Genomic DNA, 144179 nt, shown 5'->3' on the forward strand with positions numbered 1-144179 from the left:
GAAGCAGAAACAGGAGAGCAAGGGAACAGGGGAATTTGAGACAAGAGACTGAACAGCACCAGTGAGGAGATGCTGAGACTATGGAAGGTAGATCTGGATCCTCAAAAAATTCCTCCACCCACCCACTCCCCTACCCACCCTGCCACTCCCCCCACACCCCAACCCACTCCCCCCACCCCCAACCCCCAACCCAGCACCACCATCTCTTTGTTATGCAAATTTGAGATTTCTTTAATTAGAGTCTGGAAAGAACCAAGGGCAGGAGCCCTGTCCCACCCAGAATAAGAAATATTCAAAGACACCGAAAGACAGGCTAATGGACTGAGGATCCCTGGCAGAGAAGCCAGGCTGGGAGAGGAACTGTCAGCAGTGTCTATGCCTTGGGGAGCGGGGCAGACCCTGCTGATAGCTCACACCTCCAGGCATGTCAGTAATAAATTCTTGTCATTTCTGGGTGGGGTAAGAACTTTTTTTGTTTGCCTCTGAGTCAGGGGTGGATGAGACAGTGGAGAACGGCTAGCACAGGGGAAAGATGGAAGTCCTCTCCACCCCACCCCCATCCCCAGAGCCTTTGCCAAGCCCTCACAGTGTCTCCCTCATCCCCGCCTCTTCCTCCCTCTTGCCCTGATAGCCTGAGACCTCCAGGAACCTGGAGGATGCTGGGTGAGAATTCATTCACCTTCCCTATGGATCCAGTCCTGGGACTTTCCCTTTAAGAGCTGTCAGAGCAGGGAGGCTGGCCAAGCTGGGCTGGAGGTGGGGACAGAGGAAAGAAAAAGAAAGAGGGGGAGAGTAGCAGAAAAAGTTTTTTTAAAGGAAAATGCAGGGCTAGTCCGTTGGCCTGACGTCAGATGTCGCTTTGACAACACCCCCCCCAGGGGGCTGAGGAAGGCTCTCCGCTGCTCTGATGGGCCAGCCCAGTCCTGGCCCAGCTCCCTGGAGAGGCATCTGCATCCTCTGGGCTGAGCCGTAGCTTAGCTCCTGTGACGCTGACTTCCAGGCATGAGGTGGCTCCTGCCTTGGACGCTGGCAGCCGTGGCAATCCTGATGGTGGGCAACTTCCTGGCCACGGTGAGTCCTGCCTAGAAGGGATCAATGAGGGAACCCGATCCCTTTCTGCCTGCTTCTGAAGCCGAGGAACTGGGGGGTCAAGACAAGATAGGTTGGAATAATGATCGGAGAGAGAAGAGGGTTGCTTGGCTTGGAAGAAGGTGGTGGAGTGGAGCAGAAGGCACACCCCTCTTATTTTCTCTATTCATAGACAATAACACTCAACAAAATAAGGGCCTGGGGACCTGTACTCCAGACTGGCCCTGTGATCTTGGGTGGGTCACCCCCTCATTCAGAGCAGCATAAAATGAGGGGTTGCTAGGAGCATCCAGAGCCTATGAGTTTGAAAACTGCTGAGCAGCAGAACTCCACCAAAGAGAGGTGCTGGGAGACCCCAGGAAAAGATGTGAAGGGACATGCCAGCTTTCAGCAAATCTCCACCAAGAAAGCGGGGTTTGTGGGTTTACCACCGCGAGCTCCTTGTAGCCCTCCATGGTTTTTTTTCTTGCCATTTCCAGAAGGTATCTCAGTCCTGGAGGGAGGGACAGCAGTCTGCACCTTCCAGAAGCAGGGAAGGAGACACGTGGCAAAGCAGGGAAGTCTGCTGGAGCAGAGGCGGGGGTGGCTGGGCAGGAGGGCGAGCTGCTAGGGGCAGTGAGTGATGCGGGCAGCTGAACAGAAGGGAGGCAGCTTCGGGCAGCAGGCTGAGCTGCCTGGGCGGCTGCTGAGTCTGAGGTCCCACAAGAGGGCCAAAGAGAGTGGGAGTTGCAAGGCCACTGACACTGAGCTATACCAAGGACTTCTCTGGGGGTGCCAACATGCCTATTCCAGGAGACTTGGAGTCAGGGTACAGCTACCTGCCCATGGGCACAGAGGTCCGTTTCCACTGAAGCTTAGAACTAGACATGGCCAGGACTGGGTAACAGGCGTCTTGAGGTGTTACATGCAGAGAATGAACCTGTCCAGTTTGTACCCAAGTCCTCCGGCCCTTGCATGATGCCTGTTCAGAATAGCATCTGACCCTACAACAAGTAAAAGTACCATCTCCATTCACAAAGGATGACCAGAAGCAGAGGAATTGCCCAGGGTCGGGATGAGTGAGTGGCCAGAGTCACACTGCCCTGCAGTGTCACAAGCCTGCAGGTGGCTGGGCCTGGGAGGGCAGGGTGCAGATGGAGAAGTGGTGATGGGAGAGGCAGCAACAGAGTGAGGGCAAAAGTGGGGAAGTTCATGGTGAGTCTTGCACTGGACCTGCTCTCCTGCCACCGGAGCAGCAGGACTGAGGGATGATGGGGGACAGAGGCGGGGCTTTTTAGGGAATCTCAGTAAAGGCACCCCGAGTCTAGAGAAACCTGGCAGCAGCAGCAAGGAGTGCCTGCAGCAGAAGATCCCAGACTGCCTGCCTCGTACTGTTAGGAATCTCCAGGCCTCTTGTTTTCCAGGATGTCCTCGAATCCTCTATCCCCCAACACAGTACCCTTGATAGTACTGAGCTGGGCTGTGCCCAGACGTCAGTGCCTGGCTCTGTGACCAAATTCCACACATGGCATCCTCCAGGACTAACAAAGACAGGGAGTTCGAATCCAGCAAGGGGCAGGGGGGCCTCCATGGAAAGAATGACGCACATTGACCGTATGGAAGGAAAAGCATGTGGGAAGTGAGCATTGCCAAGAAGGCTGTGAGGAAGTAGGCTGGGAGGGGGCCACTGTCTGGTGTGCATGCAGCTGAGTGGGCTGTTGGCAAGAGCAGCAAACTAGCTAGGGAGGGGGCCGTTCAGAGCGGGGGAGGGAGGCAGAGTTTGGCCTCAGACGTAAAGCCTGGTACCTATGACAGCCCTGTGGATGACACTCTGTGTGAGGAACAGATTGTTTGATCTCTTTTCTTTTTCTTGGACAAGTGGTGAGGACCCACCTGCTAAGAGAAAGGGCAGAGTGTGCGAGCCTTCCCAAGGACGGTGTACGTGGTAACACCCATCCATGTATCATGCCCGTGCAGAGATAGAATCCTTGCCTGAGAACTGCCAGCAGTCACTGATGCTCAGAGAGGTTAGGTAAATTACGAAAGGCCACACAGCTAACAGTCCATGGAAATGGCATTTGAACTTAGGGGACAGCCTTCTGCTGCTCTGAGTCGTTATATCGAAACAGAATCCATGGAGGCTGGACTCTAGCAATACTTGCAGGCTGGAGGCATCCACCTGTGTGTTAAAAATGAGAGATAAGAGAGGGATAAGCCAGTGTCTCCCAGGATTGGTAGGCTGGGATGCAGGGTCTGCCATTGGCTGAATCTTCTCTCCCTATCATGTGTGTGGGGGCTGTTCACACAATCGGATGTATGTGAGGAGGTGGAGAGGGGGGGGGGGCGAGCTAGGGGCAGGGGGACTCATTGTTTGAATAGGGAATGCCAACTCATTTTCTATTCCAAGAACCGCTTACGGAATCCCAGGCCTGGGCATGTGATGAAATCCTCCCTTTAATTGAAAACGCAAGCGTGACCCACAGACAGTCTCCACATACCTAGGCATTTCACTGTTGTGAGTCAGCAGCTCCGCCCACCCCTCCCCACCCCCACATCAGAGTCTGCAGTGACTAAAGCCCCTGCCTGGCTTGGCCCCATCAGGATGCCACAGGACAGCTGCTGAGAGACAGTCTGCTCCACTAGGCACACCATGTGTCTAGGGCTGGCAAGCAGGAGGGCTGACCCACCCGTATGGTCCTTGGCAGACATGAGCTCCACCTGTGGGCAGACCTCTGGTCCTTTGGCAAATCCACACACCACGGGGTTTAGTGGCAGTTCTGTCTATGACAACTGAATGGGGAACTGCCACACAGTGCAGAAATCATCTCTCAAGCCTGCTGTAGTGCCCCCCACCACCATCTCCCAGAGACTTCAAGACTAGGTCCCAGAGTGACTCCTAACAGCAGAGAGGGAGCTAATGCCACAGCCAGACGACCATAGACATAGAAGCCACCTAGCACCAGTGTGTGTGTGTGTGCGAGGATGACTGTAGGGTCTCAGCGTTAGGCTTTGGCATGTGAGCTCTTATTATCAGCAAACTGTGGATGCCTCACTCGGCAGCTGCAAAAGGATAGGACGCCCACTTGGTCCTGGCACATGGTTTTACCCTCCATGTTGACCAACACATTGGAACACTGCCCACTGAGAAGACAAGAGCGTGCTGTGGTCCAGACGCTCGCTGTCCATTGCAGCCTCTTCTACCACGGGCCACTGGACCTCTGCGCTGCAGCCAATCCCTCAGCCACACCCAGTGGAGCCTTGGACTGCAGACCTCAGTGAAGAGAGTCCACGGCAGACTCTTTAATCCCTACCCTGACTCCTTGACAGCATGTGCTTACACTGTGTTTTGGGTTCAACAAAACATATGATTGAAGTCAATTTCGCCTGTTTCTGATTCCTTTTGATATAGCTACTCTAAAGTTCCATCTGTGGCTGGCAAGTGGACACAAAAGTATAGGATTCAGTGAAAGGAGGGCATTTTGGAGGGTTTCGAACCAGGTTTAAGGCAAATATCTTAGGGGGAAGTGTGCACTTCCTAGTGCACCATTTAAAAGGACGAGTGTACCTTTAAGTGTTCACATGAGATTCTGGAGATGGGGAGAGGATGGAGGAGAAGGGTAGAGACAGAACTCATGAGGCCTGCAGAATCAGTCCCATCAGCCATTCCAGCAGCACTGCTGGATCTCAAGCTAGCGGGAGGCCAGGATTCAGGCAGGCCGCCAACCCTGGAGTACAGGCACCAGGGGAACTGGACTCATTACCGTGTGTGTGTGTGTGTGTGTGTGTGTGTGCAAAGCAGGGCAGGGAAGCATCTGCTCTCCTATGTTCAATGCAGGGTTCCTTCTAAATCCTGTTAGCCAGGTCTCCAGGCTTGAGAGGGAAGTCGGTGAGCATCCTAGGGGACTTTGAAAGAGAAAGGAAGATGGGTGAGGTGATGCTGCTACTGTTAAGTGAGATGGTGATGATGATGACAACGAGGAGGAAGAGGAGGAGGACAAGGACGACGACAACGATGATGATTGATGATGATGATGATGATGATGGAGATGATGGAGATGGTGGTGATAATGGTGATGGTGACAGTGAGACTGAAGATGCCTGTGGGGTTGTGGGTAACTGAAAAACCCGAGTCAGGGGCAGTGGCCCCCTCCGTTTTGACTGTAGGTCTCACAGCTCATCCACTTGCTTGTTCTGTTGGAAATCTGGGGCACCTGCATGGGGTCTGCCCTGGGTGGTTGAAAAAACAACGCGCCTGCCCGGGAGATGGTTTCCGAATAACTCAAGCCTGCTTCGGATGTTTTAAAGCGAGGACGGATGAGATATAAAATATTCTCTGCCCTAGTGCTGACCTCCTGATGCCTGGGCTCCCTCTCCCCCTGGCCCTCCCCTTCTCTACCTTCTTCCCTACTCCCTCGTCTTCCTTCTATTCTTTCTCTTCCTTCTATTCTTTACTTTTCTGAAAGTAAAAGGAGGCTAGAAGGAGCGGGAGGCAGAAGGGAGCACCTGGGCCCCTGAAAGGGGATCGTGAACATTCCAGGGATGCGATTTGATCTTGGCCCGCCCAGCAGCCTGAGATCTGGAGGCAAGTCCAGGCGAAATTTCCACCTTTGCAGATCTACTGGGAGCAGGGGGTAGGGACAGCAGAGTCCAGGCTCTGAGGGCTCCCCCAGGGATCCTGCCTCCTCGGGTCTATGAATGAAGAGAAGGAAAGAGGGCTGGGAACCTCTCCAGGATTAGAGAGGTCTGAGGGGGTTGGCAGGATAGAGGAATGTTTAGAAAAAGCTAAACTTCAACCCTGTGTTTTGTTTTGGTTTGGGTTTGGTTTTGGTTTTGTCTTTGAAGCAAAATGGTAGACTCCTTGAATTGCTGGCTGTTCTTCCAGGCCAGCCTTGTCTGGTACATGGGTCAACTCCAACAAGTCTTCCTCACATTCCCCCCAAGCAGGCTACAGACATCTCCATAGAGCTTACCCTTGTCAGGTGGAAGGGCTTACACCACTCAACTGGAACTACACTGGCCTCACCCCATGGAAGGTCATCCTTTGCTATGGCCTGAACTCATACAAAATGTCACATCTCTCAACTCTCAAGCCACCGTCCAGGCCTTTGTACACCAGCCTGGCTCATGCTAGGTTCTTTCCTGATCTGGCATGTCCCCTACTGGTCTGTCAGCAGCTGTGCTAGAACCTTGTAGGTGCCCAGGACAGGCATTGCTGTGACCCCTAAAGCTAGGTCAGGGCTGATGATGGCTAGCTAGATTGTACGTGGGAAGGATGAAAAAGAAGGGGTGACCCCTGACCTTTCTGAAGTGGAGATGCCTTATGGAGAAAGCCAGACAACGTTGGAAGAGGACCTGATGCTGTTGCTATGCAGTCCAGGCAACAAGCAGTGACTTTCAGACTTGGTACCAAATCAAGAGTCAGGAACGCAGCTTTTCCAGGACCTGTGCTAGCCTCAGCCTCGATGTCCCAAACTGGAAAGTAGACATCACTGTAGGCTCACTATACCTGTACACCAGGTTGAACTGGACAGACGTCAGGAGAAGCTAAGGCTATGCACTCCAGAGATAAGCGTCAGCCCAATCCAGAGGCCAGACAATGGTTTATTAGCTGCGATGGGTGGAGAAGCCCTTTTCACAGAGCCTTGTGGTAACACAAGTTGTGCTGGGTATGAGTGAGACTGGAGAAAAAGTGTCTTGTAGATTGGAGGAGGCTTCCTTTGGTTGTGGGTAGAGTATGATTTGGGATCTGTATTCATAAAGTCTCCCAGTTCCTGCCTTTCTCACTGAAATCTACACCCATGTATATGTGCTTCACACACACACACAAATACACACACACACACACACCTTTTTGGAAGTAGAGGAAGATGAGCAACAGTTTAAACAACTCAGGGTCTCGGTGTCCCTGTTCGTGATCACCTCCCCAGGTATTTCTACCATTACAATCACCATGGCTTGACTGCTTCAGGGAAGGGACCTTATCTTCTCCATGGACCACGGCCCCTGCCTGCCATCACCATGTCCTTAAACCCCAGGTCTGTCTTCTCTCACCAGTGGCTGCCTGACTCTCACCCGACTGCTTAGATACCCTCCTGAGATTGAATAATTGCTCAATTATTCTCCCCATTTAGGTGCAGTGGAAATGCCTCCTCTTCCCTGAAACATTTGCTGCCCTCTTGCCTCTCTCTCCCTTCACTTTGCTCCATGCCCCCTCTGCTACCAAATGAGGAATCCTATCTGCGTATGAGCTGAAGGAACAATGCCGAGAGTTGGGCTTTTGCTCCATACTAGAGGCCTCAAGCAGATCTGACTTCCTATAGTTCGTTTTACTCCATAGAAGAGAACTTGCCAATCTGCCTGTCTTTGGGGTTATCACCAAGACAGAAGCATCTGGTGAAAACACACCAGCTTTTAAACAGGGTGTGGTGGCACATGCTTGTAATACCAACACTTAGGAGGTGGAGGCTGGAGGATCAGATATTTAATATCATCCTTGGCTACATAGTGCGTTTGAGGCTAGCCTGGGCTACATTGAGACCCTGTCTTAGAAGAGCCAAAAATTTAAATACATAAAATAAATAAATCATAGACAGTATTGATTCAAAGAAGCCATTGGAAATGCTCTTCTGGGTGGCCAGTGCCATTTGAGCATGCTCTGAGGAGTTATATGGATAAATGATAAAACAGAAACTATTGTGTTGCCATGATAATTGTATGCAGGTTGCATTTTCTAAAACTCTCTCCCATTTCACAGACACATCAAGATGATCAGTGAAAACACTGGGTGCCCACGACCTCCTACATTTCTGGAATGAGCATGCATGCACTAGTGTGTGTGTGTGTGTGTGTGTGTGTGTGTGTGTGTGTAGACAAGAGAAAAATAAGGTCAACAAAGTACAAGTGGTGATGGAGGTTAGTGACAGGGGCACAGTGTCATTGTCCCAACTTCACGAGATCCAAATTCTCATTTGAGTATTTGTCTCATGATCATCATGTTTCAAGTTTATATATATTAAATTACGTATTATATATTTAATGTAAGCACATACAATTTAATTATACCATATGGAATGTATGTATATATGTATATTTATTATAAAATCTATAATTATAGTATAGCATATATTATATATGGATTATAGAAAGATAAATAGAAAGAAAGATGACGGATGATAGTGGTTTATTGTAATATTACTATTATTAGTTCAGATTTTTCAAGATAGAGTTTCTCTGTGTAGCCCTGGATGTCCTGGTACCATTCTGTAGACCAGGCTGGCCTCCAGCTCAGAGAGCCACCTGCCTCTGCCTCCCGAGTGCTGGGATTAAACTCACGTACACTGTCTCCTTGTGATTTTCTTAAAATTCCCTAAAAGCGCTAAAACCATTTCTGGTCCCTATATAGAAGCCCTGAGATGGGTGTAGCCAGGCTGTGGCTGCCATAGCCCCAGCCCTTGGTCTTTTTCACACTCTTGTCTCCTCAGAAGGAGGGCCTAGAGCTGGTACTGATCATGTACCATGGTACCCGGAGGTTAGCAGAGGCTTTGCGTGCACTGTCCTTTCCTTTTGAGATGGGATACTGACAGTCATTCCAGGCTAGCCCAGAACTCGTGATCTTTCTCTCTCTGCCTCTCAGGGGCTAGGGACACAGTCCTGTCTACCATGCCTTGCTTCTTTGTACATTTGAGGAATGATTAAATCAGTGCGTGTAGTTGGGAAAGATCCCCAACTCTTGCCCCTTTTATCCTCTCTACACAAAATTGCCTTGTCTGGGCAGGGCCTCCCAAAATGCAGGGTGTATAATTGATGTGGAGAAAACTGCAGTCTTCCGCAGTCCTTGTTCTTACCCTCTAGCCAGCTACAGTGAAAACCTGGGGCAACTTCACTCCCTGAACACCCTCTTGAATGAAGCCCTAGGATTCAAGGCTGTGTTGTGAGGTGAAAGGGCTTCCCACTCATGCCTGGCTCAGGTCTGCAAGTCTTGGAGCCAAGATCTTCCCACACAGCAGTCTAAGGGACTTGGTGTCCAGAAGCTTCCAGGAGGCACTGAAGCTTCCAGGAGGCACTGAAAAAGTGTCACCCTCCCTGTTGTGGTCCTTTGGACCAGAACTATGGCAACAAAACAGTGGGACCAACAGGTTCCTATGGTGCATGCCACAGCCTGGGCCCAGACCTATTCTATCTCCTGTCTGCCACAGAGCATCTCTTTTCACTAGCTGCTTCTAAGCCCAAAGACTCAACAAGCCCAGACCTTAGGGTATGATCTACCATTTCTGCCTCGGCACTGACCTCTGGTGGAGCATCTAAGCACAGTCACCCAAAGACTTCCGCCATGTTCTCCACACCCACCACTCACTGCTGTTCCCTTACCATTGCCCAAGTGTGTTCTCACACCCGCGGGCACTCAGGTGATTTACCCTTTCTGGATTTCTGAATCCAGACATCCTCTCCTCTTCTGGGGCCCTTTGGAATTACGGATCATCCCTGTTGTGATACAGTCCTGCAGTGGCCCACGCTTTGTGTCTGAAGGGACCAGGTACCCAGTAGAGCCTTAGTGCATAGGTATGCTGGAAATATGGGAGAACACATAAATAAACATGGATGGATAAGGGTGTTTATGGTGCATCTCACGACAACCACTGTGGGGGACGCTAGAGTTAGACAGGACAGCTGGGCAGTGAGATCTCCAACAAGTTTCTTCAGCTCTCTGAGCCTTTGTTTCTTCCACTGGGTGTGGAGATAACACCAATGCCTCTCATCGGGTTGATGGAGGGCCACACCACCACCACCCTTTCTAAAATGAAGAGGAAAGTTCAAATAGAACAACAGTCCCCAGTGCCCAGCCCTGGCAGTGGGACTGGGAGGCTGTCACATGAGATCTCCCCACTTCCCTGTGTCCTCTCAACACTGGACCATCTGTGCCCTTAGAAAAGATCCTTATCACCGGGACCCCTGTGGAGTCCTCTCCACCCAGGCAAGGTCCTATTTTCTGATCCCATGTCTCTATTGGACACTTTTTTTTTAAATGAAGTAGTGTTCCCATTGTATGAAGCCCAGAGGATCACTTAGTTTCTGGGTCCATCTAGAGTACTGAACCACAATGCCTCACGCTTAGCTGGTGTTCACCTGTAAACGGATTATTACAGATGCATATGCAGTCTTTCCCACGGTGCTCATCCAAGCATATCTATGCTTCCCGTCAGCAATGGGCATTCCTTCTCAATTTCAATCAGCTTCAGCATTCCTGTAAGTTTGTCAGCAGGGGTCAAAACAAATACTTTTACCCTGCCTACCCACATTGTTCCTTTTGTCCAGAAGTATGGGAATCTTATGGACATTGCTACTAAGCTATGCCTTTCTCTGTTTTCAGTTACTTTAGCAAACTCTCAAGGGCTAAGATGAATTTCAAATCACTTAACAGCATTTTGTCTTGAGGGGTGAAAGAAAGATATATGCCCCCCAAAACCATGTCTGGTGGCTCTGTGTAGGGCACTTTGAGGCACTTCATACTATGCGTAAGCGATATTAAAGCAGGAAGATGACCAGAGGCCCTGTTCTGACCCTATCCTCCATCCTGGGTTCCAAAGCTGTTGTTCCTACCCTCTTAAGAATCACACATACTACAGGCCAACCCAGGCCTGTCTAGAAGAATCCAGAGTCCGAGTGGGATCAGGGCATCTGTGTTGATGGTTGCTGTCTTCAGAACTATCTAGAAGAGCCTTGATACCTAGTATCCCCTCCAGCAGCCTAAGTTTGGCTCTCTGGAGACAGTGATGGGCACCAGTATACTGTGACTATCAAGGTGATTCTGGTATGGAAGAGAGTCCAGGGAGTCCTGGTGGGTTTTGCTTCTGCTAAAGATTCCTGAGCAGGGAGCAGAGGCCTTGGGGTGAGCAGGAACAGGCAGGCAGGCCTGCAGCCCTGGAACTAGGCAGGCCAGCTCTGACTGAGCGCGTACTGTGCATGCGGTTTGGGAGGCATCTTGGGCATGCCACTTTGTTCTTGTCATCCTGTTAACACTGTGGCATCTGCAGAATCCAGTGCCAGAAGCACACTGTAAAAGGAGTTTTATGTGAACAACTTCAATTTGGAAATACCGAGCCTTTTTTAGTTTTTCTCTTTTCCTTTCTCAGTCCTTCCTGGTCAGCCTTCTCCTTACTTGATGGTTTATTTTTTTTTTCTCCTTTCTTCCTTCTTATGAGTGCTACAGGGTCCCAGGGTACTGTGTCTGAACAGATGCATATGCCTACTTTGGGGTAGATGCATTGACTACTTGTGATGTGTAAGGGGATGACAGCCAGGGCTCTCTGAGAAGAGGGCAGAGCTCCTGTAGGAATAGCAGGGACAGAATCCCAAGAAACGTATGGGTGCAGAAAAGGGATCTTAAGGTTCTAAGATGCTGTCCCTATGAAGCAAGGTGCTTCTGGAAAATTCTATGGCACCTTAAAGTGCACAAGAGGCTGATGCCCCCTTTGGATCACCAGGAGATTCTTTCCATCCTCCCAGATCTTGTGAGGCTAAGCTTTGCCAGCTATCAGGTTTGCCTGCAGGCCTGTTGCTTCCACAGGGATGTGGGTAGACTAGCTATTTGTATTCTGAGTCCAAGGTTCCCCAAGTCTTGCTCTATTTGGCTACCGGAGGCCCCAGGAGAAGTCTTCCCGTGGGTTTATTGCAAAAGCGGATGAGTTAATTGCTTAAAAGCTTTAGAGAAGGTGCCGGGAAACTGGCTGTACAGTTACAGGCACTTGCTTCTCTTCCAGAGGACCAGAGTTTGGTTCCCAGAATCTGTGTCCAGCAGTTCATGAACCCCTGTGACTCTAGCTCCAAGACCCTCTTCTGGTCTCTAGGGGCATATGAGCATACATGGTATACACACAGATACACTGACACGCCGTATACTCATCTACACACACTAATAATAATTGTTATTATATAAAGCATTATTTTCCTTAAGCTTTGGGCAGAGAGGAACTTGGTCCCATCCCCTGACTCCCTAGGTGACCTTGTACAGACCAAATGGCAGATCACTTAGACTCCCTGAGGGCCCAGTTCCTCACCACTCTGAGGAAAAATCACCAGGCTCAGTTTGTAATGTTAGACAATATATGAACTGGTATTTATATGCGAGGAACCCTCCATAAATATTAGCTGTAGAGATCTCAAGGACTTGTGTGTTTCTTCATACCACAAAACAGGGGAATGGCAGGAAGGTAACCCGGCCCTTAAGAGTTCAAAGTTCAGTTGAGGATATGAATATAAACTCATCATTTCTGCTGATAGGGGCTTACTGACACCTTCTATGTGCCCAGCTTTGTGAGGCCTTATCTCTGCCCCCATAATTGCCAGCTACTATTTCCTTTTTAAATATTTTGTTTCTTTTAATTTAGTATCAGTGTGTACCTATGGGGGGTCAGAAGAGACCTTTCAGGAGTTGGTTCTCTCCTTCTGAGGCTGATGCCTCTTACCATTTCTGCTGCATGACACACTTTGGATGGTTCATGGCTTCAGAGCGATCCTCCATTCTCCTCCATCTGTCTCACTACAGGAGTAAAAGGATTAGAACTGCATGCTGCCACATCTGTCTTTTGTACACGGATTCCAAGGGGTGGAGTTCAGGTCATCAGATTTTTACTGGCTGAGCCATTTCACCAGCTCCTGGGCACTTCTTAGTTGCCTCCCCAAGATGGTTCTTGAATACCTTTTAGCTAGTTTCTTCCATCAAATGATTCTACCTCCATGTTCCATCATGGGAAAAATACTAGATTGGAGTTCTAATCCACGTTCAGAAGCAGTTAGGTACTCTAGTCTGCTCACTGATCTATGAAATAATATGACCATCTCCATGAAGAAGATGAGATAGTCTGAGATCTTTGCTAGGCAAGTCTCTTGTGCTCGGGCTAGTAGCCCTTAGTAGGCAGACTGAGTAACTAGAGACTAGCATAAAGCTGTTCCCTTGGGAGTAAGTAAGAATGCCACTTGCTGAGGAGAAAGCTGAGCCTCAGAAAAGCTCACGTGCCACAGGAATGACAATAAACAGAAGCTTGGCACAAGGGATCACTGTGATTTACTCCAAGCCCAGATCTTCCCTGAGCATCTCCTACTAACATCTCTCAGTGAGTGGGGCATTCAGGACTACTCTTGGCCAATATAGGCATCAGCAGTGAGCCAGCCTCTGCTTCTTCAGACCCACTCTGATTTGCACACATGCTCCTGCACCCAGGACACTGCATGCCACCAACTTTGCATTGCGTGCCAGCTGCTCCATGTACTTCAGTCCTCCACCCTTCGTCCTTACCCTGGGGCCATTCTTGCACTTCCATTATGGTTTCTACACTTTTGCCACCTCCTGGGAGAAGTTGACCCCACGCTGTATGCCCACCACATCCCTTCTTCCTACTCCTGATGTCGGGTACGTCTGTTTGATTCCCTCCACTGTGCCCTCAGCACTCAGCCAAGCACCCAGCACAAAGTAAAAGCTAGAGCTGTGTTGAGTAAAGGAAATGAATAAGTGACGTCACTGTAGCACTGATCACCTTGGTTACAGTTATCATGTACACATCACATATTGTGTTAGTGAGTGAAGCGACTCTAGGCAATGCTGCTTCCTTCAACCCATCACAGAGCCTAGCACACAGTACCTGTTAGGTAAATATTTGTGGATTCATTAGCCAAAGAGCTGATATGCATTTCTTCAGGGGCAAAAGTTCCTTGACAGCTCTCTGTGTGTCTCTGTATGTAACTGAGGGTTCTCACTAGGAGTCTGAACTAATCATTGGCCTGTAGTCAAATACCTTGGATATTAATGCTGGGCAAGACATCAGGAATCAGGCAACTGAACATCAAATCCTGGAGGAGACAGGTGCAGAGGTACAGCTCTGTACTTCTTTCTTGGGATAGTTGGAAGCCTTCACACCACTAGATGGCACCAACAGCTAAGACTTGGTCCAAGGCAAGTTTTGCCTATCCAGTCACTGCCTAATTTAAGAATCCTTCTTACCTTCCTTACCCAGATGCCTGAGGGCCTCTAGGCAGGTACCAAGAAAGAAGGCTGCCTATTCAGACTGCTTACCTGGTATGAAGGGATGAGGCCGGTGATATTCTCATAGAGTCTGGTACACCAGCTCATAGCTATTCCAATGAGCGAGACAGGCTTGGGGAGGTATGCTCTAAGTGTCCCTCACATGCTAAGTCCCTGTGTTTGCACACCCAGTATACCTGTTTCTACATAACTGCTCTCAAAGTGACATCCTTGTACCAAGTTACAGACCTCAGAAGGGCTGGGATGTATTTCTAAACCCACTTAGAAACACCCCCATCTTGCCCTCTCAGACTCTGTCTATTCTTCTGGAATCCCAAACATAGCCCTGAGAAGAGAGATTGATTTGGAGTATGATGTCAGGTAATTCCACAGCACTTTCATCCCTCTGCAAGTTAATAGCTAGAGGACCCCACTGTGCCCTGTGCACTGTGCACAGTGTTTTATATTCTGGCAGAGAGAAACAAAACCCTAACAGAAAAGCCACTGTGTCTGTCAACAACAAGGTAGCCTGTCACTCCACGCACACTGCAAGCATCTGGTAACTGAGGGCTCAGAGTGTCATAACAGGTCAAAGAGATCAGGGAAATTTATCTCAGACATAGGGAAAATGCCTTGAGGCAGGGAAAGGATACACCAGGCTGGGCCCTAAATTAATCCTGGAAGTGATGTGTCAGCCTGAAATCAAGGCTATAGCAATACAGGCTGGCCAGAGTCACCCTGTAAGTTTCCAGGCCTTCTTTTCTTGCATCAGTATCTATGCACTTGTGATGTTCCAGGACCTGCAGGTCAGAACAATGCAGTAGCTTCATCCCTGCTCCTTTTTAGCCAGAGCTATTCCTACCCTAAACTCCAGAGAGCTTCTTTGCACTTTCCACAGGACCCAGAGCTTCATGCTCTGATTCCTAACATCCAATGCTCGTTTCTCCTATACTGCTAGGCCGCAGTATTTCACTGGTTGAGAATTGTTCTGATTCCTCTGAACTTTGAACTCCTTAATCTTACTAGATTTATTGAAAGAAAATCGATGTTTGTCTGTTGATCATGTGGAAGTCAATAATCGTGAAATCATCTAAACACAATGAAGGGGAAAAGACAATTGCAGCTATTTGGGCTTGGAAACTCTGGACTGGACAACCCCTCTTCACCTCTGCCCTTCCTCCACAGGCCCTCTCTCCAAGCCCCACAACCATGACCTTCACCCCAGCACCATTGGAGGGAACAACAACACGCCCTGAATTCTGCAAGTGGCCATGTGAGTGCCCACAATCCCCACCTCACTGCCCACTGGGCGTCAGCCTGATCACAGATGGCTGTGAATGCTGTAAGATATGTGCCCAGCAGCTCGGGGACAACTGCACAGAGGCTGCCATCTGTGACCCACACCGGGGCCTCTACTGCGACTACAGTGGGGACCGCCCGAGGTACGCAATAGGAGTGTGTGCACGTAAGTGAGAGACTCCATACCTTCCAACTGCCCCCACACCTTATCTCTGGCCCATGAACACCCACAGCCCTTCAGCTGCCCAGGCTTGGCTTGGCTGCTCAGGAACCATATTCCAACCAATCCACAGTTAGAGGGAAGAGAGTCATAACTGCACTCTTCTTGTCCCTAACATATTATGTCTTGTTCTCTTCCTATTAGAGACATTTTCTCCTGAGGAAGGAGATTCTGCCAAGATATACTTAAGCCTAGTTCCATTTTCTTGATAAGAGTCTTCAGTAGACGCCCAATGGCCTCTCACATGATGTGGAGTCACTGTCATATTTCAAATGCTTTAATTGTCCTTTAAATTAAATATATATATGTATATATATTCGTATATATATATGTATATATGTATATATATTCGTATATATATGTATATATGTATATATTTGTATATACATATATATATATATATGTATATATATATACATATATATATATACATATATATATATATATGCTTAAGAAAAGCCATTGACCACGAAATAACAAAACCAGCAGCCTGCATCATTTCCCAGCATCCCTGCTTTTCCAGTAACCACCATTACTTTTAACTTATTGGCCCTCTGTTGTTATAGGTATCACCACATAGTAATGTCTTCTGCGAGATTTCACCTATGCTGTATTATACTACACTATAGCTTGCTATATTAATCTTGAGTCACTCATTACTATTCCTATGGGATAGTTGAAGGATTAGCTCCCTGATGCCATCAGATACCTTTGTTATCTTCCAAATGCCCTTGTCCTGATTTTTGGCTTTGTAATCATGAATATTTTCTTATGTTCTGACTACGTTCACTAGAGCCTGAATATACATGTTTGAATTGCCACTTTTCATGGTACCATCTGCTCTTCCTGGTGCGTCTAACTGCCTTTGTTCTCTTTGATTTCGGTATGTACAGTATCCTTGTGTTTGGAGGAAGACTGTTGTTTGTTCTTTACGGGATCCACCCTGTGTCTGTGTCTGCTGTCCTTGCTGTTCATAGAGAGCATGTTTCTGGGAGTTCACTGCCTCCTGCTTCTCTTTATTTATTTAGTCTGAATCCTCTAAGCATTGTCTGGCCATGTAGTGTGAGCCAACATGGTGATGAACAATGGCCTGCCATATGACATGACAGTCTATCTTCTGAAATGGTTCTCCAAATCTTGTAAACACAGAAACTCCTCCCCCATGAGTATTCAATCAAGACTCCTCTATAATTATTGGTCCATGTATCCCCTAATATCCTTTTATATACAGTACAGTCCCTAGTCCTACCCAACACCTTAGATTCCCATGGTGGGTTGTTGATTAGGTTTGTGCACACAAATCCAAGTCAGGAAGCCATATCTGAGCTTCCTGGTTCCTTTGTGGCCATTCCTGTTCATTTTCTTTTATTTTCATGTTTCATTTACTTAGATTTACATCTTTGGCTTTTCAAATAGATGCCCATTTATTTATTTATTATGTTAATGCCACAAAACACGTTTAAAGAAGACTTGCGCCATAACCTGCACATAATTACCCTATGCACTGGTTAAAATGTGTTTCCTGAACATTAGCCAGACCTATTTAAATAAACCCCTGAGTCACAGGTGATGCCTGCTTGCTGTGCTAAGACTGACATTATAAACAGTCATCTACTTCTTCCATAATCCAGGGAGATGTAGCCATCTTCCCTGTGCTGGGATCCCTCATAAGACCAAGCACAGGAGACCAGCTTGTAATTCCTCTCCCTGCTAGCAGGTACTTTAAGGTCATTTGAAAGGTAACTCAGTTCACTGTGATTACACTAATCTCCAAAGCCATAATGGGATCTTACACGCCATAGACATTGTGTCATGGATCCAGAGATTTTCTTTCCTGTTCTCCACCCACCCCCACCTCCCCTCACAGGTTCCAATCGCAGATCTCATGCCAAACCACTCTCATCCCTTAGCTCCCTGCCCCCAGGAAATTTAATGAATTTCCTTTCCATTTATTTAGGAAAAATAGATAAAACATCCATAATCTAAGGTAAGATTCAGTAGACATTTGGCAGGAGTTCCCTGGCCATTTTGGTTTACAGACCTTGAAATAGAGTAAAACAGGAGTTACAGGGCCTTGAAATGTTTCAACCCATTGCTCAGTTCCAAGAGCTTCCTCCACAGAGCCATTTTCATGTCCAGCTCTAACAGTTGACTCTTTCATCCAGGTACAGTCTTACCCATGAGACTCACCACAGCACTCACACAGACACATATTAGGTACACTATGTACACACATGCATTGTACCCGTGTGTGGATCATATGTCTCATATGTAAACACATGTGCACATATACAAAATTCACTTGTGTTCCCCAAGCATTTTCCCAGAAATATGACATGATGTCAGAATCCCTGAGGCCCAAATACAAGAGACAAAGCAAGTCATGGAAGTATAGAGAGGCTGTGAGACCCAAGAAAATAGAGCATCTCATGCACACCACCCATCTGCATGTGATCAGCTTAGAAAGTGGATGGACCTCAGCATGAGCTAAACTGGTCCACAGAGAATTAGGCCAACACAAGGCAAGTGAAAAACAAATCATCAGATGCTACCACACAGAGCCCGGGGAGCTCAGAAGAACCATCGGCAAACCAGTAAATGCCAGCTTTGGCTGTCCACACTCACCAACCCTCCTGGCCCACCGAGGCCAAGCAGCACAGTGAGTCTAGTCTTGACCCGTCTGCTCAGTTGTCTGTAGGAATCTAGGCTTGTGTACGATTGATAGACACTAGAGCAACATTCAAAGAAACATTTTTTAGAAAAGTGTGTCCAGGCCAACCTAAACACAGGGATGGGCACAGTGCCCTCTACTTTAAAAGGTTCCACTCTTTCAGTTGCCCAAACCTTGCCCTAATGGAGCTTGAACCAGGGCAAAAAGGTCTGGCAAGGGAAAATATAGTGTTTACAGGCTGGTGGGCTTGGGTTTTCAATCCCTGCTCTGCCCCTTGCTGCAACCGGCCTTGGACCACACACCTGAGGATCTTCATTAAATCAGCCTTGAGCAGGGAGGGGTAAACAGGGGGGTGGTGACTTACACTGTGGAAATCATCTCAGCCCTGTCCACTGTTATCCTCTATTGGGGGGGGAGGAGGTCTCATTCCAGGACCTCCCTACCTTGTGTGTAGCTAAAGGGGGTAAAGAAAAACATGGCATGGTGCTTGGGATTATAAAACTTAAGCTGGAGTCCAACCCTTTTAAACCTCAGAGTCCTCAATAAGGATGTGATGAAGAGTGGGGACCCCTGTGGGAATTCACGCTGTCACATGCTTACAGTAGGACCTTAGGGGGGACCAGCAGGCCTGGCATGTGTGTGCCTCTATCCATCCATATGCCCACTAACTCAGAACAATGTGAAGATGAGGTTATAGGACCCAAGCCAAGTTCCTACTCCCGCAAGACCACAGATGGTGAGAGGCATGAAAGTCCAGGTAGAGGAGCATGGGGGCCTGGTGTCTGCAAGTCTTTTAGCTATAAAAAGCCTAGCCAGATCTCACCTAAACTTACAAGTGAGCTTAGAGGGGCTCTGGCTGCTTCCTGTCACCCATGACCAGTCCCCTGGGAAAGTAGAAAGGCTATATGTGCACGAAAAGTCCCCCCTGCCTCTGCTGATGGATAATGCATGGTCATCACAACCCTGATGATCTATGTGGGACAGTTTCATCAGCTGCCCATGTGTCCCCTACAGAGATGGCATTCCCTAGGCACAGTAGTACATGGTTTTGGTTGCACACTAGACTCGTCTAGAAGGCTTTAAAAAATACCAATGCTGAAGGAAGCAGTGCCCCAGCATCGAGGCTTGTCTCATGTTTGTAGCCTGGGTATTAGCATTGTTAAAGGTTGTTCTGTGAGTTCTTGTAAGCCAAAGGAAGGAAGGATGAATTGCTTTGCCATTGATTCCAGAGCCCAGGAGTGATGTCTTTACAGATGAGGGCAGAACATCAGCTTCAGCCTTCTCACCACACACACACACACACACACACACACACACACACACACACACACACACAGAGAGAGAGAGAGAGAGAGAGAGAGAGAGAGACAGACAGACAGACAGACAGACAGATAGACAGACAGACAGAGACAGAGAGGCAGATATATATATATACTTATGCACTTATCTGTCTACACACATATACACGCATGTCTGTGTAAACAAATACATATACAAACTAGCATATTCACATGTGTGTGCACATTCACATGTACATATATGCACATACACATCTTCCTGGCAGTTGAGGGAGTTGCAGGATGACTGAGGATGTAAAGCTCAAGGGCCTCTTCACATCCCGCTTCCTGTTTCCTCTTCCTCTGCCTGATCATCCTCCTTCCTCTCCTCTCATCTCCCTGCTCTTCTGGTGTCAGGTAGAAGGAAGGAGGCTGTGGGTTTGCTGTTTCCACTCTGTTGTTCACCAGCTCTTTGAGTCAATTCATCCCTTCCTCTCCCAGACCTCCCCTGTCCCTGTGAAGTAAACAAAGCTCTCCTGATGAGGTCATCATTGGAGACCTGAGTGAGATCATGGACCAGAAGCTGTGTCAATGTGTGCCAGCACCTGCTTCCTGGCTATTCAGAAAATGGTAGCAACAGGGAGATAGATGTATACACCCTAAGAATGCTACTCATTGGCCAGCTTGCATACCAGTGTCACCTGCAGAGACTGTCTTGTTATACATAACAATGGAAGCAACCATGTGTTTCCTAACAAAACAAAATGTGCCATGTAACACATTTGCTCCTGCCAGGTGCCCTGAAGCTTACTGCCAGATACCACCCCCTACCAATCCCAGAGATAGGATAGGGTTACTGCAGTCAGCAGACTCTTAACAGCCCCTCCTCTGTGGGCATTCTTGCTGTCCCAGGACCCCCTGACTACAGTTACAGTTGTTATCCCCAAGGAACACATAGCACCAAAGTTAGAATCTGACCCAGTGGTTTGCCAAGCCACAGAAGACCAGCTTGCATAACCAACCACATAGTCATATCTCATGTCTAATGAAGGCTGTGGCCCCAGTCTTAGCTCCTCCAGAGATGGTGGGAGATCTCATTTTCTGGGCCTGAGTGCAGAGTGCTGGAAGTCTTCCTTGACTCCTGAGAGTCTTTGCCAATGTATCTGGAAGCTGAGCTTCCTCATTGCTTTGGTTTGAAAAGCCATCAATCTCTGCTTGGGTCTACTTGTAGCCTTCTCCTGCCTATTGTGTACTTAGTACCACAAGGTATTTTTGTGAAGTATATAATTCATCTCATTCATTCAAGTTACTTATTGAATACCTACTTATGCCAGGAAGAATTATAGACGCTGACAGTTCTACATCATCCTTAGAGACAGAAGGAACACATACCCTTCTCTTCTTCTCCAACGCACACTCTTCTTTCTCCATTTCTGCCCCCACTCCAGCCTCCCAAGCCTGCTCCACCATCAAGATCTTACACCTATAGAAGATGTCCTCCCAAGCAGGAAGAATGTCATCAGCACCTGGGCTGCCTCCTTCTTGTTCTGGTCTTTGTGGAAGGAAGCCCTCTCGCATCCATAGGCTCTTCCTGGTCCACTTGCTCCCAGTCTATAGCCATCTGTATATCCCATACCCCCTCCCTGTTCCCTTATCTCCCAACACATTACTAGTGACAGTCACCATCAAAAATCACTCATGTGACCATTGGATCATCTTCCTACTTTATTGTGAGATCATGGACCAGTCCACTATCTTTCTGTCCAGCATTGGGTCTCCAGATCCACAATAGTACTGAGGAAGGCAAGCCACTTTGTTCCTAGGTTCCGATTTCCTATGTATGCTTTCCTCCTTTGGACAGGCATTCATCAGTACCAGTGTTGGGAACACTATAGGAATAAAAATGTATGAGCTCCAGCACTAGGGTGCTAGACCCTCCCACTGAACAGCTGTGGCTGTCCCCTGCTGTTACAAAGCACCTTCACAGTATCCTCTCTCCCTTTATCTTTGTTGTGCCCCACCTCTTCACATGACCCTCTCTTTGTCCTTGGGGTGCAGGCAGCTGATACGTAGGCCAGGCCCTCTTTCCTCACATGAGCGATTTCTTGGCATGGCATCTTAGGCAGAGGGAAACTGCACAGAAGCAGTTTGGCCTGGAGCCCATACCTCCTGGCCTGACATGTCTGCCACCTGTGTTTGCAGAGGTGGTCGGTGTGGGCTGTGTCCTGGATGGCGTGCGCTACACCAATGGCGAGTCCTTCCAGCCCAACTGTAGGTACAACTGCACCTGCATAGATGGCACAGTGGGCTGCACACCGCTGTGCCTGAGCCCCAGGCCCCCACGCCTCTGGTGCCGCCAGCCCCGACATGTGAGAATCCCTGGCCAGTGCTGTGAGCAGTGGGTGTGTGACGATGATGCAAGGAGGCCACGCCAGACTGCACTGCTGGACACCAGAGCCTTTGGTAAGTGTGGGCAGGGGCAAGTGGAGTCCCTGAATATCACAGAGCCCCTAAATTCCTAATGTTCTCTACATAAATCAAGCCCCCAGGCCATTACCCACTCCACAACTCACCAGTTACAAGGCCTTAGAGATGTGCTGTCTGGAACCCAAATTCTCCATCTATAAAATGCAAATGACACCATCTTTCCTGCCTATTGTATGGGCTTCTCCCAGCTTAAAAGCCTAGCATGATATTTTCAGTCCTCTATTATCTTATTAAAGTATTCCAGGGAGTGGGTAGGGACCTAGAAAGAGGAGCGTGTGGCTGTGTCTAGAAAGGAGTAGATGGACTTTCCAGATAACTCAAGGGATCTATTGCTATGGTCATGTGAGCAGACAAAACTCTGTCTGTGTAAGCCTGATAAGAAGCCCTGCGAGGGAGGACACGGATGTGATTTATTCACCATTGCCTACTGGAACTTGGTGCACTTGTCAGACATTTGGAAACTATCCAGCTGGTGTTTGCAGAAGTAGTTATCTGGCTATCGGTGGCTGGATAGATGAATGAATAGATAACAGACGGGTGTGTGCTGCACCAGCAATATGTAGATGTATGGATAGATGCATAGGGGAGAAATGGTAGGAAAAGGGAAGGGAAGTGGATGGATGATGGAAGGATGGATGGATGGATGGATGGATGGATGGATGGATGGATGGATGGATTGATGGATAATACAAAGGGCATATGAATGTGTGCATGGAGAGTAAATGGTTATATAATAGATGGAAAACAGATATGTGGAATAGATAGATAGATAGATAGATAGATAGATAGATAGATAGATAGACAGACAGACAGACAGACAGACAGACAGACAGACAGACAGACAGACAGATAGATAGATAGATAGATAGATAGATAGATAGATAGATAGATAGATAGATAGATAATTACAATGAATGGATGGGTGATAAATGGGTAGATAAAGGATAGATATATACAGATGGCATCTGATTGGATGATGGTGGATATTTATGCATAGTTAGGCTTTTGAACTAGGGCAGAAGGGACAACAGTGAGGAAAGGATAAGGGCGAGAAGCAGTGCTGGAGGGCACCTCAAGGCAGGGCTCTCTCCTGCACATGGCACACTGGGAAGAATGCAGAGTGGCTCCTCAGGCTGGTCACTGCCCAGGAGAGAACAAAGGGGCATGTTTAGGGAGAGGATGGGCTGTTGGCATGAGCAGGCTGAGTCTGAGGAGAGCTCAGAGGGAGAAATGTCCACTCAGGGCAACCTCTCGGAGGGAGTCCCACAGGCAGAGAGCTCTGCTTAGATCAGACGCTGGCCTTTAATATGTCCTGGCAATAGCACACACGGTGAGACAGAGGCGCCTGGAGTAGAGGTCTAGGGAGCATGACTTTTGAGAAGTGAACAAGAGAAAAAAGAGGCCAGGGACTGTGAAGAGTCAGAGTCTGGACAAATGAGGAGAATCCAAGAAAAATTGACACAGTGGCCACAGAATGCAGACACTGCTATAGGAAAAGCCCTCTGAAGCAGGTGACCCCGAAGGACAGAAGACTGCTTACCACTGGGCTTTGGGGGTGCTAATGTTTTTAAAATGTCTAAGTGTGTGGGTTTCCTCAGAGCCTGTGCAGAGCTGTGTTCTTGGCCTTCGTGCCAGCAGCACGTAGGATTAGAAGATTTTTTTTTTGAGGGAAGGGGTGTTCCAGGCTTGGTGACATCCCTAGCCAGTCCCTTTAGAGAACAGCAACACGTCCCCAAGTTGTGACCATCTGAAACAACACCAGACCTTAACAAATGTGACTCAGGGGACAAAATCTCACACAAAGAGACTGTGCGGTAGAGATGAAAGCCAGTAACAGGGAAGGCTTGGTCCTTGGTAGCTCAGGGAAGCATGACAGCTCCTCCCACAAAACCTGCCTTCAGCATAGATAGCATAATAGTCCCTGGGAGGTGGAGGGAGGCAGAGGCTGCCTGCCCATTGTGTGTGACCCAGTGACCCAGTTCTTAGCCATCCCAGGCAGAGGCCCTGCAGTGGTATGGAGGAGACCCAGAAACCAAAGCCCTTTATCCTCTCATCCTCCTTAGCAAATCCCTCTCTCCATGCCTGCTACAGGCTCCCAGCCAGCTTATCCCAGACTGCCTGCTTCTGTCCTTGGATGCCTCCATGGCTTTCTTCCTTCTGTGTGTGGGAGTCCTTCCTATCTCAAATTCACTCCCAAAGTCACTCACCAGCAATGTTTGCTACATACCGGCAAACTCCAGGGCTGTATGAAGAGCTCTAGGTTACCCTAAATAGATTCCTCGTCTGCCTGGTGTGTATTTCCTTTCTTCCTTCCCCCAATTTTTGATTACCTTGCCTGTCCTTGATCTCACTTTTCTCCGCTCTCTCCATCTGTCTGTCTCTCTGTCTATGTGTCTCTCTGTGTGTCTCATTCTCTCTCTCTCTCTCTCTCTCTCTCTCTCTCTCTCTCTCTCTCTGCCTCTCCCCCATCCCTTTCTCCCATTTCCTATAAGTACAGGTGGAATGTCTGTCGGTCTGTCTGTCTGTCCATCTTTCTTCAGGCTGTTCTGTCTTGCCTTCCATCCATCTGCCTGTCTCCCTCCACGCTCACCAGTCTCCCCTGCTCACCTCTGGATAAGCCTGCACTGATCAGATTCACAGGATTCTGTATGTTCATAGGACCAACTAGGAGCAAATAATACAATGGGTCCATGGTTGAGTAATGGGAGCACCTGCATGCACAGGGATTCACTAATCCAGGGACATCTGATGCACAGTCACATGCATGATGTCGTCCTCTCAGACCCACGACTTGGGAATGCTGTTCTTGATATCTTTAACATCCAGGAACTGAGGCCTCTAGGTGAGAGCCAGTTCCCTGGATTACACAACTGGCAAACGAATGCAGTGAGGAGAGATGAACCCAGGGATTGTGACACAGAAGCCCTTGGTCTCTCAGCTACTCCCTTCTGAAGTTACTGAGATGGGGTGTCAGGTGCTAGGATGTGGGGCTCACCTTTGAACTTTCACATATATACTTCATTTCTGAGGGACTGTAGGATGGACAGTGTCTTTAAAAAAAAAAAAAAAAAAAACAGATCCTTCTCGGTGCCTTGCAAACGCATGGCATTAACTCAGCCAAAATCTACACCCTTTCCCAGTAGCCTCACAAGGCAGATCTCCTTCTAATGGGATTACTAAGGCCCAGCAAGAACTGTGTGACGATCACATAGCTTGTAGGTGTTCGTTGTATTGCTTACTTTTCTGGTTATTATAATAAAAGACCTGAAGAAAAGCAATTTATAAGAAAAAGGTTTTATTTTGCTTTGCCTTTAAGGAGAGGTACAGGGGCTGGAGAGGTGACTCAGGTTTCAAGAGTGCTTGCAGCTCTTCCAAAGAACCCAGTTGGGTTTCCAGCACTTATACCTACCTAGTGGTCATAAGTTGCCTGTAACACCAGTTCCAGGGGTCCAAATGCTGCCTTCTGGTCTACCTCAGGACAAGCACACACATGGCATGCACACACAGACATAGACGCAGACACACAAGTCAAAATAATTGTAAAAATAGAATCTCAAAAACGGGGGCAGGAGGTGGAGTCTGGTAACCTGGCATCCGGTCTGGAAGGAGGGAGAGATGGCTATTGGTGCCCAGCCCACTTTCTCCTGTCCGGTCTGGAATCCCAGTCCACACCTATAGTTAAGGTGGGTCTTCTTAGTTCACTTAACCCAATGTAGAAAATCTTTAACAGACATACCCAGAGGCCTGTCTCCTAGGTGGTTCTAGACCCTGTTCAGTACAATATTAACCGTCATAGAGACCTGGGGACCACTCAGTTCTAATGATGAGTTTTCTTCTGTGATTTCATGTTGCTTCTCTTGGTCAGAAAAGAAAATGTTAAGGATGAGAATGTAATCCCCGTGCCTGGGTGTGCCCACTAAGTAGAAGACAGTTAGTCCTCCCATGGGAAGGAACAGCCCAATTCTGTCTGTCTGTCTGTCTCTGCGTCTTTGTCTTAATCTTTTTCCTATCTATTGGTCTCCACCTCTTTCTGAGTCTCATGAATTCTTTTTGTTTTTCTTCATGGTCATGGTGAGGGCTGGGGAGCTCATGGAGGCTACAGACTCATAGGTACCGTGGTGTTCCTCTCCAGCAGCTTCGGGTGCAGTGGAGCAACGGTACGAGAACTGCATAGCCTACACCAGCCCCTGGAGCCCCTGCTCCACCACCTGCGGGCTAGGCATCTCAACTCGGATCTCTAACGTCAATGCCCGGTGCTGGCCAGAGCAGGAAAGCCGCCTCTGCAACCTGCGGCCATGTGATGTGGACATCCAACAGCACATCAAGGTAAATCCAGAGTAGGGGTAGACATGGTGAGCATGTAGAGCTGGCTTGAGCCTGGCCACTAAACTTATTGGGAGTCATTTATAAGATGGAAATCATAAAAGGGGCCTGGCAGGCCTGGGATTGGGGCTGCTTAAGCTAGTCCGTGGTGGATTCCAGTGAATGAACGCCTTTGTAGTTCCCATTTTATCAGAAGCAAGGTCACTCCAAGAGGATATAGCAGAGCCATCTCACTTGTCCTCTGTGTAGTGATTCCGAGGGGCCCGTACCATCTTTCATCCCATTGGCTTCCCACATCCACCAACATAGGCACAGGACAGCTACCTGGGCAATGTGAGGAGTATGAACTCGAGCTTGAAACACATGAGGTCAAATGCCTCTCTGCTGTTAGGGTTCATAGCTGTGGCCAGTCTCCTGCTATCATTAAGCTTCAGTCCCTTTCCCATGAATATAACATTGATATAAATCCCCTCCCAGCTTTGAGAATCTAAGATGATACAAATATAGCATTGAGGACATTGATACTAAACTACAAAAGGCTGATTTCAGCCCTGGGCTTTAGGCATGGGTCTTCCTTGTCTATCTCAATACCATTCACTCACACCTTAGTGCTTGGCCTGCCTGATGTCATATCAAGCAAAGAAAATTCATCAGGGTTCACCCCTGGTTCCATGTGTGGATAGAGCATGATAGGTTCTTCAGATGCTGAGGAAAGGCTGCCAGTTGCCAAGACGACCCTGCTTCCCACCATCATCATCAGACATGGGCTTGCTCTTTATCCTTACTTAACACCGCACCTTCTCATCTTTGATGGATACACAGTTTCCTTTCTACTCTTCACACTCTGCTGTGCTGACCTTTGGTGCCAGCAGGTCCTTACTGAATGTCTTCTAATTGGAAGTATAAGACCCACCATAAGGAGCAATAAGAACAAGGACCCTAATCTGGGTTTTAAAAATCTATCACAAGGCTGGGACCTTCACTAGAAGCTCATGATTCCTCTCCCATCCACACGATCATCTACTTTAGGTAGGTTCCCTCAACTGCATAATCTACATGCTCCACCCACACTGGATGTGCTCTGAGACCAGCTCTGCTATGCTGCTGCTAATAGAACCTAACACTAGCACAGGGCATTTAGTAAGTTCCTACTGTATACCAACTTCACAGTTATGTTAGAGAGATGCAGAAAGAGGCCCAAGTATCAAGGAGCCCACAGCCTCATGGAAGGCTAGAAGTATGTTTGAATAATGTCAATACTATTGAAAATGCAGTTTGGTGGTAGTATGTGTGAGAAAGAGAGGCACTGGGGTATCGGGGACAGGTGAGAGAAAAATGTGCCTCTGCTTAATCCTGGAGTTCCATGTCAGCTCAGCCTCTTGCTAGCTGGGAAGCTTAGTTAACTAAAAAGGGGCTTCTTGTGCTTGTGACACTGACATTTGGGTACCAGAAAGGCATCAAATTCAGGAGAGAAGGGAGACTGCTAGCTGGGATATCCGAGCTCAGTGTGGTAATGCCCTTCTGCTACCCTGTTTACCTCTGTCATGTGGCAAGGCCTTGTTTTGTTGACTGATGTTCTTCCTTGCTTAAAGATTCTGTGAATCTGGAGCAAAGATGATGCTTACCATACAGAGTACGGGAAGGGAGGATTCAGTGCTTGGAGGGAGTGAGGCGGGTATACATCACCAGTACTAACCAAGGCTCCTTTCCCTTCCTGAAGGCAGGAAAGAAATGCCTGGCTGTGTACCAGTCAGAGGAGGCCACGAACTTCACTCTTGCAGGCTGTGTCAGCACACGCACCTACCGACCCAAGTACTGCGGAGTCTGTACTGACGATAGGTGTTGTATCCCTTACAAATCCAAGACCATCAGTGTTGATTTCCAGTGTCCAGAGGGACCAGGTTTCTCCAGACAGGTCCTATGGATTAATGCTTGCTTCTGCAATCTGAGCTGCAGAAACCCTAACGATATCTTTGCTGACTTAGAATCTTACCCTGACTTTGCAGAGATTGCTAATTAGGTGGGAGTGTGGCTTGGGGCACAGATCCCTGTTCCAAAGCAACCAGCCCTCTGAGGCCCAGGACTTTACCATTGAGCCTTATTTCATCTACTTCCTATTCGATTCTGAATTCCCCGATCCTGACCCTCAGTTTCTGTTCCTGTTTTGACCATCCCAATGGCCCAGGAGAGTGCTGCTCGGGTTCAGACAATGGGTCCCTCCTTGGGGACATTTTACATCACTCCAAAGAAAACACTTCTCTGAACTGTTCACAATGAAAGCCAAGGCTGACCTAGCCAGTCTGACTCCAGCCTGTGCGAGTTGTTAGAAATCCTGATGGGACTATCCAAGGAAAAGCATCAACTGAAGAACCAGTATCATAGACTCCTTCTTCAGATGCCAAACCTGAGGATGTTGGGATCCTGTCAGACAGATGGATGGGATTGGGGACACAGGAATAAGCTATCATCTCTTGCCAAATGATACTATCCTGGCTATTTCTGCCTACAACGTACCAAAAGTGCTCTTCTTCCAAAGATCTGTATATAACAAGTCACCAAACATTTCCCAGGGGAAGACGATAGTTGTACCATTTTGATTTGCAATTGAAAATCATTTTTAAAAAGAAGAAGAAAAGAAAAGAAAAAGAAAAGAAAGCCATTTTCATTATTAACCTGTGCAAATTCTCCCCTCACCCCATACAGTATGAAAGGCTCAAATTAGGCTCATATTGATCAGAAATGTAATTTGAGAAGTTTTATTTTTGCAGATGTATGGCAGCCTCCAATTCATCCCATAGGGATTGGGCAAGGCCAGCCAATCTCACAAGCCACAGCTAGATAAGTCGCTGAATCTGCTGCTGGCCAAGTTCATCGGAAAATTAGCCAAATCTGGGCCTCTTTCTCCCTAGTGTTCATGGGAGTTGGTAGGGACCTTACAGTGACTTGTCTGTTGTCTCAAAAAGTAATCTAAAACAGTGGAATGATGGGAAGATGTCCTCATGGGCCTTAGACGACTCTTTTGAAGTCTACACCAGACCTAACAGAATATATGCATCAAACAAATAAGTGGATCACCCTTCCCTGGCCTGGATGGCCTCTAGCAGGAGTGGTAAGGCCACAGTAGTCCCTGGGCCCAGGACACATCTCTTTTGTCTCAGTGAACTACTTCACAGCATTAGTGTCTGTGAAGAAAAATTAACTCAGTTTTTTTGGTCTAAAGACAGAAGTCAACCAGCCATTTATAAATGGAGGTCTATTTAATAGTGGTAAATGCTAAAGAGTTTGTAAGCTGAAGAAAGAGATTTTTCCTAAGCGGTAATGAGGTTGTTGCCTATTTTCGCAGTAGAATGTAAAATTTCCTGTCACCGTTCTTTTATTGGGTATGTTCTACATGCTACCTATTGTTCTCAGTATTTGCCACACATTTGCTCATTGAAACTTTGTGATGACATGGAGAACTTCCCTTCATGATTTCTGTTCATAACACTGTGAAATGTAAGCTCAAAGAGGCTAAGAAATTCGATCAAAGTCACCCATCTGGAGATTCATAGCCCAGGTAGATTACCTTCATATTTCCCTTTTGCTTCTGAACTTTCCAAACATGTCAGGGTAGGAAAGTATATGGAAGTCAGCAGCTTGCCCTCTCTACATATTGTCCCTGTAGGCCCTTTCACATGAGAGGAGAGTGTGTCTAGGTACTAAAGATCCAACCTAAACTGGACAGAAAATGGCACGTGCATCATCCCCTGTGGCTCCTCCTGCCCTGAAATCAGAACCAGCTTACAGCATGCTTTTATAAGATGCCCCGCTCCACACATGGTAGACATATGGGAGATCTACAGACACACACACACACACACACACACACACATACACGCACAGAGAGATTCATAAGTAGGAAAGGGGACTTGGAATTCCCCTCCCTCCTGCAACTTTCCAAAGGCCTAGCCTTATGTAAGGCAAACAGTGGTGCTCAAGATGTATTTAAGGAAGATAATACATATATACTCCTATTTGTCCATTAAAGCCTTTTCTTCCAGGATCGCATCTTACAAATGAAAAAAATCTCTCTTAAACGAGGCTTAGTACTTTGAATAAATGTATGTTCATATGTGTACAAGAGCTTGCATGTAAAGATAAGTTACCTCTGTGGATTATCAATTATGTAAATTTTATGTAGCATCATGTTATATTTTCTTAGATTGGAAAAATCTGTCTAAACAGCTAACTCTGTAAGAGCTTTCACAGGAGCCATAAGCTACAGTATTACCAGGTATCCATCCTCATTTGGGAAACTGAGCTGAGCATCTTCAAAGGAGGCTGGGTTAGAGGAGTTATCACTGGGAATAGGAGAAAGGGGAGGCCAGAGTAGCTCCACCATTATTCACAAATGGATCTGGCATACATAAGGACCAGAGAAACCAACCATCTTTGAACAAAGAAAAATGACTTGGATGTAATATAAAGAAGCTCTTTCTAATAGTCAGAAACAACCTGTAATGGCATGGCCTGGTTCAAGGAAAGTTAAGGGTATCAGTTATAGTTAGAAACAAAAATCCATGTATTGGTAGCTTCTTTGGTGCTAAGCCCTATGGTGCATTTTATCAGGTTATCAGTTAGCAGAGCCATGCTCAGCACACAACCTTTCTCCATTCAATAAATAGAAACTCTGAAGCTCAAAGGCACTGAAGAGCAGAGGCCCAGACACATGCTTAGTCCACTCTATAAGGGGAAGAGATCTGGACAGAACCTAAATGACTACTACTGGAGACTCAACATTTGCAAGTCTTTAGAAGCCACAATCCCAGCCCACCCCAAATGCTTAGAAACTAAAGAAACAATGAGAATTAGCTAGCCTTCCGGTGAAGAGGTTCACTGTTATACTGAGTATGAATTTCTTGGTTGTGCTTACTCATTAGACAGGAAGACCTGAGCTTGTGAACCTGCAGCTTCCTAAACCTTACAATTAGCATTTGGAGAGCCCCGAGCAAGCACCAACTCAGTGCTTTACTGACATAGCTTACTTAATCCTTTCGATGAGCCCAAGAGTCAGGGCATTACTACTGCCCATTTTAGGGCTGAGAACGCAAAGTCTCCAGGAGTTAAGTGATTTGCTCGAGCTCTTACCAACTGAAGCACTGCAGATAAACTCCGAAACCCAGTATCATGTAACATGCCCATGCCATCTTTTCTGACACCCAGCCCATTTTCCTGTTCCTAAACCAAAGGCTCCAGAGTCACCAGAGTCAATTCACAGGACAGTGCAGAAATTCTAATTTTGAGGGTGATTAGACATTGATCAAAGAAAGTAATTTCAAACGATGTGATTGTTTGTAACCACCCTAATTAATTCTGAACTACATGTGCACAGAGATTGTGAAGAACATTACAGCCTGTGACTATATCATTGACTTCTGCCATTTCTTTTTAAAGACTTGTTTTTGACTCAAAGGACCCACAGTGACAGCCCTGAGTGGTTGAGAAGAAGGCCATGATTAGCTGTGTGTCCCTGCATATGTATGTGCGTCTGTATTTGTATGTATGTATCTATTTTCAAACTGTGATTGAGTATTTAAATATTCCTACTGCCATTTTTTAAGTGAATAACGCATGAAGAAACACCTTTGAATTTCCTAATAGAGGAGAGCCAGCCCTTGGCCATCCTGTCACATTTTACCACATTCCTCATTTTTCTCATGATCTTCGTAGCGGGGAATGTGTTTGTTCAACCATGATGAGTTTTCATTGTTCAAATTCTTTGTTTACAGCTTTTCTCCTTAAAGCAATAAATCATCAGCAACAGTGACTTCTTTGATTTGGTGGGTGTTTTTTTTTCCCTAAATTCTGTTGTTAGGAGGCAAAGATCAAGGACATTGGATGTGTTCAACCAGTGTATGGGTTGGAGAAATTAAGTCCCAGATATTTGATAGGGAAGGAATAAAAATGGCTTAACTATTCAAAGATGAACCTAGAAACAAACACAGATTCTAAAGCCCAGAGGATACCAGTGTTTGGGCACATTATTCCTGGACAGACCTGAACAAATATCTACTTATCCCAGATAGGGAATCAATCCACCATAGACTAACGTAGGGATAGCACCAAAACCTGACTTGGTGGACCAGTTACTTACAGGATCCTAGACTAGAGGTATGACTTGGGGCTGTTGCATCACAGAAAATGCACTGCAGCATGAGTTGCAGCCCAGGGAAGTGGGGATTTTGCTACTCACTGTATGTGATTTGAAGGCAACTCAACAGGTCAGAGGTCTCTCTTGGGCAGGTCAGTGGATCTGTCTTTTGAAGTGACCCTGCTGATGAGTCTGTTTTAGGCAGTTAAATTGGCCTTTGTTTCCCAAGGAGTTCTTACTATTTCTGTAGGCTTAGGGGTGGAGCCTTGCGTTCATGGTTAGTTTTAGGTACTTTTTGAGTATCCTTAGTAATTTTTCTTCTTGACTTTTAGGGGGTTTTTATGTCTTAAGAACAAGCCTGTCTTTGAGGCTTAACAAGTCTCTTTTATAACTTCTTGGGTGTTAACAGGCTTTGAGCTTTGGAGAAAATGTTACATAGCAACCAGACTTGCCAATATACCTAAGCTTAAAGATAAGCCTAAATAGAAGGGAGATTTTTAGCATCCACTCCTCCATTTGCATGCTCTCTCGTTTATTCAACAGATTGCTACATTCTTAACTAGATGTTGGGCGCCTTGAGGTCAGGGCCATGACTACACAGCACAGAGTCAGGAACATGGTGGGGAGCTGGTGAGATAAATGGAAGGACAGAGAATATCTATTACATACTCTCCTCAGTGCCAAAGGGAGCACAGAGCAGTATGAAGCAGGCTACAAGGTGTCATGGAAACAGACCTGCCATTGGGGCTCAGCTGGGTTTTAAAACACTGTGCTCCCTTCTGTCATGCCTCACTTCAGTCTCCTTAACTCGGGAACTCATAAAATGACAACAGCTACCTCTTGGCAGAGTGTGCCTTGTATGTCTGACTTTTAAACAGAGGGCTAGCATAAAAGGTAAGAAACTTAACTTGCAAGCCAAGGGACGTAAGTTTGATCCCCCTAGAGCCAACATTAAGAACAAAAATCTGACCATGGCAACAGATGCTTATAATTCTAAGGCTTGGGAAGCAGATACAGGTGGATCCCTGGGACTCACTGGGCAGACAGCCAATATGAATCGGCAAAACCCAGGCTCCTGAGAGACTGACTGGAAAGGAAAAGGTGTGTGACAACTGAAGAATGACAACTGATGTTGACTTCCCGGCCTCCACAGGCACTCTCACACCTGGGCATGCACAGCTGTGTGCACCCCATAAACACCAGCCGAGTTGTTTCCTAGCAAACGGGGTAGTCGGCCAGCTTATAGAAAGAAGGAACATCAGTGTATGCATCTATACATTTCACGTAGTCATTATTTGAGGTAGTAAACGTGAGTTACCATCAACATGGCGTTCGTTTACTGAGAAAATGCTTAATCACCAAAGGCTCTTTACTGGCATTATTTCTGATTTAAGTTGTGACTTTGCATTTACTGACCATCCTCTCTAAAGCAGGAATGGCATGGTAGTCCTTTCCCCACAAGGTGGTATTTCTTAGCCCTACAAGCAGACGTGCAGATAGCTATGACGGGGGAGGTGAATGATTTCTCTCAATCGCTCCTGGTCCTTCCCTTCCAAAGCAAGCAATATCACAATACAGATCAAGGGCAGACCTAGTTCCAGTTTAGAAGAGTCACATGGCTTGTTTCCATTAACACCTCTATGATCAAGCATAGTTTTTCTTCTCAGAAGGACCATGCAAATATCTGCATGTCCATGTTCATTGCCACTCCATTCCCAACAAACAGGGATTGAAAATAGCCTTAAATACATACGCACAACAGAATTTTACTCATCCATAAGGCAGAAGAAAAGGCTGGGATTTGCTGAGGAATGGATGGAATTGGAAAATATTATAACGACTGAGGCTCAGAGACAGAAATGGCATGTATCTTCTCTCATGCATGGGCCTAGCTTCTACGTTTTCATATGTGTATTTATGTAGGAATTGAGTGTTTGCAGATAGAGTCCAGGAAACCAGAAAGAGAGCCCTGAAAGGGGAACTGAGCTTTAAGGGAGAGAATTCGGAAGGGTGATAGACCTATGTAATATGAACGTAGAAAGCAGAATGCTGGCAGTGGAAGAGGCTAAGGGGCCCGGGAGTGGAGAGATTGTGGGAAAGAGGGTGTGGAAGAAAAACAAATGAAACTAAGAAAGTATGTAAGAAAGTGCCACAAGGAAACCTGCTTTGTGAAGTAATCAAAATAGAAAGTAGAATTTAAAACACATTTGTAGTTGCAATCCAGAGTCCTGTAGGGGCATCAGACTCAATATTACTCAGTATTATCTGGTTGAAACTGAAGAAAATGAGGCCTGATGGAAATTGTGAAAACATACATAGTGATTGCTAGGTAGGGTAGAGAACCTGTCATCCCGCTCCATAGTCTAAGTCATAACAACTTCTTGGGTGTACAGTATTGAGGCCAGTCTGGGCAACAGAGCAGGAAGGACTCTTTCTCAAAAAGTAAAAAGTCAGTCTATGTATGTATGTATGCATGTATGTATGTATATATGTATGTATGTATCTACCTATCTATCTACCTATCTATCTTACTAACTATATATCTCTCATAAATCTCTAATCTATCTCCAGGTTCTGTCTATCTATCTTTCTTTCTTTCTTTCTTTCTTTCTTTCTTTCTTTCTTTCTTTCTTTCTTTCTTTCTTTCTTTCTTTCTTTCTTTCTATCTATCTATCATCTATCTATCTATCTATCTATCTATCTATTTCTCTATCATCTATTCAGCATCTATGTAACTTCTATCTATCTATCCATCTATCTATCCACCTACCTAACATCGATCACTCTAGCATCTACCTATTTAGCATCTATCATCTATCTATCTATTATCTATCTATCATCTATCTATCTATCTATCTATCTATCTATCTATCATTCACCTCTCCATACCTTAGTGACACTGTGTACTTAGAAATCCCTGTCCTGCTGGAATCTGGGCTCTTTCTATCTCATGTGGATTCTAAGAAGATGCTGGCACAGTCCTCTCACCATTTGGTACACTCTATACAGCATATCTCAGGCTCTCCACTCTAAGCCTCATTGTTCTGCCTTTTATATAATGCAAAAAATATGTGGGTTTCTTCATCCATTTCAGTAAAAGGAGCAAGAGCTGCTAGAAGCAGGCTCACTGATAATCTAAGAAATGCCAGGAGAGGAAAGGGAGAGCAACCCAAAACCACATCAACGCCATTGTGCCTTGCAAGCCGGAGCAGGATCATTTCATGGAAGAACAAAGGCACCTAGGGCCAGTGAAAACCTTTCAGGCCCACAGTGCTGAACCCTGAAGCTCACTGATCGTCGGCCATCCCCAGACATTGATAGGTGAGGGTGTGAGCCAGTCCTGTGCTCAAGATTTATAGGCAGGGAAAGAATAATCCACTGAAAATGGCTGGTTGAATCATTAAGTCTCTCCAAGTTTCATAAACTACTCTTTTGGAGGAGTGAAGACTCCCCTTGAACTCACTGTCCTAGGCACATGCACTCCCGCGCACACACACACAAATGCACACTCAATAAATATAATACAAATTCTTAAAAAAATAAATCAGTAGTTTATGAGTGAGGAAAAACAAGATAATATACAGTATGCAGCAGCACTCTTTGTATCTGCAAATCTCCTTGCCTCCTAGGAACGCAGGCCATTCAGGATTCACTTCTCAGAGCAACAGTGAGTGACAGTGGGATCTTTACCGATGGACTTGGCTGTCAATCAATGTCACTGTCAACTCATCAGCTCACCTGCACTGATTCTTTGGAGCCCATCTTAGCTGCTTATAAAACACCATCACCAAGGCTCACTTGAGATCCGTATACGGTTTTCCTCAGCTGGAGGATGGCCACAGAAGTCAACTGGCCCTTCTTGTGCAGGTACATTTTTGTGCTCTTGGGCTAGAGGATAATCTGTCTTGTTGCTCTGTGTTACTTATTTCAGGGACATGGCATCTCTTTAGCTTGGAATTCATCAAGTGGGCTAATATAACTGGCCATAGTACCCCCAGCGATCTATCGCTACCTCCCCGGGCACTGGGGTAATAAGCATTTGCCACCATAAGTCTTTTATGTGCATAGATGTTTTGCCTGCCTTTAATTCTGTACCACATGTGTGCTCTGCACCTGTGTAGAGAGGGTGTTGTTCCCAAGGAACTGGAGTTATAGACACTTATAAGCCAACATGTAGGTGCTTCAAGTTGAATTGGGTGCTCTAGAACAACAGTCAATGTTCTTAAATACCGAGCCTGCAACCTAGCTTTATTTTTAATGTGAGTTGTGGGGAATTGAATTCAGGTCATCGCACTTGGAAGGGAAGTATTTTACCAACTGAGCCATTTTCCAAGCCTTCGAGTGTCTTTGCTGCATTTTGTCAAGGATCACATAACAGCATGGGTTCTCAGAGGTAAGATATGCCTTGGTCCCCAGCCAGGCCATCATATATACTGGGGTGCCAAGGAGCTCCTCTGTTTTTGCTCCTCACTTTCTTGGAAGCAAGTTACTTAGCACACAACACTTGCCCCCACCCCCACCCCACAGGCTCCCAACTCTTAACTATATGGCCTCCTATAAACAATCATCTGAGCTGGGCAGTGGTGGTGCACGCCTGTAATCCCAGTACTCTGGGAGGCAGAGGCAGGCAGATTTCTGAGGCCAGCCTGGTCTACAGAGTGAGTTCCAGGACAGTCAGGGCTATACAGAGAAGCCCTGTCTTGAAAACAAACAAACAAACAAACAAACAAAAACAAAAAAAAACCTCAACAATCATCTGGATGGGAAAATAGATTCCTCAGGTAGAGAGGCACCCTCAGGCAAACTAACCCTGGGTAGCACTAGGTATGCAAACATGTTGGTGGAACTGTCTCCAAAACAATAAAATGGAGAGCAACACAGAAAGACACCCAATGCCAACCTCAGGCCACCAAATGTACACACAAGTGCAACATACATACAACACATGCATACCAAACATACAAAGCAAACTTCTCCCATGGGATGTGAGCACAGGCGTCATTTTTTTAGGTATATGCTTCCCTCTTCTTCCAGCTTGAAAAGTGTTCTCTCATCACTTTGGTGACCTGCTACCAGGTGCCTGGTGTGTGGCAAAGCTGACTGCACACTGGATTCCTTACTGCAGAAAAAGCTATGTCAGACTGCTTGCATAGAACTGGTAATGTTAAGATATATTAGACTACAGGGATGCATAAATTATCCTCACCTGTTTCTTCTTTCTTTAATATCACTACCAGAAAGTTTAAAAACCTGTCTGACAGACAGTGCCATTTCTACTGGTCAGTATCGTTCTGTGGTAAAGAACTCCAAAAGTAAGCGGCACACAGCAGGGGCTCTGGGTGTCAAGGGTATAGCTCCACCCTTCCTGTCCCACAATGCCACACACACACACCCTTATAGGGAAAGGAAAAGACACAAGCCACTGCAAAGTTACAAATTTATTGGTCTGGAAATAAATACAAACATCTTATTAAGAAACTGCCCTGGAAAGACATATACAGTGATTTCTTGTCAGCATTCAGTCACCCTGGTCTGGATCCCTGATCTTTCTACACAAGGTCAGTGGAAGGCTCCATGGTAGGAGTTGGCAGATAGACGGATTCCTTGTCTCTCTCCCCCCTCTCTCTTTTTCTCTCTCTCTCATGCCACCTACGTGGCATGACTACCTTCCTCTAGCAACTCCAAGATCCTGGAACTCACCAGGCCTTGAGGGCTGACTCCCAATGGTCAAGTGTCTCTGATCTGATCACATTTCCTATAGGAAAGGTCCAAAGTTAGCCACAGTAAGAATCAAAAGGCAGTAGTATGGTGCATGGGCATTAGGCTGGCATTGCTTAGAGAGGCCAATGCTACAAACCCAGTCAGCAGGAGGGGCAGGAGAGGGGAGTAAGTCCCCATGGAATATACAGAACCAGTCCTTCCCCCACCAAAAGACATGGTTCTCTCTGAAGAATCAGCAATGGGCCAGTTGAGAGACACTCGGTTATCAAGTTTAAAGCCAATGCCAGATATCAGAAATGGGTGACAATGTTTGACTTGGACACGTAAGATTCCAGATCACAGGCTGGTGTTCACTGAAATCACACTCACCAGGTTCTAGCACTTGGCCCTAACATTAGTTATCAAAATCCCATGCCCATTCTATCCCCACCCTTCCCATGTCTAGAGACTCATCCCAGACAAGGAACACTGTCACCTGCTGGGTTCTCCCTCTGCCTCAAAGACTGTAGCTACAAATCAAAACCATCTTCCCCAGGGACAAAGTTATCATCCACTCATTCGCACTGTGGAAATGGGAGGCAGGTACAGTGGGGCAATATAGACTGCATAGGAAGAGTCTAAAACCACTGACGCCCCATATTTGCTGAATCACTTTCTCTACAAAGCCAGGGGTTTGTTACCAGTTTTCCTTGCATGTTAAAAGGTTGCCAGAAAAACAGATTGTGGGTTTCAGCATCCAGAACTTGAAAATCAATTCCTTCAAGTAAGCCTAGTAGACTTGTTTTTCCTCTACCTACCCTACACCCCACCCCTTTCTCTCTTAAAATAAGGCGCCCAACTTTCCTGCCTCTCTCTCCTTTCAAAACAGAAGTTTGTTTCCAGGAATGAGTTTAGTGGGAGGAAACAGGAAGTAGGCAGGCTGGCAAAATGCCCGTGAACCAGGATGCTGGATCAGCCTGGGCTTGGAGCCAGGCAGTGTTACAGCTATATATTTCTTAGTTTTTGGCAGCTTGGTGTCTGAGGGTAGAGAGGGGGTCCACCAGGCCGCTTGTTAGCAGAACAGTACACTGAACTGCTTCTTGCCTTTGGTCCGCAACCACCCACCCTGGTCCCAGGAGGCAGCCTGAACAGCCTGGGTCTGCCACCGCCGGAGTTCATTCTTACAAAAGCAGCTTTAGATTAATACCGCGTTAGCGTAGGGGTGGCAGGCGAGGGTTGGGGGGCTAAGGGAGAAACCACCAGTCCGGGATGACTGATGCACCGACTGCTTAGCAGGACACCTCCATGGACTTGGGCCCGGCATTGTTCCCCGTGGCACCCGAGTTGGGGGTGATGTTGAGACGGGCATCCTCACTGGTATGGGAGCGGCTACGGGACCCCTCGCTGGTGTGCGAGCGGCTGCGGGGGCCCTCGCTGGTATGGGAGCGGCTCCGGGTGCCCTCCAGGGATGTAACACTGGAGCCAGAGGCTGTGCGGGACCGCATCAGGCGAGTCATGCTGGCAGAAGGCACTGGGAACACAGAAGACATTATGGTAAGGAGACAAGAAGCTTCAACAGGTGTGGGACTCCACCCCTGTCTGCCAGTCATGACAGTCTAGTCTAAGAGCCCAGCGGAACACCATGTCTCTATTGGCTTCATCCTTGGAGCCATCCACCTTCTGTGTCACTCACAAAGAGGACAGTGAGGACCAAGATGTGGGAAAGACATATAACAATCACATGGCAAGAGACCTGAGCCGTGACCTGGGTCTGAACCCCAGTTTGTTTTGTGCTTATTAGCTGGATGACCACAGGATCATCACACCTGAAGCCTTCCTGTTCCCGTTTGCAAGATGAAGACCTTCATGTGACTATGTAACCTCCTCTGCAATGTACTTTTAGTAAGCAGTAGAATGTGGAAGGCAGCAAGGCCGGTTCCTGCACATCCTGAGAAGGACCCCAAGGTCTCACCCCATGGTTCCTGAAGAAATGTTAGCAGTCTGCCTGCCTTCCAAAAGCCTGCTAGCTCTCAAACTCTAGTAAGACCAAAACTGAGCATGCCACAGCAGAAGACTGACAGAATGGGATACAAGACAATCCTCCTCCTATCTGGGGTGGCAGTATTTCCCCCAAATTCAAGCTCACCTGAAACCTCAGAATATTGTTTGGAACTCTTAGAGATATTTAGTTAATATAAGGTCCTTCTGGGTTAGGATGAGCCCTAATCCAAAGACCAATATCCTGAATAACAAAACAAGAGACAGCCGTCCCACAAGGTTGGTATAATGCAGCCACAAGCCACAGAAGGCCTATGATGTAGTCAGCAGAGGCCAACAGGAAAGAAAGGGTCTGGAAAAGTGAGCCCAGCCCTGTCCAAACCTTGACCTCAGATTTGCAGCCTCTGAAGTTGTGGGGAAAATACATTCCTCAAGCTTAAGAGCCTTATCTGTGGGAATCTCTCAGGTTACTCACTGGGGTGACTAAAGCCACACCCCAATAAAGCACCACCCTAGTTCAGACACCCAAAATTGAATTAGTCCTTCCTCAGTGGAATTCACTCCTTAAAGAAAGAATCAGTGTTGCTTCTGGTCTTTCTGTCTGACTCACTCTCTCTCTCTCTCTCTCTCTCTCTCTCTCTCTCTCTCTCTCTCTCTCTCTCCTTTTCTTCCTGGTTTCTTGTTGTTGTTCATTCATTTTTTTGTTTTGTTTTGAGTAAGGCTCCATTTATCCAAGGCTGGCCACAAACTCTCTCTGTAGCTGGGAAGACCTTGAATTCACTATCCGTCTACTTCTTCATCCCAAATGCTGAGATAACAGAAGTACGCCACCTCAGAACAGCCTATTTTTAATTCAGGAAGAATTAGGGTCAGTGCTCATCTGTGGCTCTTGTGCTTATTCCTGAGTCTCTATTTCTCCACCCAAATCTCTGAGTCCTGATGATCTCACCAGGAAATGACAGCTTCCCATGACACCAGACACACAATGGACTAGTCTTATGAGGCCAACATCACAGGTGGGCAGTCTGTGAACTGGAACCTTCTCTTTCAGCAACCCCTTTGGGTCTGTGTCTCTCCCTTTTACTTTCTCTTAGATCTATGGGAAGCTTTTTGTCAAACTGAACCGAGGGGACAGCCGGTAGACAAAGTTTGGAAACAAGTAAGGCCTTGCTTTTGTCTCATTCCCTCCCTGAATACAGAGCCAATGAGCTGTAATCCACACTCAGCAAGGTAAACCCAACTACACAGAGGAGTTCTCTCCCATATCCATCAGGGAAAGCAGGCTGTGGAGGAATGTCCACAGACTAATGTGCTTTGTTGGAGAGAGACACCTAGCAGCTGGATCTTGTCTAAGGCACTCATAGCAGACTGCTTCAGTCTGTCCTGCTGGGAATCAGGCATGGGGAAGGCTCATATGGAGATTATAGCTTCACCAAATAGGTCTACCATTTCTAAATGAGTATGTCAGGTTAGGAAGAAACAGAAAGTTAGATTTCTCAGCTAAGAAGAATCCATGAACTATAACTCCAAGCAGTAGGCAGGAAAAACTGAGTAGGACAGCTTTGAGTCAAAGCAACAATTAACATGGTCAACGAGTGTCCATCAAGGCTGCTGCCCAGAGGAGCCCATGAGTCAGAGTCTGGCCTTTCTGAAAACAGAGGCTGCCTGAATGACAAACTCCCTCTAAACTTAAAGCAGGAAGCAGCCAGTCTGTGTAGCAGGGTGCTCAGCCCTTCAGTTCCTTGATATAATGATCTAGCAGAGAAGCACCCCACCTTCAATCTCAGGTGCTCTGGGCTCCCCCTCTTACATAGAGCTTTGGCTCAGTCAGGCTTCAGCCCCTCTGTGGCCTGCTTAGCCCCTCCCCTGCAGGATTACTGTGATGGTTAAAGGAGACAAAAAAACTTATCAATCTTTCATCTCCATTATCATCTCTCCCTTTGCTACAACTGCTGGTCTTCTGAGCAAGCATGTGATCAGTATTAGGGGCATTCCTTGTTAAGCTGTTTGCCATTGTTGTTGTTGTTGTTGGCAATTGTGGTGTTCAAAGAGATAGTCCTAGCTTAGAAAAGTGGTTCCTGTCTGTAATCCTGGCACTTGGGAGACTGAGGTAGGACTATTATGAGTCCAAAAACCAGCCTTGCCAATAAGGATATTGTCTAATTCTTGCACCAAATGGTTCTCATGTAAAGTTAAATAAATGTCAGATGTAAAGCAATGTCTCTTCCTCTGGCTAATACACACACACACACACACACACACACAGAGATGCACGCGCGCGCGCGCATCTCTCTGTGTGTGTGTGTGTGTGTGTGTGTAATCAGAATGAACACATGAGGATGAGGTCCTCTGATAACACACTACTCAGAAAGGCCAGCACCATCTTAGTTTACTGTGTGATATATGCAACAAAAAAAAACCAAATTGGGTACTGATCCATTCCTCATTACATTAGCCATGTACTCCTTTCTTAGACTTGCCTAGTGTTTAAGAGCTGAAACCAGCCAAGATGACAGAGCCCTCTCCAGCCCCCACTGGCTATGACATTGCCACCCCAACACCTGTCTGTTCCCAAGGTGTTATACTCACTGTATCCCATGCCTTGCACAAAGTACTTGAAGGCCTCAGCAAGCTTGGCGGGCTGTAGGAGAGAAAGAGAGAGAGAGGTCAATGGCCAAAGATACAGATAACAATGGGCCACCTCTACCTGCAAACCAGAGCTTTGGCCCAAGATGAAGCCACCACATGTGAATGGGAAAAGCATAGACTCAAAAGGAAAACCAAGGATGGTTGTGGGGACCAGAATCAGCTTTGGCCAGAAACAAACATCTTAAGTCTGCCTCATGGTTGAAAGAACATGGATAACTTACAAGATTTCTGAGTCAATGTCCTCAACTGCATATGGGGTCAAGCCACACTCTGTGCTCACAGTCCAGTGTCATGAGCCACATGACCTGCTAGTGACTCTGCCCAACCATCTCCAGGAAACCTGACACCAGCCTTACAGAACCAGTACTCCCAAGTGCATGTGACATAGTTGAGCAAACAGGGTAGCAGCTGCCTGGACCCGTGGACCAGAACTAGTAAGTGCAGGTTTATGGATGAACCAGAAGCCTCTGTGCCAGGAGTGGTTGTGCCCAAAGTGGTTGGTGTCAGGTTGATGATACAAAGATTGAGTGAGTAGAAGGAAGGATGGTCATAGGAAAATATTAGTGGAAAGAAAGGCTGGGGGTGGAATAAAGAACTAGTGGGAAGGACAGAGGGATAGAGAAATGGAAGAAGGAAAGGAAGGACTATGAAAGGAGGAAGGTATGGAGAAATGGAGGGATAGAGGAAGAGAAGGATGGAGAGATGAAGAGATGGAAGGAAGGAAGGAAGGCTGGGTGGATGTATGGATGGGTGGATGCATGGATGAATAGATGTATGTATGTATGTATGTATGGATGGATGGATGGATGGATAGATGGATGGATGGATGGATGGATGGATGGATGGAGAGATGGATGGGTGGATGGATGGATAGATGGATGGATGGATGGAAGAAGAGATGTTGATAAGGAAGAAGAGATGGAAGTGGAGGGAGGAAAGTGGGGAAGAAAGAAACATAGAAGGACTGGAACAAGGGACAAAGAAGGAAGAGGGATACACAGTCAGATTGTGCATTGACTGGGAGATGAGAACAAGGTTGAAGAGGGAAAAAGATGAGTGAGAGAGGAAGTGGAAGGAAAATAGATGGAAGGAAAGATGAATGAAATAAATGGCTACGGGTGGGCAGCCATATCACTAGCTTAATCAGGCTATTCTTGGATAAGTGATCAGGCAGTGCCAAGGCCACTGTTTCCTCTACATGACTCACTCAACCGAACGGGGTGGGGCAAGGTGCCTCCAACAGTAGATCTGTGTCATCCCTTGATCCCAGTTCAGGAAAACACCACCTAGTGGCTCAGTCTCCTCACAGAGACCATGTAGACCCCACCCTACATCTGCACCAATCCTGTCACTCATCTGCAAGGAGGCAAAGAACCCAAGTGACATTTAACTATGCAAAAATTGCCCCCTAGGATCTTGTTGGCTGCAGAGAAAAAGGATGTCTTTTGTGTTGGAGATGGACTGATTCTGAATGAGAAGAGTGGGTCATCTGGGTACCACTGGCAACTGTTACTATAGGCAACATTCCTTCTCTTCAGCCTCAGTTTCCCCTAATGATGCTGAGCTGAGATGGCAGTTCCTCCAGCCTCTCAGAAGGTGTGGTACAATCTGACCAGAGGTGAGAAAGTCTTTTGCTAACACATCTAGCCTGGGAAGGGATGGTGGGAGGGGTTGCATGGGAATCAGGCTTGAAGCTCAGTTCCCACTAGTGTTTAAATAGTCTCAGTCCTGATGAGGCTAGGTCTGTCCAGGTTGCAAGCAAATAAAGAGAACAGAAAGCAGAACGTGGGCTGGAGGAAGATGAACAAGTCTGCTGTGCTGATTCCGAGATACAGGTCCCCACACACCTGGATACATGTGCAAGTAGGCACATGGATGTATATATGTGCACACGCAGGTCCACATGTCCAACCCTCATGTGCATATGCATATGTGTGTGTGCCTGTGTACGTGTGCGCGTGTGCGTGCGCATGTGCGTGCGCATGCGTGTGTGTGTGTGTGTGTGTGTGTGTGTGTGTGTGTGTAGAGGGGGGCATGAATATACATTTTGGTGTCATATCCTCTCTGTCCCTCCCTTTGCTCACGGCTCAAGCTCCCAGTGGCCCCAGGCTAGGGCAGGACAACCAAGATTCTGAACCCAAAGCCAAGCCAGGTCCATCTGGCAAATCTCTTAAGCCTGTGGACCTCAAGGTCATCCAATCCCCACAAGCTGCTTGATAGGGATCGAGTGAATCCACAATATTTATAAAGCGCACTTTACGTTGAATATATTTATAAACTACCCTTGGATGGCACACAGAGACAGTGGGGAAAGTGAGCTCACAGGCCCCAAAGGCACATGCAACCCACCAGTGTAAGGTGACAGGTATTGAATGAAAAAGCCACAATGCCACTCACCTGAGAGATCTGAGGAAGGCCTCCACAGTCTGCCATCTAGAAAGGAGGGAGGCTGGTTAGCACCAAACACCCAGGCCATAGTGCAGCAATCTGTGCTGTGTGGGACTGGCCCCAGCATCACCCACCTGGCGCTGCTCTGGGTGGGTGCTGCTGTTAACTGTCACCCCTTATCTTCCTTGGCAACTATCCTCAAAGCTTATACACAGCAATAGCCACCCATAGGGCACTCCATATTAACCCCTAGGAGCATGGAGCATCCAGACAAGACTCGACTGTGCCATTCTGGAAGCCAGAGTGACTTATCGAACTTTCAAGATCCCAACCTCCAGAGTATACCCAGGGAAGAGAGTCTGGGGCACAACCCAGACACAGCTACCACACACAGGTGAAAACAGCCTTGGCCGCATGCTGTGGGGGATTTGTAGACTTCTAAGCACAAGGTAGTAGTCATACTGAACTCGGGAGACTTTGCTGGAGGATGTTCCTCAGCCTTACAACCTCTAGCTACCCAGAGGGATCTAGTGCAAGGAGAGCCTTGCCTCAGCCTAGGAAAAGGAGACTTTTGTCTTGTGCTCCCAGTCTCTCTTCCTCCAGCTACATGGGCACAGCACGTAGACCTGCAGTCTAGTCCCTGCGATGGACCACTGAGCAGCCTCAGATGGACTCCAAGCTTGCTTCCTTCCCTAACTCCCTCTCTTTGTGCTTCCCTCCCTCCCTGTCTTTCAGAGACAGGGTCTCAATATATGATCTGGGCTAGCCTAGAACATGCCAGGCAGCTGACATCCTCCTGCCTCTGCCTTTATGGCTCTGAAAACAGCTCTGTGCTCCAATAAGCCATAGCTCAGCTCCCAAAACCTGTGAGTCCTCAAAACCATGACAGCTGCATCCCAACTCTTGCTCATTACCTTGAGCAGGGTGGTCTTCGTCGGGTCCAGTTTGGAATTGCATTCCACCTAAACAAGGAGAAAGGCTAAGTAAGTACTCGACTCACAGCCCACGCCATGAGTGTCCTACACCCTGTCCTACCACCTGAAACACGAGGGTTCCTCCAGCCATAAAGAAAGAAGGTAGGATTTAGGTTGTTAAATGCATGTGGCTTTGAAGCCTGGCCCTACCATGACTGGCTCTGTGACCTGGAGACAACTCCACAGGGCACATCCAGCTCCATGGAGGACTGCAGAGGCAGCGCAAGATAGAACTCTGAGCAACAGTTTCATGTCAAACATCTCCCCAGGTGTGGAAATGGCAGAGAGTAGGCATCCTCTCTGAGCCTCCCTAGCAGTGCAGGTGGGAACTACAGGGTAGACTGAGGCAGAAAGCTCTGCCTGACCTGGTTGCTTTGCTCTTCTGTTAAACAGAAAGATCCACCTGCTGCTGAGACTGGGAAAGAATCCCTAACCATGACGCCTAGTGTTAATTCCATCGTGTAGATGAGGGTCCCATGAAAAAGCAGGAGGGCAGGGGAAGCGGGTGGCCAGGCAGTGAGAACTGGTGGCCACAGAGAGAAGCTGGTCTGAGCTCTGCACCAAGGTCATTTCACATTGAAACAATGTCTTCGCATTGGGAAGGTCATAGAGGTGAGCACATGTGGCCTGCTGAACTGATACGTACCACAGCATCCACGGCAGGAGAGTTGTCTCCAACCACCAGCAGAGCAGGACACCTGCACGGGAAAGAGGGGAAGGAGAGTCAGCCCAGGAACCATCTCCAGGTTCTCAGAATTCAGACGCTGGGCTACAGTAGGATTCTAAAAGGCTGTTTAGGTTTCCCAGAACCCTCTAAGCCTCCATGACTCCTTGGTACCGTTCTCTGCTTTGAACTTTGGATAACACGGGCTAGCACTTACATATACCTTAGTACAAAATCTCAGCCCAATGATTTAGTGTCTTAATGATTTCATTCCAAAGCACCTCTGCCCAAGGAAGGAGAAAAAGGAATCTTGCAGGAAGGAAAATGGAAAAATCAGTGTCTCGCATTCATGATGAAACCAGGTTCACAAGGACCCAATAGTGTGGCACACACCAGGAACCACAGAAAGACAACATCATTGCCAGTGGAATGTGTTAGTTGAGACCTTTCCTACTAGACATTAAGGACTTACTCATGCCAGGTCCTGCATCTTTCATCTATAGGCTTTGGGAAGCCATCAGTGTTGGATGTGTTTAATTAGCAAAGGCAGTCAACCTCCTGATCCAAGGGCTGTAGCTATGATCACACACTCTGTCCTGATGCTGACTCCAGCTATTCAAGAAGTCAGATCCCTGGGATAGAACATAGTCATCTCTACTGTAGTGTTCCACCCCACGGTGGCATTTCACACACCCAGCAGAAGCCCCCACCAGCAGCCCCAAGTAAAGCAAAGAAGACATCATATGAGAAAGAAGCCACTTACTGCAGGGTGACAGTGTGGGTTCCAGGCATTGGCCGCTCAATCTCCAGGTCTCTCCGGCTGCAGATAATTCGCACGTGGTTAGCATGAGGAAACCTACCCCAGTAGCCATTCCCACTACATTAACCCTGCAGGTCCCTCCATAGACCATTCTAGAAAAACATCCACAGGTCATCTTCATGAGGTCACACAGCTTTCAAGAGCCCATGGCTACTTCGTGTTCATAGAAGCAGTTAAGAGACAGCAGGTCTCATCTGTTTCTAACAAAACCCTCTTCATTTTGCCCCAAATTTGACATCAATATTAATATTATTTCTACAGTAAAACAAATCAGGTCCTCACTAGAGGTCCCTGCCTCCCTGTCCAATAGCTTGAGCCCCTACCTATCATTGCAAAAGCTCTGGAATGGGCTTTTAGCAACCCCTCCATTGCTAACTGAAGCCTTCCTTCAGCAGCTCTGATGTCACCTCTAAAACTCAGGCCTGCTCTTCTACATGTGCTGAAGCCTACATAGGTGTTCCACTTGGCTAGCAGAAGTCCAGTGGAGATCTGGTCCCTGTAAGTGAGCACCTGGCCTCTCCACCCTCCGAAGCTCTGAGACTGAAGCCAGCATGGCAGGATTCAAATCACCACACCCTGCTGCTTCCTAGCTGTGTGACTTGGGAAGCAGACTAAACCTTTCTGTGCTTTTCTCCCTCCCGGGTAACAGCCTCAGTAACTAACAGCCCCTCTCCATCGGCTGCTGTGCAGGGAGTCCTGTGATTCCCACTGTCCAGTCAGGAGACCATCTCCCTCTTCTTGGTACTCATCTGCATCCTCAGATAGCAGTGAGAATGCCAAAGACCCCTGCACTGAGATGCTGACAGCATTGTGGAAAGGATACCCGAGTCCACCAGAGAGCCCAAGCTCATTACAAATGCAAACTCACTTCCATCAGGTTAATTATGTGTTAGGCACCATCCTAGGTCAGATGTATGCAAGGCTCACTGCTGGCCCCTGGGTGGGGCGAGTGGCAAAGGTACTTGCACAACCTTCCTAGAAGGTTCCAGAACTTTTGACTGATGCTAATATCCTTGTGTAGTCCCCTCCCCGGGAACAAGTACCTCTCATCCTTTGCCCTCAGCTCTCTCTTCTCCCAGCAGCCTCTAGGGTTCTGCATCCTCACAATGTTTTGACCCTTTGCCCAGCTCTGCCCACAGGGGCTTTTATTCTGAGTCAGCCTTGGGCACCAGCCTCAGCTGTCCACTCTGACCGCCCAGCTGCATGCCACTCAACTGGCCCCACAGTCTAGGTAGGAGCTCAGATCCCAACAGAGCTCACTCAGTACAAAGGGCCACACAGCTCCTACACAGCCATTGTCCTCCCCAGACCCCACTCTATCAACCTCTGGCTGTGTGTGTGTGGGGGGGTCCTACTCTCTGCTTTCACCCCAGGCCTGCTGCAGGAAGCTGGTGAGGACCCCAGTGTGACCTGGCAGCACAGGGCTCTCACCTGTTGTAGGCGCTGATGAACAGGTGTAGGTTGCTCGGGTTCATGTCGTTCAGGATGTGCTGGCGGTAAGTGTGCACAACCTCCACGTTGTTGTGCATCTCCTCCTGGGGTGACAGAGGGAAGAGCAGGGAAGGTTTGTCAGCACTCTCCAGCCACAGGGATGAGGCGGCTAAGGCAGAATTAGCTGAGTGAGCTGGGGACATGTCTGTGTTGCCTGGAGCAGACTGCTGAATGATAGCTCCTAGTACCAGAGAGACTGGGTTTCCCAACAGGAGCCTCAGCTAAGCTCAGGACTCCTGCTTCACAGTAGACCTAGCGCAACCTACTCCTGTCACATAGGGGATCAGAAGGACCCTTTGTCAACAAGGAGCCTTAGCCCTGGCAAAGACATCCTAGGGGAAAGTGGTGGGAGGAATCTGGTCAAATGAAGAGCAGTAAGTTGGAGGCATCAGCAAGCCTCAAGGGTCCTGGGGACAGTCTGGACTGTGGGATGATGACCTCAGGTTGCTCTAAGCCATTGCAGTCACAAAGGGGGCTACACCAAAGCAGGGCGTTTTCTGCTGCCCAGAGACTCAGGAGGGCATTAAAGTGTTGTCACGTCCATTAGCTTGGCCCTAGAGAATGCTGCATCCATCAAGCAGGGCTTCACTGGGTCTGGGCAACTGAGGGGTTTTCCAGGCACTGAACGTGGACGTGAGCCAAAAGTACATCCTCCCTCATGGTGGTTGGCCTTGGAGGAGGCTAAAGATGTGACACCAGACAAAAACAGATGCCAGGCCTGCCACCAGTACACTGCATGGGTGCCTTCTCTGTCTTTAGTCTATGTAAGACCCAGGCAAAGGAAGAGGCTTAGGAGACTGTATGTTGTAGTTAAACTTAGAAGTTCAAATCACAGTCATAGGTCCCCTGATCTCCCAGGAGACCTTACCCAAGCCATTCAACCTCTGGTCTGAATTTCTTCATCTCAAACTGGAATGAATGCCAGGTTTATCCCATGGTCACAGAGTTCCTGAACAGACTACATGAGCTAATCCTTGGAAAATACTGGGGATAGAGCCTCACACAGACACAGAGCTGATCCTATAGACATGTCCACTGCAGACTTTACTCATAACAACCCTAAACTGTTATACATGATGGCTCAACACAGGTCAACAGGAAACCAATGGTGTGTCCATTCAGTGGAATATTACACAGTACCAAATCTATGATGGGGTCCAAAAAAAAATTGAGTAGATTCTAAAATAATCACTCTAAGGGAGAGAAGCCATGGCAAAGAGAGGAGTACAGGGTTTACTTCATGGACAAAAAGCAGAGCAGAGCATTCCTGGGAAGAGCAAGAAGAGGGTGGCTCACCGTGCAATGAAATGGAGAAGGGGGAAAGACATTTCCAGTATCTCAGTTACTGTGATGACTGGTGGACTTGTTAAAATATACAGCACACTGTGCTATGACAAAAACAGTTTATCATGAAACCCCACCCCTGGTGAGGAGCTATTGGCTGTTGATGGTGGCTGGAAGGGAGGAGGGGGATCAGTTTTCATCAAGAAATGTGCCCCAGGTCGGTTGTCTACACTCCGGTGGATAGCCCTATATTCTTGCTCATGCCAACAGCATCAACAGATTTCATAATTTACACACACACACACACACACACAGTCTGGGAAGAACTGGAGGGGAAGAACTCAGGGTACATTTGTTCAGAAGACATTGTACACATGTATAAAATTCTCAAAGTGGGAAAGGCAAGAAAAACCATATGAATGGCTCATTGGCTATGAATCAATACTTCACAATAATTCAGACTTCAGCCTGGGTCACCCCTTGATTGAATCTCTTTTGTACCACATGCCCATGTGGCTCTGTGCTGAGTGCCAGACTGTGCTGTGCTAACTGCTCAGTGAGGACACGGGACACAGGTCTACAACACTCACCTTGCCAAAGAGGTGGGACACCACCATGTCTGGCAGGGCTTGGGTCCATCCTGAGATCTGTGGAGAGTGAACCAAGAACAAATCAGCAGCTAGGACTCATCAGCGGGAGGGGAGTCAGATAGCCTAGGGCCCTGGAGGCAGAATGATAACCGCCTGCCTCCTTGGGCTTCATCTAGGTCTCCATGACAGCCCGGGGTAGAAGCTGACTCTGGGATGTGTCTCATAGGCCAATTTAGAAGAGCTTGGTCCTACTGGGAGATAGTGAGGGAACTTTTAGGAGGTTGAGGCCAACAGGAGGCCGTCAGATCATTGGGGTAGTTTCTTTGATTTTTGCCCCCAGCCTGTGGCTGGCCTACTGCCATGGCATATTGTCTTGTCATAGGGTCAGGATCATAGACCAACTCCTCCAAACCGAGGAGCCGAATAAGCCTTTCCTCAGCTAAAGTTGGTTATCTTAGACATCTTGGATATCAAAGATCTTCAGTGTAGCAGTTCAGCTCCTTTCTCCAGTCCCCTCCTGGACCGACACCCCAAGGCAGGCCAGGCCTGGCTTTCCATCCAGTTCCTTCCCATCAGAGTTGACATGGAAGAGACATACAGCAAGTGGGGTGGAGTCACACCTAGCTAGGCCAAGCTTTCCCTGCTCAAAGTGCACAAAGTCCTCATCACAAAGGTCCGATCACCTCCACACATGGGGATCTCCCTATCCACAGGTCAGGGTCCACTCAGCCCCAGCTACTCCTACACCAACCCCTAGCTTTTCCTCTCCAGCCAGTTTCTGATCTATGAAATCCCCAAAGTCTCTGAATTCACTAATGACTTCCTGAATCCCACTTCCGAAGAAACTGTATACAGCAGAACCTGAAAGCATACTAGTATTCAATAAATATTCAGATCATGACATAAATCCAAACCATTAGGTATATAATAGGAGCTGTATAAGTGCACACGAATACTTTAGGTGCTTTGCAGATGTAAGGCAGATAGCACAGGTAACTCCATTTTGGTAGAGATGGGTAAGGGAGATGAACACTTGACCTGGGGTCCTGGACTGCTCCAATGGCCACTTGCAGCTGTGGGGCCTTGGAGATGGGGTGGGGGCTGAAGACCCCAGACCTCAGGCCTCTTGTCTATAACTGAAGGTATTAGGAACCACGCCATCAGGCCATAGTAAGGCTCCCACACTAAGGCTCCTGTAAGTCATCAGCCATCACAGGCTCTGACACTCATTCTTGGCGTACCAATGGCCCTAGATGTGCAGGCTATCTTTCAAGGCCAGAGGGACTGCACATGGGGAATTCATTAAAACCACGGCCTATCTCTCAGCTGGAGGCCAGTGGACCCGGCCCTCCTTGTCTGGCTTAGAACAGTGGTCAGGCAGCCAAGTGGACCCAAATGGAATGTCCCTTTCTCAGCTGGAAAATAAAATAAAAGCCAGGCAGGATTCTTCGTTCCTGGCTGCTCTACAAGGAGGGACAGGGCTCCCAAACTCCATCAAGGCTTTGGGAAGAAACACAGCATCTGGCAGACAGGAAGGGGTGGGTACAGCCCTTGCCCTTTTCCCCAACAGCTGCCCAAACTAAGAAAACTACTATCCCAGGGAGAGACTAGTCACACCAGCCTGTGTGGCTTTGATGGGAAGTTTCTCCCTATCCTTGTCAGAGGACGATGACGACGAGGACTTTACAGAAAAAAAGAAAGCAATCCTCACTTAAAAAAAGAAAGAAAGGAAATCAACAGGATCAACAGGGTCCCTTGGGACAGCAGGCAGGGCCAAGCCACTAAGACCTTTAGAGCGGCAAATAGTTGCTAGCCTAAACAGGGCTGAGGAAGGGTGCTCTCTTGGAGAGTAAGGGAAGCAGAAGAGGGTGGTCACGAAGGTCGCTGCCCTGAGTCGAGGCTGGGACCCTACCAACCTGCCCTGCCCGGCCTTACCTTGGAGGCAGCCCAGTCCATCCAGCCTTCAGCACAGGGGTTCACATTCATGAGCACAAGGCCCTCCACCATCTCAGGGTTGTTGAGCTATAATCAGAGACACAACATGACACGTCCTGAGGGCTTTAAACCAGCAATCGTGGGATCCTAGAGCAGATGGTAATGTTTCCCTGCATAGTCAGTGCACAACTGAGGTTCTTGATCGTTCAAAACTTGACTAGGCCCTCGAGAGAACAGGGGGAAGAAGCCATAGAAAAGGACAGAGTGCACTTGCATGCCCCCTCACCCCCACAGAGCCTCAACTTCCCCAGTGTGCAACAGCCAAGTCACAGCTAAGTGAGAAGGGCACAGGAATGCTGTGTGGCTCCACTGCCTGGGATTCCTATGTATTTAGGACTCCAAGCCCATGCTAGCATCTAGTTGAGACTGATGCCCAGGCTGATTTGTACTTTGACGGTATGCCTGAGCACCATGAAGGTGCTTCACTTCCTAAGCATCAAAATGCCTTGGGCTGAAGGGCATGAGCTGCTTTAAGATAGCTTGGTAAAGACAAGAAGGAGACCCACAGTGCTAGCAGTGGTCACTGTCACACTAGCTCGTGTCTGATTCTGATTTAGACTCAATTAGGATCCCAGATGACCTGGGTCACAAAACTCAGAGATAATGCAGTGCAGGATTCAGAGGACTCTTTGGGTGGAAAATCATCTACATTTGCAGTTCAGGGAATAGGACCAGAGAGGAAAAGACCCATCCAGTGTTTACCGAAAGACCAAAGCTGTTAGTATGAATGCATGCATGGGATACATGTCACAAATGGCCCGAGGGACTCTTACTTGGCAAAGGAAAGTACAGCTCGTTTCTTTTTCCTGTTTGGACTTTTGGTTTTTTGTTTTGTTTTGTTTCGTTTTGTTTTGTTTTTTGATACTTTTCAAGTTGCATGTGTGCGTCTTACATACTCAACTGTGCAAGTATACATGCCTAGAATATCCATGCAAAAGCCAGTGCAAGGCAAAGGTGTCTATCTCTGTTGCTCTCCACTGTGTTCCCTTGAGGCAGGGGCTCTCTCTCATCAAATAGGAAGCTGCCTTTTAGGCTAGGCTGGCTGGCCACACACTTCTCTGGATGCCCATCTCCACCCTACTGGCATGCTGAGGTCACAGGCACACGACTTTTATGTGGGTTCTGGGGATTCCAATACCAGTCCTCAACTCCACATGCTTGGAAACACGCAGGAACAGCCCTTTCCCTGGGTTTACAGGCTCCCTCTTTCCCACTCACACAGCTCCCCAGCCCCAAACTCATTTTCAATGTAATTTTACAAACTGCCAAAGAACTTACTGCAAAGCGGGTCAGGATGTAGGCACCAGCGCCTGTCCCCATGCCAATGACACTCTTGAGCCTGGAAACCAAATGACGATTCAGGTCATCAAAGGAGGAGATGATGGAGCCCCTGCCCACTCCCATAAACTTCCCTCACTTATTCCTAAGAGCTCCACCCCTTGGATGTCATTGCCGAGGATGCTGACAAGCTTGTCCATGCTACGAGAGGCAGGCTACCCTCATGTGCCCTCCAGGTCCAGAGCTGTGACCTGGAAGTCTCATCTCTCTTGCTCCTTTTCCCCTGACCGTGGCCAGCCCAGGCTCTGAGACGCCTAGCATTTACAGGAAGGCCCACTGAGATATTGTCTCAGCCCACTTCCAAGCTTTATTCTGGATTCTGAAACTTGGGATGGGAATAAATTGGGCCCGAACCATGGGGTTTAGCCCTAGGAGAGGCTGAAGTGAGAGAGAAAGGGGAGCTTCCAAGGGCAGAACTGAGGGTCTGGAAAGAGAAGCCAAGGTCCCAGGGACACTATTCCAGAATGTCCCATAGGCTCAGGAGGCAAGGACAGAATGTGCACTGGGGCCACTCGAGAAGCAAGGTCACAGGCACGGGACACAGGGAGGGATGTCGAGCGGGGGAAGCAGTGGGTCCAAACTGTGGCAAGGACCCGTCTGCGAACTCCAACCTGCACTTTGGTAGTCAGGCCAAGGGACAGAAGGAGGCCAGCAGCTGCCCTTCCCTGACAACCTTGGAAGAGAAGGTCCCTAACTCTTACCCAAACTGGTGAAGAACTCCAGGAAGCATTTCAGCCAACTGATCCATTGAGGGGTACATGTACCTGCAGGGGATATGGAGAGGCAGATCGTGAGAAGCCAGACCCTGGGAGAAACAAATCACCTATACCAGGACAGTCTGAAAGCTCAGGTACCAGCTGGCCCTTCCACACACAGACACTACAACCCCACCCCTCAGAATCCACACCCCACCCTAACACAGTAGCTTCCTCTGAACTGGGAAGCGACAGCGATAGGCTGGGGGGAAAATAGAAGAAGGGGATCCACTTTGTTCAATCGTTCAGGAGGGGTTTCCTAGAGGAAGTGATGCTGAGACAGAGCCCGGTGGGGAAATGGACCTTAGACAGAGAACATATGTGGAGGACCCTGAAAAGGCTGGGAGGAGCCTGGATGATGTGACTTTACTTAACTGGAGACACCTTTAGGAGAAATGAGGGGCTAAGACATGGGACTCCTTTGGGAGAGATCACACCTCAGCTTGGAGCCAGAGCCTCCTAGGTACAATAATGATAATGGAAAAGCTACCTAACTATGAAGGCCTTGGTTTCCTGTTAGCTGCCTGGAGCTGGGCATACAAAAAAGTAGCTGATTCCTAAGAGGAAGAAGACTCCAAAGAGGAGATAGCCACTGAAGCCATTCATCCCCAATCCTGCTTTTATTGCCCCCAAGACAAGGGGTGTCACCCAGCCCTACCCCAGAGAGCAGGGAGAAGCCACATCCTGTTCCAACAGTGTTCTACATTAAGCGCATCGAAGTCACCATGTAATCTTGGGGGCACACACCTCACATCTTAATGTACAAGTACATTTCACATATTTCTCTAGGGGAGGCAAGATCTAGAAACATGGAGAGACTTCACCTGGAGAGTAAGAGCCTCTGCATGACACCCCACCCCCCCCATCTCTCAGACAGTTGTCAAGGTGACTCAGTGGAGAAAGCTCTGGTGTTGTCAGCTGGTTAACAGTTAACTGTACCCCACTGTTGAACAAGCTTTTTATACCTGGGCCTGTCCCTGAGGAAACAGATGTCCCTTCTCATCTTTGACGACAAAGTTAATAATTAAGAACTGAGATCAGTTCAGTAATAAAAGACTATATCTGTCTGTAAATGGTCGTGGGGACACCATGGAAAGCCTGTAAACCCAGGGAAAGGGCTGGTCCTGCATGTCCCATCCAGCATCGAGTGTTGGAGGAGACATCCTGCATGAGATATGGTAGTCAGCGGGCCCAACCCCCACAGCTGCACAGACTATGTGAGATGCACAGCCTCTCTCTCTCTCTCTCTCTCTCTCTCTCTCTCTCTCTCTCTCTCTCTCTCTCTCTCTCTCTCACACACACACACACACACACACACACACACACACACAAGTGAAAAAGAAACTAGTTTGAAAGTAAACGTTATGTTGCAACTCACATCTAGCCATAAAAATGGTTAAAATAAAATCTTGGCTTTTCTTTCTTTTCTTTACTTTTTAAAAAAAATTAAGATGATTTTGCTATGTCATGAAGCTAACCTCAAACTAGTGGTCCTTCTGCCTTCAGCTTCCCAAGTGCTGGGATCCAGGCATGCAGCACTGTGCCCAGCTCAGAGACTGTAAATCTAGTCTTTTACCAGGGGTAATTTTGATTTACCCAGATTGACATTTCCTCCTCTACATGCATCCCACCTGCGTGTGGGGCGAAGGTCTCTGCTCTTACCCCACTGGGAAGGAAGGGGCACCATCCTGTTGGCCAGGGGCATCCACATGACAGACAGCAAAATGTTGTGTGATCTCCTGCATGTCCTCAGAGTTGAAGAGGGGGTTGTAGCAGGTCTTGTCTGCAGGACACATCAAGGGGCAAATGAGGAAGACGTTAGGCGTACATTCATTTTTTCCCCTTCACTTAGCAGCAGCAGAGGGGCTCCCAAGAGAGTGTGATTCTCTGAGTTCAAGGCCAGCCTGGTCTACACCCAGGGAGTTCTAGATAAGTTCCTCAATATAATGAGACCCTATCTCAAAAAGAAATAGTGTAAGTCTACACCCCCTGCTGGTGGTGAAGGAGGGAAGAGTCATAGAACTAAAGTCTAGTACTGGGTAGAACTGGTCCTTAAGCGCCTTGAGTCCTCATTTGCAGTCAGTGCCAGAAGGGGCTGAGGGTCTGACTCTGCCTCCTCTCTGGAAAGTTTGCCGTAGGGACAGTACACTCCTGATCTCTCTGGGTCTCTCACACTACATGATCAGGGACACCTTTCAAGGCACACGTAATTTTTCAAACAAGAAGCACATTAGGTAAAGCAAGAAGTATCTACCCGTGTCTCCTAGGATGAATCTCCCATTTGCTAAGGGGCCGAGGCAAAGAAAGCTCGCTATGTAGTTGAGGCTGTCCTTGAACTCCTGATCTTCTTACCACTACCCATGACTGCTAAGACTAGAGAGGAATGCAACACTGCTACCACACTTGACATTTGTTTGTTTGTTTGTTTTCTGCAGCTCAGGCTGACCTGTAACTTACTATGTAGACTAGGTTGGTTTCCAACTCACAGCATTCCCTGGCCTTGGCTTCCCAAGTGCTGGGAGGACAAACCATCAAGCCTGGCTTACTTCCTGTCAACGTAAAAATCCACTGTGTGAACATTCACTGCAACACTGTGTATAACACAGTTAAGTGCAGAGAGCCCAAATATATATCCTTCATTGTGGTGGTTTGAATAAGAATGTCCCTCCACAGGCTCATGTATATGAAGACTTAGTTATCAGGGAGCGGCACTATTTGAAAAGATTAGAAGGATTAGGTGCAGTTTTGTTGGAAGAATTTTGTCACTGGGGGGCAGTGTTTGAGGTTTCAAAAGCCATGCCAGTCCCAGTCTCTCCTCTCTCTCTCTCTCCCTCTCTTCTTACAGATCAGGATGTAACTCTCAGATACTTCTCTAGCACCTGCCTGCCTCCATGATTTTACTACCATGACCATGGACTAAACCTCTAAAACTGTAAGCATGCCCCCAATTAAATGCTTTCTTTAGTAAGAGTGGCATTGGTCATGGTGTCTTGTTCACAGCCATAGAATAGTGACTAAGATAGGAACTGGTACTGGAAGTGAGCTATTGTTGTGACCATTTTTTTAGAGAAAAAAAAAATGGAAGACTAAGTGTGGTTTTCATTCAGTAGGATCTTATTCACCAACAAGAAAGTAAAGAAACAATAAAGCTACGACTCATATCAGTCTTGAAAACATGGATAAAGCCAGTCATGAGCCAGTCATGAGGAACCACACACTGGAGGAATGTGCTTATATGGCATTCTAGAGACATATAGGAGACAAGGTGTCCTCAGCAGGGATGGGGAGTATGGAAGATCAGGGCAGTGGAGAAAGGGAACAAGGCTTCTTTTCAGAATGACTACAGTATCAAAGGCTATTACATGCATTAATTTTTAAGTCATCGTAACATTTGTTAGGCAGCATGGGGGCCTGCTTCCTGTCCCCAGAGCACCCAGTACTAACAGCAGAGTATGCTTCAGGTTTTCCCAGGCTGAGGCTGGAAACAAGAAGTCCCAAAAGCAGAAAGAGCAGCCGACTTCCTCCAGCCAGCCCCAAGTATTCCAGCTCCCCAAACTCACGGTTCATGCCGATGTCGTGATATGTGAGGATGACAGGACGGTTGCCCTTGGGCGTCCCACACAGGGTGACATGCAGGGAGCCATGTAGGGTCTCAATGTCCTGCTCCTGAGGAGAGATTGCAGACAGGGGACCATTACATGGGATTCGCAGTGTCATGGTAGCCGACTCACTGACTATGGACAGTTGCCACGCCCCCAACTGTATTCTGAGGATACCTCAAGTACACACTTCCTCTGGTTCCTAGAGCTCTACACTGGTCACAGCAGATGTCTGAGACCAGAAGAGAAAGGGAAGGGGGGAGAATGGAAAGGAAGGGGAGGAAAAGCGGAGGGGTAAAGAAGAAAAGGAAGGGAGAAGGGAAGAAGAAGAGGCCAGGGAGAGGAAGAAGAAAGAGAGAGGAGGCAAAGGGGAACAGGAAAGGGTTAGGAGAGCAAAGCTGTGACAGGAGGCAGAAGACAGAACCCTGGCAGGTTATACACTACAGTCCAGGGACAGGTGGCCCCAGTCACACTCCCTGCAAAGTACTCTGTTGTCTGATTCTGGCTTGAGCTTCCTTGATTTCTTGTTTCTGTGTCTCACTTATCCCATGGGTGATAGGCATTTGCTTATTTGCGGCTTCCTAGAAATCACTCCTCATTTCAAAGAACAGCCTCAGTTTCCTGTGGGAACAAACGATGTAGTGGCTCGAATAAAAATGCTCCCCATAGGCTCAGATATTTGAAGGCTTTGTCAGCAGAGAAGGGAACTCTGATAGGACTAGAATTAGGTATGGCCTTGATGGACGAAGTATGTCACTAGGGGTGGGATTTGAGGTTTTCAGAAGACCACCCCTGGCCCAGTGTTCATCTTTCCTTCTCTACCTCCACATCAGCTAGGGATCAAGATCTAGATCTCAGCTCCTGCCCCACCACCATTTATGCTGCCACACTCCTTGCCGTGATATAACTGGAATTGTGAGCAAACTGCAATTTTAATGCATTTTTTTCTAAATAGTTACCTTGGTAACCACATCTCTTCACAACAATTGCACAGCGACTAAGACACATATACACACACACAAACACCAGCCTCCCTTGACTTACTCTGTTTCATAGACTGAGGCTAGTTCCCACATTTCACCGCTCAAATGCCAGGTACTATTGGGTGATAGCAGCCAGAGCTAACCTGACTCACTGTGGGAGTGGGTTGGGCTTGACCTAGCAAAGTTTAACTAGCAGCCATCACATTACCAATAGGTAAATATTTGCATGCATTAAACCATCATCCCAGGGATGATAAAGGCAGAAAGTAGGCATTAGTCTTAGCATGCCATCTACCTCCTGGGACTGTCAGTGCAATGGGCTAACAACTTCCCATCTGCATTGAGCAGAGAACCTGCAATGGTCCCCCTAAAATCCTTCTCTCTTCTGCTCTACTCTGAAGCCACTTCTCAGTAATCCATAGTACATGCCACCCCCATGCACACTTGAGAGAGCAAGGAACCTATCTCTCTCTTCTACCCTCTAACAGACAGGCTCCACCTCAGTTCTGAGTCCTCAGCTCCCTGAAGGCTGATTTTTCCTGCCCAATGTCATATGAACCTCCCATGTAGATGGCTGTGAACCTCTATGACCCTCTGTGACCCTGCCTTTGGCCCTTGGTGTCTGTTCTCTTTGCTGTCACCCTAGGCTTCTGAGGACCCAAGACACACATGTCCCAGGAGCCATTTCCTCATCTGAAAGCAATAGCTTCCTCCTCTCATGTGGTTGGCTCTTGGCTGTCCTCCAGAGGTCTTCTGAGAACACTGAGGCCTTCCTTATAGCTGGGCCATTTATCTCCAGATCCTTCATATCTTGCAAAAGCCCTGAAGGACTGAGTGATACCTCTAGCTACAACTGGTGTTCAGAGTCATGCAGGTGACAAAGAGGCACAGAAAATTTCAGGTGCCCAAAACATCCTCCCGGAATCTAGAACCCATATAAGTCTCATGAGGTGGGAGACAAGGGTGGCAAGCCATAATCTAACATGAGGGAAGAAGAGAAAGGGAGGGCCACCCACTCAGGAGCTGTGTTCAGGAGCAGCCTCCATCCTGCAAGACTGGAGGTGGTCAGAATAAGGCTATAAAGCCCTTGAGGGCACAGATAGACATTTGTGCACACACAACAGTACACATGGGTATAATTACATATCAGTGTGCATGCCTGTAATGAAAATAGCAGAATGAATGTTCATAGTATAGAAGGTGGGAACTAGTACAGCACATGGATACAAAAGCACAGCAGTCAACATGGATGTACGAATAACATGGTACCCACAGATCTACTCGAATAGCAGCACTCATAGATGTACCGGGAAAAGGGGCATACATAAATACATTATCACAGCACTGCCGATAGACATGGATATACTTGAGTAGAAGAGTGTCAACAGTACACATGGATGTCTGTATGCGCACAAAAGTGCACATGAATGTACAAGTATAGTGCGCATGGATAAAAGAATGCACATGGATTCACTAGTACAAAACACAAGGAATGAAGTATAGTCTCTGAATGCTAGATTTTCTTTTTTTCTGTTTGCATATACTGGGAATGGAACCCAGAGCCTCACCCCTACTAACTAGTCAAGTGCTCTACCACTGAGCTACATGCCTAGTCCCCAGTGAGGCATCTCACCAAGACCTCACTCTAGGTGGTTATGGCTGTGTACCCCTACCATCCCAGCACTGAGAAACGTTAGGCAGCAGGATGTAGAGTTTGAGGACAGCCTGGGCTACGTACTGTCTCAAACAGACATGAGCACATAAACTCAAGAGCTAGTCCTGTTCCCATCAGGACAGAGAGATGCCTGAAGACTTCTAAAGCAAGCAAGCAAGCCTGGAGCCCTCCCTACTCTCTGGAATATGGATTTGAACCTGTGACTGTGTCCACGAGGTTGCAATGGTACAGCAGGCACAGGCCCATTGGCATGGGTGCAAGGCACTGGCAAGTAGAGGCATAGATACCCAGCTTCTTGAAGCCCCAGTTCAGGGGTCTCCTGAGCCATATGCCTTATTGGTCCCCAAAGTAAGTCCCCTGGGACACAAAGCCTAGCCCTGTCTCCCTCCCCCACTCCTTCTCTTCAGCCTTGGCACCTCTTTCCTGCACAGAGCAAGCACTGGAAAAATCCATAAGACAGGAGCAACAGCCCAGCCCCGTGGGATGCGGGTCATCTGCTGTCCCTGAAGCCACCAAGGGAACAATGGTCCATTGTGGGGCTACATTCTTTATTGTCTTGGGACCTACCCACATGGCTCCATCTAAAAATAGGCCAAGCCAGCCTCCCTGTGGATATTACCCTTTAAATCCTTGTCCTACTCCATAAACCTTCTGGGCCTCATCTCTAACGAGGGAGAGCACATCCCCAATCTAGGAGCCTAATCAGCAGTGATGGCAAGAAAAGTGGATACACAACCAGACTGAGGGAACCCTCAGCACCCACTACCACTCAGACTGGCTTTTGCGGGGTAGGGGTGTGGCTGGGTAAAGAGATTCATAACTGACTTTTCTGCTCTGACAAAATCTCTGACAAAAGCGGCCTAAGGAGGGAAGCGTTTATTTCAGTTTAGGATTGCACATGACAGTCCGTCACTGAAGGAAGTAAAGGCAGAAACTTGAAGGCAGGCCTTTTTGCTATTCCTCACAAGGCTATCCTCAACTAAGAAACTTAGCTCACAGCCAAAGTGCTGTGAGAAACACGGAGGATGTTGCTTGCCCACCGGCAGGCAGGTTTGCACTAGCTTTCTTACACAGTTCACGAACCTGCCTAGGGAATGGCGCCACCCACTATGCACCGGACTCTCCTCCATCAATCAGTAATCAGGACAATCCCCCAGAGACGTACCCATAGGGCAATATGATCAAGGCAATGACATTCTCTACCTAGATAATTCTGAGTCATGCCAAGTTGACAGTTAATGCCAACCAGAACAGGAGTAAAGGCAAGTTTGCCTCTCCTCAGGCTGCTACCACAGCTATGACCCAGAAGTGCTTTTCACACAGCTACCTCTCTCCCTGTTGGTTGTTACAGCAACTGTTGAAGAGGTGATTCCAGTGGAGACAGAATGGCTTAAGTCCCTGGCTAGATAATCTAGGGCTCTAGAGACCAGCTGCTACACCCACCATAATCTCACCCTTCCCTGAAGGCCCTGGGCAGATACTAGAGGATGTTACTCTCCAAGATTCTAGGGCAGCTGAGGGTATGGACCACCCATTTTCCAGGCCAGCAAGTCTCACCACAGGAAATACCAGGAGATGAGACTGCAATGTCCTAAGGGACCACACCACCCTTTGTGTTACCATCCCACCAAAACAGAGAAGAAGCTATGGGTCACAGTCCCTTGTTGTGACTTCATGTTGACCCTGGTCATAAAAAGCATCTAGGGTTATATTCTCCAAGGGATCTCCAAGGAAGGCAGACAGGAGAAGAATGTTCCTCAGGCAGGGGGGTGGGGGAAGGGAGGAGTGACCAGTCTACCCCAAATCCAGTGGAGAAGCATTGTGGTCTGTGTATAGGATCAAGGTACCCGGAAGTCTTCATGGTAGTGATACTCCCTGACCCCTGTGTATGTTTCACAGATTAGAACTAGAACTAAGCCTTGGGAAAGAAAAGCATGCAACTTTTTCTGCTGCCAGATGAAGGTCTACCTGGGTGAGCCTGACAGATCCCAGCCTGGGGCAGACACTCCAAGCCTCAGCCAAGATGGCTTTCCTTTACTGTTCCAGCAAATGTTGCTAGGAAATCCCAGAGCAGGCAGCTAGCATGTCACATGCCCCAGATGTGCATCCATACCATGCACAATGGAGTTTCTGAATCCCAGGAGCTTGCTGGGAAGTGGGACCAGGGAAGGGAAAGGACAGGAAATGGGGGATTAAGAACTTTCTGTGAGAGTTCTGCCCACTCTAGAATGAATTAACTGGGGAATGAAAACAGAAAACAAAGGCGTAGGGAAAGAACTCAGTCCAAGATGGCTGCTTGTTTGCATTTCTCACGAGCAGATGGGCTTGCAACAGAAGGGCAAAGAAACAGCCCCCAGCCTAGCTTGCTCCAGGGAGGCACAAGAAGTAGGAACGAAGCTCGGGAAGTACTGAGGTCAGCCCCCCTGTCTGGCTCTCTACCCTCTAGGAGGCCCTGAAGGGAACATCTGTTCATTTTCCAGAGTGTCCTGTGTGCACTCACATATTCCCGTGGAAACCAAACCAGATGAAGCCATTTAAACAAGCAGAGCCTAGGGAAAAGGCATTAGACCAGTGTTCCTCGACCTGTGAGTGTCCCACTTTGGTATTGCATATCAAATATTTACATTATGACACATGACAGTAGCAAAATTACAGTTATGAAGTAGAAACAAAAATAATTTTATGGTTGGGAGTCACCACAACATGAGAAACTGTATTAAAGGGTCTCAGCATTAGGGAAGTTGAGAACCACTAAATTAGACACTGAAGACCTAACAGTAAATGGAAGCCAACCAGCCTGGAGCCAGAAGTGGCCTCCCCAAACTACTTGCAGGGGAGACTCTGTCTCTGGATGTAGGAGCTGAGTCAGCTTCAACACCCATCTCCTCGCCATGTGATTTCCCTGGGGTTCTATCTTAGATGTTAACAGAAGGAGGGCAGGGCACTGCCCTTATCGGGCTGGCAGGAGACTCATACATGGCCATTTGCGGAAGGCACAGAGAAGTTCCCAGAAGACATTCTGTGCTCAGTAGTTCCTCTGGGCATCTTCAAACAGATCTCTCTGCAAGGATAGGTTCCACGGAGTGTGACCTAGTAAGGAGGCCTTGGAACAGATGTACATCTAGTGGTTTAGACATCTGGAGCAGAAGGGCAGGACTGGAGCATCTCAAAGGCACCTGCCAGTTTTAATAATCTTAAATTCCAGAATTGTCGTTAAAGGAAATAAGCTCAAATCTCAAGCACTTCTACAACTCCTGCTCACCAAACTTAGTAGACAGAGCCTCTAAACTGTGCCCTTAAACATGGTGAATATGTCAACTGTTCTGTAGGACAGAAAATTGGAGGAAAGCCACAGTAGAGGGTAAGACATGTTCTGTGATATTATAGCTCCAACATTATCCTCCCTAAAATACAAAGTCGCTTAAATAAGGAAACTGAGGCTGGAAGGACCGGGTTGACGAGCAGAAAAGAACAGCTGGTACTAGCCTTCCACTGACTCTGGGTCCACACTCAGACTTAACTCTGAGAAGAGATAGTTACTTTACCAATCATATACCGAGCAGGAAGGCATAGAGGGAAAAGAAAGCAAGTCAGCAGGCCCTAATCAGTGTGAGGCCTGTGGGGCTCAGGCCTCAAGGCAAGGTTGGGCCCCAGGGCTGTCGGTTACTGGGCTCTCTGCTCAGCCCACACAGCCAACTGAATAACCAAGGCCTCAGGGGACAGTTTCATGGTTCTTATTACCCTGGGACAAGAGGGCACAGTGATTAGAAGCAAGATGGGGTGTCACAATCTTAGCCACCGCTGATGGACAAGGTCTGTTCTTACTGTCCCTCCATGTCTCCAACAGGACAGATCAGGGCTGAACAAGATGAACCAAAGTCCTTAGGACATTCCACTGACTTTGAGCTCACCACAGTTCACACACACACATCCCTGAGTCCTAGACCGTGAGATGAATGCTGGGGAGTTCTGGCCATTGCACAGGAAGCAAAAAGACCAAACACACAGGCCCAGGGCCTGGAAACAGTGAGCCAAAAGTGTGCTTGTCCTCAAAGGAAGCCAAAACTAGACCTGGCGTGACACCCAGCACAACCACCTCTACCTCACTGTCTCCATGCGAGCCTGTGGACATGATGCTTCTCATGACCGCTGAGGTGTCAAATGGGGCACTGGCTGGGAAGCCCTCCGTATGGTACCTTGTTTATGGGAACAGGCAGCGACTTTATCATCACCACCACCCAGGCATCTGTGGGTCTGCGACAGGAAGGTGCAGGCTGGGACACTGCCTCCTATACCAAACACAGAGTGGCCGCTGGCAAACCACTCTCCAGAGCTGTCTCTCCCTTTCTCAACAAGACCGTGGGGTAGTTCTGGAAAGCACCACAAACCCTGCTCTCCCTGCTCATAAAATGATTCCCTCTATATCCTCAGCCCTCTGATAGACAGTGGACCAGGTCACAGGGAGTCAAACAGAACATAGCTAGTCAGGCAACAGAAGGGATGATGACAAGCAGTCCTCAATGGACCTTCAATACTCCAAACCCCTCCCTAGATACTCTCCACCTAAGGAGCCATCCCCACCCCATTCATGGTCCCTCTTCTGCTTCTCCACATGGGGCCAGGGAGCCTGTCAGCTTATTTATCTTCCATATCTGGTGGGATCCAGGCCGCATGCAGACTACCCTACTAATCTGGGGGAGAGGGACTTCTGATGTTCCCACCCATGACGCTTAGTAACATGTTTCTAGCCTGACCTCATGTAGATAGGAACAAGCAGATAAAGAAGCTGGTGGCTAGGAAGTCGAGTCCCTGAACTCTCAAAGCCACTTCTGCCCACTTATACCTCTCACATGCTTCCTTGCAGACCACAGCCTTTGCTTTAAGCCACTACTGGAAGTTCTACTCATATAAAGCTGTTAAAATGGGAGGCATGGCAGTGCACACAGCTCCACAGTAACCCCAGGCTAGGGTCCTAGCAGCAACAGTCATGACCTAGACATCTGGAAGCATCCATTAAGAGATGATCACACAACCCATCACTACTTGGTCTTCTGACTTGAGATTACATGGGGATGAGAACTTTGTAACCAGGGCTCTTGTGGAGAGTACATCTCACAGTTAAATTAAAGCACTGAATTTAATTAGACTCAGCATGCTCGTAACAGTGCCCAGTAGACAGTTAAGAACTGGAACTTTGATATGTTCATTGGAGGAAGCTTACTCAGCAAGGTGAAGTAATTTGCCAAAGGCACACAGCTGGTCAGGTTGGTTAGAACCAACAGTGCTGCAGACCCTTAAGAGGGTCAGTTTCTTCAGGATACAGAGGTCATCTTAGGGAACTCTCTGTCTGGGTGCCTCAGTTTACCCACAGAATGCAGGGATGCTATCTATACTACTGGAAAGTTATCAACAACAAAGACAGGGAGAGGACAGCCAGGACAGTGAAAAGCTAGGCAGTGTGTCAAGGAGACTCCTCTAAGACACTAGGCTAAGCCAATGCCAAACAGGAGCTCCGGGGAAGAAACCACAACCTGATCCTCCAGGAATCCTCACTGATGCAGGCTTGTGAGGCCAGGGGCTCCACCCTCCAATGGAAGCAAGTGTCATCTCGGAATAGCCTTTAGATGGTTACTGGTTCCCGTCTCAGGGATCCCTCTCAAGGGCCAAGATGAGTGTATGCTTGTACGATTAAACCCTACAGGGTTTCCTGCACCCTGTGTGGGCTATGCCACCTACCTCTGCTTTGGACATAAGGACAAAGTCCCCTGCTTTACAGGGTACTTGGTGTTCAGAGAGATATCTCTCTGTACTGTGAAGGTGCTACCTTTCTTAGTGGATTCCAAGGACTGGTATACAGCAATGGCTTAAAACTTCATTCCTGTTGCCAGCTACCAGGATAAGCTGTCTTCAAAGGGACGCAGACTAAAACTATGGCCTCAGACCCGCACTGGGAGTCTCTGGCACCCCAAGGTCAGACTAGCCAGCAATCATACTGGCGCCAGGCCCTCAAAGGCCCACCTCATGCCTTTAGACCTGTGATGGAACTAAGCAGACTTCTAACCCTTGTTCTAATTGTTTTCTTTACCTTCCAGAGACAAGGCCAGAGCCCCACCTCTGTGTGGAAGGATGAGAGTACATCACAGCAGGAGCCCCTGGAAGAACCAGAGGTAGGTGATTCCTCTGTCTGCAGAGAACAGGCTGAAGTCAAGCTGTGTGACTGGGAACTCACAGAAGTCTAGGTGAGTGTGCCTATAACCATCCAGGGTACTCAGGCTTGGGGATGAGGGCACAGGACACTGGAGAGACCAGGGTTTTCCCCCTCTCTATAACAGGCTTTTAGACAAAGTTGGAGACACATCCTGGCTGGCCCTCCATTGGAGTGGGCCGCATACTACAACCTTATGCCTACAACTCCAGTTTCAGATCTGACATGCCAAGATTACTATGTGTCCATATCGCAGGGTCCCATATCCACTGGACATCTGTTATTTCCCAAATACATCCCAGCTCTCCAGGGCTGCATGGCAATATGTCTGTCTGCCCTCCTGGTGGCTGGTCAGTTCTTGACTCCCTCTCTAAATTCAAGCTAGCTTCTTCCAGGAGAAACTGCAAAGCATGGGTCTAGGCTGAGGCCACACCCTGTTCTCTGCTGACTCCACATTTACAAAAGCAATCTACTGCATACCAATGGAAAGAAGAAAGGAAGGGAATGGGTAGATCAGTGGACAAAAAAGGAAACCACATCTTCTACTTGCCTGAACATCGAACTCTTGCAGGAGACCAGTGATGCTCTGTGAAGAGATGAAAGCCATGGATACACGGTTAGTTTCCTTGGTTAGAGACGGACATCAATCAACTCATGGTCTTTTCCATTGCCTGAATCTGATCTCCGCTCAGTGGGCTTCCCTTTGTCCTTGCAAAGAAAGACTATTTCATCTCAGGGAATAGCAGTCCAATAGAAAATTGGTCCATCTGCTAGATTCTTTTCCAAGGATACTTGGCCAAAAGAGATCTGAAGATAGAAGCAGGCTACAAGCTTAGGTGACAGAGCGCTGCAGGTGGCTAGGTAATGCACACACGCACGGTGTGCCTGCTACTCCTGAAACTCAAATGCGACTGTGTCTCTTCTGCTCTTGCAATTTTCTCGTGGCTCCTAATGCCTGCATTCTCGATTTAAATCCAGGCTTTTGTGGAGAGAAGAAGGTAAAGGAAACCTCAATGCCTTTTCCTCAAGCGACACACAAGGAATTTCAGCCCAAACAGTTTTCATCTTTAACAACTTTCTGTGGCAGGCAAGGCCCAGGAAGGTCGGAAAGGGTCTTGACTTCAAGGAAGCCAGGGCAGTGTGGTTCAGGGAGGACTTGGACCCTCACTCTTCTAGTCAGCGTCTGTTTTCTGCCCTGCTCAGAGACTGAATTCAATAGAAAGCTGGTACCCAGCCAGAGCCTCCAGTACAGAGGATGGATCAGCAGTGCCAAATGCCCAAAAGGCCAGGAAAACAAAGAAGGGTACAGAGGGCCACAGGGGCTGGAACACTGTAAACCAATCGTGACAGATGCCCCATCACAGGGGTTGTGACTGGGCAATAGACAAGAACATCAAGAGTCACTAAATGCAGATAGAAATAAAGGGGACCAATAACCTGTGCTCTCTCTCTCTCTGTGTGTGTGTGTGTGTGTGTGTGTATTCCATGCATTGCTTATATGCTATGCTCTTATTCACATGTGTTCATGCTATATACAAATAAATGAATGTGTGCTCAAGAGTGTCCATACCATGTCTGCACATGTGTGCCCACTAGGAGCATGTGATGCTGTAGGCTGAAGTAGCTCTACTTACCTCCCCTTTTTCCACCAGAGGCTTCACCTCAGCGAGGTCCACGTCATGTAGCTCTCGGGACATTTCTGTGCTATCACGGACCTACCAGGGGAAAGAGGCCAGGAGGTCAGCACTTCTCAATGAGATAACTTCCCTGGAAACAGCTACTATAGCAATGGAACAAATAAGAAGGCCGGGCCTCCCCACTGTCCTCAGCTTTTCCCACCCGCACCCATGCCCATGCACGGGCTACAAGGAGGCCCTTGTTCCCATAAAGCAGATTCACAGTTACAGCTACAACAAAGCAGATGAATGGAGAACCGAAAGCAGGTGTCACACCTCGTCCAGACCCACCAAGCACACCCTGATGCTTCTTGATACATTCTAGAAGGAGGTCACTCTGTTGATCACAAAGCCAGATACCCCCAGATTAACAATCAAAGGGGCCAAAAGGCCCATGGGTGCCATCGTGGGCGGGTGCTATATGTACCTCTGAGCAAAACTCTGAGCTGCCTGACCACAGTGGAGAGAACAGGACAGGAACAAACCCAGGCTAAAGGTCTGACAGTCACTGAATACTCAGCAGGACATGGGAGGAAAGGCCCTACAGCGAAAGATACTTTCTGAGCCAAACCCCAAAAGAACAAGCAAGAGTGGCAACAGGGATCGCTTTAGCTGGTGCTAGGACATAAACCCCATACGGCCAAGAGATAAGGGCTGCAGATATGGACAGGTGCGGGGCTTGGGAGAGCTGGGAATTGTGGCCTAAAGGGCTACAGGGGAAAGGAGAGGACAGGAGGAGATCTGGGAGATAAACACACATTCTTCTGGATCCACAGTCCAGTTGAAAAAGTAAATGCCTGTAGATAAGAGTGGGGCCTAAGGGATGCCAGAGAACAGAAGTGTCACAGGTGGCACACAAAGTGGGTGGAGAATAATGCCAAGAGATGGGTCCAGGATACAGCCTCTGACTACCTACAGGCAAAATATGAGTTAGAACTACAGGTATTCAACTGTAAGTAGATACTGCAACAATGGGAGCTAAAGTCCCAAAACTTCCTGAAAGCCAGTTGCCCGAGCCCTGAGGAGCCCTGTGACCCTCATCTACAGGTCAGCCTGCAAGAGCGAGCCACTCTGATACATACCCATGCCAATACGTGGCATGCAGTGGGTAGATGGGGTGTACTGGTCTGGGGCCCCAGCGTGACTCTCCCCGGCAGATGACCATCTTACAAGAATGTCTTTATGTAGCCTTTTGGGTCTGAGATCCAGAACATTTCAAAAACAAAGTCAGTTTTATATCTGTGAACATTCCTGGGCTGCTGCCAGCTCGGAGGCAGCAGGCATGAAAAGCTGTGCTCTGAGAGTCTTGCTAATTCAGCATGTTGATAGTCCCGAGACCTTAGCTGTGGGACACGTTGCCTACGCAGCCTAGAGAGACCTTCCAGAAGCCCTGGGCTCTGGCACCACCACCTCATATGCTGAGAGTGGAGGACTTCACATTTCACAGGGATGCTGAACACAGCCTGCTCAGCCAAAAGCCTGGGGGGAAGCTGAGGTCTTCAACTTTCCCACAGTGCGGGTTCTGGCAAGCCCTCTTCAACCCTTGCCTGCGAGCCATCCCCTTGAGGGAGTGCCCCTGCCTTGAACCTCTACCATTTTTACCTCTAGCAGTTACCTGAATCTCCCTTGCTTGGTCACTAACCCATAGAGCAAATACCCTGCAAAACTCCTGTGCTTTTCTACAAAGATGAATAACATGTTGTAGACCATCTAAGTTTGGTCGGTTCTCCTCAGCTTCTAGAAGCCATCACCTCGTTGGAAGAGAAACTAAAGGAAACTAAAGGAGAACAGTTCCCACCCTGAATTTCCTACTTTACACTGTGTCTCTCTCCCCCGAACCATAGGATGGCAAAGGCTGAATGATGGTCCAGTCTCCTGACACCTCAAGCACTTGCCAATCTGCTCTCTGGAGGTAGAAGGCCTTCAGCCAACTCAAGGCCTGAGAGAGACCAAAGGCTGTATTGCCGCTATGATTGATTCTCAGATGCCATTCTGCAGTCTTTCTTTTCTTTTCTTTTCTTTTCTTTCTTTCGTCCTTTCTTTCTTTCTTTCTTTCTTTCTTTCTTTCTTTCTTTCTTTGTTTCTTTCTTTCTTTCTTTTCTCTCTCTCTCTTTTTCTTTCTTCTTTCCTTCCTTCCTTCTGTCCTTCCTTCCTTTCTTCTTTTTCTTTCTTTTCTTTTCTTTTCTTTTCTTTCTTTCTTTCTTTCTTTCTTTCTTTCTTTCTTTCTTTCTTTCTTTCTTTCTTTTTTTTTTTTTTTTTTGAGACAGTCTAACTCTATAAACTATATCCAGGCTGGTTTCAAATTCATGGCAATCCAGAAATTCTTCTACCTCAGTCTCTTGTTTTTGTTTTTGTTTTTTTAAAGATGTATTTGTTATATGTAAGTACACTGTGGCTGTCTTCAGACACTCCAGAGGAGGGTGTCAGATCTCATTACGGATGGCTGTGAGCTGCCATGTGATTGCTGGGATTTGAACTCAGGGCCTTCAGAAGAGGAGTCGGTGCTCTTAACCTTTGAGCCATCTCACGAATGGAGCGCTAATGGGGTGCATCGTGATGAATAAAGGCCAAGGATGCAACAGTGCACAATTCGTCCGCACAGCAAAGGCCACCTGACACACTCTGATAACAGTATAGAAGCTGAGACAGACACCCTTGTCTAGGTGAGGACTCAGAAGCTGGTAGGGAGAGACCACAGCACATCTGTTCAGTCTAGGTCACTGTTTCTCAGGAACAAAGACTGCAGTAACCAGGACTACAGATATCTGGGCTACACCGGTTCTGTGTATTCACCAGCTGCTGGGACCCAGAGCGTTGCCCTTCTACACCGCTCTCCTAACATGACCAATAGGGGTCTAGTCCCTAACTGGCTTTGGCAGCCCAGCAAAATCACCTTCCACATGCTTATTTTTTTCCATGCACTTTTGTACGAAGATAATCATATTGAGACATTCAGTGTAGAAAAGAGATTAAGTAGCAAAATCAAATATATCTTGGATACAGCCAGGGTTACAGGTATGGCCATTCTAGGAACCCTTGTGTTTTCCTCTGCAACCACACTACATCCATTCTGCTTTGCACCGCCAAAGCCAGCAACAAAAGTACCAGGGGGCAAGGCACAAGACCCGTGATGTAGTCTTGGTTTCTTCCTGAAGGACATTATTCAGCATCCCACGCAGGATCAGGAACAAAAGTAGCTGGTGTGCTGAGGAGAATTTACTATGTGATGGGTCTGGGGATAAAGCCATGACTGCTCCCAGGACCTCAGTCTCAAGGCGTGTGTGTTGCTCTCAGGCTCTGTTTGTGGCCAAGTGGCACATTTGCGCGTCTCTACAGGGTCTCCAGGAGCATGAAAAAAAAACTCACTTACCAGTGTGCTTTAGCATTATGACATTCAGACCCTTAAGCATTCTACGATGTCAGGAAATACCCTGTCCCTGGACAACCACACCCTTCAAACCGTGACAACTACAAATGCCTGACGACACTGCCAAACGTCCCCTGGATGCAAAATCAAACCTGTCTGAGATTGGTTGAGCTTAGTAGTTCCTGGTATAAAAAGAGCATCCAGAAAAAAATGTCTGTTCGACACGACTCTTTAATCCAGTACACATTCACAGCCACATACTCTTGCCTCAAGTCTAATGGCTTCTGCAAGCACAGCCAGCTGCAGGGATTAGAGGAGGGCAAATCCCCTCCCAGTGAAAGTCTCCTACAGAGGTGGAGCCCCAGGTCACACCACCAGCTGGCAGCCTGGCTGCTATTGCTTCTTCCCGCCCCACCTGCCTGCTCCAGGAATTCAGAGAAAATTGAAAGAGGAGTGAAAGCCACCTGGTGCTAAGCAGCAGGCTGCAGAGCAGATTCTAGTATTTACTGTCAGCCTGGAATCTGCACGTCCTGAAGCTCCACCTCCTTGTGCGCATCTGTGCGGTGCGGTGCCAGGGCTCCCAGCAAGCCGCAGGTTAAACTGAACATCAACGCCAAGGACCTGCAAACAGCTATTGAATGAACCAGTGTCCCTTCCTTCCTCTGGTGCTGGGGAGTCCCTGGGGCACTGTGAAGACACAGCCTGTGTTTTACACCTTGCTAGTCCCCAGAGTGGCCCAGTGGGGTAGAGGGGGTATAAAATATGCTCAACAAATACCAAACAAGCCTCCAGCCCTCAGTGCGACACCATGAGGTCCCTCTAACACCAATGACATGAGATCATGAGTGACAAGGCTCACGAAGGCTAGGTAAGCACACGTTGGTCATCAAGGAACAAGAATTCAAGCGCTCCTGAACAAGTCAAGACAACATGTGCTGGGAAGCAGGGAGAAAAGTATCTCTGGGCCTCAAAGGGCAATAGGTGGAGTCCCCCATGGCAACCCAAGGCCACGTGAGAATCTGAGGGCAGTCTCTGAGAGCAGTGGGGACAGAATCTGGAATTCTCGAGAACCTTCAGAAAGGTGGTCGAACATGGCTTGGGAGTTCCCAGCACGAGAATTAGGTCACCTTCTTGCCTCATGACTCAAATCGTAACGCCTATGAGGCTCTGTGTGTCCACTTGCAAAGAATGCATATTTGTCCTTTGGACACGCAGGATTCCCAACAAACTATGTAGACATGGGGACCCAAGTGGAAGGCACAGCTCTGACACCAAAGTGCCCTACTCCTGCTCAGCTCTGGCCAGATGGCCCCACCTCACTCCCTTCCTCTTGAAGTCTCAGACTCCTCTATGCTTACACTGGGCTCCCTAGGTCTGTCATTCCTCAGAGCTCAAGCTGCTCTGTGCGATCTCTGCCTTGTGCTCTTGGGCAAGCTCTCCTGGGTCCCTAGAATCCCCAGGGGATGAAACGAAAGAGACGTCCAGCAAAGAGGCATTCAACAGCTGTTTTGGGACTTCCAGGACCCAGTGTCCCAGGAAGAGCCTCCATGGGGACTGGATACCACAGAAAATGCCATAAATCACTTCCATGACGCCACACCCATTTTTGTGCTCAAAGAAGTCCTAGGCAGGGGCCTTGCCAACTTCATAGAAAGGCACCAGGAGCCCAGTAAATATTCCTTATATGACTTCCCAAAGCTTCTGTGTCTCCATCCTCTGGCCTAGAGAAGGATGGTCAGCCACCTCACTCTGTTGTTGGAAGCAGACAATAGGCTCCAGGAGTCCTCCAGAGAAGAAGAGAAAGGAAAACCAGAGGGGACCACAGCTGGCTCAGCACTGACTATTATGTCAACAGCTGGCCCAGATTCTGCCCTCCAGGTAGCAGTCACAGAAGTTTGGGTATTTTTAGCAACTTGTCCCTTACAGTGTATTCACTGGGTGAGGGCCAAGTGTATGCCACCAATGGAAGCATAACACCCCTTTAAAATTGTAACCCCAGGGAGAACTGGAGGGCAGTATCACTTCTGTGTGAACCCAGGAAAACTACCTTGGGACATGTCCGGGTTCCCCCACAAGCCTGTGGGGACATTCCTATGTCAGTTCAAAAGGAGTCTGAAGTCACCCTGTGAAGCACTTACCCAGCTCTCTTGGAGTTTTCTGAACTTTTAAAGGCGAAGATTCTGGGAAGGGCAAGGCAATGGAGCCCTGGGCTGATTTTCTTATGTAATCTACCTCACAGAGAGTGCTGTGGACAGGCTGGCTCTGAGGAAGTTCTACACTCAGGGGATGTGAAGAACGGGATGTAAAATCTCAGAGATGGTAAATGACCAAAAGGCAGTACAATCATCCTTCTTAGAGACTTCCAAACAGGGGGTCCTCCAGGAGCCTCAGGGCTCCACAGAATACTTACTAGGCATCGATGCCTTGCTCCATATTGGGGGGAAAAAAACTGGGACAAGGGTCACAAGGAGAAAGCCACCTGTTGTTAGGCAACCAAAGTTGTGTCGTCACCCCTGAGCATCTGTGGGGACTGGAACTTTTGGGTTTTAGATTGCACCTCATATGTTGCTAAGGACTCTACCACTGAACTATGTTCCCCACCATCTTTCTATATTTTTTTCTTCTGAGACAGTTTCAAATTGCTCAGGCTGGCCTTGAACTTGCAATCCTCCTGCCTTGACACCCCAAGAAGCTAGAACTACAGGCCTGCACTACCTGCCCCAGTTGAAAGGAGGGGGATGTATGCATTCAATCAGAGCCCCCTGAGCTCTGAGCAGTGAGGTAGGCAGAGTAGAGGCTGCCTAGAATGGAACAGCAGGAAGCAGGAGTGCTAGGAATGTGCCCATGTGCCCACACTGATCTTCCCAAAGTGCTCAGTGGTTGGTGTCTTGGCACCAGAGATCTGGCAGTTAGTGGTTTGGCTGGGGGATAAGCCAGTAACTGGAAGTCCAAAGAAGGACATTGGTCACACTAGAAGAACTATTCTGTGAATCTGTGGGGTGGATTTGAGCTATGGTGGAGAGGCTGAGACAATTTATTGACACCACAGAGACAGCAGTGTTAGCCTAGGATGGAAATGGATCTTCAAAGAGAGCCCTTTGTCCCCAAGATCAGACTGCATGCTGGCCACCCTAATGAGATCCTTCCCCAAAATGGCTCTGCCCCTTCCACACTTCAGAACAGCCCCTCCAGTCATTCCTGTACAGATGGGATGGTTTACCTCACTCATCAGTGTCTTTTGGACAGACAAGGATAGAGTACTCATTTAGTGCCAGGCCCTGGGAGGGGACATGGGAAAGCAGACAGATGACAGGACAGCGTGATCCCACGGGACAAATGAGAATGGGGCGGGCACTTAGCCCAGCTGCTAGCCATGGAGAGGCCATGGAAGAGTCTAGAATGGCCAAGGCTGGCTAGCTGAGAAAGGTTCAGGGTCATCTGTCTCTTAAGAAGCCCTATCATATCTGTATTTGGAGAGGTCTCCTCAAGATCCGTCTCACTAGCAAGAAGGAGCTGGAGACAGAAACCAGCGAAGATGGAGGCTGGCCTGCACCCTGTCTCTTTAAGCAGATGACTACAAAGTAAAGATTTCAAGGTTTCTTCAGATAGAAGGAAGGGGAGAAGCAATACTTAGATGAACTGAAAGAGGCCAGGTTCATAAGCGTTTCTTTCTACCTCCTTGGATAGGGAAGAGCTAGCTAGGCTGATTGTGCTGGAGACGCAGCTTGAGAAAATGGGCTGCAGTAGGCATGGAAGTCTGCTAAGTAGAGAGGACGGTAAGAAACTCTTGGTTCAAAGAGCCTGCTTGTGGGCCCGATTTTGCAAGCATGTTCTTATCATGAGGTGCCAAGGCAGGCTTCCTCGAATTCTCCCTAAGTGCCTGAGCTCTCCTCCACAACACCCACCCCAGAGAATTCAGCTCCATGCCAACATCCAAACGTGACCCTCCACCTCTACAGTCAGCTTCCTGTTGGGCCACAGTGTCTCGTCCTGCCCTTGTACAAACCCCCTTCCAATAAAACAACTGGAAGCCACGTTTAGCAGCTCTGTCTCCCATAGAGAGAAAAAAGCGAGCGAGAAGGACTAGCCTAGGGTCAGATGTGACCAAGAAGGTTCACAGCCTGCAGTGATTTCATCAGAATGACCACCCATCCCAAAGCTGGGCCTGGAGAATCTATGTGGCCTGAAAGGGGGCAAGGTTAGGGTTAGAAGTGGCTAAGGGTAAAGCCATTTGATCCAGATCCACCAACCTGATTCTAGACTGGTGTCCAGCTGCTTTCTAACCTGAGAATTAAGACTGTCTCCTACCTGTATTGTATGAGGCAATATGCCAGACCACATGGCAATCTAGGTAGGCAAGAGCTATGTACTAAGCAACTATAAACTTCTAGACCTAGGGGACCAAGGAGGCATAGCAGGTATGTCTACTGTCCCCCCAGACTCATAGAGCAAAGATCCCCCAATCTAATCCAGCTGATGTTTAGGTTTTTGAGCAATTTCAAAAAGCAAAGTCCGGGACCACTGGGAGTGTTCACAGACCTAGCTAATGTCTGGACTGATGTCAAGGAGGTAGATCTATAGTGTCCTCTGTAGTTGATATGTGAAACTTCCACACAGTGTTCCCTGTGTGCTGACCACTGGCCTCTCTTCACATGGATTAGCCAACACAAGTTCTACACACCCAGATGAGATTGTTTGTGTTACTCTACCTTCATAGACAAGGAAAACTAAGGTTCAAAGCCTGTGACTATCTCTACATGTTTCACTCTACCACACTGCTTTCTTCAAACACCTAGATATATTGTTATGCTAGAACACAAAGGTTTTGAAGACTGACACAAAAGTTCTGTCTGTCTGGTTCTCCCACTCCTAGTCATATAGTTTCATATAAGCCTTTGGTTTTCTCATCCACTCAATAGAGATGATACAGCCCAGCATCCCTGTGGAGTTTGAAGGTAGCAAAATGATGCTCAGATGGTCTGTCGCTCCTGTCCCAGACTTCTCCTATCCTATACTCGTCCTGCTCTGGCTACACCCGCATGGTAGTCATTACTCTGGGTACAGGACCTTGGAGACACACCTTAGATGACTCCTCTGGAGCTAGGTCTTAAAGGAAGCCCTGCAGCTTTGGGACATCAGAAAAACACGTTGCCAAGAAGGCTCTGTTCCCTGCTGGGGCTAGTTCAGGCCACCAGGGGTCAATGCACCCAGGGACCCCAGCACTGTTGGGAGTACCTAACTCAAAAAACCACCAGGTGGAGGGTCTGTGACCCTTGTCTCTTTCTTACTGAACTGACCTTACTTCCACTTCAGCAGTTGACTTAAGCACTTTCAAAACAAACAAACAAACAAACAAACAACAAAACCAAAACAAACACAAATACACTCTTCCTTTCCTTCCTAGTGGCCTCGTCAGAATCTTGCTAAGAAGATAAGTCCTTGCTCCCATTCTGTAGCATTCAAGCAAAAATCAAGTTCAGTCCTAACCAAGAGACTTCTGAGAAGGGACTCAGTACAGAGTTCTGGCTCTGGCTGACCTCAACATAGACCTCTCTGTCTTGGATCTCAGTTTTCATCTCTAAAGTGACAAAAGACAAGAAAGGATGGTGTATGAGTTTGGATTTTCTTTTCAAATAGCCCAACCAGTAGCTAGCAATTTCTGGTTTGCCTTCCCCAAGAGAAAGCTTACCAGGACAGGAGACTCTACAATGGACCCAGTAACTAAGCAATATCTCCAGTCATAGGATTGTATCAGACAGATGCCTACCAGGGTCAGAGCAGAAAGCAGAGCTGTCCTAGTGATTTTTAATGTATGTCTGAGCTCTTTCTGCAGGCCAGGCTATTGCCTTTAGTATGGTAGAAAGAGTCCTCCTTCCCATGTTCCTGATACTGGCCACAGGAAGACTAACCAACACCAAGCTAAGAAGGCAGAGGTGGGATTAGCTCCAACAGCATCTAGAGCTGTAGAGCCTCATCTCCTAGAACTTGTCCACCCCTTCTTGCAAAGCCTCCCTCACACCTTTAGGGTACCATTCTGACCTGAGGTTGGTTGAGCCACACCCATATAGCAGTAGTCTGGCCCTTCCCTGCCACTGTCCAGAAGTTGGCAAGTCCCTTGAAGATGGGAGGTGGGCACTTTCCTGTGCACCTAGCTTTCTCTATTCACATGGGCGAAATAGACAAATTGCTAGAATCTGCTAACAGTAAGAAGCAACCTGAAAGATTTGCTCTGAACTCATTGCACCACACCTGGGGTGGTGTAGGAGAAGACCGAACAGGGGGGGCATTGGCTGACCTGAACTTCCTATCTTCTACAGAAGTTTCAAGGACTCAAATAAGCTGACCTGCCCAGGAAGTCTGTGAGGGAGAGCTGAAGGCTGTTCTAGGACACGGACCACTGGACTTTCCTCCCCCACCTGCTGCCCTCCACACTTAAAGCCCAAGGGACAGTGCATGGGGATCAGTGCTGAATGCCAGCATGGGCGACAGACAGGGAAAGACAGAAAGGTGGCAGAGTAAGGAAGCCTAGCTTCAGCTACTAATTTGACAGAAGCGGTGGTGACAGCATGTTTCCCCGAGCCTGCAGCATTCTGCACGCCCCTCCCAAATCTCCTACAGGCTGAATCAGAAACCGCGACGGGTCTCCCGGGAACGTACGCAGTTCCAGCTGCTCTCCAGACTGGAACAGCAGGGAGGACCGCCTGGGAGAAAGAAAGGGGGTGGGTGATAGGCGGAGGCGAAAATGACGACACTCTCGATGCTACAGCCAACTCTAAGGCTGCCAGATGCCCGCGCGACCCTGGAGGCACAAACCACCTCTCCCGCGCAGCCACAGAGCCAACCCGGTACTACCTAGAGAGCCGCACCCTGCCTGGGCTGCTCTCGCTGCTGACACTCGCGGTGGCGCGTGCAGCACGCGCCGGGACACACCCCGTACTCTTCCTCCCAGCACACACATGTTCTCTCACACGCACAGCTTGGAGATCACCGGACTCTCGGCAACTGGATGGAGAACCGGGGCTCAGATCACACTGGTTCTGGGACCAGGCTCCAGAGCAGACACACCCTCGCTCCCTTCTCCACACTCCCCGCCAAGTGTGCTCACCCTTACTCATCCCCTGGATACACGCGCGCTACAGTCGCTCTTTTCCTAGTCATCCCATCACCCATCCACACCCCTTCACACGCGCGTGCACACACAGTGTCCCCTTGAGCCCAGTGGACAGAGGAGTCAGCTGTGGCTCAGTGTTGGCGCCTGGAAGCGCGACCCAGGTATTCCTAGGCTCTCCGCCCCAACTTCAACCCCTTAATCCCACTTCCCCAGCTGGAGAGAAAGCGAGACCCAACACTTCTTTTTTTGCCTTAGAGTAAACAAAACCCGCTCCAGGGATGCCAGCGACCCCTCCGGCGACGGCATCACCGAAGACAACCAGTTGTGGTCTTCGCAAAGGCCACAAAAGACGGGCAGGGTGTCCAATAGCACCCCGAAGACAAGCTTCCCTCGGGGTCCTTGTCTTGGCCCGGAGGAAGAAGGCGTCCAGAGGGCTTACCTAAGGAGCAAGCAAGCACGGAACCAAAGGAGCTGACAACAAGGTTGGAGGTGCAGCGCCCCGCGGGAGGTGAAGAGAGAGACGAAGACGGGCGAGCAATTTGCCTGTAGCTCTAGAGGGTAGCCCGGCAAGGTTTGTTTATGTCCGTGCGTGCGTAGGGCGATTTTATAGGCGCCGGGGCCCCGCCCCCAGGGCCTCGCCCCTCCCAGACCCTCTGCTCTCAGCACAGCAGGGGACTGGGACACACCCCTTCCCCCCCTCTCGCGCTGCACCCTGCCTGGGCGGGGCGGGGCGGGGCGGGCTGGAGCCTTCGCCTGTTGCGCAAGCCTTTGCAGGGGCGCGTCGGGAGAGACTGCCAAGCCCCGCCTGCGTCTCCTCCCTGTGATCTCCTCTCCGGACCGCGGCGTGTGCTGCGGACGTGTGTGCACCGAGTAGTAGCATGTGTTCCTGTGCGCGCTCATGCGTGTGCATGCGGGACTTCCTCGTGTGTCTCTGCGCGACCGCGTGGCCCCCGTAGCCTGAGAGTTTCCTAAGCATCTGCCTGCGCCACGCCCTTCTGGGCGGCACCCCCCACTTCCTCCGGGTCTCCACGTAGTCACCCCGAGCCCCATTTACAGGCCAGACGCCAGACTTTCTCTCCAGGCCCCTTTCACGTTGCTTAGCTCCCTTCATTCTCGCTGATCCTGGCGCCCCACAACTCCCTTCCCACTCTGAGCTGCTGTTTCCCTGCTGCTCCTGCCTGCAGGGTCAGCTGCGTGCACTCTGCATTTTATGGTCCCCAGAACAGGCATAGTGTTCCCTTTCTGGCCATGGACCTCCCTTCTGTCCTGATGTTCTAGAATCTTGGCCTGCTTGCCTGTTTCCAGGTTCTCAGTCCTGGCCTACACCTGAGACTCTCCAGGGAGCTTTTCTTAAGCAGGTGGATATACTGGCTGTATCCCAAAGCAGCTTAGTCAGAATCTCTAGGAGTGTGCTCCAACACTGGGGCTTTGAAGAAAAAGCTCTTCAATGGGTGCAGCAAGGTGGCACATCTGGTAAAGACACTTGGCCTGACAAACCTGAGGACCTAAATTCCATGCCCGGAAACCACACAGTGGAAAGAAAGAACACACTGCCATACGTTTTCCTCAGACCCCTCGCTCTCCATCCCCCAATAAATAAATAAATAAATAAATAAATACTACCCGGGTTGGCTCTGATGTAAAACCACGGTAAGACTCTCAGCACCCAGCACCAAGAAAACATCATTTTACAGAGAGACTGAGTGACACCCAAGGCCCAGTCCAGTCAATGTCTCAAAGCCACCTGCTCACCCTTTAGGGCTCAAGTGGCCTTCCCCTCCCCCTCCTGCTGACCCCACACTCAGTACCCCACTCTTCTTTACCTCCCAGTGTGTCTCTAGATAGCCCAGCCCTCATTCTCTTGGTCTATGGATATCTAGGAAGCTGCTTTGTGAGCCTGTCCTGTGCTAAGGAGACTGGGAAGAAGGGAAAGCGCTTTCCTTGGAGAGCAGGGCCCCAAGATTTCCCTCTCCCAAGACATCCATACAAGACCACTAAGCTGGGATTACTCCATCTATAGTTGTCCCGAGTACCTACTATGTTCAAGAACTGCTGGATCCTAGGGCCATGAGAGTGAACACTGACATCTTTGGAAAGCCATCCTGTTTTTGATTAACAACACAGCCTAAGCAGTCTGATGCCCCATTAATAACCGTTTTCCCAAAATCGTCCCTGTTTTGCCTTTCAACAAATATTTATTGAGTACCTATGGTTTGCTACCTGTCAAAGAGTATGTCAAATTTGAGATGCTGACAGAACTGCCAACTTTCCCAACAAATGTAGCCTCCGTGTGGGCTGGGGGGTGGGGGTGGGTACTCTGCCAGGAGAAGCCATTTCCTGTCTCTTTGAGGAAGTCCTCCTTCAGGACAGAGCATATAGAACAACCCAGATCTGCACCTGAAGCTCTGAGTATGCTGCCTGTGGAACCTGGGTCTGTGTTGAGGAAGCTAGACCTTCTAGGTAACCTGCAGCACTGAATTCTCAGCTGGACATGTTGGACCATTGTAACTCCACCCCTATTTCTGCCCTCAGGAGGCTATAGCAGGAGGACTGCCAAGACCAGCATGGGCTATGTAGGGAAGAAAACCTTCTCTCAAAACAACAGAAAGGAAACCAGGCCAGGAGAGTAGAAGAGAGAACAGCAGAGAGAAGTGGAAGATCTTGAACTTTGGTGCATAATTTATAGAGCAGTAGCCTTCTACACCCACATCCAAGTTCTAAGTGAGGTCCACATTCCTTAAGTGGCCATAAGCCAAAACAGAAGTTTCTCTTCCTAATACAACTGATTGTCCCATTGAGTATGGGCGAAGCAAACTCGTGAGGCTATACCACCTGTGTATAGGTTAGAGACTGCCTTAGTGTAACTGTGAATGCATACCCAGGATGAAAGATGCTTGCTCTCAACAGAGGTCACACATCCAGGGAGCTGAACCCTGCCTGAACGCCCACCTCCCCAGGCCAGGCCAGCTGAGGCAGCAGAGTCTGTCAAGCTGAATGTGCCTGTCACTGCATTGAACTGTTGGAATGATTTCTCTTTCTCTCTGGTCAGCAATAGAATTGGATTTGCTTAGCAAATACACACAGGCTGCTAACCCTGCACTGGGTGAGATTAGGTTTTCTAGACTAATGTGCACTGGAAAATTCTATTCTGCAACACCTTAGATTTCCAAATGGCCACCGGACACAACACAGCCTTCTTTCCTGTAGTCTGTGAGTACCAGAATTGAGAGAGACCTCAGAGTTAGCTGGTCTCATGGGGAAGAATGGGGAGATCTGTGGTATCTTGTACACTTGCATTTTTATCTTGGGTCACTAAGAAATCTATGAAAGAAAACTGGCTTCAAACTGAACAAAACAGAAGCTATGCTCCAAGTACAGAAAGAAGCGATGTTTGGTTCCCTAGGAAGGTAGCGTCCCCTGGCTCCTGACTTACATGAACTTGCTAAAAGAGCCATTATCATGTCCCACAAGCGGAGGGAGATAAAGCCACAGAGTTTATTCTCCCTCAATTCCAGAAAACAGAGTGCAGCATCAAGGCACAAAATGGGGCCTACTCCTTGGGAAGTTTGGTCTGTCCTTGTCTGTGATCTGGTGTTACTAAAGGTTGTTGGCTTCCCTTGGTTTGTAGGGACAGTACGAGCTATCCTTCCCTCTGACTTTGGGTCTCCTCTTCTTATGTGTTTTCCCACAATGACCTCTATGGTAGTTATGTGATGATTCTTGCATGTGTGTGTATATGTGCATATATCCTATGTGTGCAGGTACGTCTACCACCAGGAGAGCATGCTCATGTGTACAAGTCCCTGACAGGCTGGAAGAGAATGTCAGATGGAGCGGCCTGACGTGGATCTCTCCGGCCCCAGAGGACACCTTAGGGGAGACAATCGTCTCCTCGCATCTTTTTGACGGTTCTGGAAATTGAATTCAGGTTGTCAAGCTTGCATCATTAAGTGATATCTGTCTTTAGCCGCTGAGCCAGCTTGCTGGCTCTGTCTATGGTGGCAAGTTCTGATTGTTCACTCTGTTGACTAGGGAATTGCCTAACAGACAGCCTCTGAGTCCATCTGTGAGATATTTCTGAAATTATCTGACAGAAAACTCTTCCCAAGTCTGGCTTGCTTCGGCCAGTGAGCTGGTCCTGCTGTTTCTGGCCCTGCAACTTTTCACTGAAGCTGGAAGCCAGCTTCTTAGGCATTCCAGTGCAGCCTGAAGGCCAGAGCTCTCCAGGAGTCCTACATGCCTCATCAACAGACCAGGACCAGTGAGGCATTCAGCTGTGTGGGCTGAGCACCTTCTGAGATCTCATCCTCTCCAGCAGGCAGCCGGCCATTTTATACTGCTTATTCATTTAATCTGTCTGTCCCTCTAGACTAATGCAACCCCCTTATAACTAATCATCAGAAAACAAAAACCAACCAACCAACACACACACACACACACACACACACACACACTGTTTCCCAATGCAGTACTGTTTGCAAAGTCTGGGAAGGAATACTTTTGGAGGTTACTGTTCAACTCAGTGTATGGTTAACGTAGGTTTAACAAGTGTGCAAAGAGGATCCCAGGGAGACCTGCTCAGTAGCCTGTTCAGGCAACCTTGAGGTGGTCATAGCCCATGGCCAGCTGTCACTCAAATAATAGCTCCTACCTCACACACACTTCCTGGCTTTTGTTTTCTGCCAAGACTGCCACCCTGTCCCCTTCTGGGGCAATGGGGCAGACTTTGGAACGCCAGGAACCCAAGCTTTGCTCCACCCCTCCCCCCTCCCCTCCCCTCCCCCTTACCTTCCATCTCCCTACCCCATCCCCCTTACCCTTTGCATCTGCACACTTACTTCTCTAGACACTAAGTTACCATTTTCTCTGCAAATATCTTCCTCATTCCTGCCCCATCCCCCCTCCCACAAGCTGTTGCTTCACCCTCATCCTTCCTCCAGCCACATGCTACTCACTCCCCTTTCCACACCTGAAGTCAAGAGTTCCCTACTTCCTGCCCCTCCCTCCTTGAAGTGAGGCATATGAGCATGACATGGTAGGTGAAAGGTGACTGGAAATGACCCACCTCCCAGGTAGGAAAGGTCATAGCCACCCTCTGAGTGCTAAGACTGCATTCTTCCACTCTCCTTCCTCCTCTGCCACCAAGGCCAACAAGAGTTCAGAGGTTAAGGTGTCTGTCCCTGGGATCTCAATTCAGAGGGAAGAATCTTGTCACAGAGCCCCAGCCCACACAAAATAGACAAGTGGGTGATATCTTCTTCCGGTGGCTCAGACAAAGACAGGGACAAGAGAACCCTTAGCTGTACAAGGTGGCTCAGAACTGAAATCTCAGCACTGGGAAGGCTGAGGTGGGAGGACTGTTGTGAGCACAAGGCTAGCCTGGTCTATATGGTAAGATCCTAAGCAGGGCATCTTTTTTCTCTCTCTCTCCCTCTCCCTCTCTCTCTCTCCCCCCTCCCTCCCTCTCTCTTTCTCTCTCCTTCTTCTTCTTTATCTTCTTCTTCCTCTTTCTCTTCTTCCTCTTCCTCCTCCTCCTCCTCTTCGTCTTCTTCATTAATTATGTAATTACTTTATATCCTGCTTCAGCACCCCTCCTCTCCTCCCCCACCCTCACAAATAACTCTGCCTCCTCTCAGAGAAAGGGAAGCTCCCCATGGGTACCAACCAGCCCTGACACATCAAACTGCAGGAAGACAAGCACATCCTCTCCCAATGAGGCTAGACAAGGCAGTCCGGAGAGGAGAAGGGGATCCAGAGAGATAGCTCTTTATATTATATTATATTATATTATATTATATTATATTATATTATATTATATTATATTATATTATAGTCCTATAGCTTTAGATGACCTCTCTGACCTATTAATCTTTCTCCAGAGGCCAAAGCAACATGAGGGTTCCCCCAGCAAACCTCCATCTACCACTATCAATATGACTGTTGTTTAATCCCACACCTGTCTAGTGACAACTTATAACTCTCTAGGCTAGGTGTGGGGTGCTTAGAATAATGGGATTAACATACATACATATTCCTTCCCCTTATAAGAGCCACATGAAGCCATGGCATGACTATCAGAAAAGCAATTGCAGTGAATCTTTTGAGGTAAGACTCCAATGCCTGAGGCAAAAAGAACCACGAATTTCGCCTCCCGTGGAGGTGGAGGGGAAAGCCTTCTGGAAGGCAACACTGGAAGCAGAAGTGTCTGGACAAGAGCAGGTAGCTGTGACCTCACCACTTCCAAGCTCGTCCATGCTCAAAATCATTATGTCTTCTTATTAGTTAGAATTCTATAGTGCACACCTGACATGAATATAATTTCAAATGTCCTGGGAGGTGTGTTTGTGTGTATGTGTATGTGTGTGTGTGGGGGGGAGTTGTTGTTTATCAACCTTGTTCTTCTTAGAACAAGGTTCTTTAGCAATAAAGTCAGGATTGGATCTTTCTAGGCCTCTGTCTCTGAGACTCACTGAGTCTTAGCTCCGTTTATTTGGTATTGCCTTTGTTCTTAGGCACAAACTCCAGTGATCAAATTACACTTAAGTCAGGTGATTTAAAGATTCCCCAGCATGTAATAAGGATACATGTTCCACTATGTTCATAGCAGCCCTATTTATAATTGCCAGAAGCTGGAAAGAACCCAGGTATCCCTCAACAGAAGAGTGGATGCAAAAAAATGGGGTATATATACACAATGGAGTACTATTCAGCTATTAGAAACAATGAATTCATGAAATTCTTAGGCAAATGGATGGATGGATCTGGAGAACATCATACTAAGTGAGGTAACCCAGACTCAAAAGGTGAATCATGGTATGCACTCACTAATAAGTGGATATTAACCTAAAAAACTGGAATACCCAAAACATAATACACACATCAAATGAGGTACAAGAAGAACAGAGGAGTGGCCCCTTGTTCTGGAAAGACTCAGTGAAGCAGTATAGGGCAAAACCAGAACAGGGAAGTGGGAAGGGTTGGGTGGGAAAGCAGGGGGAGGGAAGGGGGCTGATGGGACTTTCGGGGAGTAGGGGTCTAGAAAAGGGGAAATCATTTGAAATGTAAATAAAAAATATATCGAATAAAAAAATAAAGTCACTTAGTTACAGACGTCACTATTGCTGATGTAGACAGAGCTTCACACTCTGTGAGCTCCGAGGAACCCACTTTTTAGCGTGGCACCCACACACCCAGAGCTTGCTGGCTTCATGATCTCCCTACCTTCCTGGCCTGGCCTGGCCTGACCCAGTTGCTCCTCCTCCAACAACTGTTCCTTCTATGTGAACATGACTGCCTGCCCCAGCTAGGCCCAGCAGCGTCTTTACACCTCTGCCTTATGCCTCTGTAGGGTGGGGCTTGCTCTTGATCACAGCGGTTCCTCCACCCTGGAAATGTGTCAGCATGTGTAAGGTGAGCATTCGGTGATGCGGGTTAGTTTAATGGAGGGGATACAGGGAGAGAAAGAAAAAAAAAGGAAGAAAGGGTAGAAGAAAGGGAAAGAGGAAAGGAAGAGAAAAGGAATGGAAGGAGTAGGAAAGAGAAAGGTGGGAGGGAAATAAAGAAGGGAGCAGGAGGAAAAAGAGAAGGATAAAAGAGGGGGAAAGGAAAGAAGTGAGAGAAGAAAGGAAGAGAAGGCGGTAGCAAAGGGAGGAGGGGTGTTCTTGAGTGTCATAATACCTACAATTGGCTTAGTGCTACCCTCAGCCATCCAGGTTCCTAGGGCACGAGGCTCGTTGGTACTTCCCAAGCTTTAGTCCGTTCTTTGCCTCCAAGGTTGACTTTATTGTGTGCTCCTAGAGTCACATGAGCAAGTATGTGTCTTTGTAAGCTTGGTTTAGCCTAGCCTGACTGATCTTCCACCTGGCTCAGCTGACTCACTCTCCTCTAGGTCCTGGCTCAAGAAACACAAAAGGATTTCACAGCAAACCATAAAACTCCCCAACCTGATCACAAGGCAAATGTCACCTGGCCACTTGCCTCCAGGTAAAGCCCATATCAGGTAGCCCTGTCCTTTGCTAGATCAGGTAGTAAATTCCATCTTGGTGAATAGGCATCCTGTCTGATGTTCTTAGAACTGGGGAGTCTGGTGTCTTCCCACTTTCTTTTCCCTTACTCTATTTATTCTATTCTATTCTATTCTATTCTATTCTATTCTATTCTATTCTATTTTGTTGTGTCTCTCTGTGTGTGTCCCTGCTGAATGTGGCCAGTAAGCACCAGGGTCTGCCTGTCTCTCCTTCTCAGCACCTAACACCATACCCAGCTTTTTTTGTTGTTGTTGTTTAAATACGACCCCTGGGGGTCAAACTTAGATCCTGTGCTTGCAAGGCAAACGTTTCAGTGACTGAGATATCTCTCCAGCATACCTGACCATGCTTTCTGAAGTCAGGTGTGAATGGTTGTTAGCATCACTATTGCCAGGAGCCTCCTAAGCCCCAGCTCAACATCTTCCTCACGCAGGGATGGTGATACTCACCTCATCAGGGATTCAGACAGCGTATGCTTTTGACTAGGGTCAAAACAAGAGAAGATGGTTCTGTACAAATTGCCCTTACTGACCAAAAGAACAGAGTACTCAATCTGTCCGCCACAAGAAGTGAAATGGCAAACATCTGTGTCCAGGGTGTGGTACTGCTACCCCTGGCTCTCCTGAACCTAGGCAAAAATAGAAGTAACCAGAGGAGAAACCATGATGCCTCAAAACCTAGCAGAAATTTAATAGAGTAGGTGGAGAAGCTCAGTTGTCTGCCCTGTCAGTGACGTGTAGCCTCTCTGCTGGTAGTCTATTGCAAAGACATAGACACTTCTCTAAGATGACTGGGAAGTCTGATTCTCTGCCAGGAAAGGTGGCACAATGACCTGAGTCATCACAGCTGCTAAGCATGCATCTGAGGATGTCATCGGGTGACTGGCCCAAATAGTAAAATTCAACCAACAGTCTTGTTGATGGCCGGGGGAGCCAAGCCATGGGCCGTCAAAAAGAAGAAATGTGGCTGCCAGGCACCGCCTGCCCATGTCCTGCTAGGGCCACACCCAAGGAAGGATTGGCTCCATCTGCCTAGAACACATGACTGTGCCTACTTAATTGCAGGTCCAAGCTCATATTTGTACAGGCAGAAAGTGACTTTACCTCTAGCATATAGAATGTCAATAGAGCATGACTTAATCAGTGTCCCATAAACCAGGAAGCATTATTTAAAAAAAAATGTGGTGAGTTCATCTTAACAGGTTTAAAGGTTTTGGAAGGAAATGAGTGTTTTGGGTACAGTTATCAGCAAATACTACAAACTTTTATACATATATACATATGTATATATACACAAATAAATACAGTGCACACATTTATATACATTTAAAAATAAACCACAACAAAATAGAAAAATATAAGACACACTATAAAATATGAAACAGACCCTCATGCAGAAATGATCTTTATTAAATTTTTGAGTTTCTCCTTCGAGAGATTGTCTTATGCCTTTGCATGTGTGTTTGTGAATAAATGTATTACATTTTTATAATATTTTAACTAATTCTTAGAGAATTATATGCAATTCATCTTAACCATATTCACCCATAATTCCTCTAGACAAACATCTAACTGTGAGTAGATTTTATTATTTTTTTTTAATTTTTTTTATTCTATATAATTTATTTACATTTCAAATGATTTCCCCTTTTCTAGCCCCCCCCACTCCCCAAAAGTCCCGTAAGCCCCCTTCTCTTCCCCTGTCCTCCCATCCACCCCTTCCCACTTCCCCGTTCTGGTTTTGCTGAATACTGTTTCACTGAGTCTTTCCAGAACCAGGGGCCACTCCTCCTTTCTTCTTGTACCTCATTTGATGTGTGGATTATGTTATTATTATTATTATTATTATTATTATTATTGAGACAGGGAGTCATGTAACTGAGGGGAGCCTTAAACTCTGAATCCTGTAAGTGTCTTGCGCTGAGATTGCAGGCATATATCACCACCCCCAAGTTATCCAGTGCTGGGATCAAACCCAGGACTTTGTGTGTGAAAAGCTCTCTCTTAACTAAACTTCACCCTCAACCGAAGTATATATAGAATTTTTTGTAACTCCCTCCTCCACTGTAAACACACATGAAGAACACATTTATATTTAACAAATCTTACCCACACATCCTTCCCACCTGTTATGAAATAGTCCATGTATAGAACAACAACAAAACACATCACACTTAGGTCTAATGAAAGATTTAGGTGAGAAACATCCAGGATACAGCAGCCTCCTGGGGGAGAGACAGAGAGTAAATCCACCTCCGTCCGCACTGTCTGCAGACACCGTTAAGTCCTTGGGACTTCCCTGAGGACACACAGAGTCTGCCCATCCCATGGATGATGGCTCACAGCTCACTCCATGTGTCTCTTGCTGTCAGACCCATCCCGTTCCTCAAACCTTTGACTGGTTCTGGTTCTGTGCTGGCAGACCTAGGCCTGTGTGCGTTCAGCGTTCACACACATTTCTAAAAAGTAACTAATAGCCTCTTCGGGCAGAGTCATAAAAGGAAAATCTCTGAGCCAAAGCGTCTATATGACTTTTGAGACATTGTTGAACATGGGCTTCCAAAAGTCCTCAGAGGGCTGGGCCTGCCAGCTGCTCTCTGTCTCCGTCTCCACCTAGGTGCCTGCTTGCTTGAGAGGGGAAAGCCAGAATCCACCCTCCTTTTGACTCGGTGCACTTAATTCTTTGCTGGAGAAGTTCATTGGTGTTACTTACGTCATGTATGTGTAGTTGACCCTCACGGATCACAGATGAGAGGCCCTGGTTACCAAGTCAGACAATCTCAAAAGCTGCCCCCATCTCTGTGAATCAAAGCCCCATCCCACGCCTCTTCCCAGTCCACACGTGGAAGCCATTACTCAGATGCGAGGTCAGATTGGACTTAGACATCAAGCCACTGATTCTGCAATGAGGAGCCGTGGCAATAGGCCACGCTGCTCCCTTCTCTGAACAAACAAGGGGCTAGCAAAGGAGGAAATCATCAAAGTCAGTAATAATTACGGCCTTAGCTGTTCCTAATAAACCGATACTCATTAATAAACCGGTACCTGTGTCAGATCTAGTGGCAGCTGGATGCAGTATTAGGGAGCCAGGATGCTGCGCTGCTGACTCCTGCATGCACCCTATGATACAAGAATTGTAGTTCTCAGACATAAGGGAACAGGCTGAGAGAGGACAGGTAGGCAATTTGCAGGAGGCCTCCTAGCTGATTTCTAGAACCTGCTATCTGGGAAGACAGACACCATCATCATCTTTAGTTGTCATTTAGAATGACTGTCACTAAGTAGACAGAATGTTTCCCCAGAAAGTTCTCAGATAATCTTGCTCTACCCCTCTCCTCTTCCGTGTCACTACTAGTTACTACCAACATCTAGAACAAGAGGACTGTTCCTCATGAGAAGGCCTTCCCCATGCTCAAGCACAGTTCAATCAGCTCCCCAAGACAGGATGCTGCTCTTCCCTCTTTTGGTCACTCTGTATTCATTAAGCCTCTGGGCTCACAGCAGCTACTTTTAGCCTAAGTGTCCTCTGGAGTTCCTTCTTGGATGGGAACCTAGAAGTTCTAAGCTGAAGGGCTCTCAGGAGCAAAAGAAGCAAAGGTCTTGACATAACTAAATGCCTGCTGGGGACTCCAAACACATAACACACAGACAGGAAGCAGCCTGGTCACCAAGGAAGGGTTGTGACATCACCCTTACATAGATAGGGAAGCTAAGCTACAGAAAGTGTAGGTCTTGGACCAACCCAAAGTTTTCTGGTATAAAGGTAGCTTAATAACAGTACCAAGGAAGCTAGCTATAAGCCTTCTGCATGTCGCCATTGTAATAGTTACACCTTTCCTAGAAGCTAATTGCCTTTTGTTTGTTTGTTTAATCGCCCCCCACTTTATGAATGGAAATATCAGGGCTGGGGAAAAAGAAGTCATTTGCTCAGGAAGTCCCAGATAGCAAGTAACGCTGGAATCAGAAGCCAGGCAGTCCGCAAGCTACCTGCCAGACTTGTCTCACGATCCCCCAACCCTATACTCTGTCACCAGATCCTCAACTCCCATGTGCGGGTGACTCTGAGCACGTTCTTGCAGGCAGTGTTGGTGGGTGGGAACGTCCTTGAAGCCAGTACTCTTTCTGCCACCGGAGGAAGGAATCTGACACCCACAGAGGAGAGGAGAGTACACCTGGCCCCAGGTGAAAGGTCTTATGACTAAATCCGGTCCTACCAGAACTCAGACTCCTCCTACCTCCTCCCTGGCCCCTGGGCAGCTGTGGGCCTGGATTCTGAAGGAGTGATACAGGCTTAATCACCAGATGAGTAACCCTGACGGGCTTCTTCGAGCTGTTTATTAATAGAATGGAGGTGTATGTGTTCAGTGATAGTCTGGCTATTTGGGAAGTGGAGGCTGGCTTGCTGTCCAAATTTATGTCAGCTGGATGAATCAGGCTTTGGGCCATCCCCCCTTGGCCCCTTTCCAGTGGAAGGCTTGGCATGACACCCCCAGAATACCTCACTTCCACAGCAAATCAGTGATTTCACCTGCTCCTTCCTGCTGAATGATTTCACCCGTTCCAAGCTGGCTGTAACACCTGAAGCTTCAGAGGAGCACTGGGCCTAAAGCCTTGGAGCCCTTGACCATACTGTCAGCATATTTACATGTCAGTCTTACTGCCTTTGTAATGGATATAACAAAGAAAAATGGCCACAAAGGGTATCACCAACCACCACTGGTTTGGTAAGACTAGGTGGCTACCAGGCTGGAACTGCTGCTATAGGCCCCAGTGGGGCCTTTTACTTATTTATTTTTGCTTCATTTTTTGAGATTATAATATAAGGACATCATTTCTCCCTTCTTCTTCCTCTCTCCAATTACTCCAATATACCCCTCCTTGCTCTTGTTCAAATTCATGGCCTCCTTTTTAAAATTTAATTCTTTTCACATGTGTGTGTGTGTATATATATATATATATTCCTCAAGATAAACCTCAGACTGCCTAATATTACCTGTATTATATGTTTTCAGGGATAGCCATTTAGTATTGGGCATCAATTGGTGTACTCTTCTCTGGGGAAGCCTATTTCTCCTGCTCTCCACATTTCTTAGTTGCCTGTAGCCCTTTGGGTAGGGTGGAGGCCTCGTGCGTCTTCTCCCATCGACTTGAGCAAGTCTGTTGTGCTTGGTCAGCTTGCGTTTAGCAGTCATGTTGGTGAGGCTTTATGAGTGTAGCTTCTGACGCTGTTAGGAGGCACAATCCCACGGCATGCTTCCTGATCCTCAGGCTCTTACAGTCTCTCCATCCCTTCATCCTTTTCTGTGAATGCCTTTTCTTGGTGTTTCCTATGTCCCTCCGTGAAGGCCGGTGACAGATCTCTGAGGGATGATGACACACTGCTGTGTTCAAGAGTGGAGTTCATCGTATTTTTAGTAGAGTCTTTGAGAAGAGACCTCCACCCAAAGATTAGAGTTACAGAGCCCCAACCAAACACAGCCCTTGCTGGCTTTTGTTTCAGTAAAGCCAGAGGCATGAAAGATTTATGCCAAGAATACCAGAATAGAAGGAAGGAAAAGGAAAGTGGAGACGGAACCACCCTGTTCTGGGATGGAGCACGTCCCCAGGTGCTATGAGCAGCTAGGTCATTTCTTTTCCCTTCCACAGCAGAGTAGAAGAGGGTTGCTATGTCCCCAGAGCCCTCTCCTTGTCTCCTGAGACCCTCCAGGAAGCATCCCCGAGGACCCTTGGATGCTCTCTTCTAATCAGACCAAGAGGTAATCAGTCTAGTACCATAGAGCAAGAGTTTACTCCTTCCTACAAAATGCCTATAATCCATTCTTAAGGTTCAATTTTGAGATGGTACAAGCTTTTGGATGCTATGAGTATCTGAGACCCTTCTCAATTCCATAAGACAGGACTTGAGGATAATTCCGGGTCCTTGGGAGGGGAAGCTACCATGACTAAGCACCTCCCACCAGGCTCCTCTTCAAACATTGTATTCAAGACTGAGGCCTTGGCATAGGTTTGCGTGGATATGAGCCAGTCACACCATAGCAGATGTGCATCGAGCATGGATGCCCAAGTTCCCCAGCCCCCATCCATGTAATAGTGCCCTGCTCCCCTGCATAAGACAACCACCAACACATGAGGTCCACACAGACAGGGGAGACTTGAGGATGTATGTGCTACAGGAATAGGGTCTTGGGGCCAGGAGAAAGCATTGCTCTCCATGGCCAGACATGAGCTGCCTCGTGCAACAGTCAGCTGCCACATGCTTAACTCAGATAAAATGAAGAGAGGGGTCATATAGCCCCATGGTCCAGGTAGCCATTGGCTGCTGGACTAGTCAAAACACCGAAGAAAAGTTCAACTGATTGACTGATTCAAGGGCCTAGAGAATTCTTTCTAGACTGACTCAGAGCCATTCATTATTAAGATCTTCTGGATGGGGGGGGGAGGGGTGGGCAGAGCAAAACAAAATACTTTATCCCATTAGACAAAGGTAAAGGGCACTTCCTGATTCAGGGGCAGTTTTATTTCCAACCAGTTAAGGTTGAAGAAGAAGCCTAAAGAAGATGAGATGGGTAAAAGGTACATGAGGGAAGAAAGTGTGTGTAAATCAGTTCCTGGAGTAGGAGGTCTAGGCCAGTGTGTTCTCAGAGACCGTTCCTTCCTTCCACAGGGACATTATTTTGGGTGGAGTCTCCGCTGTCCAGGTGTCTCTGAAGGCTTTCTGGAACAACTTCGTATCTTCAGTTCATTTTCTAGTCTAAGGTCTGCTCTGCCCGAAGGAGGCTCTTAGAGAAAAGCCTCCTGGTCAGGAAAATGTCCCTACATGCTCAGCCAGTGTGCTTGTTAGCGCTGTCAGCTTGAGTCATCAGTTTAAGAATCACCTGAGAATAGTCTCAATGAGGGATTGTTTATATTGTGTTGATTTGTGGGCATGTTGGCGAGGAAGTATCTTAACTAAGTTGGTTGATGTGATGGAGGAAGACCCAGTCCACTATGGGAGGCCTCATTCCCTCGACAGAAGGTCCTAAACTCTAGAGAGGTGGAGAATAATCAAACAAGCAAGCACCATACCTGTGTTCACTTCTCTCTGCTCTTGCCTGTGGATGTTATGAACAACGGTCTCAGCTTTCTGCAGCTGTGACTTCTCACAGCAATGCAGAAGTGGGAGCTGCGACCTGGACAAGTCAGTTAAAATGACCTCTACGTTGCTTGTTGTCAGGATATTTTATCATGGCAGCAGAATGTATCGGTCGGGCTGCATCCCATAGAGACTTAGTAAATGTTGGCTTGAAGTGGCTGCCTATGGCCTCCAACGGGACTCATTGCAAAACCCCAGCGTCTCTAGGAACCCCTAACTTTGGACACAATCCTCTTCCGTGATTTCCAGATGGCCCTCCTAGCAGACTAGCGACAGGAAGCTGAGAGCAGAGCTGAGCAGAATCCCACAGCTGGCTTTGTAGTTATAAATCAGGGAGCTATGTGATCAATGACCAGAAACGAAGAAGGGAGGGTTTAGGTGGAAAATTGATACCCTATACAGAGCAAGAAAAATCCCCTGTTGGGAATCTGGAGTCCCAAACCTTTCTGTCCTAAGGTTTTTCTCACCAGTGGTAGAGAAGGCGACTGGAATAATCCACATGGATCTTTAATTAGGATACTGAGAATCCTGTAAGAAATGAGTGCAGGAAAAGCCCTTCAGAGAGCACTCCTATAGTACAGTGTGAAGAGGAGCTCTTCTTAGATCCCAGGCCCTGAGGGGAGCCGGACTCTGGTGGCTAGGCAGACTCTGAAAGGTCAGAAGGTCACTTGGTTTAGAGGTAGATCTCTTTCTAAACAATACTCAGCCTCAGTGTGCTGTGGTTCCCAACTTGAGAAACAACTCATCTGCCTCTCTGGGTGCAGGCTCTGAGCGGCTTGGCAGCTGAGCTCCACAGGTAGCTTCTGCCAGCTCCTTGGGCAGGGCCAGTACCGTGCACTGGCTTGCCTGTGTGTTCCCTCACGTCCCCCTCGTCTGCCTCGTTCCCAACGCAGTCTGCACAGCCTCCTGACATGCATGTAACCTCTGGCCTGGAGCCAGGTGCGTCTGGTTTGGCTGCCTGCTGGGCGGGTGACTGTTAGCGTCCCCGCCCCCACCCTCAAAAGAAACCTGTTATTTCCACACACAAGCGTCAACTAGCAGTTTAGTTCTGGTTTTAAACATTTGTAGTTCAAGGGCCTGGGAAGCTAGTAAAGTACTTATAGGAGCAGGGTTGTCCATTCTTGTAATCCCAGTACTGAGAAGGTGGAAACAGGCAGGTCCCTGGGACTCACTGACTTGATGAGGCCGGGGCCAATAAAAGAGAGACTTTGCCTCAACAAACAAGGTGTGTGGAGTCTGAAAAACAATACCTGATGTTGTCCTCTGACCTCCTCATGCACATACATGTCCACATACATGCAAATGCACACACACACACACACACCAGCATGTACACATACACACACACACATACACACACGCCAGCATACACACACACACCAGCACACACACACACACACACACACACACACCATCACACACACACACACACACACACACACACACACAGGCATCCAGACATTATACATGAATACACACATACACACAGCTTACTCTGCTATGCAAGGATTTTAGCCTCGTCTCATCTCTTCCATTGAACACTGAAGCAGCCTTCATTCAGTCAAGCAAGACAATTTTCCAATGGAGTCCACTCCTATGAGCAAAGTATTCTACCTTCCAAATTCCAGAGAAAGGGACTACAGGGTGGGCCTTGAGTGGGTCAGGCCATAGTACCAAGCTGGGTGCTATCAATTGGCATAATTATAGGATGTGACCACTATAGTGAGAATTTTTGGTTTCTTTGAAAACACTGAAATATTATAAGAATATGTTTTTGTTTAAATCCCAGGTGTGTGATATGGGGCTGCTTCAGATCATCCACAGCAGCAAACTAGGATTTGCCTCATGCTCTGACAGGACAGGAAATTGCCAGCAGCAGATAGTTTCTGTGACTGTGTGACATTTGGAATTCTGGGGGCTTCTCAGAGGATATATATATATATATATATATATATATATATATATATATATATACTAGAGACCTGATATGTGTGTTGCTGGTTAGTGGTTGGTTACTGTCTTGTCGAAATTTGTTAAGTAGTTGTAGTAGTAGTAGTAGTAGTAGTAGTAGTGATAGTAGTAGTAGTAGTAGAAGAAGAAGAAGAAGAAAGAGGAGGAGGGAAGAAGAAGAAGAAGAAGAAGAAGAAGAAGAAGAAGAAGAAGAAGAAGAAGAAGAAGAAGAAGAAGAAGAAGAAGAAGAAGAAGAAGAAGGACTTAGATATCCTGGCAGCTAAGATCAAACCAAGGAACTAGATGCCCCTAATCAGCAAGAAGTAGCCTAATAATAATGTCATCCTCTTTCCCTTCTATATATTTTTCTCTCCAATCAAGTGTTAGAGGGTTGAAAGGGGGGAGAAGAAAGAAGAACCCACAAAGTAGCCAAAAGTCCAGCTACAGAGGCTAGACCCTGCACCAAGAACCTTCCATACCTGGAATCTCAGAACAGTCTACGAAGGGCAATATTGTTATGATTCTAATTATACACAAGGAAAATGTTGCACCGCTTGTCAGCTCCTAGGGCAATGGTGACTAAGTATTTCCAGTAGTAGTGTAATCCTCAGAATGTATTTCCTGCAGTTCTTGAGGCTGGAGTGCAAACTTCAGGCTTCAGCAGTGCTGACACCTCCTGAGGCTTAAGGATAGCCCTCGATTCTCGAATCTTCAGTCTTTACCCTGTACCTGGCACTATCCAAATACCATCCTTTATATTCCCCAGTCCTATTGGATTAGTTCACCTCATTAACCTCATTTTAACAGGATTTACTTTTGAAATAGCTCTAAGCATTCACATTCTGGGGTCCTGGGAATTAGCCTTCATCACATGAACTTCAGGGACACAGTTTAGATTTTACCTGACATTGGAGCCCCCAAAGTCCATGCATTGCCTGTCACAGAGAGTTCCTCAACAGAGTCACAAAGATCTGTGACCCTGGACCTGGAGAAGGTGCCTGTGCTGGCTAGTTGTTAGGTCAACTGGACACAAGCTAGAATTGATTTTGAAAGAAGGAACCACAACTAAGAAAACGCTTCCACCAAATTGTCCTATGGGGAAAGCCTCTGGTGTGTTTTCATGCTTGGTGGCTGATGGGGGAGGTTATAGCATACTGTGGATAGTACTACTCCTGAACTCGTGGTCCTGAGTACTAGAAAGAAGCAGGCTGAGTGAACCATGGACAGCCAGCCAGTAAGCAGCATCCTTCGTGGTCTCTGCATCAGTCCCTGACTCCATCAGTCCCTGACTCCAGGTACCTGCCTTGAGTTCCTGCCCCGACTTCCTTGGATGACGGACTATAAACTGCAAGATGCAATCAACCCTTTGCTCCCCAAGTTGATTTCAGTCCTGATGTTTCATCACAGCAATAGAAATCCTAAGACAGTAAGTAGCCAAAGCAAAGGCTGTCACGAGTTAAAGGTTTCTGGGAATAGTGCTGCCCCTCAGAATCCCCCAATAGCCCCCCATGTCTGAGTATCCCAAACTCCCATGTTCTTATGCTCAAATTGGTATCTTGGTACATTTTTCCATAATCAAGGAGGTCAGTGACCTCTGCTCCTTTGCTGCAGAAAAGGAGACAGGATGCCTAAAAGACAAGGTTTCTTTCCATCCAAGCGTGGTAGACACTTCCCCCGCGGACTCTGAGGAACAACTATGGTCAATGACTGTTATCTCTGAGAGGAAGAACAGATGAAACCTCCTCCTCTCTTTCCTTAGGCCTCAGAGACACCCTGGTAGAGTCTGGCTGAGCATCCTACTGGCGAACATGTCTGTAATAAAGTCCCAAGGCTGTGGTGGCCAGCTCTAGGCTTCCTGAAGAGGTGTGGGACCATCAAGGCTACAAAGCCAAAGCTCATTCAGGACAGAAGTTGGTCACTCAGGATCCCAGGCAGGGGACTCAGAGGAGTACAGGTAAGCTTTTCATGGGGATTTGATTTAAGAATAATGAATACATTAGTAGAATTGGGCAGATGAATTCCTAGCACAAGCCCTTGCTTTGGAATCCATAACAGTTAGGAAAATGTCACAAACCTTCATTCATTCTCCTGTCCCCAAAGACATTTGACATCTAAGCTCATCCCCACCTTAAAAAAAAAAAAAGGCTTCCTGGTGCCCTTACATGTGGATATGTTTTGACTAATTAATTAGAAATGGTTGAAGGCTTTCAGAAAATATACTTTAAAAGGGAAGGAATGCATCTATTAATCTACTTCCTGCTTAATGGTGGCAAAGATAGGATGCATTGGCTAGAGCTTTCATAGCCATGATAGACCAGGAAGTGACTTTAGGTAGCAGATCAATACAACAGAAGACAGCTGAGAGGGAATCTAGTTCCATGACATGAGGCACCACAGCCACCATGGGCAGCTCCTCTTGGCACATGAAACAGAGGAAAGAAGTAATTTCCATCTAGTTTAAACCACGGTTCTTTTGGAGTTGTTTCTGTAAAGGGCAGTTTGATAACCTGAAGTCTTCTGGGGGAGTTAGCATGGCTCCCAAGCGTCACGGGAGTCAAATAGTGATGGGTTCAGGCTAGGTGCACGCATGCTCTTGCTACGGCATGTTCTTTTTCTCTCCGGTCTTGCTGAGCTAGCCAGGCAGTCTCCCGGGACTCCTGGCTGTGGCTCTGGGACAAGGCTTTGGCTTTCACCACAGATGGGTGGGTGGTTCCTGCTAAGGCTAGGGAAGCCTGTGTTTTGCGGCAGACAGTCGTCCCAGGCTAGGAGCACGTTCATCACGGCTTCTCCTTTGCGAGCTGTTTCTGCATGCAGGGGCAGGGCTACTGCTGACTCAGCCTTCCTGGCCCCTGGGTTGCTTATTAGAGCAATAGAGCGGGAGTGTTGGGACCTGCATCTGTCCACTCACCCCAGGCAACGGGAAGGAAAATCTGAGGGCCTGGGCAGGTTCATCTGCAGAGCAGAAGGCCAGCTCTCCTTCTGACTGTGGATTGGTTATTCTTCCCACTGCCCATGTACGAAAACTGCCCAAGTTCCCACATTCATTTGAATAGGGAATATTTTAATAGCTTGCCAAACGGATGATGTACAACAGTATACAGGAAGGCAGAGGGAATGGTGTAAACTTGCCTTTCCAGCATGTGGGAAGCTAAGACAGGAGGATCAGAGCTAAGCCAGCCTTGGCTATATAGCAAGTTTTAGTCAGCCTGAGGGACATCCTATCTCAAAGTAACAATAGCAATATAACAATAATAAATATAATAAAGATAAATAAGTAATAAATAAAAAATATAAAAATATAAATATAACAAAAATAATAAGGATGCCTGCAAAATGACTTATTATTACTAGTCTTATTGTTCTTATTCTTGCCCTCCATTTGAGTTCCCAGCCCCTCACCATAGTAGCCACTGTCATTAATTTTGCACATTCCTTTCCTGAGTGCAAAAAAGCAGAGCTCATGAATATTCTGATTGTCCACCTCTATCAGGACATATGGTTGCTAACTAAGACCCACATCCCTTATTTCCTGTAAACTACACCCCAGAGTTCTCCCAGTTCATGCTGAGAATGGATTCAATCTTTGGGCTATTTGAATGAATGTGCTAGAATCATTTCACCTCTCAACAGACATCACGTATGTGTCCAGTCTTTTTCTACAAACAATACTGTAAGGAAGGGAATGGGTGGCTCTGTGGGTTCTAAGGAAATGCACACACTTTCAAATTTGCCAGTGCCGATGATGGTCCTGACAAGACAGTCCAGTTTGTTTTGTTTGGTTTTCCGGAAATGTGGTCTTTCCTGGGTTAGCCGTTCATGGCGATATCTGCTCGGGAGCAGCCCAGAGCCAGCTGTCAGATGTCTTCCTCTGTGGCTAACTGCTTAGAGAGGGGATCTCCCCCTGAACTGGAAACACTGTTCTGGGTAGGGTGGCTGCTCATGGAGTTCGCAGGATCTGCTGAGATTCTAGGCAGGCACAGCCATGCCTGGTTTCTTAATACAGATGCTGAGAATTTTAATTAAGAGCCTCCAAGCTTTTAGCCATTGGACCATTCCTGTGGCCTCTTTCTTGGTTTTGAATGGGCTTATCGGGTCATAAAACCCTCGCAGGTTATGAAGTAACCATTCAGACCAGTGCTTTCCAAAGAGCTCATTTCAATTTACATTTTCACCAGCACTTGTCCAATACCTATCCAACCTTACCATAAAAATACACCATCAACGTATTTTTAATGAATCTTCTCTATGAGAAATAACATCTCACTCTTATTTTAACTTGGTTATTTTATATCTTGCATCAAGCTATAGTTACCTTGTATATTTTTAAAACTCATTTGATATTTACATCTTTCTTCTTTATGTAGCTCAGGCTAGCCTAGAACCTCTGAACCTCCTGCTGTGACCTTCCAAGTGCTAGGATTATCAGCATGTGCTATCATGCCTGGTGCCTGGCTTCCCTTTGCAAACTTTCAACTGATGTCTTCAGACACTCTTCCTCTGAGACACTCCTTCTTTTCCTGTATGTTACCACAAGCTCTTTGCAGATTAGGGAAATTAAAATATTAGTGTAAAATATGAAGTGTGAATACTTTCTCCAGCTTGTTTATCTGTGGTTTGCTAATGGCTCTTGGTTTGCTACTGGATTTTGTCTTGCTGTGTCATGCATTAAGGGATTTTTTTTTAATAGTAAAATTTATCAAGTGAATGTTTTATGACTATTGGATTGGAGGCTACTGGGGTTGGAAAATGATTTCCATGTTTCCTCTCAAAAAGCCCGTTTTCTAGCAATGTGAATGGAACCTCCCAGGAGGTTCTTAGGTCCTGGGCATGTGCTACATGAAGAGAATGCTCTGCTGCTTCAAGAACTGGCTTTTCCTCTTGTATAGACTTCCCCTTCCACTGTGTGAGCTCATCAGACCCACACTCTTGGTTGTGAGAAGTTAGCCTGTCATGGGATATAAATGAGCACATCCATCAGCAGGATTTCAGGCTCCTTGTCTCTTTTGCTTTATCTACTTGTACACAGCTAGCTTGTTCCCACCCCCCTGCCATTGTTATTTTTTTGCCTAAGATTCACTTATCCTTATGGTATGTTTATGAGTGTTTGCTGTGTGTACATCTGTGCACCAGAAGAGTGTGTGACACCCTATGGAACTGGTTGTGAGCTGCCATATGGGTGTTGGGAATCAAACCCAGGTCCTCTGCAAGGGCAACCAGTGCTCTTAACCACTGAGCCAGCACTCCAGGCTCCCCTCCTTGCCCCATTATCTTTTCTCAGGTTACTTCATTATAGTTCTGTGCTTAGCTGTTTTTTTTCTAATTCAGTGTTTTTCAACCTGTGACTCTCAACCCCTTTAGGGGTCAAACAACCCTTTTACAGGAGTCAAATATCACATAGCTTGTATATCAGATACTTACATTAGTATTCACAACAGTAGCAAAATTACAGTTATGAATTAGCACTGATAATCAATTTATGGTTGGGTCGCCGCAACATGAGGACCTGTGTAAACGGATCACAGCATTAGGAAGGCTGAGAGCCACTGCTCTACCTTGATTTCCCATGGCTAATTTTTTTTGTGTTCAATTTCTGCACCCCTAGTCTATGAGGCCCTTCTCAGAACAGTGTTCATCTTCACCCACATGCTCCGATGTGCTTTTCTCTGGATAGTCTGCCGTGTGGACTTGGCTTTGTCTTTTGCACAGAGTTGTTTCAAACAGATGGCCTGGTAATGTTTCTAAATTCCATGGTTTAGATATGGCATGTTTCCAGATAAGTCCTGTTGGAATTGAATTCCTCAATGTGGTGATGGTGAGAGGCCCATCCTAGTGGGAAGAATGGACTGAGACCTCCTTGAAGAAATGGGTTATCTGTCATGCGAGTTCTGTTTCCTCTTCTCTCTATGCACGAGCCTACTCCTCTCATCAGAAGCCAAGTGGATGCTAGCAACACTATGTTCTTCAGATTCTCCACGTTCAGAGCCATAAACCAATATAACCCTCTTTTCTTTTACCTGGACTCAAGTATGCTCTTGTAACAATAGAAAATAGACTAAGGCACCAACTGAAAGTGCCTTTTATTTTTGAGGTTTTTATCATCATCATATCATCCATCATCATCATCAACAACAACAACAAGAACTTTAACATTATTATATGGTGATAGAATTTTTCAGGTAGTCTAAGCTGGTTTAAGCTTACTATGTAGTTGAGGGTCTCATCCTCCTGTCTCTATTCCCAAGTGCTAAGGTTGCAGATTTATTGCCATGCTGCAGAATCAAACCCATGACTTTTTGGTAAGTCACATCTCTACCAACAGAGCCACATTCCTAGATCTTGGTTCCTATTATTAATATCTAGTTTCAATGAACTGTGGTCAGAAAATGGTTCACAGTATTTTCATATTCACTAAGGTTTTATTTCTGGTGCAATGTATTTCATGTCAGCAGATTTCCAAAAAACACAAAATAAAAAAGCGCTTCTGTTTTTCAGACTCAACACTTAAAATCTATGCTAAAAACAGGCTTTCAGTTACATTTTAAGCTTATTTTAATCATAATTTTTTAACCATGTACTAGGTTAATAAAACTGAATTAAAATCTCTTAATAAAAATGTAGTTTTGTCTCTTTCTCCTTTTAGTTAATAAGTTTCAGTTTAGTAACTAACTCTTAAGTGTTGGGATTATTGGTGTGCACCTTCACACCTAGAATCTTTATCATAATAATCATGTTTATATTTATACTTCAGTCTTCTTTGTTCACACCCAGATGTCAGAATGAAACTCACATGTGCCTCCTTTTTTCACTACAGATTTTATCTGAGGTCAGTATCTATCTCAAGCCACTACCTTTAATCAAATATTCTAAAATCATTATTTGGTTGGTCAGCTTTAAACACTAACACTTAAGAGTCTCAGCTTTTGGATAAAGAAGCTACCAGCAGAAGGGCCATACCTTCCAACCCAGCTTTTGCTTTTCATGCTTGTATCCAGCACTGTCAGATCAACTACAGATTTTAGTCTCATTTCACCAATTAAGTCTAGCCAATGGTTAATCATATGCGCATACTCCTCAGTGATATGCTGATTACATGAAATGAAGTTATCTACCACTAGTTCCCCAAAGGACTAATTCATGAGAACAGTGACTGTGCCTATTTAAACCTAACTATAGTTAATTAAGGTCAGTTTAGCTGGGTATAAATCCTTGATTCACACTTTCTTTTCTTTGTATAGTGTATTGTAAATTCACAGTCATCTAGCACTGATGTGCCTGTGGCCAACATAAATCTACCTTAGCTCCTTTATATGTGACTGGAACTTTTTTGTCCATCTGTCTAAATAATTCTTTTATCTTTACTTTATTAGCTTCATAGGCGTATTAATATTGAATACGTCTGCATATTTTCTCTGAGGCAGAATACTTTCTTTGGATATATTACATCCAAAGATGTTTTACTATTAGAAAAACAAGTAAGGCCATCTTATTGTCTACAACCTGGATTTAAGAATTTTATCAGAGGAAGTAGTTGTGAAACTTTATGAGCTATTCTGTTGAAGGCATGCCCTAGTGTCTGATGCCATTTAAGAGTTTAGGTAAGTGGAGCTGCTATTGCTATTATTATTACTACTATTTGAAAAGTAGGCAGGGTCTTTGTGCTGCGTACAAAGCAACTCTAGACATGGTTAAGACACATGCTTTATCCTCTAATATTACCTTATGGGGAACTCAACAGCAACCTCCTCAATTTAACACAGGTGGAGAAGATTGTAATTGTGGGGGCAATAATCACCTCTTGTATCAACTTTCAACACTGTCGGTCAACTTCAGTCTCTATTGAAAGACACCTCCCATTCCCATCTTCCTATCAAAAGTCTAGTATTTCATTCATCAAGGCACACAGCATCCATGAATGATCATCCCTGCATCCATCCCTGCTGGTTTATAGGTGGCTTAATTTCCCTGCATGTCCCGGTACCCAGGAGGTCAGGTCATGTCTGGTTTTGTTACTACTGAATCCTTTGTGCATGAAATACTGCCTGGATCATCACACCACTTGGTAAATATTTTTGCACAAGCATGAATAAGTATGCAAACATTTGTGCCCCAGTTTTAAAACAGCATAAAACTGTTTAGAGCAGTGCTGTAGTCACAGCCCTCTGCCACTCATAGAGGAAGTCTTTGCAGACAGAGAAGTAGGAAGTGGTTTTATAAGGTAAGGTAAAAGCAGAGAAGAGCTTTGATTGATGGGTGCATGAGTCTTAGGAGTGATGAGGGACACTCACCACAGCCTACAGCCCTCAGCCTCCCCTGCTTCTGCAGAATCCACAAAGGTCCCTTAGGTAGAGCACAGATCTGAATTCATCAGGACATGAATTTCTGGAACCTAGAGCTTAGAGAATCAGTTTACAAAACCTTTGAGAAGACAGAAAGGTACCCTTCATTCTGAGTATCTTATTGGAGCTGAATGGCCTAGCAAATGGTCTAGTATCAAGAAGGAAACCATGAGGGGTACATACCTTGGGGCACTCCATTTCTCAATGGTCCAACTTAAATTTGCTGTGGGTGTCTCCAGAAGTGTCACAACTAGCATGCGATATGAATGATAAATTGTCTGACCCCACCATCTCTCCATTTCTCTCTGGCCAGGATAGGGCAAACCCAGGGTTTTCACTAGAGAAATGACTGTTGCCAAAATGCCAGGCCTTGGCACAAGGAAACACCAGGGATTCAACAGGGTAGCTTGTTGGCTAGTACTCTTCTGGAAAGCTGAGTGTCACTGCCTGTCCTGACTTCCAAGAGATCTGGGGTTCAGTCCCATTGTTCAGGCAGGGAACCAGCAGTGTTACCTCAGACTGATTTCACACTTCTGTAAAGAGTCAGGTTCCAGGAACAATCTTCTAAAGGCTTCTCGTCCTGGCTGCAGAATTGCCTAGTACCTGAGTACTCTGACCTCACTCTTAGGAAAGCTGTATTCCACCACTCTTATATTCTAGAAGCCACAGAAACTGGGCCACTCAGGGTCTCAGCAAAGATGGCGAGAACAGACAGATGCATATGTCCTCCTGCTCAAAAATGGGCAGAAAAGCATGTCTCCCAAGCTTAGGACAGAGGGCACAGTCATTCCTTGGTCAGCTGGTCATCATTCACATTGAATACCAGCTACTAAGAGACCTATATTGGCAATACTGAGCATGTCATAGAACTTATCCAGGGGACAGATGATGATATCATAAGCAAATTGGCATTGGATACTCCTGCACGCTAGAAGGGAATAGACTGAGAAGGGGTCGTGAGGAGTCCCAGCAGTATTAGCTGAGATGAAAGATCACCAAATGACGATCCAATGGGAAGTAGGAGCCAGCTCTCATCTGGATATGGTCTCTGCATAGAAGGATGGCTCACAGTAAGGTCCTGGGGAGAGAAAGGGAGTCAATGGCAGGGTCAGAGCACAGTGATAAGAAGCAGGGGGCTAAGTTGAAAGGGATGCCTTAACCAGAGGCTGAGATGGAACTCACATCCCCCCTCCCCAAGTGATTAGTGCTAGTCCACCCTAATGGACAGTATGCACACAAGGAAGTGAACAGAACTGAAATAAAATTTGAATGTGTTATTTGCTTTGATATCCAGTTCAGAACCTGGTGCATAATAAGTGCTCAATAAACATGAGCGCCAGCCACTATGAGCTCTGCTTATGAATGGTTTCCATGCTCCCCATGTCATGCAGAACCCTGAAGATAGTAGATAATTACAGTGTACACTGCCAAGCATAGCCCTGAAGACAGTGGGCACTCCCATCGCCCAATGCCAAGCACAACCCTGCAGAGAGTGGAAACTCCCAGTAGCCAGTGCCAAGCACAGCCCTACAGAGAGTAGACATTGAAGCATCTGGTATAGTGAGTAAGGTGAACATCTTCTGGCTTCATGAGCTCAACTGTCACCTCACAGTTTCTTCATCTGTGAAATAAGAATAATACTATGCCCGCAGAGTACTTGTAAGGACCCAGTGGGTTTAGCATAAGAGAAACACAGGAGAGCGCCCTGGACATAGTAAATATACAGGTGTTAGGAGCTATATTTACTCTGTTTACCTCCAGCCTCTCTGTGCACACCATGCTCTGCTCTGAAGTACATGAAAACACACTGGTCACTCAGGCTGGCACCCTATTCCCACCTACATTTTCACTTACTATACAACAAACATCCCTATCACCCTACCAAAAATTTGACACCCAGGTGCATGTGAGAAAACCAATTTTTTTATGGTGCTCTGAGCCAAGGCCCTAATTTAGAGAAACCCAGAAGGGATTTTACATGTGGTTCTGTGCTTTGTGAAGTCGTAGCAGAACATCTCAGGCTGGCTAAATTATAAAGAAAAGATATATCATAATACATACCTCATCAATCTGGAAACCAAGGTCAGGGAACTGGCTGAGGGACTTTTCTGTTGGAGGACAGCACATGATCAAAGCGATGAGTCACTCTCTTGTGATAATGACATCAACCTACTTGTGGGATCAGAGCCTTCATGGTTTTGATCATGTTAAACTTCCCACTGATTAACACTGATGCATTGGCCACAGGATTCCAACACATAAACTTTGGGGAACTCACTAGTCATGGCACCATGGTACTAAAATTGCCTGGGATTTTCACTCTTTTAGAAGACCTCATGACTCAGGGGAGTGCCATTCAAGAACTAAGTCATGCAAACACACCCAGATTTGGTGTGTTTACAATGGATTCAGGGCAGTTCTGATTTGGGTGTTAGTAACCTGACATCTAATTGCATCTTCCAACATGGCCAAACTGGAATATCCAAAGACTCAAATATGTGTGCATTGCAAATCTTTTGGCTTCTATTTCTCTTTACATGTGAAAGCTTGAGCATGTATATGTTGTCTTAAGACAACATACATAAGAAGATCTCACTCTACAATTTTGGTTGCCATCAAGGACATGGAGCGACTAGTGTTAGGTTTTCTCCAGGAAATAGGCAGCCAGTAGAGGAAGGAAGGGGTTGAGTAGAGTTTCAGGCAGGTAAACACCTCTTAGAAGAGTTACTCTATCCAATTGCCTCCCTGACCTCTAAATTACTCTTTCATCTAACCTAAAAGGCAACATCCATACTTTTTAGGCTTTGTTTAGAATACATTTCTTGTATAAAAGGGTGGGCTTCATGATAACATTTGCATATGTGTATACCACATACTTTGGTTTCTCCCCCCTAGTTCTCTTCTCTTCTCCAGCTGGTGCCTGTCTTAATTCCCAAATACCCATCCATCTGCCTTCATTGCTTTTTGGTTTCTTAGCTCCATGCATGAAACAAAACATGGGTTATTCATTTATCTTTCATAATGCAATGATTTATAATTCCCCTTGTTTTCTTGCAAGTATGAAGATTTCGCTCTTGTTGATGGCAGAATGAAACTCCATTGGAATAAATGCAGGATTCTCTCCATCTGCTTGTCTGTTGGTGCGCATCTAGGCGGGTTCTCTATTGAGGCTATAGTAAATGACATAGGAACAAGCATGGGTGGATTTGCCTCTTTTGGTGTATTGACTTAGAGTCCTCTGGGTATGTACTTAAGAGTGATAGAACTGAGTCAAATGGTAATTTTGCAATTTCCATAGTGACTGCACTAATTTATACTTGTACTAGAAGTGTGTAAGGACCACCCCCATCCTTGTCAGCATTTGTCGTTTGATTTCTTGATAACACCTCTTAGCCTGTTCCCCTCTAAAGCAGTGTTTCTCAATCTGAGGGTTGTGACCCCTTTGGTTGGCCCTTTTACAGTGGTTGCCTAAGACAGATGTTACATAGATGTTTACATTATGATACATAACAGTAGCAAAGTTATAGTTATGAAGTGCCAACCAAAATAATTTTATAGTTAGGGATCACCACAATATGAGTAACTATATTAAAGGACTGCAGCATTAAGAAGGTTGAAAACCACTGCTCTAAAGGATCTAGGGCTTTAACGAAGTTTCTATATCCCTCTGTCCTCATTGGGTTTCATCTTTCAGTGTAAAAGACACCAGGCTAAGACATGAAAGATATGCCTGAATCCTCTTTTCATTGACACTGTGTTACTCTGGACTTTTTTCTCTTCTGTCGGTGTGAGTGGAATGTTATTGGAGATCCCTGCATGCTATTAGAAATACAAGGCGGCAGGGCAGGGCATGCTGAGACCACAGCCACTGGGAGAATAAATTCAGACTGGGTCCAGAAACCAAGGCAAATTAGGAAGAAGCTCTGGTCTGCCCACCAGCCCATCCGGTGATCCTCACTGACGGTTTTCTGACCCTCAGTTTCTCCAAGTACAAAGCACACATGGACAAAAGTAACTAAGGAAAGGGAAAATGAGGCCCATGTACCCTCAGAAGCCCTAAGAAATTCATTACAGTCAGATCTATTGAGAAAGGAAAAATCCTTTCATGTAGAAGAGACTTTTCTGAAGGCTGCATTTTATGAGTTGACTTGTGTGAATGAAGCATGCAGGCATCTGCCATGTTGAGGCGTCTGAGAGGGTGAATGTGGATAAGATTCACACTTGTATCTATGGACCATATAGCTGATAGCCTTGTCGGGGAGGCTGGGCACCCTGCAATCCTCTGAGCAAAGATGGAGGAAGGAGGGAGGCAGCACTTTCCTTCCTTTCCTCTTGCCCCTGATATGAGCCTTGTGCTATCCATTTCTGGACTATCCACAGTCTACAGCCCACACCTTTGCCTCCCCTGACTGCCCTCCCTGGCTAGCGAGAATGAGTGCCTGCATTTCTAGAATTCCAGGACTACTGGAGCCATGCCTTGTAATAAGTCTTATGGGTATAAATTAGTCATCTCATACCCATACCTGGAAGTTGGTTGTTCCACAAAAGAAACTGAATTGCACTAGGACTCATCTGCAGGAATACAGGAGCAGTCACGGATGGTTTATTGACTGGGACCCTGTGGTAATTTGAATATGCATGGCCCATGGGAAGTGGCACTATTAGGAGGTGTGGCCATATTGGAGGAGGTGTGGCATTGTTAGAGGAAGTGTGTCACTGTGGAGGTAGGGCCTTAAGGTCTCACATGTGTGTGAGTGTGTGTGTGTGTGTGTGTGTGTGTGTGTGTGTGTGTGCGTGCTCAAGTCTGGCCAGAGAGAGACAGTCTCTCCTGGCTGCCTGCAGATCAAAGTGTAAACTCTCAGCCGCTCCAGCACTGTGTCTTCCTGCATGCTACCATGCTTCCTGCTATGATGATAATGGACTGAACATCTGAAACCGTAAGCCATCCCCAGTTGAATGTTTGCCTTGTTCATGGTGTGTCTTTAGAACAGTAGACCCTAACTAAGGTTCTAAATAGAAGACTTTCCAGGTGTCCTTGCCAGAACCTCAATGGCCTGTGCTGTGTTGTTCTCATCTCAGCATCAGTATTAGTTACTTGCCCTGTTGCTATGACAAAATACCTGATAAAAAAACAACTAAAAAGGAAGGTTTTACTTTTGCTTACACAGTTATGAGGGTATGATCCATCATGGCAGAAACAGGTGGTTCAAAGACACTGAGGCTGCTGCTCACACGTTGTCTTAGTCATTGTTTTATTGCTGTCAAGAGACACCATGGCCATGACAACTCTTATAAAAGAAAGTCTTCCACTGGGGCTTGTTCACAGTTTTAGAGATTTAGTCTATTATTATCATGGCCAAAGGCATGGCAGCATGCAGGCAGACCTGGGACTGGAGAAGCAGCTGAGAGTTCTACATCCAGATCTGTAGGCAGCAGGAAGTGTGACACTGGGGCTGGCTTGGGCTTACGAAACCTCAGACCCCTACCCCTGGTGACACACTTCTTCCAACAAGGCCACAATGCCTATTCCTTCCAAGGAGTTCCACTCCCTGGTAACTAAATATTCAAGTCTGGGAGCCTATGAGAGTTATTCTTATTCAAATCAGCACACATATCCATAGATAGGAAACAAACAAAGATGTTCATACCCAGCTTGTTTTCCCCTTTCTGTTTGTCCAGTCTGGGACCAATGTGTAAATACACATTTCCTGAGAGTCTTCCCATGTGAACCTAATCTAGGGGCTCACTCATAGACACACCTAGATGGTCTTTGACTCTCAACTTGATTTGATTTACAATTACTGTGTTCAAAACAAAACAAGAACTACAAAAACAAAGACCATCATGGAATCTAGCAAAGGATGCGAATGTTCTTTGTAGCATCTCAAGGCCAGATGTCATAGTGTCCTAGCAACGCTGGGAGAAGCTAAGCTTATCAAAGTCCATCACTCTAAGGGTCTTTGTTTGTGATGGTGTCTAAAAATGAAGACAAATGTTTCCAGTTCTTATTATCCTTGACAAGGCATGGCTTCTGTGGTGACTTATAACTTACCTCACAAATCTTTCCCAAGTTAGCGCAGGAGCCTTTACTCCCTTCTTTCCCCTCATGGGCTTTGTTGGTGTCTCAATCCTGCTGAACAGGGAAGGCATGGTGGGTAAGAAGTGCTAATTGTTAGATTTGAGGGAAGCCAGGCTGCCAAGGTTCCCACCATTGGTGGTTTTCCTCAACCATCCCACATTTTCAGGCTAGATCAGATCTCTGCTCCCTGTCCATAGTTTCCGAATGCTCAGTCTAGTCTTGAGTCCATGTGCAGTCCTGGGAAAGTTCTCAGATATTGCCTCTTGTGCTCTTCCTCTCCTGTTCCTCCCAATTAGACAGTGAGTGTTCCTATTGAAGAGCCAGCCCATCTTCTTATCTCCCTTTCCTTACTGGTATATGACTGACACCATACTGTTTCATGAGTCCTGGTAAAGGGAGGAGCCAATGAATAAATTTTAAAAATCCTAGTAAGATAACTGATGGTTTAAATGGGCTTTTGTTAATTTGAAATGTTTTAATAAGCTATTTTTATACATTATATCCCTTAAGCCTTAAAATCTTAACATAAGTCTCCTTTATAAATCCCAATTCCACTCTTCAGAGAACGATTCACATGCAAAGGTTCTCCTGTTTTCAGACATTTCCCTTTTAAATGTTTTACACAATTCTAGAAATGCTATACAAACTACTCAGGAAAAAAAAGATAAAATAAAGAATCAAAAGATTTATTCATTCTGAAGAGAACCAGAATATAAAACAAGTGATTGCTTAGTTCCAATATTTTCAACAATATAGTGAGTATAAGGAAGAATTGTATAACACACACACACACAAGCACACACACACACACACACACACACACAGAAAGAGAGAGAGAGAGAGAGAGAGAGAGAGAGAGAGAGAGAGAGAGAGAGCGAGCTGGCTGGTGGTGGAGCACAGCAAATGCAAAAAGGCAGGCAGATCTCTGAGTTCGAGGCCATCCTGACCTACAGAGTGAGTTCCAGGACAGTCAGGGCCACACAGAGAAACCCTGACTCGAAAAAAACCCCAAAATTATATAATACAAATACACACACACACACACACACACACACATAGTTTATAATCAAGCTCCTATTAAAGCCAACAGTGATGCATGTTATGGTTACTACCAGGGCCAGCTAGCTTCTATCTGTCAGCCACTGTTACTATTTCATTCACTTCCGGACCCTGTGGCTCTCTTTTGGATTACAGCAGTGGGGAGTCGTCAAGAGTTTATCTACATCATGTGAATTGTATTTATTTAATGATGAATGTGTCATGCTTATTGTTTCCAAAGACAATAAAGACACTTCAAAGACAGGGGCTAGGCCACAGGAGAACACTGCTTAGCACAACATCCCTGGTGCATCTGTGGGTCAATGAGTAGGCAGATATTTGGACTGTCACATTTCTTCCCAGATGATACTAGTTGGTGTCAAGTTGACAATTAGAAGTAAGCATCACAACAGCTTGTCCATAGAGTTCTTGCCCAGCACACACTAAGCCCGGAGTCCCACCCTCAGCACAGCATAAATGGGATATAGTGGTGTGTGCTTGTAACCCTGGCATTCGGGATGTGAACGTAAGAGGAACAGAATCAAGGTCATCCTACAGTATGCAGTGAGTGCAAAGACAGGTTGAACTACACACACACACACACATACACACTCACTCACACTCACACTCACACTCTCACACATACAATCTTAGTAGCATGCATCAGACTATTCCACAGCAGCAAATATACTCTGAACTTTTAGGGCCTTGATACAACAAACGTTTGCTTCTTATGACATAGGTCAGACAACAATCCAGGATGACTCTTTTTTGGGAAGTCACAGCAGTTTCCTCCGATTTCTGCAAATTTTGTTATAATCTTGTCATGTGGCCATGAAGGTCTTGAAATGAAAGTGATGAGGGAGGGACAGAGGGAGGGAGAGAGGAAGGGAAAGAGGGAGAGAGGGAAAGAGGGAGGAAGTGGGGGGTGAATTTTCCAGGGGCTTTTACACTCAGGCTGAGAAGTGGCACGTAGACCTCCAAGCCATGTGTGCTGGCCAGTGCTCCTGTGACCTCAGCATGACTGTGTTGGAGTTGGGCAGCACTGTTCTGCTGTGTGTCCGGAAGAGGAAACAGCATGCTGAGCACAGAGTATTGTGTGTGCTCTATGGAGCTGGACTATAAATCTATAAACACAGAAAGTAAAAACATCATTAGAGAGTGACTTTGTGTATGAGTCCATTATGTGTAATTTCTCATTGTTATGTATCTTGTGAGTAATTTACTGGCATATCAGCCAAACAATAAAAAACATCTTTAAAACAAGGGAAAATATTTTTCTATGTTCTGTTTCTTTGACCATTTAACACACACCCATTTGGGCTGAGAATGGAGCTCAGTTGGCGAAGTGCTTCCATAGCATATTCGAGGCCCTGGGCTCAAGCTCTGGTACTTCAACAGGAGCATGCGTGGTGGCATGGGCTGTAGACCCAGCACTTGGTAGCAGGAGGCAAGAGCATCAGGAACAAAGTCGTCCTTGGCTACACAGTGAGTTCAAGGCTGAGCCGCATAAGACCCTGTCTCCAAACATAAGAAGACAAAGAGAAGAAGGAGGGAAGAGGAGAAAGGGACAGAAGAAGGGAAGCAAGGCAGGCGTGGAGAGAGGGAGGGAGGCAAGAACATGAGCACACCCATTTTGAAGTTCATAAGTAGAGGACAGAGGTGGCCAGCTCCAACTCGTATCAAATACACCAAGTTAAAGTCAAATCTAAGTTTTCTCTGATTCCAAGGTTAAGCCATCTGCCCCTACCTTCCTACCTGAATCATTTTCTTTACAAGAAACATGACTGATAGCTTTGGACCTATCCCTCCCACCCCACTTACCCACAGCCCACCCTATCCACCACACATCACTCCCCCACTCACCACCCAACCCATGCCCACCCTTTTCTTATTTGCTTAGATGACATTCCTGATGGTCAGAGTTTATTCTTTCCACATATGTCAGGACCTGTTGTGGCGAGTAGACCGATGACAAGCAAGAAACCCACAGTAAACAGTCCTGTCTGCAGCCTTCTTGATGTCACACGGTGTCCTCAGGAAAGACTAGGACTGGAGCCCCCTGGAACAAGCTGCAATGGGAACATGCATATCTCATGCTCCTGAGAGAGCAGATGTGATGCCACGTTCCACATAGGCCAGATAGTGAATGGAAGACAAGCTGAACCCAAGGGTTGAAACACTGCGTTCAGCAAAGCTATGCAGATTAGCCTGCTATTGCTTCACTGGACACATCATGAGCTTTTCTCCCAGGCCACCAGTGCCTGTATGCAGAGGAATGAAGGCTGGCTTTGGGGTATTCATTTCTCCAGCTTTGTTAAGTCAAGTCAATGGGTCTTAGTGCTCCAAGCATTTGAACTTGGGCCTGGACCAATCTTACCACAGCCCATCCAAGGATCATAAACATTTGAGAGGAGGATGAGAGTCGGATGAGGGAGTGTCTTCATATAGAGGGATTGCTTCACTAGTACCGCATGTCAACAAGCAACCTTGACAACGTGATGGCTTATAGAAAGAAATTGGTGGCATGAGTGGGCATTGGTGGCAGATGGAGGTTTCAGTTTGTCACCACTGCTACAATGGAAGAAGGAGGCACCAATCAAACAAAACAAAATGTGACGCTCTTTGCATTACACTGACCCCAGCCACTCAGCTGACCCCCATGTAACATTCAAGTTACAGGAAACTGGAATCCCACCTTGTGTTCCACCAAGGCCTGCAAATTCAGGTTAATCAGCCTAAGTGAGGGCCCTGGGAAGGGAGATGGTTCCTCAGCTTCTTACAATGGTCTTTCCCTCTGAGACTGCTGAAGGTGGAATGAGACATTTACTGCCTGTTCCTAATCTCGGGAGGAAGGAGTGGCACTTTGGAAGCCACTTCTGAGAAGTGTGACATAATCTGTGCCACATCAAGGGCCTGGTGAATAGGAGAAATTAACACGAGTCCTTGGTCATTAGACCCACCTCAGAGGGTAAAGGGAAGGGACTGGGCGCTCAAGTCATGGGGACACCCATGTTCTTAGAGCTTGTGGCTTCTCTTTGTCACTCAACCTAACCATAGAATGTTGATAAACATTGGTCCAGATTCTTAATGAACAGTGGCCAATCCCTGTGGCCACCCATTCCTTTCATTATTTTATAACAGTGCAGGAGGGGTCTTGCAATACAAGATAAGCTAAATGGTATGGAGTTGGACTCAGTGATTCAGTTGTCATGGGTGACTTGCCTTCTCCAACCAAATCCATATGGCCTAACCCCTGGGGCCTCAGTATGAAACTACACTGGGAGACAGGTCTTCACCATTAAAATGTTATCATCTGATCCATGATCCATGCCAGTCTCATAGTGAGTGTTGTCATAGGGAGAAACGGAGGTCAAGACAGTGAGTGGTGCATAGACAGAAGGCCACAGGAAAATAACCACGGAGGATATTATCTGCAAATCAGGGAGGGAGAACTCAGACAGGAAGCCCTTGTCAGACTTCCAGCCTCCAGAGATATGAGAGAATACTTAGCTGTTATGGAGGTCTGCAATACTTGCCTATTGTGGTCCAAACAAACCAATATGGCATTAGATCCCCACGGCTATGCAAACAACTCTGAGTGTGTGGAGGCCAGAGGTCAGCCTATGCTGGTTGTCTGTCTCAGTCATCTTCCACCTTGGTTTGCGAGGCAGGGTCTCTCACTGAACCTGGCGCTCACCCATTTAGCTAAACTCCGCCTACCCACCACAGCACTGAGGTTTCAGGCACACATGGTTTCACTTCACCTTTTCATGGGTCTGAGATGAGAACTTAGCTCCTCTCCAGCTTGCTGAGTCTGGGCAGAGCATAAGCTTCTGTGTGTGGAATGTCCTGTGCACTGTGTGAAGTGTCCTGCATGCCAGGGCCCAGCTTGCACAACCGCTCTGACCTCTCTGCTGCCCTGCAAGGTCATCTGCTCCATTGACCATGCTCATACATTTAAAGACCCGGTCGATATCTAGGGCATGGCTTAGAAACTGGGCCATAGACCATTATCGATTGGTAGAGATGAGACAGGCAAGGTCATGGGGAGTTCATTTATCCATTCACCTAGTTATTCATTCAGTCAAGAAACTGGTTCTGAGCCAGTGATTATTGACCTGGAGGTGGGAAAATAAATGAGTCTTGGTCCCTATGCTAAAGTACTCACCATCACATTCCTAAAGATATGGTGCTGGACACCCACCCTATCTATGCTTCCCAGAGTGGTCCATGACTTAGAAGATAAAAAGCTAGTACCTTAGTAAACCAGACAGGGAGAGAAGGGACCAGGCAGAGGGAGACACAGTGGGGTGTCTATAGCAATGCTGGTGTTTGTTTTTGTATTCTTTCCCCACCAGAGTCTCATTATATATAGCTCAGGTTAATCTGGAATTTGCAACTCTCCTGCCTCAGCCTTCTGAGTGCTGAGATTACAGATAAAATGTCACTAAGCTGGGCTAGGGATGCTGATCTTTCCTGGGACTCTTGTTTGTGACAAAGAGGTACAGGCAATGGTCGCTTTATCCCCCAATGTTGCTGGAGCCTCTGCTGAGCCCACTTTTACAAATGGAGAGTCATGAAGATCAAAGGGAGGCAACATTCTTTAATAAGGAACTGATAACCTGCTAGCAGTGTGGCTCAGGGCACTTTGCCAGAGGCTGTGCAGCCCTGAATTTGAAACCTAGCACCCGAGGGTTAGGTGTGAGATCCAAACCCAACACCCACACAGGAGCCTAGCCAAATCTTCAGGCTTCATTATTATTTTCAGAGAAGGCTCAGACCATCCAGGTAGGATGCTGCAGTATGTGGATGTGGAAGGGGAACCTGGAAGGGGCTAAGACCCGGAGCCTTCCGAAGTGGTTTCACTGGTTCTTAGTTCCCAAAGAGGTTAAGGAACTTGTGGTGGTGTGGGGGAAATTGGGAACAAGCTATTCTTCCTCGTGAGGCTGGTCTGATACGCTCTGGGAATTCTTGCAGCCAAGGCCATCTGGCCATTGGCAGTCAAAGTGGGAGGTGGGAGCCAGGGTGTATGTACCTGTTTTCTATTTTTCTCTTCTAGTTAAATACAAACCAAATAACAGAAATGCTGCCTAGGCTCTCAGGACACGTGGTTCCAGCAGCTGGGGCCAACAGCTGGGTGGGTGCGCTGAACACTGGTGAAACTCCTCAGTAGATGGGGCCACAGCAGGGGAATGTTTAACCAGGGAGGGAACAGGGAGGCCTGTACTTCCCACAGCCCAGGCCCCAAGAGTGACCTTGGGCATACCAGAAAATGCTGAGCGGGGGTTTCTGCTGCCCTGAGCCTCCTCCACTGTCCAACCCAGGCCAGATCCTTTTCCCTTCCTTCCAGAAGCAAGGGTTGCCAAGGGATTATGCAGGGCCCTTACAAATCCAGGACAGGCATACTTGTAGAAAGAGTCACTCTTTCAGAGATGGAGACACTGAGCAGAGATGGAAGTTCGTACTTAGCAAGATTGTGTCACCTTAGTCAAAGAAGTGTCGAAAGCTATATCCTGGCTCCTGGTCTCAGCCCCCTCTCCCCTGCCCACCAACCAGCCCTGCTGCTGTCCCACCAACAGGAGTGACCTTCACAGAGGACCCTTGGGAACATGGAGCTGTCTCAGGACTAGATTCCCATTTGAAGGTGGTATTTTCCACTGTGTCCTCATCAGAAGGCAAGAAAGATTCAGTCTCTTGTCTCTTTGTAATCCGCATAACCCCATCAGGATGCCCTGCCACCGTGTCTTCATGTCAGGAGTTTCTGGAAGTTTCTCTGCAATCCCAGGCTCAAGCTAGGAGATGCACTTCCTCTCTTGATGTAGCACATACCCTGTCTCCAGATTCATCCTCCTGAGATTATTTGAGGTGAAGTGCAGGAGAGAGTTCAACCTGTGCAAAAGTCCCAAGGCAGGAGTGTTCCCAGTCACTACTAGGAACATGAAGGAGGCTATCATGACCTCAGTAGACATCACAGCGAGTGACATGGCAGGGCATTAGTTGGTACAGCTGCTTTGACTAAGTCTCGTAGTCCATTCACATCTAAGTGTGTACTCAGGACCACAATTACACTGTTTTCTTATATGCATATGTCTTAGTGTTCTACTGTTGTAAAGAGAAACTATGACCATGGCAACTCTTATAAAGGCAAGTATTTAATTGTGGTTTGCTTGTATTTTCAGAGGCATAATCCATTATCTGTGTGGCAGTAGTATGGTGGCAAGCAGGCAGATGAGAAGCAGCCAAGAGTTATACATCTGGATCTACAGGCAACAGGAGGAGAAAGACATTGGGTCTGGCTTGAACATTGAAACCCCAAAGCCTACCCCCAGTGACACGCTACCTCTAAGAAGGCAACACCTACTCTAGCAAGGTGGCACCTTCTAATGCAAGTAGCACCCTTTCCTAATGACCACACAATCAAAAATATGTGAGCACATGGGAGAAAATCCTATTCATACCACCACACCATACGTGTCTATGATAAAATTCAATCACTCAATAAACTGGACACAATAGGAGACTGACAATAAGAAATAATAGACTAGAGCTGAGACAATATATCAGATAATAAAGTGGCTGGTTTCACCACATTTGCACTTTGTAGTGGCCATTGTTAACACAACGAAGGAAGCTGACACACAATCCCTGTCAGGACTCAGCAATCCACCTGATGATAGAGATAATCACTAAGTGATGAGGGCTACTGTATACACTGAGTGACTAATGCCAGTGGACCTAGTCAACAGGCAGCTAACGGGGGTTAGAACATTCAGTAAATGATTAATGGCATCTGTGTATGGAGTGTGGACATACTAGAGTGGATTATACCCCAGGTGGGCCAGTGAGCGGGTACAAGATTGCATCATGCTACATAGAACAGGGCAGCATTGAAAACTTACCAATTATTTATTATTTATCTTCTATTTATTGTCTTTAAAACATCGTGACTGTGAGTAATCAAAGTTACAGAAAGCAAAAACTGTTGGAAGGTAGACGTAGGTCTTAAAAAAGAGAATTGTACTTTCTCTTAAAGTGCAGGCTGAGCTGGTTTCTTCTGAGCTCCACCTCCAGCCTTGGCTCACCAATGGTTCTTCTGTCCCTGTGTCTTCCTCTGTGCCCATCAGTATTTTGGTCTTCTCACATTAAGATCTTTCAGAATGGACTTGAGCCACTCTCATTTTCCTCTGGTTGACTCTTAAAGATCCTCACTCCAAAGGCAATCATGTTCTGAAGTGGGGTTAGGGTTTTAGCACATAAATCTTGGGGATACAGCACTGCCCATAGAGGGCCTAGCAGAGTGACTTGATACATTATTCTTAATTGAGCTGAGGCCAGTGTAGGAGAGTCTCAGAGGAACAACATACTATTTCTAGTAGATTCTCTTGGCTGATGTTGTGACTAGTGTCCAAGGAAGTCTTTTGAACTAAACGCCCCAAGAGTGGACTGCAGAGAGATCCTGATAAGGGAGTGTGGTGGGGTATTGTTGGCAGGAAAATGTCTGGTGTTTGGTGTTTTGAAAATAGAAATAGCAGTCCAGGCTGACAGGTGACTAGACCCAGAATGTGGGAGAAAAAAAAAATGGCCCAAGTCACACAGTCTCAGGATAGTCCTCCCATTTAGTGGCTTTGGGGATGGTACTTCATGTCTTTGGGAAGAGTAAGGAGACATAGTTGCCTGCTACTGGTGGACCCAGATAGAACAGATACTTAAAGTGCTCACGGTATTGGTATCACAAGTGAATCTCTAGTCTGAGGATGACCCCATGGGCTGCCTCCTGGGTCTTGGAATCTATGTCATACCCAGGAGCTTATCCTATTACAAACTGCAGCTACCCCCCAAAATATATCCTCTTGCATGCTTCAATCTCATCTCTTTGGGTCATGTGTGGCACTCCACACCTGCTCCTTTAAGTATGGAATATGTCCCATGCTCTGTGATGGGATAGCATACAGTTGGAGACTGCAATCCTGTCTCTGGCTGTGTGATCCTGGCCCATCCCTTTACCTCTGATGATAACATGGGAGTAGTCATGACCGACCCATGGGCTGCTGTGAACAGAAGATAAACCTCGATAATGGTTAACTAGGGACAGAACATTTTATCAGCCATTAGCCATTATCTAAATTCTACATGTGACCAAAGTGAAAGGTACTAACCCTTTCCTCACTCCCCATCCCCAAGGCCTCTCACAGGCTGGAAGATAGCACAGTTCTGCGGATCACACGGGTGCGCTTGCAGCACACCAGCTGCCTCCAGCTGAAGACTTCAGGGCCAGCTTGACTCACTTTGGGTACTCTCAATACTACAGTTCACAGTTGTCCTCTCTGTATGGACACTGTCACATGATGGTGTCCCGAAGAGTCACATCCCTTCTTGCAACTGTAGGCCAGGTCATAAGCTTCCATCAACCTCCCTTCCAAGTCACAGGCCACCATCAACTTCTCTTCCTAGAACCTCATCAACTTCCCATTGATGCCCAGCCACTTCCTCTAGTCCATCCTCATGGCCGCCCAGGACAGCAGGCTCACATTGATGTAGACTCAGAGTATTGAATAAGATCGAACCTCAGAGTTACGAATCATTCCGAGTTTGTCTGTTGCATCCCAGTGATATCCAAACAGCTCCCTCTTGCCCCCATCGAGAACAGCTGCTCAGGCTGAACACCAGGAGCTATCACGGGGAAATAAAGGAAGAGCAGACATGGGTATTCGCTCCTTCTGCTTCCTGTCTAACACCCTGTCCTCCCATGAAGGCTGATGAGCCCTGTGAAACTTTGAGCCAACTTAATATACCCCTTTGAAGCTGTTTACTCAAGTTATTTCACCAGTGTCAAGAAAATAAATATTACACAGCTTTGGATGACCCATAAACATACACATGTTCCTTTCTCTGCTTTGTGCCCCACCCCATAAACTCCATAAATTAACACACATTGTCACACACATTTGCACACACACACATATGCATACATACACACAAACATACACACACATACACACATACACACACATATACACACATACATACACACACACGTACACACACATACACACACATACACACACACACATACATACACACACACATACACACACATACTTATACGCGCACGCGCACACACATGCACACACACACATATACACACATACACACACACATACACACACGTACACAGGCACACACACACACACATATACATGCAAGCATGCACATGTACATGCATCAATATTTTCAGTAAAAGCACTTGTTTGTCCTTGCTTGACAGGGAGAAGTTAGCCTCTCCATCTACACCAAATCGGGGCAGAGGGGACCGGGACAGAGAGTATGTCTGCTCTGAGCTTGGGACAGCAGCTCTGCAGCTATCCCTGGCTTCTGGCTTCAGCTGCGCTGTGGGTCTGAATTCAGGTCCTCCTGCCCCACTGCAGCTCTTAGGCAACCGAGCCATCTCCCCAGTCTCTGCATCTCTGCCTGGTTTGCTGGTCGGAGTGTTGGGATGGAGTCCAGACTTCCTTGTACATATGTGGAAATGAAACCCCTTTTAGTGACAGTGCAAATCAATCCGTGACAGTGATTGCACCCCTCTAATCCTCTGTGGTTGCCTGTTCCTAGAGAGACAGTCACTCACTGTCACTTGGGCTGGGGTCTCTTCCCTTGATCAGTCTTGGAGCCACTGCCAGGACGCCCCACCACATGGCAGTCCCGGCAGTCAGCTGCCCCGGGGTCAAATCCGGAATGCGTTGTTGTGCTGTGTAATTAACAGTATTCACTTTCGGGGCCTGACTTGGGACTGGGTGCCAAGCGCATTCCTGCAGGGTCAGAGGGACGTGTTTACTGCGGCAGGAAGTTCCGGCCAGGAGGGCATGGCTTGTGCTCTCACGCTGCTCAGTTGCTCAGCAAGCCTCCCTGGGCAGTGCTGTGTGCCAGGCCCGGAGAGCCACAGAGGGGCTGGGGTGGCATGAGCTGTAAGGGGACAGCTGTGGGAAAGTCAGTGACATCAAGCCGTCTGGAGCATGGGGGATGGGAACAGGTGACACGGAGGGTGGCTCTGCACACCCTGAGCACCTATATCCATCCCCTTTGTGCTGGAGTGTGAGCCGTTTGCAAAGATACTCTTCAAATCCAAAGAGCATTAAAACAAAAATAATAATAATTCATTTTTCTTCCTTTTAAAACTACAAAGTGCTGTGAAATGTGTGTGTTCAACAACACGAGATACTCAGAAATCACCCACTTGGTCTGTGCATATTTATTTTCCTAGCATTTTCTTCCAGAGTTTGGAATAACAGCACCCATGAAAGTTTGCAGCACTAGGGCTGCACCCGGACCTCGTCTAGAAGCCTATAGATGACTTCTCACAGGGCTGACGGGAACACGTGCCCATTGACCACATCAAGGGACTGGTCACTCAAGAAGTGGCCACTTCTTGGAGGGGTCGAGTCGGATTCACGATGGGACACCTGGATCCTTTTCTGAGCACTTGCTTGACCCAATGGCAGAGAGTTCAATAACTCACCACCTTCATCACACGCCAAAATCTGCTGAGTCCACCCTTTGCTGCTATCAACGAGACAAGTAGCACTGAGTGTGTTATCCTTGCCTGGATCCCAACCCAAGGCAAGCAGAGGCAGGAGGATTCAGAGATCAAGTACTGGAGGCTTTGTTCCAACAAAAGCCAGTCAACCAAACAAACACAAGAAGAAGAAATTGTGGTTGCACAGTGTCTGTTAGCTTCCTACAATGGAGAGTCAGCTGACATGAGAGCCTCATTTGAGGAATTAGTTAGATCAGGTTAGATTATAACGCCATTTCACGGGCTAGGACCTCGACTGTTTTGCTGAAACTTAACTGAATACAAAAAAAAAAAAAAAAAAAAAAAAAAGTCAGCAAGCAAAGATGCCGTTATCCTGTCTGTGCCCTTGACTGTGGGTACCTGTGACTTGATGCTTGAGTTCCTGCCTTACTTTGCCTGGAATGGTGGAAAGAGCTACATTTTGGGGCTCAGGGGGCTCCCAGGGGATGCTTTTCCTGTGGCAGCAGTGATGTTGCATCAGGAGCATGTGGAGACTGGGGGGAGAAAGGCTGTGAGGAAGTACTCACAGAAGAACACACATGGTCTGTCTGCTAAACTGCAGTGGCTTCACCTGCTGAGGGGTAGAGTCTACCGCCAACTCCGCTCACTGCCCGGAACCCAGCCCAGTGCCCTAGGAGCCAGGCTCCTAGGCGGGGCTTCCCTTAGTGCTTAACTCAGTTCTCCCTTCAGGTGCTTTGATCCAACCTGAATTTTAACCGCCTTAGTTGCTAAGTCCGTCATGGCCATGTGTGACAGTGTGACATCGTTTCCTGCCCCTGGAACAGAGCCAGCAGGGTGTGGGCCTCCAGGAGCGTTGATGGCTGCTGCTGACATTAAGACTTGTTTGTATAATACTGCACATATTTTCAGGTTCCTCCAAGGAATGTCCTCCTTGCTAAAATTAATGTCTCCATGATAAGTAGAAATAGCACAAGCCCAGAAAATTGACGTTGTGTCTATATCTTTAGCAAAATAATAAATGCTGGGAAACTTCAGGACAGGCCTTAAGGCTCTGGAAAAGAACTCTTAAAATCATGGGTTTGAAAATATGTAAGTTCTCAACTATGCAAAAATATAAGGCTGCAATGTGAATTGTATAAGGAACTTCATAGATCAAAAGGAACAGAGGCAGCTACACTATGAGCCAGCTTGTCAGAAAGATACAAAGACAGGCAGATACAAATTCAGGCAGATTTCTGTGTTCAAGGGTACCCTGGCACAGAGGGAATTTAGGTCCAGGAGTGGTTGGAATGGCAATTCCAGGCCAGGGCCCCACCCGGCTATCTTACTGTCTGTGCTTGTTCTTGTTGTCTTTTCTTAAGACTCAAGGGGCCAAGGTCATGGCCCCTTGGGATGATTCCTGGGATGGTCAAGAAGGAACATGAAGTAAATAACTATTAATATATAGATTAAAAAAAACTGAGCTTTGGTCTGCTTGATAGAAGCTAGCAGAAAGCAATTGCCGTTCCTTTTAAGAATTTTTCCCTAGTGAGGGCAGAGCTACCTGCAGATCTCTGGAGAGTGACCACAGCTCTTTTAGAATTTTTTTTCTAAGTACTTCCAAGAATTACTTATAGGTCTGGCACAGCTCTTTTAGAATGTTTTCTAGCAGCTATCCAGGGAAGGCTGTCTGAAGAGCTGAACACAGGTCTTTTAGAATATTTTTCTGGCTTTCTGATTTTGATCGGAAAACCCAAGGATTATTTTTAGAATTTTTCTAACAGGATTTCTGACTTGGTAGGTAGGAAGGTTCAAGGATTTTTTTTAGCAGCTTTTCTGACCAGAGAGCTTTTAGAATTTTTACTATCAGAGAGAACTATCTCAACTAGAGAACTGTATCAAGCAGAAAGCTAGCTGTCTCAGAGATTTTTTTTTTAAGGATAGCAGAAAAAGCTGTCTAGAGCAGAACAGCAACACAGAGAGCAGCCTGGAAAGCCATCTCGAACAGAACCTAGGCCGTCAGTTTGTGAGCCACGATTTGTCTTTGAGCAGGTTGTTTTTTGCTGCTCCCAGAAACCCCTTCCTTCAGAAACCTGGACCTAGCTCAGGCTGGTCCTTAGCATTTATTTGCTTCCACTCTTGTTGGGAAAGTGAACGTTTTCTGACAGCAGAGGTTGGGGTGAACAAGACACACAGGGTGGAGGTACCGGCAATGAAAGTGTGTGGTGACAAGATTGTAAGGTTCTGTTTCCAGCTCTGCTTCACAGCTCCAGAAACCCATGAAGGGGGAACTCTACCTTCATGAGTTTATCCTTCTCAGTAGTCTTATGCATACCTTCTCTACCCACTTGTCAATAGGCACCCATGTGACCCACCCCTTAGAACAGTGTTTTAGTTACTGTTCCTGTTGCTGGGGAAAACCCCAAAATCCCTGACCAAAGTAACATCAGGGAACAGGGTTTGTCTGGCTCACTGTCCAAGGGTGCAGTCCATCACAATGGGAAAGCCAAAGCAGAAGGACTTCGATCGGCCTCGTCTCACAGTCAAGAGTCAGGGATGCTTGCCTCACTTTCTCTTTTTGTATATGGTTAGTTGTATCCTAACCTAAGATGCAGTGACTCCCACTTTGAGTGTGAGTCTTTCTATCTAGAAACCTAATCTAGAAAATCCCTCACAGGCATCCATAAATGCTAACTAATACCTCATCAATATGTTTGGAAACTTGTCTCCTAGGTCATCTCAGATCCTGTGAAGCTGACGCTTCTTTGAGCACCCCAAGACTGTGTACAGTCAGGTAGCAGCAGGGAGCGATGGGCAGAATCTCTGGAAATAACATTCAACAAGGAAAACAAAAAAGGCAGAGCCTTGGCCAGACAGTGGTGGCACATGCCTTTAATCCCAACACTTGGGCGGCAGGGGCAGGCAGAATTTTGAGTTCAAGGCCAGCCTGGTCTATAGAGTGAGTTCCAGGACAGTCAGGGCTACACAGAGAAACCCTGTCTCAAGGGAGCGGGGGAGGAAGGCAGAGCCCAGAGCCTGTCCAGACCACATTCCTTATCTTTCCCAAGGGGCAGTAGATTCATTGCACAAGGTGGCTTTTCGCCATGAAACTTGGGGCCAAAAGGCCCCTTAACCTCCTGCCCTGTTGTACATTGCCCAGTCTCAGCATCCTTTAGATGTTTCAGCCTGGGAGGAGCAAGAAACACTGTACTGGTGTAGCTTTCTCCTCTAAGCCTAAAAAACCAATTACTTGTCACCAGCCAGAGCTGTGGGCTTCGGAGACCTACAGAAGCCATGGTAATGAAGTCTGCAAAAAACATAGACCATTACCAGAGCCAGTGTTCCCAGGATGCAGGTGTTCTCCTGGTGTTCAAGGGATATATAGGAGATGGAAGGTGCCTGAGGGTGGGACTCCAGAGATACAACTGTTCAAAATTGCCAGTCATGCTGGACTGGACTTTTTAGGGATACGGCCACTTGTTACTCCTGTGACTCACCTCTTACCCATGCTCCTGTAAGAAGCATCACCTTTGGCTTTTGATGTTAGCTCACCATCTACACTCCTGTAGTAACCTTCACCCATCCTGCAGTGAGTATCGACGATAACTCACTCATTCACCAAGCTGGACCTGGGTAGACTCATCTTGTCAGTCTGTCAGTGCCCTATCTAAAGTGAATATTCAAGTTTCCCCTGGAAAAGTCACATGAGTACTAAGGCCTCACTAGGTCCAGAAACTAGGCCTAGAAGGGTAGGTCAGGGGCCAGATTTGAAGCCATGTTTATTGATACATTACTTCTCCACCTCCAGGGAAATAAGTCAATTCAATCAGATTGTATTAAAGTCAGGTTTATTGGGAAGCTGCTCTTGGGTAGAGTTCACTGACCCCAAGGACCTAGGCCAGGGAAGTCACCATGGAAAGGGTGGGTAGGAGAGGAGTAGGAGAGGAGAGGAGAGAGAGAGAGAGAGAGAGAGAGAGAGAGAGAGAGAGAGAGAGAGAAGCACATGTAGAGAAAGAAAGAAAAGGATACGAGAGAGACATACCAGAATGTCTGGATTATATTGGGAGGAGCCTCTGGGGGATGGGCAGCCTAGCCCCTTGGCTGGAAAATACAGAGTTGGGGGGCAGGTAGGGACTAAGGGATTCTAGAAGACCCTGGGAGGCCAGGTCTGCTTTGATGTGTAAATTGGGCATACTGTGCCCCAATATCTTGTCCCTGAGTCTGAAACCAAACATTTATATTCAGGCTGTGACTTCTACACCATCCTCTCCTGGGGTCTCAGTGCCATTTGACTATGGTTGTCTGGAGAATTTAGAGACTGTGAAAAGGGCCTGGCTTGGCTCCCCCACTAGATAGAAAGCAATAAGAAATGCACTCTGGGTTTGCTTAAAGGAGGTTGTAGGACACTGACTTTCCAATCCTGTGATGACCATCACATGAGCCACTCTAATCTCAGGCTCCTACAAAGGCAAGACCTAACCACTTCTGTCCATCTGGCTGCCATCCATCCCTCAGAAACAATATTTATATGAATACTCCAAAGTAGGGCTAGTCAGGGCGCCTGAATTCCGAGGCACTAACCACTGTCTGCAGCTGTTGTGATGTGGCTATAGGTTAGTTCTGCTGACTGCTGATGGTTCTCTCTGTCTCTCTCTTTCTCTCTCTGTCTCTCTGTCTCTCTGTCTCTCTGTCTCTCTCTCTCTCTCTGTGTGTGTGTGTGTGAGAGAGAGAGATGTAGGAGGATAGCATCCTGTCCCCCAAGCCTGTTCAATGGTGATTTCCACTTATGATGAGAGTGAGGTCTCTCCAGCAACAACCTGTGAAGTGTCAAATGCTTCTGCTGGCCTCTGCAGCCACCACATATAATGCTCCCATTTCTTACCGGAAGACCAAAGGAAGGAGAGCCACCTAATATTTCCGAGGATTAATTTCTCCACTTGGGGAAGATGTATATCCATCTAGATGCCAAGGATTAATAGGAAAGAAAAAATAAAAACCCATGCTGGCAATGGACAATGTGTGATTTGAATTATGTTTTCTTCCTCATTGCTAGAGATAATCGTATCCATTTCTTTTTTCTTAGATATGCTATTGGAAGGCAAGCCTCAAAGCATCTGGCCCTGCCAGGCCTGTTATTGGTTAGTACATCTGTGTTTAGGAGCTGAGGAGAAAGGAAGCCCAAGGCAATATCCTGTCCATCCATGTTTATTGGGCATCACTAGCTCAGATAACAGTGAATAGACAGTGAAATGCCAATGCCACACAGTGCTTCTCAGTGAGTGTTACAAAGACCAAGACAGTGTCATAAAACTAGGGCCACTAATAGCCATAGGGAGCATTTCTAGCAAGTTGTCAGGTCCTGCTGAGTTGAGAGCAGGAGAGAAATGGGTAAGATGGGAAAGGGGGTTCAAATTATCCCAGGAGTGTCATTGCATGGTGCATGCTGGGTGACATCCACACCTATCCCACATGGGCTATGGATAACAATGCAGCATACTCTCTCTGAGAATGCTCATGTGGCCCTGCCAGGTGCTAGCTCTGGATGGATCCTGGACAGAACTCAGCACTCTGAACTTGGCTATGTCTCTGCTCTATTGGGTTCACGGTCCAGAGGAAGGTAGGGTGGGTATTCTCATATAAGTCATTTTCCCTGGACATTGGAATGCAGCTGACCTTGAGGTAGAATCGTCACCAGCATCACCCTGGCTTTTCCTGAAACTCTAGAATGCTGAGGCAGGGAGGGTTGCTGCCACCTATCTAGTAAATTGATTATAAAGCTGTGTGGGGGTTGAAATACAGGGTCAGCCACTCCAACCATAACCAAATTAACAGTGCTGAAGAAGACAGGAGTTCCTATCTGCATCAGTCTGGCCTGCTCTAAGTGTTACTCAGATCTTCTCAGTACTCTAGTAGTCCTGGCTTAGGGTGTGGTAAAGATGACTCACCGGGGCCACCCAGCATGTGATCCCTGGGCACTTTGCGAAGAACACAGTGATTGATCTTGTGGTTGCTGGAGTCACGGACACAAATGGTGATTCTCACTTCTGTTCAGGAGCCGCAGCTCACAGCTCAGCCCTGTGACGTATAGGGTGTGGCTGCAACAAGGCCCGGACAGGAAGCTTGTACCAGTTTAATAAGAGCCATCAATGACCAAAGACTAGTATCTCATCCTTGTAAAAAGCTGTTCTTTCTAAAATGTCATTCTCTGTCACCTTGCTTTCTCTCTTGTAAGTGGGAGAAACATATAGCTATGACCATTTAGAATCCAGGCTAGTGACTCTCAAGTCTAGTTTAATCTCAAGTCATTCTCAGTGGATAAGGCTTTTGAAAACAGTGGTGTTGGGATTTGGAGTGATAGCTTAGTGGTTAAGAGTCCATATTACTTTTCCAGAGGACCAAAGTTAATATCCCAGTACTCAGGCCATGTGGCTCCCAACTGTCTATAACTTTAGCTCCAAGGGAATGGAAGTCTCTGCCCTCTACAAGGACCTGTACTCCCATATATATATATATAAAGAGAGATAGATAGATAGAGATAGAGATAGAGATAGATAAAGATATAGATATATATACATATACATATATAGATATATAGATATAGATATGTAGATATATAGACAGAGAGAGAGAGAGAGAGAGAGAGAGAGAGAGAGAGAGAGAGAGAGAGAGAGAGAGAGATCCATACATAGAGATATAAGTTAAGAATATTTTTTAAAATTGTGATGGACCAGAGCGATGGTTTAGCAGTTTAGAAATCTGGCTGCTCTTACTGAAGACCAAAGTGCAGTTACCAGTCCCCACAAGGCAGCTCACAAACTCCTGCAACTGTGGTACCAAGGAATCTGATACTCTCTCCAAAAAAACTAGTTTAAGATATTTGAGATACATCCTATCAGAGAAGCTTCTTTGGCATAAGACGGGGATTAACAGAGACCCACAACTGCTCAACATGAGGAGAACAAGAGACTCCAGAGTGCTCAGCTCTAAATGGGGCATTTATCTCATACTCCTTACCTACAATGAGCAGGGATCACCACGAAATAGGGGCAGGGTTGTAAAAGCCAGCGGGAGTAGATGTCGGGTATGGCTGTGGCTATATGTGCAAGATCAGTCCAGCCAAAATCCTAACAGATAGGGGAGGGGTTCATGAAGGTCCACCCTTACTGAGGAGCTATTAGCAATTCGTGGGTTCTGGTGGGAGAGAGTCTGTTTTCTTCAGCTATGTGAGTTCTAATAGGATATCCATAGTCCAGTAGATAGATAGTTCTATACCCGTGTATATATAAGTGAACTCAGTAGATGTGTGTGTGTGTGTGTGTGAGAGAGAGAGAGAGAGAGAAAGAGAGAGAGAAAGAGAGAGAGAGAGAGAGAGAGAGAGAGAGAGAGAGATCATGAAGTTGAGAGGGAAAGTGATTGGAAGGACGAGGGAGGGGTTAAAGGGGAGGAAATGGGGGAATAGTTTTGATAAAGCACATTGCATGCATGTAAAAAATTCAAAAAGAATTAAAAACATTTTCAGTGTGAAATTGTATATTGGTTACTCTTGTGTCACCATAACAAAAGTTGACAAAAACAAGTAATTATTTGGACTCATGGTTTCACAAGGTTTGGTTTATTATGCCAGGAAAGGCATGAAGAAGAAAAGTAGGTGGTATTGTGCTAGTGATGGCACAGAGAAAGACTAATGCTACCCCTCAGCTGGATTTCTCTGGTTTATTATTATTATTATTATTATTAGTAGTAGTAGTAGTAGTAGTAGTAGTACTATTTGAAGTAGTCTGGGTCCTCAGTTCATGGGAAGGTGCTGCCCACATTCAACACAGGTCTTTCCTCTCAATTATTCTCCTGGAAATGGCCTCTCAGACACACTTAGAGGTATGCCTCTTTGTCTTAAGTTTTTGTTTGTTTGTTTCTTGTTGCTGTGCTAAAACACCCTGGCAGAAGCAGCTTAAGGGAGAAAGGGTTTACGTGTCTCACTACCTTACTCCAGGTTACATCCAGTCTGTCATTGCTAGGAAGTCAAGGCAGCAGCAACTTGAAGCAGCCTGTCATATAACAGCCAGTCCAAAGCAGATAGCAACCCACGAGTGTGCACATGCTCAGCTCACTTCTCCCACTCAGTCCCCTACTCAGTTCAGGACCCCCTCCCTAGAGAATAGTGCTACCCACAGAGACCAGGGCTTCCCACCTCCAAAGCTTACTTAAGGCAGTCTCTCAAATACATGCTTATAGGCTACCAGTAGACTGCCCATCACTGAGACTCTCTTCCAGTTGATTCTAGATTGTGTCAAGGAAACAATTAAAACTAATCCTACACTCACCAATCTCCTAGGTGGTTCTAAATTTAGTCAATTTGATGATGAAGATTAGCCATCCAAGTCTGGGAGTAAAGCCCTGGGAGATGCTGATGATTCCTAGGCCAGGCGAGAGAGGCAGGAAAATGGGGAGAGAGAAGGATGTGCAGCCACCAGTATCCCTTTTGTTTTAAACTCACTTCCCAGGTGAGGGATTCTGGCACCAGAGTCTGTTAGCTAGGGATGTATAGATGATATCTCAGTGGGGTTCCTCTCAGAATCTGGGAAGAGGGGGCAAGACTGCACACTGTACCAACAGCAGCTGATTATAATTCCATCATTATATTCTTACATTGTCTTGTCTAATACCTGCAAGAGCTCCTTGGAATTTTTTGGACAACAGATGTATCACTTGAATCTTTGTCTCCATAGAAAACTGGGCACAATTACTTCTGTCTTTCTCTTTTTATACAAGAACACAGGTCATATTGAGCCAAGGTCCCATCTGAGTTAGTGTGATGTTATCTTAAAGAATTATATTTGGAAACATGATATCTCTAGTTATACTCTAAGGTACTGGAGGTTAGAACTTCCATCATATCTTTGTAAGAGGATATAATTTAACTCTCATCAGTTAGCCAAGGCATTATGCCTTGTGTGCACTAACTGATGCCTGTGCTCATGCTGTGACCTCAGACAAGAACAAGGTCTGCAGTTGCTGAAGGGGTTCAGAGCAGATGACTGTCTAGAACAGTGCTCCTGGCAAGGGAGATTGTACCCTATACTGAAGTAAATCGGGCAGACAGCATGTGCTAGAACCCATCACACGAGTTAACTGGAAGTTGGCTCTCTCAGTTTGCTTGCTTTCAGTTTACACTGTGTACTAATATTTGGGTCAAGTGCATTCTGTGTTTTGGTCTTCTGAGGCATGACATTATGTTCCTGGCCCCAAAGCTTGCTTATGCCTGTCTCATCTTGGGGCTTCCATTGGATATGAAAGATGAAGGGTGCGGCCAAGGATGCTGCTGACAGCCCTTTTGTGATCACAAAAGAACAAGGCTCAGGTTGAAGCCAACACAAGGAAAGATATGACAGAGATGGAGGATAGCAAACCTTGTTGACATCCATAGAAGTGCTGGACCAAGCGTTTTTGAAGTCCTTAATTCCTAAGTTTTCATTCCTTTTAACTAATGAATTACCTCTGTCATTTGGTTCAGATATATGTAGGCATTTTCTCTTGCAACTAAACCATTGTATCTAGTTTGGCAAATGACAATAATATCCAGAATATAGCAGGTAGCAAATCAAATTTAGTGGCCTTAGACTCAGACCTCCCCCCAACCCCACCGCCCCACGCTACCAGGATATCTACCCCTCAATGTTGAAACTAGATGAAACCAAGGTGGGATGGGCCCAGAGATAATCTTAAGTGGACACAGCAACCCATATGCATTCATAAACAGCATAAGTAAATGGAGGTCTCCTAAGTCACAGCCTCTGAGCTTTAATGAGGATTTGTCTGTAGGTTTTGACAGTTTGACAAAATTCTTAGGTCAATTAATTTAAAAGAATGCCAGCCTGTAGTCACCTGACCTTTGTGGATTTGGGCCATTGTGATGGCATAGGACACATAGTGGCAGTGGGTGAAGTTACCTCATGCTAACACACTCACACACATACACACACACATACACACACACACACACATACACACACACACACACACACATACAGAGAGAGAGAGAGAGAGATACTACTCTAAGAGACCCATTCTCCATCCTAAGAGACCCATTTCCTTCCACTAGACCTCATCGTCTGAAGTTCTAATGGCACCAGAACTGGAGACCACACGTTCCACACATACTTTGGGGGGACATGCAAGAGCCCATCTAGAGTCAAGGCAGAAAGTGTCGGATGGACAGTTCTTTGCTCATTACGTCATGCTTTGTGCTTTCTCCCTTTTTCCTTCTTTACAGTTACTGTCATCAGCTCATTTCTGCTCATTGTCCAAAATGCTAGAACCTTCTTATTAAGACACAGGTGCCTGGGCCTAGCCCTAGCTTCACCGAAAAGCAAATCATTATGTAATTGTCTCACAGTGGACGTCACAGGTTCAGGCACCATTATAAAGGAGATGAAGTTCTCTCTTTCCCCAAACCTTCATTGGCTCTTCTGTACCCTGGTCATTTTGCTGAACATTGGCTAGGTATTTTTAGGGTCCATATCTTCCTCCCACATAAAGACATCTTTCCCCTGATAATGCACAAGCTTTGTAAGTAAGTCTTTACTGAGAATAACCTTGTCACTATGGATGGCCTGTCCAATTTTTAAAATCTCAGACAAAGGGGGAGATGGCTGCCAGTAAAAGTTAGCTTTGCAAGCATGAGGCCCTGAGTTTGAGCCTCAGAACACACAGGGAAAAGCTGGTCGTGGGGCCGAAGGGAGTGTTCAGAGGTGAACAGAGAACCCGAGTTCACATTCAGGACCCAAACTGCAGAAGGAGAGAACTTGTTCTCACTATTTGTTAGCTGAGTTTCACAGGCTACTATGACATGTTCAGTGGAAGTGTAAGATAAAGTGAACTCAAACTAGGTGTCTGGATAGTTGTGTGGCTTTGGGAACCCTCATCCTCTCTGACCACTCTCTTACTGAGGAATTGAGAAAACAGCCATGTTTAGGCTAATGAATAGTCTCCAGTGATATCCAAGCAGAAATCCCTGGTGCTGTGTCAAAGGTTCTGTACAGATGTGATCAAGCTTTAAACCTTGTGGAGAGAAAGTACACTAGGTGCTCCTAATGGAAACTCCGAGTGTCTTCGAAGTCAAGAAAGAGATTTGGTGCAGAAGGGAAATCACAAGGGTAGGGGAGATATCTCAGTGACTAAGTAGCACATGTTGAGCTAAATAAATAAATAAATAAATAAATAAATAAATAAATAAATAAATAGGAAGCTATCCTCTGGTCTCCAGAAACATAACACGGCACGGCACGTGCCTTCAGTCTTTCTTATACATATCATCATATACACATGCATACCTGCCATACACACAAACAAAAAAGGAAAACAAGGGGGGTTGAGGAGAAGGAAGGAAGGAAGGAAGGAAGGAAGGAAGGAAGGAAGGAAGGAAGGAAGGAAGGAAGGAAGGTAGTGTGACCACAGAGGCAGACACAGTGATATGGCTTGCCACATCAAATATCACCATATCTGCAAGAGGCAGTGGGCATATTCTACCCTGCAGACAACTTGATCTTAGCCCAATGAAATTGATTCTGAGACTTCTGGCTTCCAGACCGTGAGAGAGTGAAGTTCTAGTGTGGACAGACTGCTTCTAGCTTGCTGTGATGTTGCATGTATACTGGAACCCAATATGAAAATAACCAACACCCTTGGGGCCGCTACCTCCCTCTCCAAAGTCTCCTCCTCCAAAGAAACCTTTAGAATGCTTGATGAAAAGTCAGATTCCGGGGTCCAAGTCCAGATCCTCACAGCTAGAGTCACCAGCAGAGGTCCTAGGCAGCTGCATGTGATCTAATCTCTTAACGTTGGCTGTAGCATCAAGGTCACCTCCCCTTTGGGCCTGAGGCACAGCAATAGGAAGGCTGGAAGAGAATGAAAAGGAAACCAATGAGGACGGTTGCTTGGGCCTAATGCCCAGCCATAGGCAACTTCTCTCATCCGTGCTTTCTTCTATGTGCCAAAACAGCATGCATACATGTAAATCCTCAGACCACCACGCTCTCATAAGAAAAGGAGGATAGTCTGCACATTTGACTGAAGAGATCTTCATCTATGAGTGTGTGCCCAGATAGGTATGTGGGGACAAGAGCTGGCCCCCAAGTACTCTCATGGCACGGGGCCATTACACAGAGCTGATGATGCTACTGTAGGGCTTGCATGCGCATGTATGATAATGCAAAGAGGACTGACTGATTTCTCTATAGAGTGTGTTGTGCTGCAGTCACTGGATGCTCTGGCAGGACAGACGGATGGAGTATCAGCTCTGAGCCAGGCTCTAGCTCAGATACTTACAGCAGCAACGAAGTAGAAGAACTCTTCGTTCTCGTGGGGTCCATCACATTTTAAGCTGCAACCAGGCTATGTGGGGAGTGAACAAGGAAGTAACCAGCTTGCTCATTGGACACCAGCATGATGGAGAAAGGAAAGAGCAGGGAAGGAGACTGTGTGCCACATTAAAGGGAAGCTTTAGTTACTCCCAACCCCCCCCCCATCATCCCCAGTGCAACCGTTCAGAACAGTATTGACTTGTAACTTTTCAACCTCATACTCGTAGGGTAACCTTGGCTGGGTGTGTGTTCCTGCTCTCTGTGAACTTGCTGGGGCCAGACTGACAAGGATGGTGTTTTCTGCTCCTGCATTTCTCCCTTTTGAGGAACATTTCCATGGGGCTCTCATGAGTACCAGACTTCTCGTATGGTGGTTGCCACAGATGGGGAGGAAGCTCACAAAGGGCAGGTATGGCCCCTGCTCAGTCTTATTATATCCATCTTCCCTGGTAAAAGGAGTCTGGAGGCAGCTCTGATGTGAGGGGCACTGGATTTGTTACTTTTCTGTTGCTGTCGTAAGACGCTATGAGCAAAAGCAACATAAAGAAGAGAGTTTATTTTGCCTTCCAGTTCCAGAGGGGTGCGTGGCCATGACAGTGGAGAGGATACAGAGCAACAAGAGGCAGACGTGGCAGCAGGAGCAGTAAGCCTAGAGTTCACATCTTCAGTTGCAAGTAGGAAGCCTAGGGATAAACCAGAAATGGTGCAAGGCTTTTCTCACAGCTGGAAGGAAGTGCCTTTTCCTATTTGTGGCTGCTTAAATGAGAAATGTCCCCAGTATAGTCTCAGGCATTTGGTTCTTGGCATGTTGGAGGACAGCAAGAAGCCAGCGTGGCTGGACTAGAGTTCATAAGTTCAGGCGTGAGGAGAGGAAGCCACAGAGGATGTGTGTGTGTTGGTAACAGCACCTATGAGTTCAGGGCATGGGTATTCACACACCTCTGGGGACCACCAAAAGGACTGGGACTTAGCCCCATAAGTTGTGATGGCAACCAGTTGACTGCATCTGTCAAGGGGATTGGATCCCTGGAATGTGGGCTTGTCCACACTAAAGCCAGGATATGTGCTGGGTAAGAGTGGAGCAGTGTGGGTACTGTGGCAGACGCCCTAGTATGGGGTGATGCATTTGGGCCCAGTGAGATAGCCAGAGCTGCAGAATACAGTCTTCAGTCAGCCCTGTAGAGCCTATGTAGTGTTTGTCTCAACTCCACCGTCTGAGCAGCTCAGAGGCCTCCCAAGGTGAGTTATCACAGGAGAGGGCACAAATAAGGTAGAAGCATACTTTGAATTCTAGAAGGTAAGCCTCCCCTGCTGTCACATGCTCTGTGATGTCCCTAAGGTGCCATTCAGGCCCCAGGGTCCAAAACAGAAACAAAGAGCTAAGAGCAAGGGGCTGAGTCACTGAACTGGAATCCAATTTACAATTCCCGTGGCCAGAATTCTGGTTTTATTTCTGTTCAGTTGCAGCTGGGACTTTAAGTTCAGGACCTAGAATGGCAGTGCGGGAACAGACAGGACATCCAGACCCTCTTAGCACTATTGATTTCCTTATCTTCACAAGTGATGATGGCTATTTGAGGTGGTCCAACCAACCAAGAAAAAGATGCTCCAGTTCCAGGGTATCAGTGAAGCATAAACTATTTTCTGTGCCTGCAATCTAGCTGGGCCAGTCATTTCCAAAATGTTAATCTGAAGGCTGGACCTTAGGAGAGATCAGGGCTTAGCCCTGAAGTAGGGAAGGAGATGTCATAGGCTACACACACCACAGACAATACATGGCACTTAATAAATACACTAGCATCTAATTTCCCACAGAATAGGGTGCAGGGTGATGAGTGTAGGCTCAAAGCAGGCCCTGTCCCTGCCTGAGGGAGGATGAGGAGGAGGAGGAGGAGGAGGACCTTCCTGGGGACAAGAAAAGGCAGCTGGATGAGGATATAAAACACATTCTGTGGGCAGAAAGTTCTGATTTGGCCAGAGAATAAGCTAGGAGAAAAGAAATGGAGGTGGAGGAGGTAACACAAGGAAACTGGTGTTCTTCCAATTGCAGGAAGCTTCTTGAAATTTCTCTGAGATACACCCAAGCAGGAGACCCCAAGAAGGGCCCTTCCTTTGCTCCCTTTCTCCCTGCTTAGAGCTCACCCCACCTGGCCCATCCCACACAGACTCAACCCCAAACACAGCAAAGGTATTTCCCCTTCAGCTCTGAAGCTCTTCTCCACACTCAGGTTGGCTCCCGACTTTCCCACCTGGACCAGGAAGTCCAGCTGCAGTGGTTCTCAGCTGCAGACTTGGGCCCCTTAACCTGATTCCAGCAGGGCAGTTGCTGATGCTGGGTGACCTACACCATCTTCCTCAAATGGGAACTGGGGCTCTGAGAAGGACACACACACACATGGCCCTGAAGCCAGGCTTCCTAATAGTGTCCCTCATCTCTTGAAGTCATCCAAGAGGACATCAGCCTTTAAATGCTTTCTGAACATTCTGTATCAACAAAGGCCAGGGCTGGCTTTTCAGCAGGTCACCTCTTACTGTCTGTCTAACCAGGGGCCCTGAGTTCATCTCTGTGCTCCCCTTTCTTCATCTCTGATGAGGTGCATGGATAAAGCATGTAGCATACTCTGGATATTGTTGAGTGGTTCCTGCTGTTATTCTTTAGGACATACACACACACACAAAATGTGAATGCTCTGGGCAGTTCTGAGTTCCCTCTGGTGTCTTGTCTTGTCTCATGGCCCTGAAGCCTTGGGGACGAGGGGCCACTTCACCTGCAGGGAGACAGTGGATCCCATTAGAAAGCTGACATTTCTACATCAGAGGGTTCACAGCGCAATAACTCTGCATGAGCAAATGACACAGGGCACCTTGCAAACGTGTCCTGGCCTCAGCTAGAGTCCAGCATTGGCAGTGGTGCTCAATCTACCTAATGCTGCCACCCTTTAATACAGTGCCTTGTGTTATGGCGACCCCCAACCATAAAATTACTTTCATTGCTATTTCATAATTACAATTTTGATACTGTTGTGAATCATAATATAAATATCTAATATGTAAGATTATCTGATATGCAACCCCCGTGAAAGGGTCATTCGAACCCCAAAGAGGTTGTGACCCACAGGTTGAGAACCACTTCTCTATGGCATCTGACAGAGATGGCAGCACATCAGGGCCAACCCCAAAAGAACAGACCAGCAGCAAGGCCACATTCCCTAATCTCCGATCATTCCTAGATCATTTCATGCTCTGCACCCCTGACTTCTCCTGAGCTGTTCTTCCCTGGGACTCAGATGCAGACCCTTCAGTGAATTTCTAGAAGTTTCCCTAGGCTCCAGTGACTTCTGGATTTTCCTAAGCTCCACTGACCTTCTGCATCGAGGACTTAAGTTCTTATTACCTAACACCATCATTACCAATGGAGCAGGAGCCACCCAAGAGCCAGCCTTATCACTGCCTGGACACCAGAATTATAGTCATTTAGGTTTCTGCTACTTGCCTCTCCTGGAGTCTTCACTCTGTTTTTAAAAACCATTTCACTCTGCCAGGCACTACTTTTCCCAGAGCCAGCTAAGTGGAGACGTTAAGATGGTTTTAAATCACAGGTTTGGAACATACAGCATAGCTGCTGAGGAGAGGGGTAGGGGATTGAAATAGGAAGATGGGGGAGGGGCAGAAAGCAGAGGCGGAGGGATAGCAAGAGGAAGAGAGAAGAAAGGAGGGGTGAAGAGAGGGATTGAAGGAGGGATGGAGGAACAGGGGGAAGAAAAGACTGGGGGCAGAAAAGAGGAAGGTTAAAATGTATAGCATTAACAGCACCTACTGAGGCTGAATATGGACTACAGCCAACCTGGCAATCTAGTTTTAGGAGGTACATTCTAGGCTTTAGCAAGTGGTCCCATTGGGAGATCATCCTATGGAGGATTCAGGGAGTCTTAGACGCTGTTCCCAGGAGGTCAGTGCCCCTGCACAGCAGAGCCAGTGACCCTGGGAGCAGCCCCAGATCAGGACTGAGATCTAGAGTTCTAGGAATGACATTGACAGGAACTCGGAAGGTGGTGGTAGGCAAGCAACGGAGCCTCCGGCTTCTGTTCTGTGAAACAGGACTGGTCATCTTCAGAGACAACACAGGGATGTCTTGTGTGCAGGAATGTGGGAAAAGCTCAGAAAGGAAGAATGAGTACAGATAGGGACCAGGTCCCCCACTTGCATGACTGGTGAAGCTCACTGAGGGACCCCAGGACTATGAAGCGGCAAGACACAATGGAGTGGGTGAAGGGAGCATGCACAGTGTAAGCAAGGCCAGGGATCTAGGGCGACTGTGGAGAAATCTGCAAGAGGGAATGTGGGCCATAGTAGCAACCTCAGCTTTCTCCTGAGCCCAGAATGTTCCCGTGAATGGAATTATAGGCACATGTTCCTAAGGTTTTGTTTTTTTCTTTCTTTCAACTCAGGTAGTTTCCAGCCCCAGGGTAATATGGCAGCTCCTGAGACCAAAATGTGGAAGGACTAGAAGATGCAGGCATGACTGTATTCTGGCACCACGACGATTACATACTATCTTGAGACTACCCCATGAGTACATGCTCATATACATATGTATCTTGTATTTGCAAGTACATACCTGAATATGTACGTGCATGCACAGTATGTGTGTATGTGTGCATGCATGCTGTGCACATGTATGTCACATGGCATGCTCTACTTCCTCTTTGCTGTCCTCAGAGTCAGGCACACTGCCCTCAAGCAGTCACAGGATTTGTAGCAGCCTTGGCTTTACCCTGTGGGCAACTAATCCGCAAGAGAGAAGGATGCCACCTTCTGCAAACTCAGCAAAGTCTTGGGGACCCTCACTGGGCTAATGATTACATAACTGCAGATGGGTGTTCCTGGGGGTCAGAGTCACAGCTGAACTGTGTCCATGCCTCTCCCCTAAATAGCAATGTGTGTTCTCACCCGAGAATAGGAATGTGTTACCTTATATAGTAAAAGGACTTTAAACAAGCCTGTTTAAATTAAGGGTCCTGATGAGGGCATTGCCCTGAGTCACCCTGATGGCAGCAGTGTGAGGAACTCTGAGGGGAGAGGAGAGATGACCAGAGGTCCAGAGAGTGGATGAAGGAAGGGCACGGAATGGAAGCATGCATGGACCACCAGAAGCTGGGAGCACCTAGCAAGTGGATGTCCACAGAGCCTGAAGAAACAAACAACACTGCTTTGTTCTAGAAACACCCCCTTCAGTCAGCTGACCTCTCCAGAGAAGTCCATGAAGGTAATACATCTTCATGGGTTTCAGTCACTCACAATATGGTGGACAACGTAAAGATGAATAAACCCTGCTCACGGGCCCCTTTGCACCCCTTTGAGAATCTCTGATGGCCTAAACAAGAGGTGGTGGGCTCTAGGGCAGAGGGAAGCTCCTTTACCAGAGAAAAGCCTGAGGACTGGCCATTGGGAAGAAGGCTAAAAAGAGCCATCGTGTGCTTCCTTCAGTTCGAGAGCAGGTGAGATCAATGGGAGGGAGGCCTTTTAAAAAGAGAGCATGATGTAGCCCAGGCAGCCTTGCCACATAGCTGAGGATGACCTGGAAGCTCCAATCCTGCTGCCTCTACCGTCCAAGTGCTGAGCTAACAGAATTCCACTACAGTGCCTAGTTTCTGTGATGCTGGCGATCAGACTCGGGGCCAGGCAAGCACACACACTAGCAACTGAGCTACATCCCAAATCCAAGAAAATAGGTAATCTCTGGGGACTGGGTGTTAACCAGGGAGGAATGGGGCTATGCCTTGGTCTCTTGGTATCCAAGATACCCACAAATGTCAACTAGCCTCCCACCACCCTTAAGTTCCTTCTCTGTGCCAGTCATCCCTTACTTAAACAGATGACTGTGAGGGGCGGGTAGGGGGCAATAGCAGGAGGGGCTCTCTCAGCCTTGTAACTCCCTGTCTTAGTTCTGTGTGTCCCCCGATTGAGTATTCAGTGACTTCCTGGGCAGAGGAGAGGTGGGAACTGTTGGGCTGTTTTGCAGCAACCTGCACTGGTCTGGTAGAGTGTCCCTCATCCACACTGCCTCCCATGAGCTTAGGCTGATCAGAATTCCCCCCCTCCCCCCAAGCTTAGAGGAGGGAAGGTCGCCTGTAGGCGGCCTCTCTGATGTCATCCTGTATTCTGTAGCTTGTGGGCTGACGAGTGTGAATCTCTTTTTCAGTTCTGTTAGAACCTCTGTTCCCCCCAGTGCCTTTCTCACCTCCTTGGGACCTTCTTAGTGCTTACCTAGGGTGTGAACGCCCATCCCCCTCTTAGCCCTATCAAAGCATCAGGCCTCATGGTTTGGGCAAAGGGAGGGAGGACCCCACAGACTTTCGGGCCAAACCCCCAATATTCATCCCTTTATTCATTCATACATTTCCTGAGGGAGAAGTTAGGCCCCAGCTCAGGGTCAAGACAATTAGGCAAATAAGTCAAGGAATAAAATGATGGGAGACCTTGCTCCAGCGAGATGGGAGCACGGTGGTCTGTGTCATACAAAAGGGGAGGTGGTGCTCCCATGTCCCTTTGGCTGAGCACCCACGTGGAGCTTAAAGAGGAATTATCAGCCTTCAAATGCTACTAGTGGGAGAAACCAGGGCTCACTGGCAGCTATCTTCTCTCCCTTGCTGGGGAAGCCCCTTCCCACCCAGAGTGCTTTGCCTTCTGCCTGGCTTGTGTCCCAGGTCCCCAGGATGGCAGACACAACTTAGTCCTGTTTAAAGATCTGCAAGTACACACAGGAAGAACAAGAGTGGGGAGCCTGCCCACGTCTCTTGTTTCCAGGAGCCCTGTGATGCTTTCTCTCTTGCGGATTCAACTCTAGAAAGAGTAGGGGCCGCGGTGTGGGTTCACCTCCGGAACCTCGGGGGGGGGGGGGGAGGGACGGGGGGGGGAGGGCGGGCTTGGCTGATACTCTGGGATGAATGTGCTCTTCCCTCTGTCCCAGATTCCCAGCTGCCTTTCCAGGCTGGAGAACTGGAAGGCAGACTGGAGATCCAGGAGGGCGGTGGCTCTGGCAGCCACACCCACTTCAAGACAGACGTGCCGCAGCTCACACCCTCCCAGAACTCACGAGGCCGGAAGTAGACTGACTTTGGCCAGATCCACAGTGGGCGGTAGGGGAGGGCTGGAACGTGCAGCCGGACACCTGAACCCTAGAAGTTTGTACAGCGACCAAGCAGCCAGCGGCCTTTCCTTCTCAGCAGGGGTTTGGGAAGCTCCTCCCCTCTCCACCCTCCCCCTCTCTTCAAGCTTAATCACCTGCCTTGAGGCCACTGAACTGAAGCCCCTGCTCGGTGAAAGCTTCTGCCTTGTTCCTGGTTCTGCATGGTTATGTGAGGAAACTGCTTAGGTTCTGGAGTGAGAGCTAGGACAGGACAAAGTATCCCCAACCCCCATCCTTCCCACCCCCACATCCCGTGCTGCTTGCTGGGTGGGGTGTTGGGGTGAATCACAGACAGACTCAGATCCCTTCTGCCCATTTTAGAGAAAGGAACCTGAGGTAAAGAAAAGGGAGGTGATAATTCAAGGAGAAAAGACACCCTAATTTTGACATGTGACAAAGGAATTGAATTTGTAACTTTATCTCAATCAAATCTATTACATTCCAGAAACTGAACTACCATGACTGTTACGAGGGTACGTTTCAGGATATACAGGGTTCCACACCCTTTTACTCAAGTTCAGATAAGTCAAGAGATTTATCTAAGTTCAGACAGCCAGGATGTGGCAAGGCTAGAGACTGGAAACTGACAGAGCTGGGATTTGAAGCCTGGCATTCTGAGGCTGGATTCTGGAAGCCTCCTCGGTGAGCGAACTACTGTCAAAGGTAGAGGGTGTGCCTCTTTTGCCCAGGTCTGGCTCTCCTCGCCCAGTGCTTAGACTGTCTTTGCCTCTGGGTACTGGGATGCCCCTGGGAAATGGTGGGCCTAAGACGCTGACTGCCAGCCAGGTGGAGAAACTGCTTGGGTTGAGGCCAGAGAAGGTACAGCAGGGGCTGAGGTCTAGATAAACAGCCTGGATGGCAGACACCCAGAGCTCCACATGCTGCGGAGAGGAAATAATCAGGACAAGTCATGGGACTTGGGGAGAGGCTAGGCTATACACTGCTGGCTCAGTGAGGCGTGTGTTTGGGGTGGGACCGGAGCGTGACCACCATTCTTCCAGGGAAGGGCCCCACTCAGAATGCACCTGGAAGCAGGGCCTCCTGTGGGGAGCCCAAGGTGCGTGAGAAAACCCCGCCCACCTTCCAGGTCAGGCCAATCAGGTTCCAGCATGACTGAACACTCTTGATGGGCCCACTGCTTAGTTCTTAAAACTGCAGTAGTCAGCAATACACGCCCCTCGTCGACAAGGTTTCAATGAAAGTCACAGCCACGAGGAAAGTGCGAGGCAGGCACCTCTGCCTTCTCTCCTGTCCAGTTTTCAGAGAGGGTAAATTCTCTAGAGGGGAAACGAATTGGAGAAAGCTAAAACTAGTTTTAGGAAGCTGGAGAGAAAACTCAGTGGGTTCAAGTGCTTGTTGCCCATCCATAAAGACCTGAGTTCAAATCTCTAGCAGGGTGCCGCTGCACAGGACACCCCCAAAGTCCCCACAACCAATGCCCTCCTCTGGCCTCTGCATGGGGATTCCTCTGTGCAACAACTCCCTACACACACACACACACACACACACACACACACACACATACTTTCAGCCTTGGGAAGTGGCTCTTGAACTCATCGGGTAGAAGCAGAAGGTCCAGGAATTCCAGGTCATCCTTCACGGCATAGTGAGTTTGAGGCCAAGGCTACAGGATATCTCGTCTCTACTCACAGACCAGAAAAAGCAACAGGAAAGAGATTTAGACTTAGAAGAGGTGTAGACCTCAGGTGGAAGCCACCCATGCTCCTCCTGCCACGCCCTCCCGGGTTCCCTAATTCACCACCGACACTGTCTCGCAGTTACTTTTGTATACAATGTGAATTTAT

General features: G+C 47.2%; 2 protein-coding genes across 3 annotated transcripts; one reads left to right on the plus strand and one right to left on the minus strand.

Moving 5' to 3' along the window:
* The first annotated feature begins 674 nt into the window (after positions 1-674).
* On the plus strand, positions 675-32160 carry Ccn4 (cellular communication network factor 4). 2 transcript variants are annotated; one of them, XM_052161359.1, is made up of 5 exons: positions 675-1071; positions 15269-15548; positions 21753-22013; positions 26170-26363; positions 28081-32160. In XM_052161359.1, exons 1-5 carry the CDS (start codon positions 1003-1005, stop codon positions 28378-28380), a joined length of 1104 nt encoding a protein of 367 aa, XP_052017319.1. In that variant the 5' UTR covers positions 675-1002; the 3' UTR covers positions 28381-32160. The 2 variants fall into 2 exon arrangements, with proteins under 2 accessions (XP_052017319.1, XP_052017320.1); XM_052161360.1 differs by having other exon boundaries at positions 26173-26363.
* A 5750-nt stretch (positions 32161-37910) lies between these two features.
* Positions 37911-80358, minus strand: Ndrg1 (N-myc downstream regulated 1). Its single transcript, XM_052161012.1, has 16 exons — positions 80192-80358; positions 69233-69313; positions 68149-68184; positions 58697-58802; positions 56799-56919; positions 55083-55145; positions 54322-54382; positions 52984-53070; positions 51049-51105; positions 49115-49218; positions 47627-47683; positions 46846-46897; positions 46140-46187; positions 45235-45270; positions 42778-42829; positions 37911-39721 (listed from the first exon to the last, which is right to left on the minus strand). Exons 2-16 carry the CDS (start codon positions 69293-69295, stop codon positions 39480-39482), a joined length of 1185 nt encoding a protein of 394 aa, XP_052016972.1. The 5' UTR covers positions 69296-69313; positions 80192-80358; the 3' UTR covers positions 37911-39479.
* Positions 80359-144179: the final 63821 nt, after the last annotated feature.

The sequence above is a fragment of the Apodemus sylvaticus genome, chromosome 17 (assembly GCF_947179515.1).
Source record: "Apodemus sylvaticus chromosome 17, mApoSyl1.1, whole genome shotgun sequence".
In the NCBI taxonomy this organism is placed as follows: domain Eukaryota; kingdom Metazoa; phylum Chordata; class Mammalia; order Rodentia; family Muridae; genus Apodemus; species Apodemus sylvaticus.

Coding starts and splice junctions, on each gene's coding strand:
- Ndrg1 (XM_052161012.1), bottom strand. CDS start 69,295: ATGTCCCGAGAGCTACATGACGTGGACCTCGCTGAGGTGAAGCCTCTG. Junction 68,185..69,232: donor CTCTGGTGGAAAAAGGGGAG/GTAAGTAGAGCT, acceptor ATCTCTTCACAG/AGCATCACTGGTCTCCTGCA. Junction 49,219..51,048: donor TGTCCCACCTCTTTGGCAAG/GTGAGTGTTGTA, acceptor CTGTCACCCCAG/GAGGAGATGCACAACAACGT.
- Ccn4 (XM_052161359.1), top strand. CDS start 1,003: ATGAGGTGGCTCCTGCCTTGGACGCTGGCAGCCGTGGCAATCCTGATG. Junction 1,072..15,268: donor TGGGCAACTTCCTGGCCACG/GTGAGTCCTGCC, acceptor CTTCCTCCACAG/GCCCTCTCTCCAAGCCCCAC. Junction 22,014..26,169: donor GCTGGACACCAGAGCCTTTG/GTAAGTGTGGGC, acceptor GTTCCTCTCCAG/CAGCTTCGGGTGCAGTGGAG.